The sequence below is a fragment of the Talpa europaea genome (assembly GCF_964194135.1).
Source record: "Talpa europaea genome assembly, chromosome: 3".
In the NCBI taxonomy this organism is placed as follows: Eukaryota; Metazoa; Chordata; class Mammalia; order Eulipotyphla; family Talpidae; genus Talpa; species Talpa europaea.
In genome coordinates this window covers 147,777,289-147,912,846 of record NC_140069.1, presented here as the reverse complement: position 1 = coordinate 147,912,846, position 135,558 = coordinate 147,777,289, and the positions used below count along the sequence as shown (strand labels likewise).

The 135,558-nt window shown below is 64.5% G+C and overlaps 5 protein-coding genes across 5 annotated transcripts in view; 1 reads left to right on the top strand and 4 right to left on the bottom strand.

Annotated features, from left to right (window-relative positions):
- The first annotated feature begins 32,595 nt into the window (after positions 1 to 32,595).
- Positions 32,596 to 35,532, top strand: RARRES2 (retinoic acid receptor responder 2). The gene is made up of 6 exons (XM_084230869.1): positions 32,596 to 32,644; positions 33,485 to 33,675; positions 33,846 to 33,950; positions 34,792 to 34,887; positions 35,138 to 35,263; positions 35,422 to 35,532. Exons 2-5 carry the CDS (start codon positions 33,502 to 33,504, stop codon positions 35,252 to 35,254), a joined length of 492 nt encoding a protein of 163 aa, XP_084086995.1. The 5' UTR covers positions 32,596 to 32,644; positions 33,485 to 33,501; the 3' UTR covers positions 35,255 to 35,263; positions 35,422 to 35,532.
- A 449-nt stretch (positions 35,533 to 35,981) lies between these two features.
- LRRC61 (leucine rich repeat containing 61) lies at positions 35,982 to 36,836 on the bottom strand (the record flags this gene model as incomplete). The annotated part of the gene is made up of 1 exon (XM_084230868.1): positions 35,982 to 36,836. One exon carries the CDS (start codon positions 36,834 to 36,836, stop codon positions 36,057 to 36,059), a length of 780 nt encoding a protein of 259 aa, XP_084086994.1. The 3' UTR covers positions 35,982 to 36,056.
- A 14,007-nt stretch (positions 36,837 to 50,843) lies between these two features.
- Positions 50,844 to 53,962, bottom strand: ATP6V0E2 (ATPase H+ transporting V0 subunit e2). The gene is made up of 4 exons (XM_084230870.1): positions 53,839 to 53,962; positions 53,095 to 53,142; positions 51,731 to 51,846; positions 50,844 to 51,344 (listed from the first exon to the last, which is right to left on the bottom strand). The coding sequence occupies exons 1-3, from the start codon at positions 53,940 to 53,942 to the stop codon at positions 51,753 to 51,755; spliced, it is 246 nt and encodes an 81-aa protein (XP_084086996.1). The 5' UTR covers positions 53,943 to 53,962; the 3' UTR covers positions 50,844 to 51,344; positions 51,731 to 51,752.
- Positions 53,963 to 58,706: 4,744 nt separating this feature from the next.
- On the bottom strand, positions 58,707 to 115,174 carry LOC311169003 (SCO-spondin-like; the record flags this gene model as incomplete). The annotated part of the gene is made up of 101 exons (XM_084230705.1): positions 58,707 to 58,791; positions 59,017 to 59,239; positions 62,015 to 62,175; positions 63,194 to 63,348; positions 64,886 to 65,034; positions 65,234 to 65,294; positions 65,420 to 65,632; positions 66,244 to 66,452; positions 67,159 to 67,208; positions 67,314 to 67,456; positions 67,565 to 67,692; positions 67,818 to 68,020; positions 68,162 to 68,300; positions 68,674 to 68,790; positions 68,941 to 69,099; positions 69,298 to 69,576; positions 69,812 to 69,858; positions 70,136 to 70,257; positions 70,449 to 70,579; positions 71,016 to 71,180; positions 71,440 to 71,778; positions 71,914 to 71,960; positions 72,043 to 72,195; positions 72,358 to 72,604; positions 72,681 to 72,812; positions 73,505 to 73,672; positions 73,788 to 73,997; positions 74,430 to 74,585; positions 74,751 to 74,792; positions 75,440 to 75,877; positions 75,983 to 76,029; positions 76,600 to 76,769; positions 77,312 to 77,391; positions 77,477 to 77,647; positions 77,753 to 77,959; positions 78,133 to 78,185; positions 78,735 to 78,829; positions 80,131 to 80,276; positions 80,440 to 80,571; positions 80,867 to 81,037; positions 81,194 to 81,240; positions 82,127 to 82,379; positions 82,579 to 82,743; positions 83,031 to 83,204; positions 84,125 to 84,216; positions 84,393 to 84,518; positions 84,601 to 84,730; positions 84,854 to 84,976; positions 85,058 to 85,237; positions 85,882 to 86,046; positions 86,126 to 86,302; positions 86,932 to 87,075; positions 87,339 to 87,515; positions 88,513 to 88,570; positions 89,153 to 89,225; positions 90,193 to 90,334; positions 90,421 to 90,565; positions 91,115 to 91,218; positions 91,302 to 91,478; positions 91,742 to 91,846; positions 92,557 to 92,611; positions 92,737 to 92,890; positions 93,414 to 93,564; positions 93,657 to 93,842; positions 93,928 to 94,068; positions 94,181 to 94,333; positions 94,418 to 94,649; positions 94,730 to 94,821; positions 94,906 to 95,037; positions 95,528 to 95,764; positions 96,091 to 96,312; positions 96,484 to 96,717; positions 96,904 to 97,073; positions 97,148 to 97,241; positions 97,328 to 97,477; positions 97,751 to 97,860; positions 97,933 to 98,060; positions 98,158 to 98,354; positions 98,955 to 99,089; positions 99,402 to 99,658; positions 99,829 to 99,923; positions 100,047 to 100,236; positions 100,909 to 101,143; positions 101,328 to 101,493; positions 101,670 to 101,897; positions 101,983 to 102,158; positions 102,544 to 102,661; positions 103,626 to 103,770; positions 104,104 to 104,344; positions 104,508 to 104,679; positions 104,931 to 105,083; positions 105,508 to 105,587; positions 105,670 to 105,828; positions 106,330 to 106,429; positions 106,520 to 106,764; positions 107,030 to 107,209; positions 107,322 to 107,404; positions 107,757 to 107,912; positions 108,735 to 108,858; positions 114,273 to 114,414; positions 115,091 to 115,174. 101 exons carry the CDS (start codon positions 115,172 to 115,174, stop codon positions 58,707 to 58,709), a joined length of 15,402 nt encoding a protein of 5,133 aa, XP_084086831.1.
- Positions 115,175 to 134,333: 19,159 nt separating this feature from the next.
- KRBA1 (KRAB-A domain containing 1) overlaps positions 134,334 to 135,558 on the bottom strand; it is a gene marked incomplete at its 3' end in the record, with an annotated part of 11,904 nt that continues 10,679 nt past the window's right edge. Inside the window, exon 15 of the mRNA XM_084230703.1 lies at positions 134,334 to 135,241. Within this exon, the coding sequence (XP_084086829.1) occupies positions 134,334 to 135,241 (908 nt within the window). The remainder of the gene's footprint in view (positions 135,242 to 135,558) is intronic.

Sequence of the window (135,558 nt, the reverse complement as noted above, 5' to 3'; positions counted from 1 at the left end):
CCCCTTCGCTATACTTCTGGGGAACGCCTCAGCTACACGCATTCAATCGCGTGGGACTTCTTACTCCATTCATTGTTCCTGTTGCACTGTTACTAATTGTATTACCCCCTCTCTTGCTCATCTATATCCTGTGGTGGTCTTGCTCAAAAGACCCTCCTATGTTATGTTATCTGTTGATTTACATGATATGCCTTGGTATGATAATACTGCCATGCAAGTTTTACATGAAGTACATGCTCTTCTTCGTCCCAAACGTTTTATTGCTACCCTTATTCTAGGCATTGCCGCTCTGATTTCCTTAGTTACCTCTTTAGCTGCTTCCTCTGTTGCTTTAATTCAGGAAGCTAAGACAGCTTCTTTTGTAAATGACCTTACCAAAAACGTGTCCATGGCGCTCACAATACAGCGGGACATTGATTATAAGTTAGAAAGAAAGTTAAATGCTCTGGAAGAAATTGTTATTGCTATTGGCGATGAGGTTCAACTTCTCAAACAACAACTGTCTACTCGTTGCCATGTTCAGTTTCGTTTCATTTGTGTTACGCCTTTACATTATAACTCCTCCTTACATTGGAATCTCACCAAACATCACCTATTGGGCATCTGGCAAGACAATGACCTTTCTCATGACCTTTCGTCTCTCCAAGCTGAAATTTCTGCTGTCAGCAAGTCTCATCTGCACACTTCGCTCTCCTCCTTTGCTCATTCTCTAGCTTCCACTCTCCAATCTTTGACTCCTATGCACTGGTATCACCTCGTTCTCTCCTTTACTGTTCTTTCCCTACTCGTCCTGCTCCTTTGTTTACTCCTTCCCCTCTGTGTCCGCTCACTTCACAGGTCCATTCATCGTCTTCAACGAGATATGTACGCCTTCCAGCTCCCTTCTAAAAACAAAGGGGGACCTGCTGCACCTCCCCCCGCAGTGATCTTTAGGAATGGCTTTCGCCACGGTCCCTAGGTCCAGCTGGGCAACCAGCGAGCAGGGAGAGAACAGCATAACACCCTGAAGCAGAGGAAGTGCAGCTGAAGTTCCCTGAAAAGGCAGAAGCTTATCAAAAGATAACAACCACCAGGAACCACTACAAGAAGAATGCTAAAAATCTTATCCTGTCTTTCTAGAACTACAAACTTTAATCCCTTATTGTCTTTCTAAACTTCCTTCTTTCTTCTATAAAAGTCATTGCTTGTTATGTAGATCACCTCCCTGATGGTGATAGGCTGAGCCCATGAGCAAGCTGATTTCATTGATATTCATTGTCCCTGTGCTTTTGGAAAACATATATACTGGTCACAAACTCAAAGAAAATGACACTCAGATTTTCACTCTTGAAGTGTGTCTGTTTGTCATTTCTTTCGCCGACGCCCTGACCACCCTGCACGCTTCTCTCAACCCTGAGGTGGCCTCATCGTCTACTGCTGTGCTGGTCCGCGGCAATGCAATAGCTGTGACAGAAAAACTCTAAACAAGAGCCCAAAATCTGAAAAGACACAAAATAAGCCCAAAGGAATAGAAGAACGAAAGATAAAAGCAGTTTACAGGATCAAGGGAAGACACAGCTATAAAAAGAATCTGAAAATCTTAAAATTCTATGTACAGATGTTTTATCAATAAATTTGAAAAATCTATAAAATGGACAATTTCCAGAGAGAGCTGCGAGAGTAGGTCAAAATGTGTCCATGTGAACGACTAGAAGACTTTCCAGAAAGCCAGTTCCACCTGGGAAGTGAGCAACAGCCTCTTACCTGCATAAACAGGTTCTACTAACACCCCGGAGGCGGGCTCAGTGCCAGCTCACCTGCCGCGACAGTGACTGGCGGCAAGCACAATCCAGGGGCAAAGGACAAGCCCTCTTTGGGCACAGACACACAAGCCAGCAACACTGAGCCAGGTGAGCTCACGCCGCGCAAGGACAGCCAGGCCTGCTGAGGCCTCCCCAGGGCTGCCGCCGACCACACGTCATGCTGACATTAACTTCTTTCACACCTGCACCATCTCGTTAAATGCAAAAATGTTATATAACAAAACCCCAGCTTTTCTGAAAGAGGGAGGGAGGACCCTCTGAACAGACTGGGAAGATAAGATATTCTCAGGTTGACAAGGGAGCAATATTAAACATTGCAGCAAATGTTATAACCAAAGGTAAAATATTAGCAGCCCATTAGAGCTGGGCAAAAGGAGTCTCGCTCACTGCCATTCTTCAACGCTGTGCTGGAGGAACTAGCCGACCCATGGGGAAGACAGACATAGATGATAGAAAGACAGGCAGACAGAGATACCTCTCTATATCTCAAAGTCAAACACAAAACTCAAATCCGTAGCGAAGCCCGCTGACCTGAGACAAGTAGTCTGGGGTCTCAGTGACGACCTTTCGCTCAGTCCCGGGTCTGCCACTTGGTTCCTGGTAGGAATCTCGTCAGATGTTAACCCTGAAGCAGGATGGGCCTGGGGGGGGTCCCATGACTCCTGACCCTTTACTCCTTGGTCTGCAACCACACATCTCACGTCTTGGTATGTAGCCACGTCCTATCTGACCATGTCCAGCTGCCAATGCAAACCCACCCAGGACTCTGTAGAAACTAAAAGTGTATAAGCCCCTGACTTGCCACAGACGAGCTCAGCGTTGGGACGGGATCCGCTGAGTCAGCACCGGTGCAATAAACCTGCTTCTTGTTAGCCCTGGTGTCCCAGTTTCCTTTGAGCCACACAACAATAGATCTAATTGACTTTACTGAATGATTCATGCATAGGGCGGCATCCTGTCTAGATGGTGAAGGGCTCACACAGAGTGGAGAGGTGTGTAGACAGAAAGTGGAACAAGGTTATTAGCAAAAGACAATCTCAGAGGAAAGCAGGGCCTTACCACGCAGGTGGCTTCCTGGTGTTGATCAGGAAGCGCCTCAACGGTTTAAGAGGACACTTGGGGAGAGGGTGAAGCATTAAGTCTGGGTTCCAGCACGAGTGATTCCATTTGGGGCCTCTTTTTTCTATTTTTAACTATACACACCTGTACACACATACATTCATGGAAAAATGAGAAAACTGCCATCCGCTGATGATTATTAAACTAGAATTTGGGCCTCCCTGGTGGTGCTAGGGGTTAAGACGCAAGCTATGAAGCTGTCTGCAGCCACTGCAGCACAAGTTCAATCCCTGGCCAAGGAGCTACCCACATGGCACAACCGAACTCTTCTGACTCGCCCTCTGCTCCCCTCAGCAGTGGATTTCAGTCAGTCCACCTGTTCTGTTCCCCACTCTGTCTCTGGTGAATCCTCTCACCCCCACACTGCTGGCCTGTACCCTATTCTTGTATGTACAAATAAATCAATCTTTTTAAAAAACTTAAAAAAATAAACTAGAATGTGCCAGAGAATCCACTGACAAATTGCCAGATACAAAGACATTCAAAAAGTGATCCATTTATTGGGGGGGGGGGGAACCTCCCTGGTGGCACAGGGGTTAAGTCTCAGCGCTATCAATCTATCACCAGCCACTGCAGCCTGAATTCTACCCCCGGCCAGGGAGCTGACCCACAGATGCAGCAGACCTCTCCTGTCTCCCCGCTGCTCCCCTCAGCAGTGTGTTTCAGTAGATCCACCTGTTCTGCTCCCCACTCTGTCTCTGGTGAATCTTGTCACCCCCAACACCTCTGGCCTGCACTCCACTCTTATATGCATAAAAAATAAAATAAATCTTAAAAAAAAAAAAAAAGAGGCCAGCTCCAGAGGATGCCAGGGGTCTGACCACCCAGAAAGAGCCATTCCCAGCCTGGCCAGCAGGAGGCGGCAGTGGAGCCAGAGCGGGATCCAGCCCAAGGACGGCTGGACCCTGGGATCCAGAAGCTGCCCCAGGGAGGGGACTCCACCTCCACACGTGAGCAAGGACCCCACTCCTGAGTTCATCCTGGACACAGGGTCCGTCTGCGCCAATGTCTGGACCAGCTGCCTGACGTTTTAATTAGCGTCAGTCAGCATCACCTGTGTCCTGGTGTGTCACCCCTCGGCAGGGGGAGGCAGGGGCCCACCCCAGACCGTGGATTCCATCCAGCATGATGCCCCGGGGAGCTCCGCTCTGGGGTCCATGGGCAGAGGGGAGGCAAAAACCCTGCATCACTCGTCCAGGAGGTGGGGGGCGAGGGGGCGAGCGCCCCCTGCCTGCGCCAGCCCTCTACCTGCGCTGGCGGGCCCCTCCCGGCACCACCCAGCCTCCCTGTCCTGCCATCTTTTGGGGAGACGGGGAGCAAAGGAGGGAGCTGGCCTTTGGGACAAGGTTGAGATGGGCGCCCCCGTCCTCCTGCCCCGACAGCGCGTTTGCTGTTTCAGAGCTTGTCCACGCCTGCCGGGTCCCGGGGGGGGGGCTGCTGGGCGACCCCGTGTCTCCTAACTCCCCGAGCCCACTCTCTCGGCACCTACGGCGGGTGTGGAGGGCATCGCCCCAAGGACCAGGAACCCCAACTTAATTGGACACGCTCGGGGATGCCTGGACTCGGCGCCGGCCTTGCCTCGGCCTGGGGTGCTCTCTGCGCGCACCCCCTCTCAGGTCCCCACGCAAACGCCTCCTCAGCTCACCCCCGGCCGGCCCCACCTGCGCTTCTCCGTGACACCCGCCCCTGGCGTGGCCGGCGCTGGTCTGGTTACGCCGCCATCACGGCCCAGAACTCCCCGTGCCCGCTGCCAAAGCCGGGCCAGGAGAGCCAGGCACAGAGGGCGCCGCTCAACTGGGGCTCCCCGTGGCTGCTGCGGGGTCCTCGGCTCCACCAGGGCCCCGCTGCCTCCCCAGAGCACCGGGGTCTTGTTTCCCATGCCCGGACCCGCCCCCGGGGCCCCGAGAGGGGTGCCATCTGCTCGCGCTCGGGCAGTAGCCCCGCGTCCGTGCTCAGCCTCCCCGGGAAACCCCATCTTCCTGTCTCCCCGCCTTGGCCCTGGAGGGCCTCCCACAGACCCTGCCCGAAGGGCCTCCCCTCACCCCCTCCAGGTCCCCCTCCCGCTGACCAGTTTGGGGCGAGGTGGGAGTCTCCATAGAGAAGAATCGTCCCCCAATGCCAGAGGGGCCAGAGGCGCCCCCTGCCCTGGGGCATTTCTTTAGAAAGTTCCTCCTTGCGGGCTCGTCTCTGCCCCTGCGGGACGCAGGGCCATCCTCTCAGAAGCCCAGGGAGCCTCCGGCCGGCTGCGCGGGCCTCCTTGGGGCTGGGAGCCGGCACTCTGAGATGTAGACCCAGAGGACGGGGTCTGCAGTCTGGGGAGGGGACCCCAACTTCTAACTTGCAAGCCCCGCTCCTCTCCTAAAGTCACGAGGCGTGTGCCCTCCGGGGGCAGAGGCCCGAGCAGGCAGGGAGGTCCCCGTGCGGGCGAGGTCACGGGGACACCCCAGCAGTCACCACACCCTGCGTCCTGGCGCCCGAGGCGAGCTCCGGCTGCTCTGGGGGAGCTCGGGCGCCCGGCTGCGTGGCAGGACCACGTCTCTGCAAGCTCCTGGTCATTTCCCGGGGTGCAGCCACATTCCCGTTTAAGGCTTGTTCAGTCCCATTCAAAGCCCAACTTCCTTCTCTCGCACTGGCGTGGGGGGCTTTTCGGAGTTGGCTTGTTCCCCTACAGCTCCTGCTGTGGTTGGGGGGCACAAAGGGGAGGGCGGCAGGAAGGCCCACCTCGGGCCCCAGGGGTGCCACACTCCCCCCTCCCGGGCACTCTGAGCCCAGGCCTGGGGGAAACGCTGGCCAACTGGAGGGTCAACATCCGCCCAGAGAGGCTCAGAGGACTGGCAAATACGGGGCACCCCAACACGGGGAGACAGGCGGGGAAGGAGGAGGAGGGGGACAGAGTCAGGCACGAGAGCGCGGAGGTGGGAGGGGAGGCGCAGGCAGACAGGCCGGTGAGGGGGCCCCGCCTCCCCGTGTGCTCGGGGGCCTTGTCTGGAAAGCAAGCCGGGGTCACCCTGTGACAAACCCCCGACAAAGGCCATCCCAGGGCAGTCCCTCCGCTGGCCTGTCCTTCCAGGTCAGCCAGGACTCAGGCCCCCCGGGCCCCCTCGGCCTCGCCGCTGCCCCTCCTGCCCAGCACCTGCCCCACCTGACAAGGCCCCCAGCTGACGAGGGAGGCGCCCGGACCTGGGGGACAGCCTGCCCCGAGCACAGGAGGCAACAAGGAGCTGCTCCACCCCCCGTGGTGCCCACACCGAGTCTCAGGGCCGCCTGGTTCCACACAGGCCCTGACCCACCAGCAGCCTCTCACCTCCCTGCCGGCGAGTCTGTGGGGAGCAGGCGCAGACACCACGGGCCGGGTCTCAGGACAGGGCCCGGCACCGGCCCCCACCACCCGCGCCGGGTGAGGCTGCGATTGGGACAGGAGCCCCTCACCAGAGGGCCTCGGCGGGCAGCTGCCATGACAACTGCAGGCCACACAAAGCAGGGATTGTGGCCACGGCAGGTGGCGAGGGCTGGGGGCAGGGGAAGGTAACAAAGGAGCTTTGGTCTTACAGGAACTTGGGGGTGGGGGGGTAGGATGGGGACCAGACCAGAGAGGCAGGGCAGGGGCAGCTCCAGGTGCCCCCACATCCTCCCAGAGCCGGGCCCGGAACCTTCCCACCGGGCAGCCGTGTCTCCACGCGCAGGCCGGGGAGGGAGAAGCGGCGGGTGCGGCTCTCTCGTCTGTCACCAGAGCCTTCCCGCAGGGCACAGGCCAGGAGGGGTGGCAGCTCCCCAGAGCCAGCCAAGGCCCAACCCCCAGACCCTGCGCGGCCATGAGCCTTCTCCAGGGCCACACCCAAGCCCTTGCCAGCTCTAATGGCACCCCAGGAAGCCATGGGCATGAGGTGCCTCCCAAAGGACCACCGTGCCCCCAGCTCCACCGCACAGGAGCACCAGCCTTCCGAGCGGCCCGTCCTTCTTTCTCCCAGCCCCCCCCGGGGTTCGCCCGACCCCCCAGCCCCTGCCCCCATCTCACTGGTCTGCTCCGGGCTCCATTGCCGCCGAGGCGCCAGGCCTCCCCACGCCCCCCCCCCCCCGCGTGGGCACCCCTCTCCTCTCCCGCCTGGCCCGCCCCCCGCCGCGCACCCGGGTCTGGTGGCTGAAGACTGCAGTCCTGCAGCCCAGGGCGCTCTCCCGCGCTGAGAGGAGGGACTGGCAGAGGCTCCCCCACCCTGTGCTGAGCGCGTGGAACTCAAGTGTGAAATTCAGCTCCCGCACACCAGCCCGGGAGGCGAGCGGCACGTCAGGGCACAGAGGACGTCTGCAGGCTCGCCAAGCCCTGCTGGATGCGGGCGCCGGGACGGCGGCCTCGACCGCACCCCCGAAATGCTGGGGGTGCCAAGTTCACAAGGAGCCCATGAGTGGGGAGGGAGGGAGCAAATGAAACAGGGGGTTCCCCCAGGGGTGCCTCGCCCCGGTCCTTCCTAGCCACAAATATGGGGGACAAGCGGGTGTTCCCCGGCGGGAAACTGATCACAGAGATGCCCAGTCACGGCAGACAGACGCGTCCAGGGGCGATCGCGTCTCCCCGCTGCGTAGGCGAAGGTCCAGAGACGCACAGCACAGAAGCGCTCACACCCGGACGGAGAGGCCGGTGGCGGTGAACCCGCACTCAACTGCCGGGCGCAGCAGCACCCGTGTAAACCCCACACACACAACCACTGCCCGGGACACTCGGGAGCAGAGGGACACGGGGGACAGCCGGTGGTGGGCTGTGCCGGGGAGAGACGGCTGGGGCCGGCGAGAGAGCGCGGGGGCTGGCTGGGGACAAGCTGGAGCCGCGGGACAGAAAGTCCTGGAAGCAGAACTAGGCCCTGCCCAGCCAGCCCCGGTGGCAAGAGGCCTCCAAGGCCAGGCCTCCAGGGATGAGCTGGCTCCCCCCCGCGAACCAGAGCCCCCAGAGCTGGCTCCTCAGCCCAGCCTCCCCCATGCGCCCCTCCCAACCAGCCGCCCTCTCTCCAGGGGGCCCCGTCCCAGCCGCAGGCCCTGGTCACACTGTCCGGGTCACACTGTCCCCATCGCGCAGCGCAGGGGCTCAGGTTTCCAGCTGGCTGAGACCAGCTCCGTGGGTTTGTGGGGAGCACGGGAGGCCAGGCTGCAGAAACCATCCCTTCTGAGGCCTCCAAACGACAGCAGCTTTCCTCTCCCATCAACTCAGGCTGAGAAGAGCCGCACCCACACTTTCTACAAGGCAGGCACGTCAGTCTCCCGACACCCCCACCACACTCTTCCGGAACCATCAGTCTTCCGGCAGCATCTGAACCATGGGAGACCCCCGGCACCCACTGGGGACCCAGGCTCCGCTCACCCAAGTGAGGGGCCTTTCAGGAGCCCAAGGGGGTGGACAGTTTACCGGCACGCCTGAGACCTGTGGCTTCACAGCAGCTTGCTGGAGCCTGGACACCCGCAGCCCCAGGGGAGGTGGGCACGGAGCAGGGGTCCTCCAGGCTGGCCGAGAGCCCCGAGGGGACAGGTCCGAGCGTGCATGGAAGGGAGGGGTGCTGGGAGCTGGACCTTGGAAAGACCTGGGGAGCACCTTGGAAGCTTCTGGTGGCCCGTGCCTCCAAGGCTAGCCCAGACGTGCACCTGTGGCCTCACCCCACTTTGTTGCAGGAAGGGAGGGATTCCCCAGGATGCAGCCACAGCCAGCAGGGCCCCCCATGGCCAGTCCAAAAAAGACCACTCTGCCTGAGGCCTGTGCCCTGGGCAGTGCCCTGGCCAGCCTCTGGACAAACCCCAAGCCCTACACTTGCTCTCATCCAGAGTGTGGACCAAGGAGGTGGTGCAAACCCAAGGCCAACAATGGCAGGCGGCTATTGCCCAGCCCGAGTGCTACCTCCCACCCACCCCCACCCCTGTGCCTACCCTGGACAAGTGAGCCCCAGGCCTTGCCTTGCCCAGATCAGGGGAGGGCAGCCCCCTCCCCACAGCCCAGCACCAGGTACCCCAGCAATAACCAAAATGACTCTCCAGCACCTCCAAGGCCCTCACCCCATCTTTTCAGCCACCTCCCACCCTGCTTCTCCCCGACTTCCCGACCTCAATCAGCACCATCAGCACCAGACCAAGTGCCAGAGGCGCCACCCACTGTGGCCTAGTTCCATGCCCTGCCCTGCCCCCTCCTGCTCCAGCATCTGCCAGCCTCAGTCGCCCAAGTAAGGTGGGGAGGCAGGCTGCCCGCCCCCCACAGAGAGATGCTGCAGGGGAGAGAGCCCAGAGCCTCCAGGGCAGCGAGGCCTAAGGCCTTAGAATCCAGCTTGTCTGGTTAGCCAAGTCATCCCAGACAAGCCACTTTCCACCCCTGGGCCTCAGTTTCCCCATCTGCAAATGGAATAATAGTTCTTGCTCCTGTGTAGAGAACAGTTCTGTCAAACGTGGGGACAAAAATGCGTGGAAGGACCCTGAAAACGTTCACGAGGCGCAGTACAGATTCTCGTAGGTCACTGCTGCTGACCCTCCGTCCCCCTCCTGGTAAGAACCGTCCCTCAGATTGTCCCGGAGGAGGAGCCCAGTTTCCTGGCTCCAGCTTGCTTCACCGGCACTGCCTGGGAACCAGATGCTCAGCCAGCCAGGCCAGCCAGGGCGGTCACCCCACCCCTACCCTCCCCCGGCCCCCCAGATCCCCGTCAGACCTCCAGGCCATTCCTTGAGGGTCCTCCTTCCAGGACTTCCCTCCACCTGCCTAGCACAAGCACCTGTCTTTAGAGCAGAGAGCAGCCATCACGTACCTGCACCCCAGCCAAGTCTCAGGAGCCTGCCAGGGCATGCGGACCCTGACCCCTAGGGGTGAGGCCACTGCTGACAACCCCTGGGAGAGGTGTCACGTTCTAATTTATAAACTTTTCCACCTTTGCGTGGTGGAAAGTGATCCCTGCCTCGGGTGTCCTGCACCCCCGGACAGCATTCCTCCTGCCAGGCCACCTTGCCCTACTTGGATGCCTCAGGGTAATCCTCAGCCGGGGCCAGGTACAGGACCAGACCACCTCCACCAAAACTGGCAGCGTCCTGGGGGCCACTCGGCCCTCCGGGGGACAGAGAGTCTTGGTCGGGCCTCTTAAAACCTCTGCCACCTTTAGCTCCCACAAAGCATGAGCCCCTCACAGTCCACATGGGGTACCAGTGCGATTTGAATACGAGATCACCTGCTGCAGCCCTAGTTCCGGCCTCCTTCTTCCCACCAGCAAGAAGGCTGGCCCTGCCCCACCACCCGCCGCCCAGCACGCAAGCGACGTGTCTCTACAATCAAATTTGCACCTGTTATCACTTTGCCTCATCTATTCAGTGGGTTCAGCTGAAAATGTCCTGACCAAACCGTTTCAAATCTGGCCTCTGCTCACCCTACCCCATATCCCAGCGCACCCCACTGTCCCGAGATGAGGCTCCCCCGCCTCACCGTCTTTCCACACCTGCACACCCAGCCCCCATCTCGGCTACTCTCACCCACTCGCCCCTGCCCAGCCCGACCCCGGGTGACTGTGAGCAGGCGGGCTTTGGGGATCGCTGGGCTCAGCTCCGGCCCTTCTCTCTTCAGCCTGTGCGCCCCCCCAAGCCGGCAGCATCTCCTCTGCCACCTAACGCGTCTGCCGCCACCACAACACACGAGCCTCTGAAGACAGGGAGGGTTTCTCTCTCCCCACATCCGCATGCCATAAACCGTTCATAAAACATTTTATAAGGGAACAATTAAATTAAAGAAATTTCAGGCCAAAGCACATTAGAAGCCCAGAATCACGGGGCCTTGGGGTTGAAAGGGACTCACACCCTCTCAAGCCCTTCATGTTACAGAGGAAGCCCCGGACTGCACAAGACCGTGAACGGTGGAGCCTGGCACCCCTCGGTCTCCAGCCTCTGGGGTTTGCCCCCACGGCCCAGCTGACCAAGACGACCCACCGCAGGCGCCATCCTGCCCGGGCAGCGGGCGGGCGGCACCTCTGCGCCCTCCACCGCCCAGGCCTGGCCCCGGCCCCCTGAGATCTTGGCTCTTGCGCCCACTTCCTGAAATGGAACTTTCCAGGGGATCCCGGCACTAACATATTTCCAACTTCTGAGGAGCGTCCCCCTTATTGTTCTCGCGCCCCATTTTATCCCCACTCGCTTCATCATTTATTAAGCACCTACTACGTGTCACTCTGCGGGGAGCTCTGGGCTCCCCGCCCGCCAGAGGCTCGGCCCTTGGGGAGACTGACACCAGCTCCGGCAGAGGCGCGCCCCAGGGCCTCGGGCGCCCCTCGCCCCTCCCCAGGCCCTCGCCGGCCCTCCTGCTGCTCTCGCCCCCGCCGGCAGCCCCTCCCCGCGCACCCCCCGGTCCTTGGCCCCGTGGGCTGCGAGGAGTAGGGGGAGCGGGGGGCCGGAGCGCGGGGGGCTCAGGGGACCCCGAGGCCGCGGAGGCCGCCTGCAGCCCGAGGCCGGGTGGAGACGCGCGGGGGAGCCGGCCGGGCGCTGCCCCGGCGCGGCCCGTCCCTCCGCGCGCCCCTCCCCGCCGGACGCAGAGGGACTCGGGGGGCACGGGAATAAATACCTGGGCTTTGTGGCTAAGGTTAACGGGAACTGCCGCCCCGGGGCGACTTGGGCTCTGGGCTCCCGGGCCCCGCCAGTCCCGGGCCGGCGGGGCGGGCGCGCGCCCCTGATTGGCGGGGGGCCCGGCCGTCCCCGGGGCCGCCCCGCCGCCCGGTTGGCCGCGCCGCTCAGATGACCCGGGCGGCCCTATCGGAGGCGCCCGCGGGGCGGCCCCTTTGTTCTCCGGAGCCAATGGCGGGGGTGGGCGGGCTGCCCTCGCCGCCGCGGGGCCTCGCGGGGTCCTGGCGCGCCGGGCGCGCGTTGGCGGCCGCGCGGGGTGGGCGCGCTCGGGGGGCTCGGGGGGCTCGGGGGGCGGGGCGCGGCCGGTGACCTGACAGCGCCGGCCCACGCGCTTCGGGGGTGCGGGCTGCTCTGGCCGGTGCCCGACCCGTGGGGCGCCGCGCTGGGGTGTGCGCGCGGCCTGGTGGGGCGCGGGCCCGGCGGTCGCCAGGTGTTCCAGGGAGAGGACGTCGCCGTCCCGCGGGGACAGGCACCCCCCGCACCCCGCGCGGCCGGCGCGCCTCTGGGCCGTGGCGGAGCCCGAGGGCGCCCGCAGACGCGTCCAGGCCGCCCCCGGGCGCTCTGGCCAAGGAGCGCGCGGGCCGCGCCGGCGATCGGGGCCAGTTGCGCGCTGGCTCCGAGGCCCGGGCGTGAAAGCACCTGCCCCGCCGCCCGCCGGGTCTAGACCGCAGATCCTGTTCCCGGGGCCCGCGGAGGAGCGCATCTTCGCCCCTGTCGAGGACGCCCCTGACGTCCGTGAAATAACTCGCACCCCAAAGAGGGCGCAGCTCCCAACGGCAGGACCCTGCCCGGCAGCCTAGAAACCGCCCCGGGACCTGACGGACCCGACGTGGGTCCAACAGAAGCCGGGGCTCCGCGAGGCTCCCTGCAGGCCTCGCCTTCCGGTGGGTCAGCCAGCGCTGCCCGCCAGCCTCAGCCGAGGGCCCGGCCCGGCCCACCTTCCGACACGAGGCACCTGGGAGCCAAGAGTATGGCTTTTCCGCTAACTTCGTGGGCAGTTTTTACAAGAGACTTTGTTGTCTCTGAACTTTGGCTTGTTCATCTGGAAAAGAGTGATTTCCTTATATACCTTCCTGCAGGATCCCCATTAGCCTGTTGTCTGAAGATGCATCTGCACGGTGCGGAGCCCGCAGTCAGACAGCCCCGGGCCATCAGTCTGGCTCATCTTCACTTTCTAGAGGGCCGGGTGAGGCTCAGCTCAGCAAGACCGAGTCTCCAGTATCCGGCTTCAGATCTCTCCCTGCTGAGAGTGGGAAAGTCCTCGCCCCCTCGGGGCTGCATTCTGCCCCTGCCGAGTGAAGGGTCTCCAGACTGACATGTCATGACCAAGGGTGATTCAAAGGTGGAAGGAACGAAGCGAGTGGGGCAGCCCATTTCCATTAAGCAAAAAACAAGGGGTGGGGCCTCCCCAGTGGCGCAGCGGTTGAGCGCTGGGTTGCAAAGCTGCCTGCAGCCTCTGCAGCGTGGTTCGATCCCCGGCTGCTCCCCGACCACCGGAGGAGGGTCCCGCATGGCGCGCAGACCTCTCCTGCCGCCCGCTGCTCCCCTCAGCAGTGTCCTTCGGTCCTTCTGCCTGCTCTGCTCCCCGCTCTGGCTCTGGTGAATTCTCTCACCCTCCCGCGCTTCTGACTGTACCCAGTGCTTGTATAAATAAATAAATAAAACATGCCTCTATTAAAAAATAAATAAATAAAAAATAAAAGCGGTGGCTTTTGAAAGCCCTGATCCCTAGTCAGATCCCTTCTCCCTCATCCTTCCCAAAATGCTTAGAAACCTGTCTCTTGCTCCCTGCCCAGACATCTGCCTCCTTCCCTGAAGGCCTGGCTCCCATCAAGAGGTATACTTAAAGGAGGCTTACTTGAGAAAACGCCCCAGGCTCTGAGGGGTAATTTGTGTCAACTACACAGGTTCTTAAGTGGCCCCCTCACCCCATAAACCAATGGGAAACTTTGAAGCTGTCTGCTTGCAGTCTACACACTGCAAGCCCCTCCCACCTGTCTACTCAATTGTGTCCCTATTTTCTCCCCAGACGTCAGTCTCTGGGGTGCGGAGTGGGTCTGATCATTGAGACCCCTCAGTTCCCATCACGACACAGAGCAGAGTCGACAGGTGACACCTTCCCCAGCAGCAGCAGCAGCAGCTGGCCCTGCTCACCCCAGTAAGCACAGGGCCCGGGAGCCTGGAGATCCCCATGATGACCTTGAACAAATGTTTCCGCCTGTAAAAGGACACCTGCCACACAAGGACGACGTGAGGTGACGCAGGCACTTTGCAAGATGCCACCATAAGACATGGTGACAGACGCACAGACGCTATGCGGCCAGGGGCCTCAGCAGGAACTACCAACACAGGCAGGAAAAGGGCCGACGGCTGTCAGAAACAGGCACCTGGCGTGTGTGAAGATGGCCAGGGCCAGGAGGGTCCCGAAGAGGTGTCACGGGCACTGTGGTAGGCCAGTGGGGAGCCTGCAGGACAGGATCAAATCGGACCCTTTCCTCCTAACTGGCACCCGACGAGTCTGACGACCCCACAGAAGGCTGAACCCCTAGAGAACCAGCCCCACTTCTGGGTTTTCCTGGCCTCCCCAGGAAGAAATGGAGATGGGACTCAGAGGAGTTGAAGTCAGGGTACCTGAGCTGTTAGCAGGTCCCCCCAACTAGGGGCACAGCGCGCTGCTTGGCCTCCACCCCCACAGCTCCCCAGGAGAAAGGAACACTTCCCAGCCACCAGCTCTAAAACCAAATCTTTATTCTCTAGTTTGAAAAGGAGGGCGAGTAGGTGTTCCATTTAGTTCCAGAGAACAGAACAAGGCCCAATAGGTAGAAATCATAGGAAAGCAGATTTCATTCGTTATAAGGAAGAATTTCTAACAATTAGAATGATCCTACAATAGAACCAGGGCCTCGGGAGGTGGGGACCCCCTGTCACCTAAGCGTTCAAGCAGAGGCTGGGCATCTGAGCGCTAAAAATGTTGAGAAGGAAACTCGCCCCACGTCTCCCTCCACTGACCCTCCTCCCCACCAAGGATGAGTTCCGGGGGGAGCAGCGGGCAGGGTGTTCAGACGGAAGCCTGTCTGGGCTGCTGAAGGTCAAGGCTCGAAGCACTGAGAGGAGTGAATAAAGCAAGTCAGGCCTGCGAGCCCACCCTGGGGGGCGGAACTTCAGGGAGGCAGGGGGTGAGCAGGGCTAGCAGGAGAGGGTCTCTCCACCTAGGAGCCTGAGCAGGGCGGGAAGGAGGGGACAGGCGAGGCGCATTGGCTTCCTGCCCAAGCTGGAAAGGCCCAGGGGCTGCTAACAAGGCCAGCAGGTTCTCCCAGGCGAGCGCTCCACTCACTAAACAAGACACCACGCCTGCTCCCGACCAGGCCCCGGGAACACAAGACAGGCGTTAAGGCGTCACAGCAGAGAAGGGGCCTCCGCCCACTGGTGGCTGCTCGGGCAGCAGGGCCCTGGTGGGGGCCGGGGGTCCTACGCTACTTTCCCAGGACGGACCACAGCAAACACAGCTGGCACTGGGGTCCCTGTGCTCGGAGGGGGTTCCCTGGCCCCGGGGGCTGACCTTCCTCTCTAACAAGGTGCTTGCTCCTGCCTCCCCCAGCCCTTCCGAGTCCCCAGCCCTGGCTGCCCCCCGCGGCCACGCAGGCCCCCACGGCCAAGGCCGGCTCCCACCGGAGCGCGCGGCGGCCTCTCAGACGTCGTGCTTCTTCTGGTGGGCCAGGAGCTTGTCCTCGTCGTCGAAGGTCTGGCCGCAGATGGCGCAGCAGAAGGCGCCGTCCCGGATGTGGCTCTTGCGGTGGGTGATGAGGTTGGACTTCTGGCTGAAGCTGCGGTCGCAGTCGGGGCAGGCGTAGGGGCGCTCGCCCGTGTGGATGCGCCGGTGGGACACCAGGTTGGACTTCTGGCTGAAGGCCTTGCCGCAGTCGGGGCACACGTAGGGCTTCTCGCCGGTGTGGATGCGCCGGTGGGCGGCCAGGTAGGGCTTGTGGCGGAAGGCCTTGCCGCAGTCCGGGCACACGAAGGGCCGCTCGGGCGCGTGGTCGCGCCGGTGCGCCGCCAGGTGGCTGCCCTGCGAGAAGCGGCGCCCGCACTCCTGGCAGGCGAAGGGCCGCTCCCCCGAGTGCACCCGCGCGTGCGCCGCCAGGTGCGTCTTCTTGCCGAAGGTCTTGCCGCACTCGGCGCAGGCGAAGGGCCGCTCCCCGCTGTGCTGCCGCCGGTGCGCCCGCAGGAAGCGCTCCAGCCGGAAGGCGCGGCCGCAGTCCTCGCAGCTGTGCGGCGCGGGGGGCGCCGCGGCCGGGTCCCGCGGGGGCTCCCCGGGCGCGCCCGGCCGCGGGGCGGGGGCCGGCCGCGGGGCGGGGGCCGGCTCCGGCGCGGGCCTGCGCGGGGCGGCGGGCGCGGGCTCGGCGGCGGGCTCCGGGGGCGCGGCGGGCAGCGGGGGGCTCCCCGAGCCCTGGGCGCCCGGGGCCGCGCCCTCGGAGCGCCTGTGGATCTTGCTGTGGGACAGGAGGTTGGGCTTGTGGCGGAAGCGGCGGCCGCACTCGGAGCAGGGGTAGGGCTTCTCGCCGGTGTGGATGCGCCGGTGCGAGGTCAGGTAGGGCTTGTTGGTGAAGCGCTTGCCGCACTCGGGGCACTGGTGCGGCCGCTCGCCCGTGTGCACGCGCCGGTGCGCGATCAGGTTGGGCTTGTGGCGGAAGCGCTTGCCGCAGCAGGCGCACTGGAAGGGGCGGTCCACGGCGTCCCCGCCCGGCCGGGGCGCGGTCACCGCCGGGCGGCCGCGGGGCCGCGGGCCCAGCGCCTTGGCCGCGGCCTCCTCCAGCGCCTCGGCGACGTGAACCCGCTTGTGAGCCACCAGCTGGTCCCACTGCGCGAAGCTGCGGCCGCAGTTGCCGCAGATGAAGGGCCGGGCCTCGGGGGCGGGCGGGTGGCAGCGCCGCACGTGGGCGCGGAGCTGCTTGCGGCGCCAGAAGCGTCTCTCACACTCGGGGCAGGCCTGGGGCCGCTTGGCGGCCGAGTGCGCCCGCAGGTGCAGAACCAGCGCCACCCAGCTCCGGAAGCTCTGGCGGCAGAGGTGGCAGGCGAAGCCCAGGTCGGGGGTGGCCGCGGCGTGGACCTGGCGGTGCAGCGCCAAGAAGGGGGCGTGTCGGAAGCGCCGGCCACATTCCGCGCAGGGCAGGGGCAGCCGGGCCTGGCAGCGCCGCGCGTGCAGCCACAGGGCCACCCAGCCCGGGAAGTGCCGCCGACAGTGGCCACAGCGATGGGCCCTGCCCGGGGCCTGGCTGTCCGCCTGGGCCACGGGAGTGCCGGGTGACCTCAGCCCGCGGGGCTCCTTCTCCAGGGCCTGGGGGGACCCCTGAGAAGGCCCTGAGAGGGGCCGGGGCTGGGCGGGCCCCATGGCCAGGGGGCCCCTGCAGCGCCGTTCCAGCATGCGCTCTTCCTCTGTGGAGGGCGGAAAAGCACGTCACTCTGGAGATCCACTTAGCCTGCCCCCACCCCCTGCCCCCACAGCCCACCCCAGGCAGGAGGTACACCCCTCTGACCTCCTAGAGCCCTTGGGCCTAAACCACCCTGCACTTCCTGGCATGCCCTATGTGACTTCAGCCTGGGGCTCTGGACACGAGGGCAAATGTACCTGGCCTGAGGCTTCCGAGGCTGGAAACTAGAGAAGGGAGGACTTCTTGGCACCCCGGCTCGGGCAGCTGCCCCGGGTCTGGCCCAGAGTACACACTGCAGAGGTGGCTGCAAGAACACTCCAGTCCCAGGACTCACCAGAAAGCCTCCCCCGGGCGCTGGGCTGTCCCCAGGGCTTCCCCACCCCTGCCTGTTTCTATTTCCTGCCGCCACACCTGAGGCTGCCGGCAGCCCTGAAGCTCTGTGCTTGACAGATACGGCAACTCTCACCCAGGAAAAGGTGACAGAGCTTGCCCGAGGGGACAACAGAAACCAACGGCAGAACCTGGAGGCGACTGACCTTCCAAACTCCCGGCAGATAAGGCGCCCACAGAAAGACACCCACAGCCTCTGTTCCTGTCACCCTCCCCTCCAGGCTGCCATCTCATCTAATCTGATCACGAGGGAGGCTCCTCCGGCCTCCCTGACCTGTGTCTCATGTAGAAGCCCAGCGCCCCGTGAGAACTGCCGTTCTGGAGGACGGGCGGGAACTGGACGCAGCCCCCAGCCGAGATGAATGCTGGGCCACCACCTGTCCAGACCGAGCCCGCATTCTGCCCGCCTGCCCTCCTCCGCCCACACACGTGATTAGGGCCCTGCAGGAAGGAGCTCTCCTGGATCCAAGGAACACCCACAACCTGCTGCCTGGGGGCCGGGGGAGGGGTGCGTCCCTGCCCACTCTCCTCCCTCGGGTGGCAGGGATTACTGGGGCAAGAGGAGTGGAAAGAAGAGATTGTTATCCCTGTCCCCTGCCTGGTCCTGCCCGAACCCTGCCAGGGGCTGCCCCACATTCAGCTCCCGCAGGAGCAGCACCAGGGAGCCCCGATCCTACAGGAGGTGGTGGCGGTGACTCCTGGCTGCGCTCAAGCTCCAGCCACATCCTCCTAGAGGGTCTGCCCTGGGTGGTGGCGCAGAGGCAGGACTCGCAGGCCACAGCAGACCAGAGCCTCGGAGGGGGGGCCTTCCCACTGCCACTGGGGAGAGGGCTGAGGCTGCAAATGGTTGGGAACCCAACAAAGAAGGCCAGACTCTACCCTGCAGAGTGTGCAGCTGGAGATGAGGCTTTTTCCAGCTCCTCCCGGGGACGGTCCTGGGGATGGTCCTGGGGATACTTCTGCGGCTGCAGCGCCTGCTCCGGCCCACACTCTGGTAGCCCCCAGATGTCAGAGAAAACTGCAGCAGTAGAGACACCCCTACCCCCATGGCAGAGCTCAGACCTCCGAGCGCGGAGAGGCCAGCCTTACCTGCGGGGAGGGGGGAGGAAACACGCGTGAGGCTCTGGGCTCCCCCCACCCCCCGCGTCATCTTTGTGTCCTCGCCAGCCACCACCCCGCCCCCACCCAGGCCCCGCACCCCGCCGCCCGGCAGTGACCTTAATGGGTACTGGATTAATACACGCGCGCGCCCCCCTCCACGAGGAAGTGCGCGCCGCGCCGGGGGGTCACTTCCTCCCGGGGCGAGGTCACCGCGCGGAGTCTCCATGCCGGCGACCCGCGGCCGGCCTGGGGCAGGAGCGCCCGGGCCCGGCCGGCTCCCCTTCCCCCACCGGCCTCCCGGCAGGAATTCCGGGCCCGGCTCCCCAGGGGCGGCGCGGGCGGGCTCGGGGGACCGGGGCCCGGGCTCGACCCCCCGGCGCATCCCGACCCGGCCAGGGGCCGCGGAGACCCCACCCCCCGGGGGTGTCGGCGCGCGCCCCGGTCCCGGCTCCCCCGCGGCCCTCCGGGTCCCCGCCGCGCCCGCGCCCGCTCGCCGCGCCCGCGCGCAGGTGCGCGCCCCCCCCAGCCGGCCCCCCGCGCGGTCACGCGCCCGCAGGTGGAGCCCCCCCGCCGGGCCGGCCCCCGCCCGGGACGAACCTCTCCGGCGGGCGGCGCGGAGGCGCGTGGCGCGTCCATGAGGCCGGGACGCGGCGCCGGCGGCCGCGCTCCCCACCCGCCGCGGCGACAGCGGCAGGTTCGAGTTCACCCCCGCCAGGCCCGCCGCCCCCCCGTCCCCGCCACGTGACTACAGGAGCTGCCGAGGGTCAGTCCCGGGCTCGGCCGGCGGCCGCGGCCGGAGGGCGGGCCGGGCCGGGCGGGGCGCCGCGGGCGGCCGCGCGGGCCGTCGCCCCCGCCCCCCAGCGCCCCCTCGCGGGCCGGGGCCGCGGCGGGCCCCGCTCCGTTGCCGGGCGACCGCGGCCGGGTTTTCCGGGGCGACCGGGCGCCGGTTTCCCGACCCTTTGTCCCGCCCGAGGACGCGCGTCCCCGGCGACCGCGTGGCCAGGCTGCGGCCCGCGCTCGCCCCGGCCTCGCGGGGGACGCGGCTCCCCGCGCCGAGGGCGCCCGCCCCGAGCCGCCCCCCCTGCCCGGGCCGCTCCCCCTGCCCCGGGCCGCCCCCCCTGCCCGGGCCGCTCCCCCTGCCCCGGGCCGCCCCCCCTGCCCCGGGCCGCCCCCCGCCCCGAGCAACCCCCCTGCCCCGGGCCGCCCCCCACTGCCCCGGGCCGCCCCCCCTGCCCCGGGCCGCCCCCCACTGCCCCGGGCCGCCCCCCACTGCCCCGGGCCGCCCCCCACTGCCCCGGGCCGCCCCCCCCTGCCCCGGGCCGCCCCCCACTGCCCCGGGCGCAGCCGCCCCTGGACCGTCTAGGGCGCCGGGACCCTCGCGCCGCGGGGTGCGGGCGAGGCGAGCCCAGGGCCGGCCGCGGGTTTGCCTGGCGGGGAGCAGGGGAGGCCCGCCGCCCCGAACTTCGCAAAGGGGGCGCGGTCCCTCCGGAGGGAGGCCCGAGCGGGCGCCCCGGCTCCGGGGGCGCGGAGGGCGCGGGGCGCACTGGCTCTGGGCCCCGCGCCGGGAAGCGCCGCCCTCCTCGGCCCGCGCAGGGGCAGGTGCCGGCGGCGCCGGGGACTCTCCTCCGCGCACAGGTGGCCCCGACGTTCCCAGCGGGCGCTCCCTGCGCTCCGACGCCAGGGCGATTCGTGTATTTTACGCTTTTCAACGAGGACGATTTGTAATTGTACCGTTACTTTTAAAACACTTTTAAAATCTGTTGCATAAATAAGAAACATTATAAAAACTCTCTCCTGCTTTTCACCTCCTGGTCAATGTCGGGAGATGCTCGGGGCTGTCCCCGCCTGTCTTCTCTGGCTCCTCCGTGCCCTGGGGCCGCTGGGACGAGGCCTCGCTCGCGTGTCCCGCCCCCTCCACTTCCCCGTCGTGGGACTTTTCTCCCACTTTATTACTCTTTTGCGAGACGACTCTCGACGGCCGCCTCCACGGAGGCACAGATTGCTTATTAATTTTGCTTATAAATCCTCCGCTGGCAGGATTCTGGCGGGGCCAGAAAGGGGCAGAGATAACAACTCTTTGCTTCTCTCGCTCCGTTGTCGGGACTTTGTGTCATTACAGAATCATCTTTTATTGCACCGTGTCTGATTTTAAATGTCTGGAAGGAGGGAACCCCTAGGTCAAAGGCAGAGTATATGTTTAAATGTTTTCTGTGTTATCTTCCAGAAAGCTCTGTTCCTGTTCCCTGGAGAGGTGCGGGGCTCTCCACATCCCTGACCAGGCCAGGCTGTCTAATTCAATATAATGCGCTTCCATCTCCTTGCTTGGATTGCAGCTCTCAGATTTCTGGTGCGCTGGCTTGTTTTCCCAGCGCGTTTGTATGTTCTTTTTTGTGGATTTGCTTATGTGTCTTGGCCCACTTTTCTATGTGTCCATTTGCCAAGCTGGGTGTGGTTTTATTTCACACCGATGGGGGTGCACGCCTCAGGAAGGAAAGTCTTTGATGGTTTCTGCCTTTATTGCTGTTCACAACTCACCTCCCTTGCCGGCAATTTGTGTTTTATGTTTGTTGTTTTATCACAGAAAATAAGTTTTAATAGCTAGTAGTATACCATTGCCCCTACACATGGATTCTTCTTTGTTGTTTTCCAGAACTTTTTCGACTAGACTCACTCATTGATTCTTCCCAATGAACTTTGGAATTTCTCATCAATATTTTTTAAATCTATTGAAGAGATTGTTTGCTCAGGTCTCATTTTGCCTTTCGCAGTCAGGTTTTATGTTACCAGATTAAATATACATTTCAGATAATTCACAAATGTGAAAAAAAAATCTTTGTCAAAAAAAAAAAATCTTGCAGTTTCAGGGCACGAAACTATGGCCACAGCACTTTGTGGAATGCGAGGGACAGTGGCTGTTCCCAGCACCAGTGCCCAGAAGCCACTCCAGCCTTTAGCAGCGCCCTAGGGGTGCCACTGCTGTTTGGTTTCCTCTCTTGTGTCAGAGTGGTGATAAACGCTTCACCCGCATATCTCACTTAAACCGCCCCCACCTCGCTTCACCATATCTCACTTAACCCCCTTAACACCCCAGAATACTCTTCTGGTCCTCATTTTACAAACGAAACCTCGAGATTCAGAGATGTTAACGAACTTGCCAAGTCCACACCCCCTGGAAAGGGGCGCAGAGGAACCCAGCCTTACTCCTCACCACTGACTCGTGTGTGTATGGGGTGTGTGTGTGTGTGTGTGTGTGTGGGGTACATATGGCATGTGTATGGTGTGTGCTGTGTCTGTGTGTGGTGTGTTGGTGTGTGTGTCCAAAGCACTGAGTGCGGGCCCAGCCATGTTGTGCTGAGCACCTGTTGCTCTGGGCCTGCCACGCACCTCTGAAGTCTCTCCATCACCCCATTCCCACGAGGACCCTCCGAGGGGAAGTAGACGCATGGGTCCCTCTGGGAGGACAGGCTCTGCCCTTGAACAAGGCCCTGAAGGACTCGGTCACTTGCAGCCCCTGGGAGAAATGCCTTCTCCCCAAAAAGGAGCTGGCCGGCTGACTTCCTCTTCGGGCAGAGCCGGGGCAAATGGGCCCCCTCTGGCTGCACCCCGCTCTGCAGGGAGAACAGTGGCCAAAGAGCTGTGGGCACCCCTGAGCCCTCTGCCAGCCAGAAATGTCAGGCCTTCGCACTTGGATCTCACCCCTGAGGGAGGGCTGCCCAGTGCCCAGCCCTGTGGCCTCGCCCAGCAGGGTCTGCTGAGCTTCAACGTGCCAGCTGGAGAACGGGGCTGCACAGGCACGGACCCACAGGACAGCGACCGAGGGCCCCAGCGCTGCACCTGCCTCACCAGGGTGCCTGCTGCCTCCTGGCATAGATGGCGGAGGAGCAGGGGGCAGAAGGGGCACCCGCATTCTCAGGAGCCACCCGGATCTGGAAGAGGGAACTGCCTGCTGCGCAGGTGTCTGTCCCGGGGCCACCCTCCACCTCCGCGCAGACCAGGCTGCTGTTCAGCCACATCAAAGGCTGTCGCGGGACTTTGGAACCTGGTGTTGCCGGAACCATCTCTCCAGTTAGTCCTTAAGCTGCAGTGAAACCACATGTCTGTTGACCATTTTGGAATGGACGCCTCTAGGGAGCCGGCAGATGGGCAGCAGGGGCCAAGAGAGGAAGACCCCACTTCACCCTCCTTCACTCCTCCGCTCCAGGAAAAAAGTTCATCAGTTCAAGCCAAAAAAAAAAAAAAAAAAAAAACATCTGGAGGCATTAGCCAAAACAAGACAGCAGATATGTAAAAATCACAGGGAAAAAAAAATCTTAAAATGGTTCAACTGATGTAATTTTCTAATATTTATGGCAAAGCTTCCCAGAAATCTAAATTCAAGTACAAATTTGGTAGCCTGTCATTTGACTGATGCATGGAAATTTTGTGGAACCTCAGTAGAGCTCCTAAGACACTCCACGAAGTTTCTCCTTTTCCTCCTGGGAAGGCATTAGATGAATTTGTTCTATTTGGCTTTTAACCTAATGAAGTAAAACTGAAAGGGAAGCATTGCCACTTGGGAAAATGGTAAAACTTTGGTATGTACAAAATGTTAACAGTAGTTTTCTAAAATGTGTATAAAAAACCTCTCAGTATCTGGTATGTATATAAATTGTCAATGGTGATTGTCACCTTGTCATAGTGTATAATTCAATTGTTTCACATCTACAGAAGTTGTTTCTGGAAATATAGGGAGAAAAGGTCTCAACAGATTCCTATTGATGGAACTGTTTTGAGTAAAAAACTTTCCTACAAAGGACTGAATAGACCTGGAAATACACCTGACATTTACTAAGGTTTCTTTGACATAATACTGGAAATTTTTTATGCATTCTGTCCTGAATCCACAAAGTTTTTGTTTTGTTTTGTTTTGTTTTGAGTAACCAGGATCTGCAGAAAGGTTGCAATTTTTTTTCCAGCAAAGCTAACTTGTCACATTTTCTCTCCCCTTGATATCAACACGGCATACAAATAGTGGTAGTAATTTTGCTACTTATCTTAGAGTCTGTTTTTGCATAACTTCCATAGGGATTTTGCCTGTTTTAACAAAAAAAAAAATTGGACGTGTTTCATTGTGTGGCTTTGTGTGGAGTTCTTCCAAAAAGTTGAAAAAGAGCTGAACCAAGAAGAGGAGAACCTGTTTGCCTTGTTTGTAGGGTTCCAGAGACCTCCAAAGAAGGTGAGGAAGCTGCCTCCATTGGCAGGACTGGACAACCCCGGCCAACGAAAATGCCCTGGTACCCTCGAGAAGAGGAAAGCCCAGGTGGAGTCTGATGAGACCAACTTTATACCCGAAGCCTACATTGACTGGATGCCACCGGTTCGCTCTGATCCTATATGGGGTATTTCAACAAAGCCAGCAAAAAAATTGCTGTTAGTTATTTTCTGCCCTGTGATTTTATGCAAAAATAGGAAAAATGGTTTAAAAGTAAATTTAATTTGCAAACTTTTGCTATGCTGTTAAAGTTTGGGATCAAGGTTAAGAGAATTCGTTTTTGCATAAGTTGAACCATTTTAACATTCTTTCCCTGTGATTTTGATATATTTGCTATCTTGTTTTAGCCAATGCTCCAAATTTTTTTCTTTTGGCTTGGATAATGGACTATTTTTAAGTAATGAAACTCATACTGGACATTCATGGACAATGCTGCTGACGAATTGTTGCTTCTCTTACACACATTGTAACCCTGAAAAAAGACTGTCTCCTAAGATTACACCATGAGATCTGTGCCACCATAGATATGGTGGAATAAAAATTAAAAGGGGGGATTGCAACAGGGTGGTCCCCAGGAAAGGGGGAGGTTCCCTGCCCCACCCAAGGGAGGGTGGAGCTGAGCAGGGAGAGGAGAAGCTGCAGAAGAGACTGAGGAAGGAGCAGGATGGAGCCAGGAGACCTGGAGGAGGCGCATGGAGCCTAGAGACACGTGAAGAAACTGTGCTTGTCTTTTGGTCGTGGACTGGGTGACACAGATGTGGGTGAGACCCGTGGGGAGGTGACCATGGCAGCTTTTATCTTGATGTTGATTTTGCTCTTTTCCTTCCGGGCTTGTCTGGTTGTTTCTGACCCTTTTCTGTGGGTCCCCACTGGAAGATGCTTTAGACTTGGGGCAGGCTTTGGGGCCTTGCTCTGGGCCAATCCCACATGGATGGAGTTTTACCCACGAGGGGACGGGTAACTTTGGGTGCTTCATTTAGAAACTAGACTCTTTGCCTTACCTGTATTGTTTCCTAGTTTTTATTAAAGTTCCTTCCCATTAAAGTCTCCTATGTTTTGTGTTGATGCGGCGGATGGCAGAACCCATTTAGAATAGGCAGGTTTGCGGGGTTTGGGCTGCCCTTCTCCCTGTCCTATAACAGAACACCTGTCTGTGGCTGTCCGGCTGCAGGACCCTGACTGGAGCCATCGGAACAGTCCCCTCTCCGGTTCTCCCTGGGCTGGCTGAGCCGACACGTGAACACCCCTCAGACAGGAGGAGGAAAGGCCCCATTTAGTTACACACACGGGGAGAATTGACATGGCTGTAATCTCTAAAGCAAATGGGGCACAGCGGGGGTTTCTATCCTGGGCTAAGGAGCGGGACAGGCCCAGTGTGTCAGGAGAGGAGGGTCTGGCATGAGGCGGGCATGACCTCGGGTGACCAGACCCGCCCTCAGGGAGGTGGAATGCGCGCTGGCTGGGAAGTCTGCATTCTTTGCAGCTGTGATCTCTCTCTGGCCCACATGCTCCAGGGCCCTTAGTTCCACATGCCAAGGTCACAGTGTCAGAAAGAGCCTGCTCTGGGCAGCCAGGAAAAAGCCGACCTGAACATTTTGGGGAGACTGATTCCACATAACAGTGCCTTAAGTATATCTTTCATCTGGAACAATATTCTAGAACAATGAACGCAGGTACCTTTAAGGAACCTCTGGTTCCGGGGGCAATGGCTGTGGCCAGAGGTACCCTCAGGCTCTGGGGGGACTGTGCCCACTCCCTGGAGACCGTGATTCCCACACCCCAGCAGGAAAAGCAGTCACAAACCACTTGGTGGCTCAGCTAAGTGAGAAGGTCCTTGCCTTTAGCTGGAAACCCAGTTTACCTTTTTCTTTTATGCTTTTTTTTTTTTTTGGCATACAAGAATTGGGGTGCAGGCCAGAGGTGCGGGGGTAAGAGGATTCAGCAGAGGCAGAGGAGGGAGCAGAACAGGCAGATCAACTGAAATATACTGAGGGGAGCAGCAGGGAGACAGGAGAGTGCTGCTGCGCCACGTGGGTCAGCTCTCTGGCTGGGGATCAAACTCAGGCTGCAGCAGTGATAGCGCTGAGACAACCCCTAGGCCACCAGGGAGGCCCCACAGTTTACCTTTTGAGGGTCAAATCTCAGCTGGTGTCTTGTTCTGCTCCAGAGCAGCATCAGACCATGATCTCGTCCACACTCTTCAAAAGATGGACTTAGAAGCCAATGCACCCCCTCTCGCGCTTTACAACCCAGCAGGAGCCACGTGGATTTGGAAACCTGAGGCAGCTCTAGAAGAATCCGCAGGACCCAGCACTTGGCAGAAGCAGCTGAGCTTCCCTCACTGGGTGCCTATGATTCGTGGGACAGCAGCCCCAACTGCACCCTTCACCCCAACAGGCCGCTGCAACCTCGCTCTGTCCCACCCATGTGCCTTGGGAATAAAGCCACTTGGGTGACTTGCAGGAATCAGAGCGTAAACCTGGCTTCCACTCAGAACCTTCTGGTCAGCACTGAGACCAAATCTGGGTCACAGTTAAATTTGGGGCCATTGGAGTTGGCAGGGAGGTCTCGATGTCCTCAGAACCGGTTTGCCTTCACTGTCTTCACACAAGAGGAGAAGGGCGTCTCCTCATCACAAGATTTAACAAGGTTTCTTTTTGGATGTTATTAGCAATTACCATGCAGCATGTTTAACTACTCCATGGTACCGTCCTATTAAATTACTACATCCAGCAAATGACATACTACATAAAATAAAATGAATTTTAAAAACTCCTGGAAAGTCATTTCGCAGTGTCTTCCACCAGCTGATCTGGGGTGCTTAGCAATGTGCCTGCAGTTTATAAGCAGCGCACCTGATTGGCATGAGCTGGGAGGTCAGGAGGGAGTTAAGAGTTCTCAGTGTGAAAGAGCAGACTTCACTCGCTGAGTGGAAACCCCCGGCTCCGTGCTCACTAGCTCCAGCTAGCGGCAGATCCTGCGGGGTTCATGGGCCGTTTCGGGGACCCACAGCACGTTCAGCTGAGTCTTTTCGATTTAGGAAAATATTTTTCACATGACACAGACTTTTTATATGTACCTGATAAAGGTGCCGGTTCTTTTTATCAGTTTGCAAATTTTCTTGAGGAGAATTCTGTTTTTTAAATTTATTTATTTTTGCACAAGAGCTGGGGTACAGGCCAGAGGCATGGGAGGGTGAGAGGATTCACCAGAGACAGGGCGGGGAACAGAACAGGCAGAAGGACCAAAATACACTGCTGAGGGGAGCAGCAGGTGAGACAGGAGAGGTCTGCCGCACCATGTGGGTTGCTCCCCGGCCAGCCGGGATGGAACCCGCAAGGCAGAGGCTGCAGACAGCTTTGCAGCACTGCACTCAACCCGCTGCACCACTGGGGAGGCCCAATAATTCTAATTTTTTAAATGTTAATGACATATTAACGTGAACTTGCACCCATGTTGGGCAGCCCAGGGCAGTTCCCACCATGGTGAAACATTAAAGGTGGCAGCCTGCTTTCTTAACTTTTTGGACACTAACGATAGGAGTCATACATTTATCCTCAATAAGGCGATTTCAGTTTTCACCCGTCCCGTATCAGCCATCTGTTGTGCAGGCCAGCGCAGAGCCGGGTCTGTGATCCGGGCCGACGGGTAAAGGAGAGTCCTGGAGCCCTCGGTGGCTTTCTTGGGCTTTTAATGATCTTTCTTTGCCATCTGTAGTGAGGCGACCAGGCGCAGGGCAGGCAGGAGGGCTGGGCGTCTCCCGGCCCCGGGCCAATCTTTCCTCTTTCTCTGGCGTTCTCTGACTTTGTCGGGGGGGTGGTTCTGTAGCCGTTCTGCTGACGTTCTCCACCGCCCTCCGCCGCACGGTCCCCTGGGATGCCGCCCCTCTATGCGCAGCCTCCAGGCCCAGGTGTGCCCACTCACGCACGCCCACACCACTCTCCAGGCGCCCGTCAGGCATGCGTGCCCCGCGCCCACGCTCCCAAGCGCCTCCTGTGTTCAAGGCCGCAGGTGACAGCCACAGAGGCCAACCGCTCGAAAGCCCGAGCGTCTTCATTGACCCTGCACCAGCCTCACTTTCTTTTGCTCACAAAGCCCCTGCTGGTTGCACACACAGACCAGACTTGGCTTTTTAAATAATCAGGTTGAGTGTAAAGCACCAAGTCTCGGGAGAGGACATGTGTGTGTGGGTGTGGGGGGGTGTGGGTGTGTGGGTGTTTGCCGGAACACTGGGTAGCTTGAACGATGGGGTTACCCTTGCCCATCCAGAGGCCGGAGCCCCAGAGGGAGCGTCGGCGGGGCTGTTCTCACAAGAGCGGGCTCTGCAGTCGGCTGATGGCGCATCCTCGTGTGTCCTCACGTGGTCTTCGCTCTGCCAGTGTCTTCGTCTCTCCCGACTGTGACGCCCGTCAGGCTGGATTAGGGCCCGTCCGTATGCACGCCCGCCCCGTGCCTGGATTACGCCGTTGAAGGCCTCATCTCCAAACACAATCAAACCTGAGGAACTGGGGGCTGGGACTACAACACGTGAACAAAATTTAACCCGTAATTGTTTTTTTTAACAGTTTATTTAATTTATGCATACAAGAACTGGGGTACAGGCCAGAAGTGCGGGGGGGTGAGAGGATTCAGCACAGACAGAGTGGGAGCAGCACAGGCAGATCTACTGAAATCCACTGCTGAGGGGAGCAGCGGGGAGACAGGACAGGTCTGCCTCGCCCTGTGGGTAGCTCCCTGGCTGGGGTGGAACTCGAGTTGCCGAGGCTGCGGACAGCTTCGTAGGTTGCGTCTTAACCCCTTGTGCCACCGGGGAGGCCCCTAGCCCACAATTGTTAATTATAACTATAGTTCTCACCCTCCTCTATCTCCTTAAACATAGATGATAGATCGATCGATCGATAGATAGATGATAGATGACAGATAGATATAGACAGACTGACCATATGTGAACTATGTAGTCTATACAGAGAAACTGGCTGCACATGCTAGAATACAGGGTTATCCTTACTTCCTCCCAAAACTGCATTGAAATGACAGTAAAGGAATAAAAAGGGCATCTATTCACAAGGAGAAAAGCTGGGAGCGGCGCCCAGTGCCAGGGGACGGGGCCACGGTCCAGGGTGGCCAAGAGGGAGGGTGCCCCGGGCTGAGAGGCAGAACCTGCAGGGGCAGGGTGATGGGCAGGAAGCGAGGCGAGAAGGCCCTGGAGGAAGGCACCGGGTGCACGGGAGACAGGCTGTGCCGGGGGCGCAGAGGAGCACCCGCACCGCAGCACCCCGCCAGAGCAGAGGAGTCACTGGGCAGAATGGCCTCGGGGGAGGGCAATGGCCTGAATGCCAGCAGGAGGGCGAGTCCAAAGTCCCCAAGCTGGATGCTGGCCCCGAGCCTCCCGCCCCCACTTGCACCCCAGACGCACGCTCTGGCTCTGTTCACAGGCAAAAGCTCAGGGGACTTTTAGATTTAATTATTTCATTCGTCTGGTATCTAGTGTGAAAGTGAGGGAAGGAGCCCCCTGATTCCTTTCCTCCCACAAGGCTAGCCAAGCCCTGGCTACTCTATATCTCCCTAAAGGTTGGAACTGACATCTTTACCACACATACGATCCCCACAGGTGTTTGGGTCTGTTTCTGATGTTCCTTTTCGGCCCATTGATCTTTGTTCATTCACTTAATACCACGCTTATGATTAGTGTAGATTTTTAAATATGCTTTAATATCTAATAGATGTCTGAGCGCCTAATTGGCCAACATTTCTCTTATTTGCATAATATTCTCACTAGATTGCTTATTTCCAAATTAATGTTAGAGTCAACTGTACATATATATATATATTTATACATATATACCTACAGGCATATAAATATTCACGGCAAGAAGGTATCCATAATTTCTTCTCATCCAGAGCTTTTGCTTTTGTTTAGAAGAAAACATTGACTTTTCTCTAGTATTCTCTGTTTTTTTTTTTTTTTTTTAAGATTTATTTTATTTATGCATACAAGAGCTAGGCCAGAGGTGCAGGGGGTGAGAGGACTCACCAGAGACAGAGTGGGGAGCAGAACAGGCAGATCTGCTGAGGGGCGCAGCAGGCGAGTAAGGAGAGGTCTGCTGCGCTCTGTGGGTCACTCCCTGGCCGGGCATCGAACTTGTGCTGCAGTGGCTGTGGACAGCTTCACAGTGCTGAGACTTAACCCTGCGCCACCAGGGAGGCCCTTCTCTAGTATTCTGTCAGCATCTTCGGCCCTGCCCTACAGAGGGCTGTTCTTTCCATGAATTAAAACAAAATCAAGCCCCTTGGTCCAGCTTCTCCCAGACCCTCCAGCCTTTGCCTGCTGTGTCTTCACAGCCACATCTGGAAGTCTCGGCCACAATCCTGGCTCAGCTGCCCCGCCCTCCCCCCCACCCTAGTTTTCATCCATACCTTTCGGTGTCACATCTGTACCTGCCCTCGCTGTGACGGCTCTTGCTGAGGTCACCCAGGCTCGCCAGGTCCAGTGGTCCGTCCACAGCTTACTGGGTCTCCAAACATGGTGCGGACCCATCTCTTCATCCAAATCCCCCCTCCTCTGCTTCTGCTGGCGCAGGCTGACCTCCCCGGCTGGGCAGCTAGAGCTCTCCCGCCGCACACAGACAGACAAAGCTTCCAAACACAGTCTGAGTCCCGTCTGTGGGCTCAGCCCAGTCTGAGCACAGTCTTCAGAACACAGTCTGACGGCCTGTCGGCCAGTCTCTCCACTCGCAGCCCACAGACACCCCAAAGGTCTGCCCCCAAGGGCCCCGGTGTTTGAGATCCACCGCCACGGCCATGACATGCAAACCAGGGACGTGATGGCCTCTCCCCAGGCCCGCGGAGATCACCCCAAACCCGGCTCTGCTCAGGGGGTGCGTCGTGGAAGAGTTTTACTAAGATTTACTGCTCCAGGTCCAAGACTTTCTGGAAACAAGGAGCATACTAGCCAAATGTGCCATCTTCGAGGGTTAGAAACGGTTGTGTGGGTTCACTCCCCGGGATGGCACAACCTAAGCTGGAAGCCGCGAGGAGAGGGGAGAGCTCACTGTGACCCAGGCAGACAGTCGGGGAATTTCCAGTGAAATCTTCTAGTAAGAGATGAAGAACTGTGGTTTTACACGCTGCCCTCACACAGATCAACATGCAAAGGGTTGTAATGGCAGCAGACAGGTCGTGTATGCTGACTGCAAAACTTACAAGGAAAATTGGAAGGATACTTTGATACCGATACAGTCACTTTATTCGGAATCTACACAGTGTTGTTTGGAATTAAGTTCTTTAGACTCAGTCGACACAGGAGTTAGCAGGCACTGAACCTGGACCAGGGGCAGCCTGGAAACCCATCTGCTTTTGTTTCAAAGTCAGTCGTTTCTTCTAAAAAACAAACTTTTTGTTCACATAAAAATTAAAGGAAAATTTTTTTTGGAACTTGATTTGGTTACTGGCGAGTTTTTGAAGTGTGTTTGGGCACCGGCTGCCCGGCAGACCGGCAACTGCATCAGCCAGCCCTGGGGCTGCTCACTTCTTGGGGCGCCGGGCTCCCGTTACCTATCCCCAAAGGGTTTTTTGCCTGGCCACGAGGCCTACACCGGCCAGCCAGGTGCTTCAGCCACAATTCCTTTAAATAGACCACGTGTGGCCCCAGGTGGCCGAGGGGTGCACACGACCAGCCTCCCTCTGAGGCCTGGTCCCCTCATTAAGCAAAAAGTGACGTATTTACACAGGTCTGAGGACTCCTCACCAGCTGTACCCCCACCTCCCTCCCTCCCTGCCCCCCAGGTCTCACCCATCCTTGCCCAGCCTCCCTGCCTCTCCCTCTATTCCCATCCCCAGGACATGCCCAGCACCGGGTCTGGGCCGGGAGTGTCCTGTGTGTAGAGGGGTCTCTCGAGCCCCCTCTAAGGCTCCCCTCTCTCACCTCTGCACAGGGAGAGCCGGGGGAACTCAGAGGGAAGGAAATGCCAGGGGGGTTTCAGGCGCTGGGGCCGACTGAGGCCTGGGATTTCCCTGGCACCCAGCACCCTGCGGGGGTTCTCAGCGTCGTGGGGACACGTGAGCAGGAGGCAGAGAGGACTCGAGGAAAGCTGCTGCCGCCGGGGCCACCAGTCACCAGTCCTCCCTGCAGGGAAGGTGCAGGGGTTCCCGGCTTGTGTCTGGGGGCGGCACCTGGCCGGGAACCAGGGGAGAGGAGCCTGCCCCGCCCAGCCCGGCTCCGTCCTATTTGCTCAGGACACAGGGCCTTGCATGGGGAGGAGCTGACCCCGGTTGGGGCCCGACTTCCTGGAACCACCCCTTTCCTGTCATGGGTCCCCCAATATCCTGGCTGGCCTGAAGCCTCCCAACCTCCATGCACCCCGCAACTGTCGCCGCCAAGGACAGACAAGCAGGGTCAAGGCTGGACGCGGTGCTGACCTGGCAGCTGCAGACATCAGTCTTCTCTGAAGGAGCCCCTCCCTTCTCAGTATTTGGGGTTCTCAGGCTTTAGGGTGCAGAGGCAGGGGGAGGAACCAAGTGCCTCTTCACTATCCCATCCGCTTTGAGGACATCTGTGTTCCTGGGAGGAGTCTCCCAAAATGAGTGTCTGCACGCTGGGGACTGGCCCCCACCCAGGGGAGCCCCGGGCCAGGCAGGGACCGGCCAGCCTCCCATCCCCATCAGGGCCACCAAGGGTGGGGGCTTTCTGCTGGGGAGGGCAGACTGCCAGGGTCAGGGTCAGGGCGGCCTGGCCTGAGGAGAGGGGAGGCCGAAGGGCAGGCTGCCCGGCAGGCCGGTCCGAAGTGGTGGGGAGGAGCCTGCGCTCCGGCAAGAGAGGGGCCAGGAGGTGGGAGGAGATGGGGGCTGAGCCGCTGGGGGGGCGGGAAGAGGCAGGCGGCCTGGCCAGCGGCAGCGGCTGCCGGGAAGAGCAGGCGACCCGAGGCCCGGGAGAGGAGGTGAGCAGGGCGGCTGGGGCCAGAGGAGGGCCCGGTACAAGGCTCCCGGGATGCAGCGTCTGCGTTGCGGGAGCACGGCCTGGCCCTGTGGCCTGTCCACTGGGCATGTTTCCACATCCGTGGCCGCCTGGTGCTGAGACCACTGTGCAGGCGGAGTTCTCGGGAAGGGCCCACCCTGGGGGACCCCATGACAAGTTGGGAGGGGTCTGAAGCGTTGGGTGGGGGTGGTGACGACGACCCCTCCAGAAAAGGCAAAGAGAGGTCGGTCTACCTGAACATGAAAGCTAAGGGTGGGGGGTGCCGAGGTGGAGCCCCCATTTCTGGGGTGAGGGGCAGGGAGGAGGTCAGCCCTAGGCGGGGGAGGGTTAAGCATCCCCCCCTTCCCACCCATTCTGGGCCCCTCCTGCGTGTTTACGTCCTCCCAAAAATATTCAGCCTCCAGCTGGCGCCAGCCTAGGCCTGCCCCTCCCCCTCCCGCTGCAGGGCTGGGGGACAGGGGAGCCGGGGTGCTGGGTGTGGAGGGGGTAGGCAGATGAGGAGAGGCGGAGGGGGGGACACAGAGGGGCTCTGGGGCCAGTAGGCAGGTGAGGGGCTCATACACTGGTGGAGGAGAGAATGCCCAGAAAAGGGGGGCAGGCATGAGAGGGGGCAACAGGCTGCTTCCTCGACAGTTGGCAGCTCAGCACCTCCCAGCACAGGACCAGCCTGGCCACGCAGGCCCCAGGGGAGGGGGAGGGGCAGGGCGAGGGTGCCAGGGACCAGGGGAATACCAGGACCCTCCTCCTGCCCCCACCTCTGCCAGCCTCAAGGGGACTGAGGCTGGGCACACCCTCCGGCCAGGTGACCGAGGCGCCGCCATGTGGCAGCTGCTGCTCCCGCTGGCCCTGTGGCTGGGCACCGTGGGCTGGGGCAGGGCCGAGCTCACTGCCACCCAGCGCCGGGGCCTGCAGGTGGCCCTGGAGGAATTCCACAAGCACCCGCCTGTGCAGTGGGCCTTCCGGGAGACCGGCGTGGACAGCGCCACGGACACAGTGAGTGGGGGGGGCAGGAGCCTGGTACCCCTAGCAGCACATGCTGAGGCGCCACCAGCCAGGCTTCCAGGTGCTGCTTCCCACAGGGACGGGGCGCATGCAGCTGCTCTGCCCGCCCGGCGGGCTGCGATCTTCTGTCTGTCTGTCTGTCTGTCTGTGCCTGCCTGCAGCCCTTCCCAGCAGGGACTTTTGTGAGGCTGGAATTTAAGCTCCAGCAAACAAGCTGCCGGAAGAAGGACTGGAAGACGGCCGAGTGCAAAGTGAAGCCCAATGGGGTGAGTGCGTGTGCGTGGGTGCGCATGGGGGGTAATGGGGCACACGCGTGGTGGGGATGCACGTTGTGGGGTTTGGTGTGAGACCCCCGAGAAGCCTGAGCCGGAGCAGCCTGGAGTAACCCCTCGGTCTGGGCCTATGGCTGGAGGCCTGAGGGCGGGGTAGGGCTGCTCGCACCCGCTCCTTCCAGGGGCTCTCCTTTCCCGCCCAGTTCCCGCCTCACTGATTCCCAGGGGAAGAGGCCCAAGGAGGGGGTCACCCGGCCTGGTGAACTCCCCACATTCTGGGTCCCGAGTGGAGGTGGCCTGCCGGGCTGGTGCATAATGGGGCTTGCCCTGATCAGCCGCCTTGTGGCAGAGCCGCCGTGGGGGGACCCTGGCCGGTGGATATAGGGGTGGATATAGCCGGTCCAGGCTCTGTGACACTGTAGGTTCTCTGAGGGTCTCTTCCCTCCACCTGTTAGAGGGGAGACATTTTACAGTGATTCCCCAAACTTTCAGAGCTGGAAACTTTGTGTTCAAATCACATTTACAAGAAAAATAAATAAATATAATAGACAGCATGTGGCTCAAGTCAGGTGGGGAGGGCTCTGGGGACAGGTCCAGCCCCCCCCACACACACACACGCACACTCAGACTTACACATCCACACACACGCACCTGCACACACGCACCAGGTGGGCTGCCTTCCTCAGTGTCAGGGACTGGGGTGGTGGTGGGGGGGTTGTGCCTGACACCAGCTGCCCTGCATGACCCTCGTCCCTCTGCCCCGGCTGCCGGGGGACCGTCCCACCGCAGCTTGCACATCACCCCCTCCTCTCCCGACTCCTGCTCCCCTCCCCAGAGGAAGCGGAAGTGCCTGGCATGCATCAAACTGGACCCTGAGGATAAAGTCCTGGGCCGCATGGTCCACTGTCCCATGCAGACGCAGGTCCGACGGGTAAGGGTGGGCAGCGGAGGCAGCAGAGGTTGGGGCGCTGGTAAGATGGACAGAAGCGGGAGATGTGGGGAGCAGGGGCCTGGACAGAGGGGCAAGGCGGGGCTCTAGGCTGACCTTCCCGAGGGCCCGTGGAGGTGGGTGTACCTGCTGTGCACCTGGGAACTGCCTGTCCTCCCAGCACTGCTGCGTGGGGGGGTCCCCGCGGGAGGGAGGGTGCCTGGCACCAGGGCCTGAGCCGCTGCTCTGGCAGGAGCAAGAGGAGCGCCAGGAGGCCCAGTGCAGCCGGGTGGAGCGGGCCGGCGAGGACCCTCACAGCTTCTACTTCCCCGGACAATTTGCCTTCTCCAAGGCACTGCCCCCCAGCTGAGCCTGACAGGTGGGCGCCCAGGGGGAGGGGCGGCTGGGAGGGGGCTTGGGTGAAGAGCAGCTAGTGCGAGGCTGGGTGGAGGATGGATTTGGGGCACAGAGGGAAAGCTGGGATAGGACCATGACAGCCCCCCTCACCCCCAAATCTGTTTTTCCCCTTTCCTCTAGAATCCCTTCCCGCTTTCCGGGCAGCTGGGGGGAACCAGTGAGGAAGGCCTCCCTCTGCTGCACCCCGAGGGCCAACCCACCCCTGCACCAATAAAATCGCATTCTCACCTCCCCCGCCTCCCTCACCTGCTTGGCTCAGGCCCCTGCAAGGCCTGCCTCCCCGGGGAAGGAGGCCAGCGGGGGTGGGCGAAATGACAGGCAGATGAGCCGAAGATTTGACAGGACAGGACTGAGCCAAAGATTTAATAGGGACTCGTGGGGATGGGGATGGGCGATGCAGGCGCCGGGATGGGGCCTGGTGGACAGGGTCTGGGGTCTGCAGCAGCTTCCGGCTCCTGCGCTCTGCCCACCATTTGCCTTAGAAAAAGCAACGTCCTCCTGAGTCTCAGACCTGAGCAGCCAGGAGTGGGCGTGTGGCCCAACCTGGGCACTTGTGTGTGTGGGGGGGTAGGACATTAGGGGATGTCCTGGACGTGGTGGAAGCAGGTGAGCGTGAGGGAGGGGCTGCTCCAAGGACAGAGGAAGGGCTGGATTGCAAGGCTACTGACTAGTGACAAGCCGAGGTGGGGGGGGGGGGTCAGAGTGGAGGGGCAAAGCAGGTGGCACCGCTGCCCTGATCCAGTACCGGGCTACATTCAGAAGACGAAGGACGAGGTGGTGCCAGCAGGGTTGAGCGCCTGCTCGGCCTGGGCCAGGCTGTCATGGGCCTGGCGGTCCAGGTCGCGGCACTCCTGCAGTGTGGCCTGGAACTGCCGGCAGGCCTCCTCCAGGATGGAGCTGCTGCGGGGCGGCCAGGACTCCCAGTACCCAGGCTCCACCCAGGGCTGGGCCTCGGCGGCCCCAGGGCCCGGGCTGGTGCTGGGGCGCAGGCAGCGGTCCAGGTCCCGGCAGAGCTGGTAGAACTCGCTGCCACGGCCAGTCACACGCTCGCCATCGATGACCTTCAGACCTGGCAGTAGCTCGCGAACCGCTGCCCAGTAGGCGGGGCTCGCACAGAGCGGGTTGCTGAGCCGGGCCAGCGGGTCCCGGAGCCGCAGGTGCTCGAGGCCCCGCAGGCCGGCCAGGCACTGCAGCTGGCCCGGGCTGGCCAGCAGGTTGCCCGCGGCGTTGAGGCTCCGCAGGTTCTCGCAGGCGGCCAGCGGCTCCAGCCCCGTCAGCTGGTTGTCCGCGACGTTGAGCACGGCCAGCTGGCGCAAGGAGGCCAGCGGGCCCAACTGGGTGAGGGCGTTGCCAGACAGGTCCAGCCACTCGAGGCCTAGGCACTCCCCCAGGCAGCCCAGGTCCACCAGCCCCAGGCCGCGCAGCTTCAGCAGCAGGATGGACTCCAGGGAGAACTCGCCTGAGCGCGCCTTGAGCAGCTGGGGTGTGAGCCGCACCCCGTCCGCCTCGCCGGGCTTCTCACCCTGGGGCTCCATGGGATGGGCCGGCCGGGTGGCCCAGGCCCCCACTGTTCTGCCGTGGGGACGCGGGGTCCCTGAAGTCAGATGGCTGCTCACCCTGACAAGGCACCACTGACTGCAGGGGCCAGTGCCGAGGCCACAGGTCCCTAAGGAGAGAATTCAACATTCAGAGGCCGACCTCCCGCAGCTGCTCCCTTGGGGTCGGGGATCTAGACCGGCCAGTAAGCCCTGAGGACCCACGTCCACGTGCAGGCGGCCAGAGCCCCCCAACAGGGAGCGGGGCCAGGCATCCAGCCACACTGGAGGGAATTCACGTCCAAGCGGCCAGTTCCATCTTCCAAACTGACGTGAGAAGCAAAACCTTACGTCCATCTCCGCGATGACTTGTGATCTGTCCTTACTGCTGTTCAGCGTTTCTTTTACAAACACTTAAGTTCTGCTTGAACAGATAACAGGTCACCGCGTTACCCACCGGCCTCCTTCCCGGGAGGGCCCTGTGCAGGCACCAACTCGCTTTAGTCACTTGAAAATGTTCCTGACTTTTTAAAAAAAAAACACTGGCAATGAACGCCCAGGTTTCCAGGGGCTGCAGCTGGGTGGCCCGGGGGCTCAGCCTGGGGTCCTAGCCGAGCAACCTGAGGTTCAGGGCGGGAAGGGAGAGTGGAGCCCTGAGGCGTGAGAGGCAGTGCTGCCAGAGCCCGCGCGGCACGCACAGAACCAATGCTGCACGGGGGCATCGAGAAGTCTGGACGGCCAGCTCCATGGGACTAGCCGGCCGAGGCAGAGAGGCTCCGAGTCCCGTGGCCGTGGGTCAGTGCTGGCCCAGGTGCGGCTGCCAGACCTGACAGGAAGCAGCCCCGGGTGCAGGGAGCTGGCCAAGCCGCCAAGAGCCAGGGTTTAAGCAGGGGGCACCGTACCCCTTGGGGAGGCAGGGAAGGCCTCCAGGATCCCCTCCTTGGCCTGCCAAGCGGAAGTGGGCCCTGAAGGCCTTGTCCTACCTCCACCTGCCGTCCCTGTGGGCCGTGTCTCCCGGTCACTCAGGGGGACCAAGACACTAGTTTTGCGGCGTGAGGGGCCAGCTCTGAATTCCAGTGTCTTCTTCCTGCCTGGCCCCCGAGGCCCTGCGTGCCCTGCACAGGCTCCGCACTCTAGCCCACGGGCACTGCGGCACCCTCCTGGGACCAGTAACCTGAGTTCTTTCTGAGGATCCAGTAGTCAGCCCAGTCACTAACGATGGGGTACCTCAGCTCCCCACCACTCCTTGTGAGCTGGGCAGCCCCCTCCGTCAGGCCTCTGGTCACTGTGGGACCCACGCAAGGTACTAGCCTGGAGAAGACGGGTCTGTGTGTGCAGCCGTGCGCACAAGCGTGTGCATGTGCAGACTTTCACTCTCCACCGCTGGAAGGAAGGGCTTGGCCCTGACAGCCGTGTCCACCTCCACCTGGGGTCCACTCCCCCCTTGCCCGGGGCCCTCGGAGAAGGCAGACCTCTTCAGGGTACGCACCTCCGACCCACATGGAAAATGGCACGCAAGCCCCCAGCACCCAATGTCACAGGAACCTCACGGGTCACAAGCCCCACGTAGCCGGTCACCCGCAAGCGGAGGGCCTCTGCCAGGCTCGAGCGGCAGAGCACAGCCGAGGCGGGTAGGAAATGACATTCCCCTAAAAGCAGAACGGCGGGGCGACGAGAAGTGAGATGCTCCCCCCACAAGCACTGCTTTTCCTGCCGTCAGCTCCTGCTGGCCGCTTTGAGGGCTCAGGCCTGAGGTCAGACTCCCCCGTCTACACCGCCCTCCCCCCAGCCAGGTCCCCACTGGGGCAGATGAGGGGCAGGGGGGTGTAGCTGGGGAAGTTCTCCAGGTTGGTCTTCAAGAACAGGAGGTGCTCCACCGTCTCCACGGGGAGGGGGGCGCTGTGCTCCTGGATGGCGGGACTGTCCAGGGCAGCCAGGACATTCCTGGAGAAGGCACCCGTGGCGGGGCAGGACAGGTAGAGGGTGGCCAGCTGGGCCAGGGCAGGCCAGACGTCCCGCCGCTTCTCCCAGTAAGCCAGGGGGTCCTCCTGCGCCCCAACCGTCACGTCCTCAAGCAGGTAGTCCTTGACCATGATGCTGGCTGGGTGGTCCTCAGTGGACAGCGAGGCTTCGCTCCTCTTGGACGCCAGCAGCCCCACACTCTCCAGCTGCTCCAGCAAGCTTCTCCTCCTCTGGCCTTGCAGCAAAGAGCTGCTAGGCACCAGCTCCAGGCCCCTCCCCTCGGCCTGGTGACTGCTGGCTGTTCCGCCACCCAGCCCCAGGGCACCAGGGCTCTGCAGGGGAGGAACGATGGGCAGAGGGGAGGTGGCCACCATGATCTCCTTCACCTTGTACACCAGGACGTGCTTCCAGTGGTCGATGTCCGACCCCGCGGGCAGGATGGCACTCATCTTCCCCTTGAAGCGGGGGTCCAGCAGAGTGGCCAGCACCAGCTCCTCGCGGTAGAAGAGCTCAGTGAGCTGGGGGTCAGTGGACAGCTGCAGGGCCAGCCCCTCCGTCAGCCGGATGGCGGCCCCCATGGCCCCGCTGCCCTGCTCCTCAAAGTGCCCACGCACCTGCTCCAGGAAGATGTGCAGGTAGCGCAGCTGGGGCAGCACCTGGCTCAGAGAGGCATGCACCACACTCGACTCCTGCACTGCCACCCGGAAGGGCTGCAGGAGCCTGACCAGCCCACTCGCCAGGCTCCAAAATGAAGCGGACAGGGACGCGCCCCCCTTGTCGGGCCACTGCTGTTCCTCGTACGCCTTCAGAGGCTGCTGCTGCTCCACCAGCCACTCCAGCAGGCGGTGGGTGGAGAGCCAGTGCTCGGAGAGCTCCCCGAAGGGCTGGGCGGCCGGGAGGCCACACTGCCGCTGCAGCTGGGCCAGGAGCCCCCGGGCCTCCACAGAGCCCTGGAAGTGGCGGCAGATAGCCTGCGCCGTGCCCAGGATGATCTGGACGCTGTGATGGTGACACAGGAAGCTTTTGACCAGCGAGTCCAGGCAGTGGGCGAAGCAAGGGATGAGGGTGTAGCCCTCGGTCTTCATGGCCTGCTCCAAGCTAGGGCAGCCGCCCGACACCAGGAAGCCGGGCTGGAGGGAGCCGCGGCCCAGCCACAGCCCCACCTGCTCCCGCAGCTCCCGCGGCCGGTCCTCCGCAGTGTGCGCCAGGGGCAGGCCCTGGACCCACAGCACCGCACGCTGCCTGGGGCGCCCGGACCCCACCTGCTGGCTGCCGGGCTGGATGGCTCCCCAGTGGGCGGTGACGGCCATGTAGTCCTCTCCCGCGGCCACGGCCACGGCCACGGTGAGGTGCAGCCGGCCACCCTCGGCCCAGGGCAGCGCCTGCAGCACCTGCTCGCTCACGGCCTCGCGCAGCAGCGGCAAGGCCTTGTCGGAGAAGAAGGCTGGCGGCGGCAGGTGGTAGTAGGGGTCGACCTGGGCCATGAACCTCCGGAAGGGTGGGGAGGCGATGAAGGGCAGCGGCAGCGCCAGGCTGCACAGCAGCTCCGCGATGCTCTGGTTCCAGGCCCGCGCCCGGGGCTGGTTGGGGGCGTAGCTGTCTCCCTGGTCCCCCCCGACTGCCGCGGGGGAAGGGGCAGCCTCATCTCCCGCAGGGGGCAGTAGAGGCAGTGGAGCCAGGGCCAGCTGCCCAGGCCTGCCCGCGGCCAGCTGCCCGGCGCAGTCTTCCCAGGGCGAGGCACCCGGGCAGCGTCCGGGGCACGGGAGTCCCTCGGGAGCAAGGGTGGCAGCACCCGGGGAACAGCTCTTCCGCTTTCCCTCCGCTGCCCACCCTGGGTGGCCTGCACCTGGCCTTCTCTCCTTCCTCCGCTTGCCTGACAAGGGCCGGACGAGGCCTGGTGTCTGGCCCTGCCTGAGGCTGGCGGGAGCCGGGGGCCAGGCGTCCTCGCTCTTGACCACCAACTTGGGTGCTGTGCCGGTGGTGTCCAAGGGGCCCAGGGGAGGCCCAGGAGGAGCCTTCGCCTCGATGGTCCTGGCCCGCTTCTTCCTGCCGGGCGCCTTCTGCAGGCTCAGCAGGAGCTCCGACTCCCCCACCCCGGGGAGCAGCTGCCTTTTCTTCCACTTCTTGAGGCACCGCAGCTCCCTCGTCAGGTGGGTGATGAGGATGTCCACGCGCCTCACCTTCTCGCTCTCACTGGGCGGATCCACCTCCGCCCCGGGTGAGCCGATATCAGAGACCAGTTCGGGGACAGAGGGGACCTGGCCAGAGACAAGCTCAGGGTCCCTCCGCCTCTTTCTCGCCGGCTCCTCCTTCCCTCTCTGTCCACGCGCCTTCTGCTTGGACACCTCCTCAGGCTGCTCAGACTGCAGGCTGCAGCGCCTGCAATCTCCCTTCGGCTTGCAATGCCCAGGGCTGGCCTGGCGCTGTGCCGGGGGTGCCACTGGGCACACGCTGGACCTCCCCCGGGAGCAGGCCTTTCTCTTCCCCCTGCAGCCCGGCAGGCCCAGGGCACCTGCTCCCTGCTCCTCCAGGAGAGCCCGAGCAGGTGATGGGCCTGCCCAGCTGCTGCTCTGCAGGGATGGAGCCCTCTCACTCCGCTTTCGGGAGCCAGGGGGTCTGACCCTCTTCCTGTGGTCACTGCCGGCCTTCTCCTTTAAGTCTGCACACTTGGGGGTGCCCTCAGTCTCTGGCAGGCCACCCCTGGCGCATCCGCGATAGGTGTTTGTGGCTCTGGTGGTGAACCTGGAGTCGAGAGGCGCCAGGGAGGCAGCTGGGCTCTTGGGTCTGGACCGAGGGGATTCAGCACACACGGGGGGCTGCTGTCCTGTGCCCCCTGAGGATACACGTCTTTTGGGGGGCTTTCTGAGTTTTTCTGTTTCCAACATGCTTGGGAACTTGGGGAATGAGGAGATGGGCCCAAGCTGCAAGGCAAGATGAAAAGAATCGCTCTTAGCTGCTCCCAGCTCCGGGGGGAGAGAAGGTGAGGCCAGGGAGAGAGGAGAGAGAAAGCCGCAGCCTAGCAAGCGACGCGAACCAGCCCTGAACAGAACTCGCAGGGCCTCCACCCCGGGAAGCTGCGCTCTGTCCTCCCAGACCAGAGACCCCCGCACAGCGGCCGTTCCTAAGCCCGCCTATTCGCCAAACTCAGTTTCCTTTTTTCCTTCCATGTTGACCGAGAACCCGCCGGCACTTGGCAACTCCCCAGCGTGCCGTGGACGCGGCACAGAACCGGGGAGTCCCGTCTGCAGACCACCCCGCAGAGCTCCAGAGAGGCCAGCAGCCGATGGTGCCTGAGCTCCAGCCCTGCCCAGGCCCCGGGCTCTGCCCTAGAGGTCAGCCTCCGCCAGCAGACACAGGGGGGCTGCTTGGTGACGCCGACCTTGGGCCTCTGGTATCCCCACTCTCCCTTCTGTCAGGAAGACTCTAGAAGGGTTGCTTAGACTTTCTGACCTCCACTTCCCCTTGGAACACCCTCCTCTGTGGCTCCAGCCTGCCCCACCCTGCACCCCACTGCATCAGGAGCACCCACTGCATCCTCCGCTGGGTCCTCTCTCCCCTGACTCCTCAGTCCCTTCTCTTCACTCTCTTCCTTAGTCTGTCCCATAAAAGTGACATTTTGGGGTTCCCCACAGGCCCGCCCTCCCAGGACACCCTATGTCCCCCACCGCCTCGCCCTGCCCAGGGCTCTCCTCAGGCTTCTCCCCTGCTCAGTCAGGATGCATGGGCACAGACCGAACCTGGCCTTTGCCTGACCCTCACCCCTCAGTTGTCTTCCCGGTGACCAGGCTGCACACAGCGCTCACGAGGGACAAGCGGCCGGAGAGAGACACGCAAAGGAAACAGGCAGGGAAAGCCAGTGAGGATGTCTCCCCGAGAAACCAAAGCTCCGGAGGTCAAAGGGGTGATGCTCCTGCCACACACCAGGCTTTGCCCACCCGTCCCCTGCAGCAGGCCGAGATGTGGGGGCTCAGGAACCCTCACACCCTGCCCGACATCGGGATGCTGAACCGCTCGACAGGTGACCGCCCCCAGGTGGCGCCAGTGAGACCCCGCCCCAGCAAGTGTGGGCGACAAAGAGGGGGCCTGCAGCCTCGGCGCCATCACCCCACGACCAGGAATGCAGCCTCACCACTGCACCCAGTTCGGGGAGCCAGATGGGAGGTGAGGTGGGGGGGAGGGGCCAAACTAGGGTGCACATGAAGGCACAGAAGTGCTCGCAGGGGCCAGACCAAGGGCACTCACCTCAGCTCCTATTTTATGAATGAAGAAATGGATGCCGGGGTGGGGCCGAAGGTCCACGCAGGGCACACGTGGGCTCGTGGCGCTACCAACAAGAACGCAGAACAGGACGCTGAACAAGGCAGAGGGCCTGTCTGGGGACTGCAGCCTGGGTCACCCCCCAAAACCTGCCTCCGCGGCCCACCAGGAGCCCAAGACAGCCCGGCTCTGCCCCCACGGGCCTCACCCCCTCAGCATGTCTGTGTTCTGCAGCCTCCAGAACCCTCGACCTCCTAATAACAAAATGCCGCCAGCTCACCCCACCAGCCAGTGCTGCCCGCGGAAGGCCTGAACACAGAGCGCCTGGACCTGCTGGCTGGCACCTGGGGCTCCGGGCACCGGCCAGGCCAGCGCTGTGGGGGCTGTGGAGGCCCGGGCTTCCCGGAGCTGGAGATCTGAGCACAGACTTTACCTGAGGCGGGCCCCTGGCTCCTCAAGGCCGCGCAGTGGGGAGGCCGGGGTCTGGAGATCTCCCGGCACAGGAACGCCGCCCTCCCTCCACGGAGCACACGGCAGGCTGGAGCTGTGGAGAGCGGACCTTGAGTCTGAGTGAATCTGAAGCGTCACACTAAGAAGGACAACGGCCACCACCCCAGCGCGCTGCTTATTGCAAGCTACTGGCGACCCTCGCCGCCACATTTGAGAGATACAGTGAGGACGGCTGCCCCGAGCCCAGGAAGCTGCTCAGGAGGAGGTGGGAGGAAGGGCCGGAGGGACTCCCGGGCCATCCCACTTCCCGTGCAGTCCGGTTTGGGGTACACGGATCTGAGGGTCTCCTGGAGCCACGTGGCTCAGGGGCCAGAGATCTGAGCCTCGGTCCCCAGGGGCAGCCCCGCCCGGGTATTCCCAGCACCGTTGCCAGTCCCCTCCCTGCTTTCACGCTGCCCAGTGCCGCCGGCGCCCTCTTCTCTCAGCTCCTGCACAGGGGAGCAGGGAAGCATCTATCCCCGGACCACTGTTGGGTCCCCGAGTCCTGGGCCTCCCACCTGCCCCTCAGCACCACAAGCCCCTGTCTCCAGGCACGGAGGTGAAGAAAAGGCGGGCGGAGAGGGCTGGGTCCATGCAAGAGGGAACCAGACCACCACGGCGCGCGAAAATCTGGCTGCCCACAGCCCTAAGCGAGCACTTTACTTCTTGGATGTGGAAGTAACGCAGTCTCGCCGCGGGCGCCCCGCGGAGGCCCGGGCTGCCGGGGCTTCTCCCCTCCGGCGCGGTCGTTCCCCCCAACCCGGGCCCGTCCTCCGCGCCGTCCAGGGCGCTCTCCCCCGCCCCAGCCCGGGAATGTTTGAAATCACAGGCGTGCACCCCTAGATTGCACATCATGCACAAGTGGCGTCGCGTGCGCTCTGCTTCCCCCACACACCGGCCCAAGCCCCGCATCCCCGCGCCCAGGTTCTGCACCGACGAGCGCGCAGCGGAGCGGGTCTGCGCGGCCCAGGCGCGCTGCTCCCGCCGGCGGCGCCCACGGCCCGCGCGCCTGCACCCCCGCGCCCCCCCGGGCAACGGCCCCGCGCGCCCCCCCGGGCAACGGCCCCGCGCGCCCCCCCGGGCAACGGCCCCGCGCGCCCCCCCGGGCAAAGGCCCCGCGCGCCCCCCCGGGCAACGGCCCCGCGCGCCCCCCGGGCAACGGCCCCGCGCCCCCCCGCGCCCCCCCGGGCAACGGCCCCGCGCGCCCCCCGCGCCCCCCTGGACAACGGCCCCGCGCGGAGCCGGCGCTGCGGGGTGCGGGCGCGCGGGGCGCGCGGGCCCCGCACCGCGGAGGGGGCTCGGGCGGCGGGCCGGGGCTCGGGGGCTGGGGGGCTCCAGCGCCGGCCCCGCGTCCCTCCCCTGCTCACCTGCGGCCGGCGGCGGGCAGGTCCCGGCGCGGCGGCGGGAGCCCCGGGCTGCGCCAAGGGCCGAGGCCGGGGGCGCGGCTCGGGAAGGCCGGCTCGGGGGGACCTCCGCGCCACCCCGCCCGGTGGTTCCGTCCGCCCGGCCGGCCGGAAGCGGAAGTCGCGCGCCTGCTGGCCGGAAGCCGCGGCGCCTCGGGGGCTCCGTCCCGGGAGGGGCGCGGGGGGGCGCGGGGGGGCGCGGGGGGGCGCCTCCACTGCGCCCCCGCCCGCCCAGGCCTTGCGCCTCGGCTCCGCGCCGGGGCATCGGCCGCGCGATCGTGACCCAGAAGTCGGGTCTCCCCCGCCTGGAAGGCTCCCCCGGCTCTTCAGGAAGCCCAGCAGGTGTCTCCAGGGCATCCTCCCGCCGCCCGCGGACGCCCCGAGGGGCTTTCCCACAGCCCAAGGGGCAGCTGTGCCCACGTCCACCAGTGCGCGCAGCCACCCCCGCCCCCCAAACTGCAAGCTGTCCAGGGACGGGAGAACGCCTCTCGCTTCCACGTTGGTCCCACCTGGGCAGCAGTGCCCAACTCCTGGCGCACAGCCCCGTGGGCTTCTCTCCAAGTCAGGCCAGGCGAATTCAAGGCGAGAGGCTGGGCGTGCCGCGGCCTGGGGCCGTCCTCCCTACTCCACCCAGGAGTGGGCCTCAGCTTCTCCCTCTCCTTCCAGCACCTGGTCCTATGACTAGCCCGCTAGTCAGCTGTTACGTGGGTAACTAGTCCTCAGCCAGGAGCAGGGGTCTACTGGTGGCAGCTACGGTGGCAAACTGAGGCTGCCCCCAGCTTCCCAGGGTTCATTTGGTGGGTAGAGGTCAGGGGTGCCGCTCAGCTTCACACCCCCCCACACCCATGCCCCACCCCTACATAAGATAACAGCCCTCAAGCCCCTCCCCCCCATGGACAGGACAGCACCCCTTGCCCCTAGCACCCAGCCCACAGTGCAGGTGGTGCCCAGGACCGGATGCCCGTCCTAGGGGCTCTCCGCTGCCCCAGAATTCTTGGCGAAACTTGTTTAAAATGCAAGGTCTTGAGTCCTGTCTGTGACATTCTAAGCAGGCAGCAATTGAGGAAGACCCAGGAATCTGCATTCCAGGTCATTCCGCAGAGGGGGTCCATAGCCCCCCTGAGAAATACCACATGATTCCAGAACGCTGGTCCTCAGACCTGAGGGGCCTGCTGACCAGAGAGCCACGGGGGTGCTTGCATCTGGGGTCCCCGCTCCATCCTGGGACACTGTTGGGACAGACCCAGCTGCAGCCCCAGCCAGGTTCTTCAGGTTTGCTCTGTTCTGGACGTTTCTGTGTAAGCTGTTAACAGAGTGGGGTCGGAGAGCGCCCAGGCTTTGGTCACGTGGCCTCATTTTTCTGGTGTCACAAGTCAACCAAAACTGGGGTGGCTGCCCACTGGCTTTGTGACTAAGAACCCCAAGGTTTATAAGGAAGGTCACTTGCACACGCGAATGTGGAGGTTCTCAGGAGCAATGGTCATGGCTCCCGCTCAGTCACCTGTCACCTCATCACTGGGGCCTGAAGCCAAAGGCCGTAGGTGAGGATCCATAGCCCCAGGCGAAATGCGAACAAAGTATGGTGGGGGGGTGGAGACTCGGGTAAGAAATATAAGGGACAGCAGAAGCAGCCCCCGGGATTCTGTGCGCGGGATTCTGTGCGCGGGAGGTGGCTTTTCCGTATCTTTAGTGATTCTGGGGCAGCCATTCCCGCCCCCACCGCGCCGATCTGCTGATGCCTCTGAAGGACGCGGAGAGGAAACGTTTGGGGGCTTTGCAGGTGGCCGAGCGACCGAAACCGCTCCTGGCTTTGCTGCGGTCGCGGTGGCGGGGAAGGCAAAGCCACGAGTGTGGCCGCCTGCCAGGTGGTTCGGCAGCTGCAGCTGCTGTTTCCAGGGCCCGCGGTGCTGCGCTGGGGCGTCTCCTGCTATGTCCCCTGCGATGAGGAGTTGGATCCCGGCCTGCAGCCTGCCTGCCACGTGCTCCAGGTCCTCAGGGGCGGGAAGACGCCGTCCTGGGAGCCTTTGTGTCGGGGACCCGGCTTCGGTGAGGTAAACGGCCTCTCGTGGCCTCGGTGACTCTTTTGTGGCAGCTCCTGCCTCCATGGTTGGCAATGCCACTGTTGCCACCATTGCTCGCCAGTAATTGGATGAAATAAAGAGTGGCTGTACTGTGGATGCTCACAAATAGAGTACGTAAGACCCTCTTCCCCTGTGCGCTGGACTGGCCAGTCAATGACAGGTAAGATCGGGGGCAGACTAAAGAAGGCACTGGCCAGCCGCATGTCTGTGACTCCTGATGACCTAAGACAGGCGCAGTCCCCAGGGGCTTCATCATAATAAACTTTGGCGTTCAGATCAAACAAGGCCTACAAGCCTATAAGCCCAATCTAGGCAATAAGCCTGCAGTAAAAAACCCCTTCTTTGCTTGAAAACAAGGCTGCTAAGAGCGTTGCCTACAAACAAGCCTGATGGAATTACCTACAAAGCAGTTTAACCATTAACCAGTTAATCATTGTTTCTGAATAAGTAGTAACTTAGCAACTTGTCCATAATTAATTTTCTTACCTGACTTTTTCTATATATGTAAAAATCAGTTTCAGGAAATGTAACCACATATGCTTAGCAACTCGTAAACTATTAGCTAGAAAATTGTATTTTATGCCTAGGTAACAAGAAACATTGTTATGCTGGGAAAATAGATTTTGTGTGACCTAATGCCTTTTGAAAATGTATAAATATGCGTAATGATTTGAGCAAATTGCACTCAGATTTTCACTCTCCCTTGTGTGTCATTCTTTCTTGTCCCCCCCCCGCCCTAATTCCTTCGACCACCTTTTGCTCGTTCTCACTCAACCCTGAGATTGTCTCGATCTCCCGCCGCCGCCGCCGCTGGGCTGGTCCGCGGCACTCTTTGTCTTTCCTTGTTTGTTAAATAAATCCCTTAATTGCTGCTCTCTGAACCCGAGTGGTCTTGCAATTGTGTGCAGGGGTAAGGAGCCCAGTGACTGGTAAAGTGTTTGGGGACTGCCCTTAGCCAGTTTTAGTGCCCCTTGCCGCCCCGTGTCACCCACGACCCTGTTCTGTTCAAAATCCACCCCGGGGTCTTGCTCAGGGGTCTCATCAGGGAGGGGCGGCCTTGTGGCCTAAAGTCCCTCCTGTCCCCGTGGAGAATCTCGGCTTGGGGTGCTCGTGCCAGGAGGCCCGGGTGTGGAGGTGAAGATGATGGAGGAAAAGAAGACGTGAAGAGGGGGGGCATCACTGGACCAGAACCTGACTCGTGAAGGGGGGCAGGGAGGATTAACAGCCATTAGCCCCTGCAGGAACTGATCTCCTGGGGCGCCAGCACCTGCCTGACAAAGCATCTCTGTGGAGAGGGTCTGAGCCCAGGCCTGAGGTAAAGATATGGAGATTGAGGCCATAGTAGGACCTGGGGCCCCTTTCAAATTCTACATAGTTATTCAAAGGCCACAACAAACCCCTTCAGGAAGGAGTGAGGCCCTCCCAGAGAGACACCTGTATCCTAGTCTCTGCCCTGGCTGGGGGCGCGGCCACCTGCCCACCCGTGACCTGTGCCACCCCGACTTCTCTGCACTGAGCCCTCAGCAGAGGCTGCTCCGGCGACCACCTGTCCCTGTCCGGCGGCCCTTCCTGCCCGCTGGCATCGTGCCAGTGGCCTTTACTCTCTCCCTTTTGTAGTTAACGTGGCCTTTTGGATACAACTAACGTCTCTGTGTGGTGGAGAAACTCTCCGCGCTGGAGGGGGAGCTCAGCGTTTCCCAGAGTGGACCCAAGCACCCCACTGAACCCAACAACCCGAAAATCGCCATCATGGAGGCACCTTTGCTGGGGAGCAGGGCGCAGCCTGGGGTTGGCAGGAAGCCTGAGCTCTTTGTCCGTCTCCCCAGCAGCGCCTGCACCCTGGTAACTGCCACAAACACGAGCCCTGGCTCCAGGGTACGGTGTCGTCTGGGGAACAGGCTCCCGCATTTCGCGGCTCCCTGGCCGCGCCCCGACGGACTGTGGATCTCTCGGGCGGGGGCGCTCCCTGCCGGCCGCCCTCTGCGTGTGCAGCTCAGCTGCCCGGGTGGCCTGGGGTCCTCTGCAGGGCGGGTCCCTCCCAGGGGTGCCCTCCCGGCTGCTTCCGGCTCAGTCCCGGGCCATGGTCCAGGCTCGGAGGCTCCCGCTCTCGGCCACGTCCCTTCTGGGGAACTTCACCTTCGCGAAGGTTCTCGAGGGCGCGGGTCTGAGGCTGCCGTCACCAACCCGCCTCCCGCCCTGGGGAGGGGAGAATCTCGCTGGAAGCCAAGAACTCCTCGGAGCTCCCGCAGGCCGCAGCCCGCCGCAGTGCCCCCTCCGTGGGCTCCTGTTCACGGCCCACCTGTGATAGCTGTGCCCTGGGGCTCATTTCGGGCTTTTCTCACTCAGAACCGCTGCACCCAGCCAAGATGCCCATGGCCTCAGGGGCTATCGTTGTCGCTGGACATCTCCCCAGCTAGCAGCAGCCCCAGGGCAGGGACCCCCCCAGTGAGTGGCCTGGCATCTGGGCTGCACCCAGGGGTCTGCAGGCGCCCACCTCTCCCCTGGTAACACGCTGCTCCCCACCAGCTCCCAACTGCACCTCCGCCTGCCCCCGTCTTCATCACTGCTCTCATCTGGGCCCTCCTAACAGGCTTCTGTCCACCACGCACCCAGCAGAGATCATTCTAGAAATCCAACAGGGTCATGTTGCTCCCCTGCTCTCAAACCTGCCACAGCTCCGAGTGGCCCTCTGGGCTGGTCCAAGCGCCTCTGCCAGTTCGGTCTTGGTGATCTGCTCCCCACTCACTGCCTGCGTGCCTCCCCTGCCCTCAAATCCTGTGTCTCCTGCAGAGAGCGGGACCCCTGACCTTGACTTGGGGTTTCCTCTGCTCACCACCCCCACCGATGCCCCGTGTCAGAAGCAGACAGATCCAGGCTCCTGGCTTCATCGATGGCACAGCCCAGGAGCTGTGCTCTAAAACCTGGGGCGCAGGCTGGTGGTGGTCAGGGCCCCGCCCTCCTCCTGCAGGCCCGGTCTGGGCAGAATCTGGACAGCCACACCACCCCTCAGGCCAGCGTCCACACCTCAGAGCCACATCTGCCTCCTTTGCTCCCAGCCCCCTCTCCTGGGCTGAGGAAATGGAAATCAGTGGGCAGGGGCGGCCGCCAGTGATGGAGGCCTCAGCCAGCCGCTGCCACCATAATCCTGCCACTAGTTGGCCACAGGTTTGTTGCTAGACACAGATGGGGTCTTCATTACAAGCACCCCCACCCCATTAGACACAGATGGGGTCTCCAGTACAAGCACCCCCACCCCACTAGACACAGATGGGGTCTCCAGTACAAGCACCCCCACCCCGGCAGGTCAGGGCAGGGAGGGAGGTTGAAAGGCGGAGGTATCAACAAGAGGCCCCCAGCTGAGCTCTGAGCAACAGGCCAAGCCCAGAGCTGAGAAACCCCAGTGGGACCATCTCATGCCCAGCCATCCCCATGCCCAGAGATGCCCTTGAAGAGGGGCACACAGCGGAGTGGGAGGGGCTGGACCGCGGGGGTCATGAGCTCTGAGGCCACAGCCAAGGCTCTGAGGGCTCAGCTGAGGCTCTCCCAGGAGAAGCGAGGGCAAGGGCTGGGGTCCCTGGGTTACCCCAGTTTGACCGTGCTCAGCCCAGCCTGCTCTGGAAGCGCCAAGGTGCCCCCCCCAACACCCATCCCATCTGTCCCCCATCTGTCGTCCTGCCTCCAAGTGACTTAGCGGCTGAGGAGGGGCCAAGTCCAGGCCTGGGGCAAGAAGGGGAAGAAGGTGGCCCGAATATTCTGAGGCGACACAGGTTTCCGCGCAAGCCAAGCCACAAAGGATGCCAAGCACACGGGGTACACTCTGGACCCAAATCACTCTGTTGCTTTTGTGCATCCGAATGTCCTCCCACTACTTCAGCAGTCTGAGAAACTTCACATCTCAGCGTGTCAGAAAATAACAGAACTCCACGCCAGGACTGGGCGGGGCGTGACCCCGCTCCCATCAGTCCCTCCATCTCTCAGGTCGGGGGAGCCCTCAGAGGCAGAGCTGCTTCTGGGGGTCACACAGCAGGTGGCAGCGGGCGTCCTGGGCTGGGCGCCCCTTCCTCACGGGACACAGGGCCTCCCCTGGGCTTTCTGTGAAAGGACTCGGGCGGGGCCGGTTCCACATGCGAGGGGCCCTAGGAGTTCCGAGCTGGGGCGTCCTGGGCGGAACTGGCTAAGGAAGGCGGTACCGCCACAACCAGGCAGGCCCTGGTGAGGGGGCGCAGAGGGACCGGGACACAGCTTCGGGGGGTTGGGGTGCAGGGACGAAGGGGTCATCAGGGACGGTAGAGCCAAGACCATCCAGAGCTGGGCACCTGAAAAGCACACACACGAAGGGGTCACCCTCTTGCTGTGGGCCCCCTCAACCCCCCAGTCCTGGAGAGCCCCTCTCCCCGCCTCTGCCTGTCTTATCTCAACCCTCCCTCTGTCCAGCTAGTGTGGCCTGCGCCTGTGCCCAGCACCCACCCCAGAACTGATCCCCCACCCCCACCCAAGGGCCTGCAAACCCACACATCCCAGGGCCCTGATGGCACCCCAAAGGCCGCGGCTCCCTTGCTCCCTGGCCTGGGTCCGCCGAGGGCAGCAGGTGCACGCCACGTGGCTGTCTCTCAGGAAACGAATGCTAGCCTCTCAATGCGAGCCCCCCTCTACCCACTCCCCTGTACCAGGCCTGCTCCCCCCCAGGGCGTGACCCCAGTACCTGGAGCCAGCAGCAGCAGCGGTCACTCCCACAGGAACCGCACGTACCAGATGGTCTCATTCTTCAACTGCGGCCCAAACAGGGGGTTCAGCTGAGCCAGGATGGCGATGAGCCAGCTGCCAGGGACAGAACAGTGAGGTGAGCCGAGACAGGACGGCCACTGCCGGGAGGGAAGGGTCTCGGGGCCACCCCTGCACCCACGGGCACACGGGCTCCGCCTGGGGTGTGTGGGCTTTGGTTTAGCTTTGGTTTGACTTTTTTGTAGGTTTTTCAGTCCCTGAGTTGGGGCTGGACCCTGGGATGGGGGAGAAGTAAGATGGCCTCCAGGGGAGCAGCACCCAGCTATGCCCCAAGAGAGTGCTGGTCTGGGCACCCCAGCGGGCAGCTGGGAGTGGGACAGGGCTGGTCTGATGGGAGACAAGTCAGAGTCCACCCACTTTTAGGAGCAAGATGAAGGGGCTATCCAGGACCATGAGCGGATAACCAGAGAGAGCCCCTCTCCCGGGCTTGCCGGGGACAGGGAGAGACTATACTCAGATGCCCCCCTGCAGGCTGGACGTGCACATGGCCGGGGGCAGGCACTGTGACTTGGTCTGCCCGAGAGTATCAGGCCCCAGGACTCCGGAGATGATGCGAGCTCCTCACCCCTCCAACGAGGGGCCAACAGGGTTTTGCATGAAGGACTTGGCCCTTTCACCTAAGCTCCCAGCACCACCACCTCCCCCGCCCGTCAAGTACCAGACGCCCAGAAAGCCGGCACGAATCCCTGCCTGCTTCTCATCAGCATCACCCAGAGTTTATGTTTTGCAAATGCAACTCCCAGGCTGGCGTTTTCTTAGCTTGCCCACCTCTCTGCCCACTGGCAGCCTGGTTCCCATTTCCTGGGTGGATCTGCAGTTTGGAATTAATTATCCCACATCGCGTGATTTCTCCACCTCTCCCACACTGCTAGTCACCATCTTCTATGTCCTGGTGCCTGAGCCATCAAGTCCCAGCCCTCTGAGGCCCTCCCCGGGACAGAGAAGGACATTGTACCAGCCCCGAAGCACTGAGCAGCAGCAGAGACATGACTCCAGACGCTCTGTCCAGGGAGAACCAGAGGTCCCATGCATTTAAGCTCATGTCTCAGCGTCATCGTTATTTTTAAAGTGTTTCCGTTTTTTAGTAAGAGGACGGAGCTTGCCCAGGTGACACGTGGGCGACCAGACCAGGGTGGGTGCCGGCTCTCCACCCTTGGCCACACCACACCTGCCCCCTCCGGTGCCTCACAGACCGAGCCCCCAGCAGGCCAGGCAGGGTGGGCGGGGAGGAGGCGCAGGCAGCGCTGGGCACTCACTGCTTTGGGCTGGGACTGCAGGACTTACAAGAGGTAGCAGCAGACTGCGGTGGCCACCAGCATGGTGACGATCACTCTGCAAGAGAAGAGCACAGCCCATCAGGACAGACACGCCTGTGTCTCCAGAAGGCCCGGCCCCCCAGCAGAGCTCCTGGCCGCTAGCCGTCCCTGCCGGTCTGACTGGGCACAGGAGGCCGAGTTCCGCAGGGGGTGGAGGGCGGGTGGACAATAAACGACCCCCAGATCTGACTCCATCCCGCGGTCGGTTCTCTCCGAGTCGCTAAGCGCCGGGGTGCACTGGGGAAGGCAGTGTCCCACCTGGGGGCAGGTCCGCAAGGGAGACGGCGCGCCTCGCCTCAGCAGATAATAGGGCGCCAGGGGTGCAACAGGTGCAGCCGGCTGCGTGGGGACCTTCAACACCCACGGCGCCGGCGAGAGGGCTCGAGCCAAGGACGCGCGAGCCGGGGCAGCGGGTGCCGTGCGGGGCTTGGTGCGATGCTCCCCGCAGCCTAGAACGGTCGCCATCCCCACCAGACCACGGAAAACTGAGGCTCGACCTTGGGTCAAGGTCACAGCTGGCGCTGGTGCCCCCCCCCGTTAGCGGCGAGAGGAGGGGCCCCCGCCTTCCCGGCGCAGGACGCCCGCGCCGCGCAGCCCGCCCGCCCGCCGGTCCCGGTGGAGGGGGGCCCTGTGGGCGCGCGGGGGCTGGGGCGCTCGCCGCAGCGGGATGGGGCTGCGGGGCGCGCGGGGTGGCGGGGCGCGCGGCCCTTACCCGCGGTTGGGTCCCTTCGGCACGAACCAGGGCCCGGCGATGCCGATGAGGCCCCAGAACGTGGTGAAGACGATGACCGGGAGGGCGAAGGAGTGCGCCGTCATGCCGGCCGCGGGGAGCCCAGCCGGGGTGCAGGGCGGGCGGCGGATGCTCGCGGGGCGCGGGGCCGGGCGGGGGGCGGGCGCCGAGCATGCGCGGCAGCCCGGGCCGCGGGGGCGCGCGCTGGACCGCCCGGGAGCGCGCGGGGCCCGGTCGGCGCAGGCGCAGCCGCGAGCGCGTCGCGGGCGGGGTGGGGGGCCGGCGGGGGCGGGGGGCGCGGCGAGGGGCGCGGCGGGGGGCCGGACCCGCCGCCCTGAGCCGCGCCCGGGGCCCGGGTGCGGGCTTCCGCGGCGCGGAGGGCAGAGACCTGGGAAGTGAGCTCTGCTTCATCAGGCGGCAGCAGGTCGGCTTTGCTTTAATAAAATCGCGTCATTTGTTCAAGCTCAGTTGCGCGTCTTCGCAGCCCGAGGAGGGGACTCCCCGGCCGGGCCCCCGGAGTGTCCTCGGCTGCCAGGCCCTGCATGAGGGCACTGCCTGGGCCGCACTGTCCTGGCGAGCGCTTGGCACCCGAGGAGCGCCACCCCGGGCAGGGCACGCAAGAGCTTGGCTTTGGTGGCCGGTGTCCCCCAGGCCAGCGCTGGGCCCTCCACCCCGTGTCGTGGCTACTGGGATCCGCCCTGGGCTCCTGGCTGGCGGCTCGGGGTGGGGGGACAGTGTGCCTCAGCCGGGAAGCTTCTCCCCCCCCCCCCGGACCTGGGGGGGGGGGCTGAAAGGCAGCATCTCCCAGGGCAGCGGGCGTCAGGTGAGGCGGGCGCGGCGCTCCCCCCTGGGTCCTACACAGAAATCGTCATCTTGGCCTGCAGTGGATAAAGAGGCGCCCGTGTTCCTGCAGGAGCAGGTAGAGACGACCCACGACCCACGGCGGCATTCAGAGCCCAACCATCGCACGGGCTGCCGGAGGCTTCTGCAGGGTGGGGGACAGAGCCGCGCCCCACCTGCTCCCCTCAGCACCCAGGCCGAGGTGGGGAGTGCGAGTAGGGCTCATGGGGGTGCAGGGCTGGCCTCTTCTCTGAGGTTTCTTACATGATGGACGATGCCCAGAAGAACATGCACCAAGGGTCTTTCTCTCTTCCACCCCCCAGTCCACACTCAGGGCACCTGAACTCCCCAACTCCCCACAGAAATGTCTGTGAGCGCCAAGGGCGGCTCCAACTGGGCAGTGTGGACGTCCTCCCTGCCAGGCTCCGGCCCCTCGGCCAGGCCCACCTCAGACCCAGGGCTATGGCCAGAGGCTAAAGGGCAGAGCAAGGAGGGAATTCCGGGCTCGATGCTGAAGAATGCAGGAGCCAGAGGTGCCGAGGCTAAGCGCTTTAGGGGGTGCCAGGAGGGGAAGCCAGAACTAGGGGTCCAGCCAGCTGCTTGCTCCCACACCAGCACCCCGATCTCAGCCCCTCCTTGGAGTGGGAGGTGGGCACGCCACATGGACAGCAGCACACAGCAGGGGCCCCACCTGGAGCCCACAGCCTGACACGGACAGGCAGGGCGCAGCAGCCCCTTCACCTCCAGGACCCCCGCGCGGGCAGAGGCGGCCCCACACGCAGCAGCTGCACATGGGCAGCAGCCCAGGGCCTGGCGAAATCAACCCTGCCCAGAAGGGAAGGAAGGAAAGGGCTTTCCTGCCCTTGGAAGAGGGGGAAGGTGGGGCCAGGCCAGTGCCCCCCGCGCCCCCAGCGCCCCCAGGACCCGCAAAGCCCTGGACCCTGGCTGAACGCAGCAGTAGAGCCCTGGTCTCGGGCCCCTACGTAGCCGGTTCAAGGCAGCGCCCTTAACTAGCACCCAGGGATGCCCAGGCTGAGTGCCCAGGGCAACTTGGGGAGACGGCGCTGGAGCACGATGGCCAGCACGGTCGGAGAGCACCTTCCCGCGTGAAGGATGCGGGTGGCAGTGTGGGGAGGGGCTGCCCCCCCAACACTCTGCAGCTCGAGGCTTTCCAGGAGCTCAGGGCGCCTGGGCTGGGGAGCCAGCAGGCACTTGGATTCTCTGCTGCCCCTTCATGGGAGGGAAACTGCGGCACAGAAAAGAGGACGGATTAATCACGACTGTCTGCTGCCACTGGCGGAGCTGGCCCCGGGTCAGGGCCGGGCCCCAGGCCTCCCATGTGCAAGCTGGGTCCTCCGGCTCCTGGGGGCTGCGGTGAGCGGGGCGCAGGGCAAACACAAGAGCTTGGCCGGTGGGAGCCTCGGGCTCCGCCCTGGAAACGCTGCCCACTGCTCACTGCCCAGCAGCGGCGGGTGGCCTTCCCGAGTGACTGTGCAGAGGGCTCTGTCCGCCGCCTCTGAAAGGCGGCCCGAGAAGGACAAGTTCTCTGGTGTGAGCCTTCCCTCGAAGTCGGGGCTTCCCTGCCTCTGCCGGGAGGCAGGGTGATGGGCCTCAGGCCTGGCCCTGGAGCCTGGTCATCCCCTGCCCCTGGCAAGCACCTTCCCTGGCCACCGAGGCTGCAGGTGGCCTGCTCTGAACACCTCCCGGCTACCCAGGGGCTGGGAGGCCCTGGAAGCCCCTGCCCCCCAAGCCTCGCTCACGCAGCAAGGCTTCCTGCTGCCAGAACGTGGGGTGACGCCTTTCACGATGGGAGTTTCCTAACAAACGAACTTGATCGCAAACCTGCTGCTTCCGGAAGGGCTGCGTGCCGTGGCGATGCCTGGAGAGGGGCTGGCCCGCAGGCCGCGCCCCACCACCTGTTTCTCTGGGGTGGACCTTGCTCTCTTGCTGGCGACCCATTTCCAAGTGCCCAAAGTCCCCCCGCAAGGCTGTTTCTCGGGCGCCCAGCCTCTGTGGCCTGGCCTGAGCACAGGGCGGGCAGCTGGGGCTCTGGGCACTGCTAGGAGGCCTGCTCCAGCAGGGGCTCACTCTTGGAGTGGCAGGGGGGCCTCCTGGCTGGCGTGGGGGGCCCGCTGTATCGGAGGGTCCAGGATGCATTCCTGCAGGTTCGCCCCTGGCTCCCTGTGGGGCAGTTCCTGGAACACGGCCTCCTCTGTGTGGAGGGCAGCCGTCTTGCCCTTCCTGAGGCCCGCTCCTCCTGCAGGGGGTGGGGGGAGAAGCAAATTAGACTGGGTGGGGGGGGGAGACCCAGATTAGATGAGAACCGGCTCCCGCGTCCACTGCGCCCCAGGTGGACCAGCCAGGAGGGCGCAGCTCTGCTCAGGTGGCATCTAGCCCCACTGGGACGCACACTTGCCAGGCAGGGTGGCTGCATTCAGGCCAGCGTCTGGGGAGGCACTGACTGCTGCAGCTGGCAGGGCACCCTGGCACCCCTTAAGGTCGGCTTTAGGTTCTGGGGAACCGCGACTTTAAGTGAGACAAGCGACGACAGCGGGACTCCCCTCCAGCTCCCCAAGGCTCTGGGCTGCTTTCCCTCGGCCACGGGGTAACTGAGGGACATGACCTGAGCACCTGCTCTAAGCGGCAGGGCGGCCGCTCCCATGCACACAGGAGGGGGCAGGTCGCCGAGCAGACCTATCTGCCCCCCCACCCCAGGCTGTCCGCAGAGCTGAGGAGCCGGCTCTGGCAGCCTGCACCTGGGCTTCAGAGTCCTAGTTCTGGCCCATCCCTACGAAAGACTGGCCCTCGGGGCTCCCCAGGACTTACTCCCACGGGCGCGGGGGCCCCTGGGGCACAGGTGTAGTCGTGGCTGAAGCACCGGCCAGAGGTGGTCAGGCACCAGCCTGGATGGCGGGCTCTGGGCCATAGTCTGTGGCGGCCACCCCGTTCACTGTGGTCATCATCAGCAAGTTGATGACCTTGTGGGACAGCTTGGTCCTCTCCTCTGTCCTGATCCGGTTCATGGCGCTGCACCCCGCTCTCAGCAGGCGGTGGAGACGGGCACGCAGGCTGCGCTGGGCCCAGGCGAGCTTGCACAGGCGCGGGAATGGGAGGCTCTGGGCTGCGGCCTTGAGGCATCGCCACTCCTCCAGGAGCGCTTCCTCGCTGGACCCTGGGGGCAGGGAGAGCTCAAAGTACCCGGCCAGGTCAGGGTATGGGGATTTCCCAAGCTCGCCCAGGCAGGCCGCGCTGTCAAACACCTGTGCGCTCCCGAGCTGGGGGGCAGCAGGTGTGGAGGCGCGGCCGCAGGCACGGGGCGCAGGACACGATCATTCTCGCCCTGTCCACCTGGAACCGCCGCTCGCCCCCCCCCCCACCCTGCCCAGGAGGACGCGCCCGTCCCGGAAGGCGGCGGGGACTCTCCCTCCCGCGATCCCGCCCGGTGGCGCAGGGTCTCCAGCGCCACATGGGCCTGCCCCAGGGGTGCGTCCACCTCCTGACCAGCACCAGCTCCCTCTGGCACACCTCGGACAGCGGCCTGTACACGCTCGGGAAGTCCACGAGGAAGCGGCAGAACTTGACGAAATGGAAGCGCCTCACCAGCTTCAGCGGCCTCTGGCCCAGTGCCCCCCGTTTCGCTTCCGCCGGGACCGGGAGGTGCCTGACCAGGGCGGGCCAGCTGGCCAGCAGTGCATGAGCGTGTACCCCGTGCTGGCCGCCCACCCCACGGCGCGCAGGTCCTTGAGGCGGAGCATCTCCTGCCCCAGCCTGGCGCGCCGCCCCGCAGCTGGCGCAGCCTGTTGTGCGGGACTGACAGAACTTGAAGGCGGTGCGGAGGTGCGGGTCACGCTTCTTCACCAGGTCGATGCCGCCACAGGCGTCCACCGCGGCCAGGGCCAGCCGGTGGGCCACACAATGCACGGATAGCAGCCGGGGGATGACCTGCCGCAGCTGCCCCACCACCAGGCCGCCTCGGCCACTCAGCATGGCCAAGCCACCAGTGCCCAGGCTCACCACCCACCCGGCTTCCGGAAAGGGATGTCCAGCTCGTCCAGGGCCAAGATGATGATCTGGAAGTAGCCGTCCACGGTCTCGCTGTAGAGAGGCCAGGGTGAGATAAGACTCCGTCACTGCCGCCCCCACGAAGTAGCAGATGCAGATGCCCACGCAGGCCAGGCCGCAGGCGTCGGGGCGCTGTCCAGCCACACGTGGGCGCAGGGCCAGCACCGCGCGTCCTCCAGGACCTCTTTCCGCAGCGTCTCGGAGATGTGCTTGATGAGCTGGTGCAGGCGGCGCGGTTGCGCTCTTGCCCAAAATCACGGTCCCCTGCTTTGCAGGCGCTGCAGGATCTTCTCAGAGTCGTTCAGGGGCCGGGAGCAGTAGGCGATGGAGGAGGCCGCGCGGAAAAAGTGCTCCATGTTGGCCATCAGGTCGCTGGAGACCTCGGGGGTCAGGGCAGCCTGGGGGCCTTCTGCCTGGACCTCCGCGGTATTGACGCAGAGCTGGTGGGCTTTGCTGACCTCGTGGTCCTTTAAAGTCTCCGCTTTGAAAGCTCGGGCGGCCTACGCCGAGCGCCTTACCTCGGCGCTCAGTACCTTCACCACACCACACGCAGAAGCTATTCCTTGGCACTTCATTTTTTCACTCAACATACATTTGTTATTTGTTTCTCTGGGCCTGGGGCATGTGACCCAAAGACACAGAAGACACTCTGCTGTCAAGGAGACCAAACCTACCGGCAGGATATGGACAGCTCTAAGAGGAGCAATAACAGAGTGACATCCAGAGAAAGCAAGAAGGGGGTGATCACTGGCAGGAGGGAGAGAGAAGGGGCGGGGAGCAGAGCCGTCAGGCAACAAACACATACACAAATGACTGCACGTCAGACTCCTGCTTGGCAGCACCGACCACATGGCCTCCCGGAGGGCACAATGGGTCTTCCCAGGACCCACAAACCCACGCACCTGCGCGGGAGCTACATCACCCTGCAGCGATGCTATTTGAAGCATCATTCATTCAAAAAGCACTTTCTGAGAACCTATCAGCCGCCACACAATGCTCCACTGATTAGCAGGGGGAGAGCAAAGTCAACTTTACTTTGCAAATAAATTTGAGAATACTCGATAGTGATAAGGGCTGGGAAGAAAACAGAACAGGATACTATGAGACTGATGGGGGAAAGCCTTGCATCTCTCTCCATGATCCTGCCGCCAAACCCATGGTCCAGGATTGATTTCAGTTAATAAATATCAGAAAATAGCATCTAAGGAAGATTCTTTTAATAGACCGAGCCCCAGTGTCCCTGCTTTGAGCCAAAACAATATTCAGGTTGGGGCTACAGAATAGCCTGACTGTGCCACCCAAGCCTCAGCTGCTGTCCTCCCTGCAGGACATCTCACCTGCCCATTGGTTTTGTAGCATGCGTTTCGGAAGGGTGTCTTTTGTTTTTGTAATCATGATTAAAAGCATGGGTGAAATTTCCAGCCCCCAGAATTTTCAGCTAGTGATTGCACTTGAAAAGGATATCCAGGACCTCCCTGGTGGCACAAGGGGTTGAGCGCAGCACTATGAAGCTATCCACAGCCTCTGCAGCATGAGTTCAATCCCTGGCCAGGGAGCTACCCACATGGCGCAGCAGACCTCTCCTGTCTCCCCGCTGCTCCCCTCAGCAGTGTATTTCAGACAATCTGCCTGTGCTGCTCCCCACTCTGTCTCTGGTGAATCCTCACCCCCTGCACCTCTGGCCTGTACCCCAGTTCTTGTATACATAAATAAATCTTTAAAAAAAAGAAAGGACATCCAATTTCTCCTCCTCCAAAAGGTTTGTATTTCTCTCTTCTCCCATTACAGGCCGAGGAAGCCTCAAATGGAACAGGAGAGCGTGAAATCAACCTCAACTCACTGAGTCCACTTTCCCATGTCAGTGGTTGATCCCCTCACTCCTCGGGACATTTTGCGTCCCCTTGTCCAAAATCAGATTCAACCTAGTTGGGAGACATGACCGGAGGGTAAGGACAGTCATTCCCTGCACTCGTTTGATCTCCCCAGTAGCGCTTAACATGGGGCGGGCACGGGGTGCACCTCAGACTTTCTCTAGTTGGATGTGGCTGAGCTTCCCCGTCCTGGGCTGTTGGCTGCCGGCTGCTCGTGTGGACAGCGTCACTGCAGGTTGGGGGTGGCACATGGAAGCAGGGTTTAAGTCAGCAATGACTTACTTCGTCACGAGTCCTTCTGGGTCTTTTCAGAAAGAACAACTGCATAGAAATAATCTCACTACCCCTTCTCTCTGTTGCCTGTGGGGCCACCCTGCAGGCTTGCCCGCTTCCTTCATCTGAACCTTCCAGCGGGGTCCTCGGGCAAAGTGGTCATTTCATCTTTCTCCTGTACTTCCAGCATCCCGCTCCACGCACATTGCAGATGGCAAATACTTATTAAGTGAACAATGTTTAAAATAGAACTCAGAAAGCACTGGCAATCGATAAGGCTTGTTGAGGGAATTCTCTGGGTGCCGACGAGGAAACCCAAGTACTGGCAGCAACGACCGCCCGGCCAGCTCCTGCCCCGGAGCCTGCGCCTGGCCACGCCAAGCGGGACACCCTGGCTGGTCTCGGCTGGTCTTTGCTGCCAGCGCCCGGAGCTGCAGCCCTGGGGTCCTGCCCGCTGAACTCTGGCTCCCAGCACTTTCTCCCACCTGAGCTTCCAACGCAGGCGCCCTGCCCAGGGCCCAAAGACAGCCGGAGGACGCGCCCCAGCGAGACCAGCCAGGCCCCGAATTGGGCCCCAAGGCGTGCGCCTCCCGTGGCTTCTCAAGCCCTTCCCGGGGAGGGAGGGTCCAGACAGGAGGATCCGAGCCCTCCCGGCCTCTCAGGGTCCCGCCCTCGCCTTCCACAGGTCCCCTGCGGACTCCCGACGTGAGCACCCTGGGGCGCGCCGCCGCTCCCAGTCCCGGCCCGGGAGGCCGGCGGCGCGGGCGGGGCGGCCGCGCGGGGCTCTGAGCGGCGAGCATCTCCCTGCAAGGCGGGCGCCCCCACGGGGGCCCGGGGCCCGGCGCGGGGACAGGAGGGGCGGGCGCCCCAGGGCCCTTCCAGGCCGACCTGCCCGGCTCCCTGGCTCCGGCCCGCCGGCGTGGCCGCCCCCTCCCCGCGGCCTGGCTGGGGTGCAGCCGCCACCGCCTGGGGACCGGCCCCGGCGGGGAAGGGGCGCCCGGGCGAGGAGGGGGCGCGGCCGGGGACCGGCTCTCCCCACGTCGGGCCGGCGCGGGGTAACCTGGAGGGCGCAGCCCCGGGGCGCGGGCGTCGTGCTGAGGGCGGTGCTTTACGGCAGCCCGGCCGCGGGGCATCTCGGGAAACGTAGTCCGGCTGCCGGAGGGGCTCGCGCGCTGCCCTGGGCTCCGCAGCGGGGCTCTGGTGGAACAGCGCGACCGCGCGCTCCCAGCTCCCGTCCTTGCGCGCCTCGCGGGCGTGCACAAGGCCGGTCAGCCTTGAAGGCACCGGACAATCGGATCAAGGGGGGCGCAGGGGGTGGGGGGGCAATGCTTTCTCTGACATTCATCCAGAACACACACTCAGGTGGGGCCCCAGAGAGCGCTGACACCAGAGGTCTTCAGACTTTCCCTCTAAGCTGCTGCAAAAGGGGAAACCAAGATTTGGTTATGGGAAGTGCCTTTCCCAAGTTCACAGCCGCGGGGAATTCACAGAGGGCGCAGGGCCAAGACCCACCCTCCCCCACCACCTCCAGGAACAGACTCTGCACACAAATTGCTGTCAGGGTCACTTTATTTGGGATGTGCGGGCCAGGGGCTGGGGGCCACGGCAGGAGCGGCTCAGCACCGCCCGTCCGATGATTCTGTGAGGGGCAGCGGACGCATCAAGTCCAGCATCAGCGCTTTGAGAAATCACCTCCTGGAGGATGAAGGAGGGAGAGATGTGTTCGCCAGAGAGGCGGAACGGGCAGGCCAGAGTGGCCAGGCCAGACGGGTGGGGTGCAGAGACCACAGCCAGAGTGAACTGGAAGCAGCCCAGTACAAAGGCGCACCCTGGGCCTGCACTCTGCCCGGGCTGTATCGGTGCCCGCCCTGTTTGCGTCTCACCTGCCACACAGGAAGGCTTTGGGTTATCATATAGCAGGTCCTTAAGAACCTGGCACCTACCAGGCACTGCACACACATGTGCAGTGCCAGCCTGGTAGCCAGTCAGCCCGGCTGTAAAGATAAGGCCCAGCAAGGGAGGCCCAGCAAAGGAGGAATTAGATGAGCTGGGACTTGAACACACAACCTTACCAATGATCGCAGAAGAAACGAGCAGGAATGCCGAGAAGGGGAAGCGAGTGGATCAGAGCATTCCGGCTTAAGGACTGCCCAGAGCCAGGCCCAGTTTAGGCCCCAGGTGCTCTCCTCTCCTCTGCAGTCCAGCCCAGGTCTCAGTCTCAGGCCCCCACACTAGCTCAGGCCCCACTCCCCACCCCGGCCCCGCCCCACCCCGCCCTGCCCCTCCCACACCCACCCTGGCAGGCGCTGCACTGGCAGCTGTGGATGGCCGGCAGCACCGCCGGCTCCGTGCGCCCGTCGGGACAGCGCAGGCTGAGGATCCGCACGGGGCTGTCCGGGTCCAGGCGGTAGCTGCAGCACTGGCACTGGCTCTGCAGGTACGGCTCCTGGGGAGAGGGGGCGGTTGAGCTGGGGAGCGGCCATAGGAGCTCTCCCAAGACACTCTCCTGCTCCCCCTGGTTTCTTGATCCAAGAGGGGCTGGGGTCCCCGCGGGGCAGACCCCAAGCTCCCGGCCAAGCAGGGCCGCCTTGCCTGGGAGACATAAGTCACCATGGACCCAGGGTCTCCAGGAAGCCCGCCCCTTCACCCCAGTCCCCACCCACCGAGCCTCCGTCAACCCGTAGGTTACACCAGCCCTTCTAAGTGGCCGCCCTGTGCCAGGCAGCAGCCAGGGAAGACGCAGCCCCTGCCCTAGGGCTCACGGTCTAGTTGGAGAGCCTAGAACTACAGGTCCCTGCAAGTAACCAAGCCCTGCACTGCGCGGCTCTGACTAGGCGCAGAGTTCTCACCCCAAAGCCCCTGGCCTGTGATACAGAAGCCGCTGGGGCTCCAGCTCCTTGGGTGCGTGCTTGTAATTTTATCTTGAAACAGCAACAATGCCAAGTTAATAAAACTGCAAACGTTTTTTCGGTGACAAAAGTTCCCTTTGAATTCTGTGCTGCTATCACTCACTTTTCCTCCCCAGGGGGAAAAAAATTCTCTTAATTTCTCTTTCTTCCCTGCATGTTTTCAAAAATCCAAAAGTGTTCCCAGGAGGGGCAGGCAGGAGACGCGCAGGAGGCCCGTGCGCCTGCCGGGAGCGCCTCGGCCATCGGCGCGTGCTACAAGCCTGTCCTGCTCTGGATTCTGAGACCCTTTAGCGGCTTCCAGGCGGGGAGGGGACCAGGGGCAGGAAAACCGGAGAAAGGAGGCGGCAAAGGAAACAGGTTTGGACTCTGGGCGGTGGACGTCATGCAGCGCGAACGTGCGGCAACACTAGTGCAATGTGACCTCAAAAAATAAGTATTTTTTAAAAATAGAGGACTTCGGGCCTCCCTGGTGGCGCAAGGGGTTAAGACACAACCTATGAAGCTGTCCGCAGCCACTGCAGCACGAGTTCCATGCCCGGTCAGGGAGCTACCCACACGGCAGAGCAGACCTCTCCTGCCTCCCCGCTGCTCCCCTCAGCAGTGGATTTCAGTCTCCCTGTGCTGCTCCCCACTGTCTCTGGTGAATCCTCTCACCCCCCACATCTCTAGCCTGTACCCCAGTTCCTGTATGCATAAATAAGTATATCTTAAAAAAAAAATAGAGGACGGCTGCCCACGTCTCCCCCTGCACGTGTGCACCTGCTCCACAATGGGCTGCGATTTCCGAGAGGAACTTAGCCCCTCCGGGCCTCTCTCTGTCGCTGGCCCTGGCTTGTTGGCCTGGGGGGGGACACGGGGGACCAGCGCTCCAGTGTGGGTCCCCAGGGAGAAGCAGAAGACGTCCCTGGAGTGGCCCCCTGAGGGTCTTGGGCCCAGCAGCAGGTGTGGCCACCAGCTTGGTGAAAACTGGCCCCGACTCGTGTCCCCCGTGTTCCATCCCACGCTCTGCATGGCAGACACTCAGGGCCGCTGACTACCTGACTCCCCTGCCCAGCCCGGCCGCCCCCTTGCTACCTCAGGCATGACGTGGGTGCTGGAGGGGCAGTGCCCCCTGCAGTAGGTAACTTCCACCTGGTCCAGGTAGCACAGGCCCTTGGTGAGGTTGCGAAGCTCAGTGAGGAGGTGGCAAGAGTCAGGCTGCTCCTCTGTGGGGAGGGACAGGGCTGTGGCAGGAGAGGGCAGGGCACATGGGCCCAGGGACATGTGTCGGGGGTGGGGGGTGGCCAGGCACCGAGGGCACTGGGAGGCTTCACTCTGCTGCCCGCCATGGGCAGCACCATGGGGGTAGGTCTCCCAGGGCGGGCACGGGGCGGTTGGCCCAGACCTAGGGAGGCAGGGCAGGGGTGCCCAGCCCCTCCATACCTAGAGTCTCCCGGCGGCAAGTGGGACAGCAGCTCCCCGGCTCCTGCACAGTCACCTCACCCTGTGGCAGGGGGGTGAGGGGGTGGCAGGGTGCTCAGGAGGACGCTCCATGCCCTGAGGCCCCTAGGCCAGCCCTTGGGGAGGGAGCCAGCGAGCGGCTCTGATACCCCAGCAGCAGCAGGGTACCTGGGCACAGGTGAGGAGGGGGCACAGCTGGGCGCAGACACTTGTCCCACGGAGGCAGCGGCAGCTCTCGCAGGCCTCCTGCCACTCGGATGCAGGCTGGGGAGATGGGGGAGCCTCCTCTCCATCTGTCCACTTGGGGCCTCCCTTCTCTTTTCCTTGGGTTATCGAGTGACCTCCCAACTGGCCTCTGGGCTCTGGCCTCCCCACACCTGCCTGGGGCAAGGCTGTGCCCTTCGATAACAGCCCTCCCCACTGCTTCAGGCCTCGGGGTGCCTAGAGCAGCTGCTGTGGATTCCCTGCCCCCCGCCCCTCGGCCCATCTGGCTCCTTGGAGCAAGCGGCTAGTCGGGGGTTTCTCCTGTGGACGGGGCTGGCTCCGGGCTCCGGGCTCTGGGCGTGCAGGCGCAGCAGGGCAGCTGGCTGTGTCCCCAGGGCCAGGATGCTGGGTGAGACCCCTGGGACGAGGGGCCAGTGCGTAAACGCCCCAAGTCCTTGGGTAGGACGGCTCTGAGGGATTCTCACAGGAGCCCCGTGGCAATGAGCTCGCCTGCACAGGGCACGACCTCACCTGCAATGCCCCGTTTCCCACCCCCTTGAGCGTCTGCCTGGAACCACAAATCAACCACCTGCCCACATGCCCAGCCCTGAACCCAGCCTGGGGCCTCGCCAGGGCAGTGGCCCAGGACGAGTCAGCAACAAATCTCGGGGGAGTGGGCCATGGGCTGGGTGGCAGCTGGTGTGCCCGCCGCTGCAGTGCCTCAGGTCGGGGAGCAGGGGGTGGGTGGACCTGGATGGTGCAGGACGGGGTGGGGACTGGTGGCTCACTGGGTGGGGGCGCCCGATGTGCCAGCACTCGCAGCGCTCTGCAGGCACACAGGGGCCCGCCTGGCTACGGAGGAGCCCTGGCCGGCACACGCAGCCCGGGGCACTGCAGTTGCTCTGAGTCTCCGTGGCACTGGGCTCCCGGCACGTCTGCTCGCAAGGCCCCGGCTCCCTCGGAGTCTCCTGCTGCCACATTTCCCCAGGGGGGCACTCTGCCAGAGAGGACCAGCAGAATACCACAGAGGTCAGCCCCAGATCCAGCCTTGATCTGCCCTCCCCGCCCCGGCGGGCACCCTTTCACCCCTCCCTCCCCACACGCTGTCTGCTGAGCTCCAGCTACTTCCAGTCACACCGCTTTGCTCTTATCCACCTTTCCAAATACTAACAGAGCCCACCCGGGGTCTTGCCTCCTCCAGGAAGCCTCCCCTGACCAGTCCTGTCCAGCCCAACCTCTCTGTTTAGGGCACTGATCCCACATCCTGAGGGGGTGCTTGCTTGGCAGTGAGTCCAACACTCTCCTGTCGCTACCTGTCCTGGTGGGCAAGTCTGCCCTCCTGCCAGTGGGCGGGGTGGGGTGACCCGGGTCCCATGCTTTGTCTAATCGCACAGAGCCCAGCAGGGAGGCGCAGGAGCCTCGGCTCTGGGCACAGGCCTACTGGGGACTTCGGCCCACCCTCTGACCTCACGTTCTCATCTGCACGGAAGGCCGCCCTCCCGCAGTGGACAGCGCTGAGCATCTGGGAGCAATGACAGGGAGGGGACAGTGCGGACATAGTAGGCTAACCCTGAACCCAGCCTGGGGCCTGAAGTCGGTAGCTTAGCCTAGGGCTGGCAAGGCTGTCCCACTTCTCAGGGCCGGCTGGCCTTGGCTTTGGGGGGATCAGAAGGACCACCACCACCGAGATGGCCACAGCTCACCCTGACAGTCCTCGTCGAGGGAACAGTTGAAGGCACCACCTTGGCAGGTACTGTGAAGACAGAAGTGCCCATTCAGACACCTCCCAGGGTCCTCTCCCCACCCCATTCTCAGCGCCCCCTGCCCTACCCCAGGACCCTGGCCCCTGGGCACTCACCAGCGGGTGCAGTTCTGGGTGAGCACAGCCCCTGGGGGCAGCTCCCAGGCCTGCTCCTCGAGGGTCAGGGTGAGGCCCCAGGGCAGAGAGCGCTGGGCGCAGGGGCAGGCAGTGGGGGGCACACAGGTGCCATTGTGCAGCAGCTGGGATGGCAAGACTCCAGTTATGCAGGGAAAACCATTCCTCCTCCCCACCTGCCTGCTCCCCATGTGGCACTGGGGCACCAAGCTGGGTGCCTCACCCACACCTACCTGCCCTCCAGGACAGCTGCAGCCTCTCTGGCAGGGCACCTGCTCACAGAGGGCGCCAGGCAGCAGGTGCGAGCAGAGGTGTGGGCATGAGGTGGCACAGGCACTGAGCACCTGGCCAGGTGGGCACTCTGTGGGGCACACACAGAATGAGGGGAGCATCAGGAGGGGTTGGCTTGGACACCCCCCAGAGAAGGCCAGCGGGGCCTGGGCTTGCAGCACTAGGGGGGCAGGTGCCTGCGGCTGTGGTGCTTACCCAGGCAGGGCTGCAGGTTACATTCCCGCTGTTGCTCCGTGTCCTGGGCCTGGCACAGAGAGCCCCCGGGGCCCCTCTGGCAGCTCCGGTAGCGCTCGCTGGTACCCCCACCGCAGGGGGCTGAGCAGTTGCTCCAGGCTGACCAAGGCCCGAGGACTGGGCAGTCACCGAGCGGGCACTCCAGGGATCCATTGACACAGGTGCTATGGACAGGCGTGTGCAGAAAAGGCTCAAGCCCCAGGTCAGGCGGGCAGAGCCTCTGTGCCCCAGCAGTGTCCATACCCTGGCCTGCCCCACGGGTGCGCCGCCGCCCATCTCCCACCGGCCCCAGCAGGCTGCCGTACCAGCTCTTGCAGTCCAGCCGCACCGCCTCGGCCGGGGCCAGCACCCACGAGGCATTGGGGCTGGGGAGGCCACAGCGGCAAGAGGAGATGGGCACACAGCGCCCGTCCTGTACCAGCTGGCCGGGGGGGCAGCGGCAGCCTGGGGAGGATGAGCCAGATGGGGTGTTTGGGCCGGCGCTTGGTGGAGCTCTTGGGAGCCAGATGGAGCCCCAAGCCCCAGGCTGGCCTGAGCTCCCTCCCCGTGAGCCCCACAGCTCAGCTGCTGCTGCTGCTGCTGCTGGGCACGGAAGGGACTGCTCTGGCTGCCCTGGGCAGGGACACCGCCGGGGACCCCTGGGGGCGCCTCTCAGGAACACGCGTGTCTCAACTCAGGCTCCCGCGCTGCAGGCCCCCAGCCAAGGATCCACTTTGCTGCCCTAACGCTCCAGCCCAGCGGCTGGCCCAGCGGCCAGGTGCCCTCCCAGGCACTCTGCCCGGTGCCGTCTCCCAGGCGGGCAGCAGCGGCCGGGCACCTGGGCGGCAGGGGCCCTGCAGGCACTGCACACGGTCCCAGAGATCCATGCAGCTCCGCGGGCACCGGTTGGCGCAGTCAAGAGTGGGCACCGTCTGCCGCGCCTCACAGCTTTCCCCTGAGGGCCAGAAGGCAGGCGTCAAGCTGGGGCTCCTGAGCACCCCAGCGAGCACCCGCCCTCCCCCGCGCGTGTCTGGGAGCAGCGGCCACGAGGCCCCGCGCCAGCGCTGAGGGCCGGCCCCGCCTCTGGAGGCTGGAACGGGGTTACCTGGGCACGGCCCCAGGTTGCAGCTCTCAGTCTGGGCCCACGGTCCCGGGCAGCCTCCTCCATGGGGGGCCCCTGCTTCTCTCCAGCGCAGTCGGAACCCCCCACCGCAGGGCACCTGGCAGGGGCTCCAGGGCCCCCAAGGACTCCACTGGCAGAGGTCTGGGGAGACAAACTGGGAGTCAGTGCCCAGGACCGCCCGAGGGCCTGGCCCCGGCCCTGCAGGCCCCTGTCCCGCCCCTGCCCCCGCCCCGGCCTCCAGGCGCCTCCTCTCCCAGCCGCTGCTGGTCCCCCTCGAACTCTGCGCCAGGCGTCCTCCTGCCCCCTGCCACCCTGCGCCCCACCCCCCCGCCCCGTCACCCCGGCAGGCTCCAGGGTCTGGGCAAAGGCGCTGCTGGCTGAGCGGCTCCGAGCAGAGGTCCGGGTCCCCAGCCCACGGCCTCCCCGTTTCAGGGTCCAAACAGAGGCGATGGCGGTGCTGCTCCGAGGCCAGCAGGGGGGCCGCGGTCGGGGAGGGGCCGGCTGGGTCCCGGGGCCAGCGCCCCTCTAGGGCCGTCCTGGAGGCAGGGGCCAGGATGCTGGGGGGCAGGCAGGGGCCGCAGGGCGACCACTCGGACCAGCCACTCAGAGGCAGAAGACCTGGAAAGGGCAGGGATGAGTGGGGGTCCTTCCCAGTGACCCCCCCTGGACCCGGGGACCCCGGTGGACAGAGAGGGGATCTAGGGTCATGTCCAGGAAACAGGAAGGGCTGAGGGCGGTGGGGTAGGGTGACGAACGAACCATCCTAGACTGTCCCAGTCCTAGCACGGGACGTTCCAGACCCCAGAACCCCCAGTCCTGGCAAAAAGGGGCCTTCGGCACCCCTGCCTGTTACCTTCACATCCCCGGCTGGTGCACTGCAGCTCCCCACGCTGGCACTCGCTATTGGGAGGCGGGGCAGTCAGGATGGGCCCTGGGGGAGGGCCAGTCCAGGGCAGGGAGGGGGCTCGTGGGGTAAAGTGAACTCTGGGCTCATTTGGAGCAGAAAGAGGCTGGACTGAGCCCAGAGGCTTAGCTGGTCTTTTCTGCAGGGGGTAGACAGGTCCCTGGGGGGCCCGAACCCCCCACCTGGGCCCTGCCTTGGCACCTCCCCCCACCTCCACCCTGAACCCCCGACCTGGGCCCTGCCTTGGCACTGCCCGCCACCTCCACCCCTCACCACTCCTTGCAGCCCAGCCGCAGCCGCTCCCCGGGCATCAGGGTCACGGCCCGGTCCCTGGAGATGTGCCGGCAGGCACACTGCTCGGGCGGGACGCAGCCCCCAGCCTGCTCCAGCAGCCCCTGCTCGGGGGAAGCAGAGAGTCAGGCTGTGTCTCGCACCAGCGTGGTGCCAGGGCCGCGGCAGGGCCACAGGCCAAGAGGCCGCCGGGAAGAGGCTTGAAGGAGAGGTGTCACCATGGGCATCGGGAGGGTGGGGTGTGCGAGTGTGCACAGGGGCCGCCCTCCTGGGCCTCTCCCGGCCCCACCCCTACCTCTGGGCAGTAGCAGCCAGGCTGGCAGGGCGGCAGGTCCTGGCAGAGCTGACGGCTCAGGTGTGTGGCACAGAGCCCGGCGCAGGGGGAGCCACAGGCTTGGAACTCAAAGGGAGGCGTGCAGCTGTCCTCTGGGGGGCAGGCGGGCTGGTGGGGGGCAGCCAGAGACCCCTCCCCCCCGACGCCCAGAGCACACAGTGCAGGTCCCTGGGGGTCACCCCGCTGTACAGAATGACGGACCCGTGAGGCCACCAGCACCAGCCCCCGCCCTGCACCTCCAGGGAAGAAGCAGGGAGGCTCGGGCCTTGCAGTGGAAGCTGCAGGGAGGACGGGGTGCGGAGAGGGGGGCAGCTACGTGGCAGGTGGCTAGACCCCCTGGGCTGGGGCAGCTGCCAAGGGGGAGACTGGGGACGCAGGCCGGGGCGGGGAGGGCGGGGGCCGCAGTGCAGAGGGCCGCCGCGGGGGGGCAGGGTATCGCTGGCCCCTAAGATTCGCTCCAGGCGTCCCAGTGGGGGTCCCCCAGGGCTCTGGGGGTTCGGTCCCGCCTTCACGCGCCTGGGGCCTCACCAGAGCAGTTGCCGACACAAGGCCGGAAGTGGCCATCCAGCCGCGTGCAGGGGGGCCCCTCCCCGGCCCCTCCGGCCGCCGGGCCCTGGTGTCGGTAGCGCTGCTGGACCCGCACGCGGCAGGAGCACGGCGTCCAGCTGCTCCAGCCGCTCCAGGCGCACTCCTCTGGGCGGGGCGGGGTGTGGGCCGGGGCCTCCTGGGCCCTCCCAGCTCCCTCCTCCCTGCCCACCCCCAGGGGCGCCCACACCCTGTGCAGCTCAGGGCGGAGGGGGGCCTGGACTTCAGGCGGTCCTCCAGGGCAGCCCCCCCCAGGGCAGCGAGAGGGCCGCCCGCGCACGGGGGCAGGCACGCGGCAGTCTGGGGCAGGAGCCGCCTCGCCGCCTCTCCCCCGGGCAGGAGGGCAGGGCCCTCGCCGGCCACTCACCCAGGCAGGGCCCCGGGTAGCAGGCCCGGGTGTCCAGGTGCAGGAAGGGGCCGGTGCAGCCGGGGTCGGCCGGCGGGCAGGGGCAGGAGCCGGCGCGGGAGGCCAGGCCGGGGCCGCAGCTGCGGGAGCAGGGGCTCCAGGGGCCCCAGGAGCAGGCCTCCAGCGGCCCCCGGCAGGGCTGCCGCCCGCAGGGCTGGGTCTGGCGGTCGGGGCCCACGCAGGGGGGTCCCCCAAGGCGAGGGGTCGAGGCCGGGCAGACGCGGGTGCGGACCTGGCTTCCACCTCCGCAGGAGACCGGGCAGCCGGACCAGGGGGACCACGGCGACCAGGCCCCGGGCGCTGCGGGCGGGCACAGCGGCGTGAGGGGGGCAGAGGAAGAGAAAGCAGAGGAGGCGCCGGCTGGGGGCGCCCCGGCGCTGGGGGAAGCCGGGGACCCGCGTCAGAGGGAGACAGGAGGCCCGGGGCGCCCCGCACCTGCACAGCCCGTGTCCGCACACAGCACGCCCTCCGGGGTGCAGGAGCTGAGGGAGAAGCCCGGCCTCAGGGTCGCGTCCGCGGGGCGGCAGCGCAGGGGGCCCGCCCGCCTGCCCGCCCCGCGCTCACCACCGCCGGCACATGCCCTGCAGCCAGCTGGCGCCCAGGGCCCGCGGGAGGCCGCCGTGCAGGCACAGGGGCGGGCACGGGGGCTGGGGGCAGGGCCGGCGCTGAGACTGCTCCTCCCGACACTCCGGCGCCCACGAGCCCGACGTGGAGGACCTGGCGGGTGAGAGGGGCCGGGGCTGGAGGTGGCCGAGGAAAGGCAGCGCGGCCGGGGCCAAGCGCGGGGCCAGGGGGGTGGCGCCGGGTCACAGGCGGAGGCCCCGGGACCGTCAGACCAGCAGGGGCCCGGGTGGGTCAGGGGCACCGAGCCGGGCCTACCGAAAGCGGCTCTGCTGCCCTCCGGGCCCGCACGAGCGGCTGCAGGGGCTCCAGGCTGACCAGCGGCTCCAGGCGCAGAGGGCGGGCGGCGGGCAGGGCCGAGCCTCGCAGGTCAGCCGCCCCGCCCGGCAGGTGCAGTTGCCGCAGGCCTCCTGGGGCCGGCTCCCCGGGGCCCAGCTGCGGCCCTGGGCGTCTGTGCACTCGCAGTGCCCGACCGGCACGCAGCCACCGTCCTGCTCCAGGGAGCCTGTGGGGAGAGGCCCTCCAGCGCTGGGCGGGCACCGGGGGGCCCCCGGACCTGCCTGAGGGCCGGCAGCACCTACCCTCGGAGCAGCGGCAGCCCGGCTGGCAGGCCTGGCCTTCCTGACACACGATGCCCTCCTGGAGGTCGGAGCAGCGGCGGGGGCAGCGATTGGCACAGCTGACCAGCTCCATGCCTGCCGGGCAGCCGGCCTCTGGGCAGACGGGAGGACAGGTCAGGAGGCTCCTGAGTTGAGTCCTGAGACTCGAAAACCCTCCCCTGCCCAAGCAGGGGCCGCCCTCCTTTGAGAGCTACAGAGGCTCCCTCTTGTAAACGCTCGCCCCCGGCCTGGCCTGGGATGGGGCATCCCGTGGGGCAGCGGCCCTCTCCTGCCCGCCAGCTGGTGCCTGGACCCTAAGAGTTTGTAGCGCTGGCCTGGTCTGTGCCCCGAAACACCGGCATCCTCACCGAACTCCCCTCTAGGTTTATCCGGGGCAGGGGGCATGTCAGTGTGGGTGGGGTGTCCTAGGGAGGTGGGGGATCCTCGTAGGCCCATGGGTCCGTCACAGGGAGAGGTGGAGCTTGGGGCGGGTTCAGTCCACACCCAGGGATGCTCACGAGTGTCCCCCTCAAATTCTAATATCTTGACTGGGCAGCTGGTTCCTCAGGCGCTGGCTGGGCCCTGCTGAGCCAGGGTGGGGGTGTGGGTCCAGCAGGCCACCCCTGGCCACAGAGCCCACCCCCCGGCCCAGCCAGCCGCCTGCTCCCAAGAGTCTCTGTTCTTAACCTGCCCACGAGGCAGCGGTGACAGCCCATCTGTGGCTCAGGGTGACGTGGGGAGAAAAGTGGGGGCGGCGAGCCCTGCCAGGTGCCAGGCCAGTGGGGGTATCAACGCCAACTTCCTACCGCAGGGCATGGGGTTGCAGAGTCGAGCATGGTGCTTCTCCCCAACACAGGGGGCACCCCCATTCTTGGGCGGGGGGCTTGAGCAGCGGCGGCTCCTCAGGGATCGGCCCCCACCACAGCTGCGGTCACACCAGGACCAGGGGCTCCAGCGTGACCAGCCTCCAGGCACTGCAGGGAGAGGATCTGGCTTAGGCAGAGCCCCGCAGCCCATGTGCTAACGTGCACCCCCACCACCCATGCGCCTGGGTGCCTGGGAGGGCGCCCCTGCCCTCAAGCGCCTCACCTGGGCAAGCTCGCAGGCCGCAGAAGCGCCGCTCCTGGAAGGCCGTGAGGATGTTGGGGCACCAGTGCCCGCCAGGCCCCGGGGGGTGGTACGCCCGCAGGCGGTGCTGCTGGCCCACCCCGCAGCTCCTGGAGCAAGGTCCCCACGGGGCCCAGGCGGTCCAGGAGCAGTTCCCGGCCACGCAGCCAGGGCCAGGGCACTGGGGCAGCTCTGCGGGAGAGACATACGGGCTAGAACCCCTGCCCCCTGCTCCAGTGCCCAGCTCGGGGGGCACAGCCTCATCCAGACCCTTGGTTTTTCCATTGGGATCTGACACTGGCTGCTGTTGGTTCTGGCATCTGGGCCTCAGTTTCCCCTTTTCTCATAGTGGACAGCAGCCCCAGACTCACAAAGCTGCAGAGAGACTGAGTGGCACCTTGGAGGTGTTCAGTGAGGATTTGCTGGGAGTTGGCAGGGCTCCCCAACTGCTGTCAGGGTTCGCAAAGATTGAACGGATGTCGGGGTGAGAATGCCATATTTCTTTGGGGGATATGTTGGGGTCTGGGGGTTGGACGCTGGCTGGGGGTTACAACGAGTTGGCGGAAGGCAGATGTTGGGGTTCGGACATGGGTCAGGGTCAGAGGTCAAGACTGGAAGGGGTACCTGTGCAGGAGGGCAGGTTGCAAGGACGCTCCTGGGATGTGTCCCCGCGGGTGCAGTTCCCCAGGCAGAGGCGGGTGCGGCCACGCAGAGCGGGGTGGGCAGGGTCCGTGCAGCTGTGGGAACAGGGGGACCACGGGGACCACGGGCCCCAGCCACCTAGAGGGGGGTCATCCCTTGATGAGTCCTCCCTCAGCTCTCGGCCTCCCAGGAAGCAGGACGGGGCGGGGGGGGCTGGGCTTGCCCTTCTCAAGGGTGCCCTCCCTTGTACCCTCCTCATGTCCCTGCACAGTGCGCCCTGCGCCCCCTCAGAGTCCGGGCTACCTGGATGGCCTGTCACTGGTTCCACTGTGGACCCTGCAGCTCCTGTGCCAGAGGAAACCCATGTTCAGAAAAGCTTCCCGGCCAGCACGGGACCAAACCTGAGGCTGGCGGCCGAGTTTCAAACCAGTCACTGTCTGGACCAGCACTTCCCCGGGCCCCTCCCCCCAAAGACACCCGGGACCCACGCAGGTGCTTCCTTTAGGCAGCAAGGCCAGTGCCAGTGCGCCAGCCCTTTCTGCTGTGGTGACATTCCATCCCCTCCAGTGCTTGTCAAAATCATCTGTAACCCTCAATGCTGCCCCCCCCAGGAAGCCCTCCTAGATTGTCCTTCTAGGAGCATCCCCAACCTCCCTGATCTTCCACAGCTCATGTACCCTCCTCATATGCTGCCTCTTCCAGGAAGCCTTCCTGGACGGTCCCTGTGGAGAATCCCCAGCCTCCCCAATCTTCCATGCACCACACGCTGAAATGGGTTCTCTGAACACCTGGGTTCCCCCGCCCCAGCACACACCATATAGTACATTTGGCAAGAGCTCCACAAATGTTGGCTGAATGCACGTGAAAGCAGGAGGAACGCGACTAGTCTCCAAGAGGAAGCGAGCGCCAGAGATCAACAGGAAAGGCAGAGGCAGGAACAAACAAAAGCCAGGCACTGCCCGGCCCTCCCGCTTCCCCTCCCGCTTCCTCACCTGGGCAGTCCGGGCTGAGGCAGAACTCGAGGTCCTGGAGGGGCCCTGGGCAGCCCTGGCCTCCGGGAGCTGGCGTGGGGCGCACGCACTGGCGGCTGCGGGTGCGGGTGCCCAGGCCGCCACAGGAGCGGGAGCACGGACCCCAGGCGCTCCAAGCTCCGTCCACGGCGCCAGGGAGATGAGGCCGTGTCTGGGAGGCCAGGGAGGCCCCAGTCGTTGGGACTGGCGCAGGCGGCGGGGGCACCTCACCTGGGCACTCGGCGCTGGGGCACACCTCCCTCTGCTGCTGGGGGTCTGCCTCCCCCGCCCCCCCGGGGCATGGGGCCCCACCCTGCTGAGGAGCGGGGCAGGTGCAGGCCCTGGAGCGGGTCCTCATCTGGCCCCCGCAGGGCTGGGAGCAGGCCGTCCACTCCGACCACGGGCACCAGCCGCCGGACACTGCGGGGGAGAGCAGCAGGTACTGGGGTGCAGCTGTCGCTTCCCCAGTCCCAGCCCTTCTTGTGACCCCACCTCGCCCTCACCTCCCGCCTGCCCTCAACATACCTGGACACGGCAGGTCCGTGCAGTTCAGCTTTCCCTCCAGGCAGGTGCTGGGCAGGAAGGCGGGCACCAGAGGGAGGGCAGCAGTTCAGTCCTGCCCATGCCCTCTGCACACACCCCTCTGCGGTGCCTCTCACCCCTTACCCCTATGCCCCATTCCCCTCCAAGGCCTCAGGCCCCCTGTCTCCAGACTCTGCCCCCTCCAGGTCTCTCGGTGCCCGTCAGACTGTGTGTCCTACTGGGGACCGACCTCCGGTCAGCTGCTGCTGGCGGGCCTGGCAGCAGGAGGCGCCCCCGCCACCCACAGTCTCCCGAGGGGGTTGTAGGAAGAGTGTCGCCTGCACCCACCGAGACTCAGGAGAGCTCAGGTGCAGGAGAAACAAGGTAGAATGCACCTGCTCCCACCCCGCCCTCACCCCTGCACCTGCACCTGCTGCCATCCTGCCCTCCCCCCTGCACCTGCACCCTGCTCACACCCCGCCCTCACCCCGCACCTGCACCCTGCTCACACCCCGCCCTCACCCCTGCACTGGCAGTCTGCTTCCTGCTCTCACTCCTCTCACCCCTGCACCTGCACCCTACTCCCACCCTGCCCTCACCCCTGCACCTGCCCGACTCACCAGTGGTTGCAGCCGTCAGGCCTCGCCAGCCGAGTGCCCGAGCGGTGCCGCGCCCCGGTCAGCAGGTCCAGGCAGCCGCAGTGAGCCGGCCGCACGCAGACCACGCCGTCGGCGCTCAGCACCTGGCCCGGGGGGCAGTAGCAGCCGGGCTGGCAGCTCCACACACAGTGCTGGGGGGGTAGCAGGAAGGATTCCCATCAGCCCAAAACAGGGTCCCGGGGGGCAAAGGAGGGTGCTGGGGATGAAGGAAGAGGATGTAAAGGGGGAGGCGAGAGGTCAGAGGGGGAGCGTGACACCCCTCCTGATGCACACGTGCACATGGCCAAGGTCCCTGCACTGCGGTGCTCTGGGTGTTTAAGAAGACAAGTGGGGGGGTGATGCTGATGCTGCTCGCATAGTGAAATGCTGAAACTGGGAGCCCTTTGAGGGAGTGAAGACAGCCCTGCTGGCGAGGTGCCCTCCAGGACTCTCCCTAGAAGCAGGGGGAGCCCGGAGTCCTAGCAGTTGGGATTGGCACAGGCGGCTGGGGCACCTCACCTGGGCACTCAGCGCCGGGGAACCTCCCCCCATCCCGGGGCACAGGGCCCCTCTGCTGAGGAGCGGGTGGGCACCGGCCCTGGAGGGGGTCTGGTGGGTGCTGACCCACCCCGCCCCTCCCAGCCAGTGGGGGGCAGGACCCGCAGCCGCACCCTGCCCAGCAGCCCAGACTCACCACCAGGTCGTCGCAGGAGCGAGGACAGGGGGGCCCACAGGGGCTGAACGCGGCCCCCTCGATGGTGGAGCAGTTGGTCACTGGGCAGAGGGAACGGATGGGCTGAGGGCCACTTCCTGCAGCTTCCTGGCCACTGCCTCTTGACCCCCCATCCCTGGCAGGTACCTGGGCATGGCAACACCTGGCAGGCCTCCCCCTGGGCCCGAGGCCCCTCACAGTAGTCCCCCAGGCCCTGGGGTGGGGGCTCGTCACAGGCTCGGGTCCGGCTCCGCAGGCCTCCCCCACAGCTCCGACTGCAGCTGGACCAGGGCCCCCAAGGCCCCCAGCCCCCAGCTCCTGGGGGGACAGCAGAAGGAGAGCGGGGAGGGCTTGGCCGGGAGGGGGCAGGTGGCACAGGTGGACGGAGGGCATGAAGGCCCGCCCTGGGCTCCCCGGACTCACGGTCACAGCCTGGCAGGAGGCAGGGCTCCTCCTCAGCCTCAGGGCCCGGACAAGGAGTCGTGGTGGGGGCCAGTGGGGGCAGCAAAGCCACGCCGGTGGGCACTGCCCCGGGGCGCCTGGCACAGAAACGATGCCGGTGGCGTCGGGCAGGACCACAGGAGGCCGAGCATGCGCTCCACGGAGTCCAGCGCGACCACGTGGGCTGACCTAGGGGTCGGGAGGGAGAGGCAGAGAGGACGGAACAAGCAATGCAGGCTGGCGCCCCAGCAGAACACCCCTCCTCCAGCCCCCCACTCTCCCGAAGGCCTCCTTGCCAGCTCCCAGTCCGGCCCAGCCCAGAGGCACAGGACACAGGGGGCAACTCAGGAGGGGCCTCTCACCCTCTTCGCAGGGCCAGGAGATGCAGTTGGTGATGAGCCCGGAGACACAGGAGCTGAAAGGGGACCCCATGGGTGGGGGTGCTGTTAGGGACTGAACTGGGTCTCCTCAATTCATGTTAAAGTCCCACCCCCCAGAATGTGACCCTACTTGGAGAGAGGCCAGGGGTACAGAAACCCAGGGAGCAGATGGGGCCGACCAGGGAGGAGGCGGCCCGTGGGGAGACGGTGGGGAGACGGAAGGATGCAGCGACAAGCCAAGGGCTGCTGCTACATGGGGGGGCAGGGGCACCGCCTGGAACAGAGTGCCCCCCACACGGCACAGCCGCAGAGGGCACCTGTCCTCCCAAGACGCGGGGCCCGGGTTTCCAGCCTCTAGAGCTACGAGAAGACAAAGTGCTGCCCCAGACCCCCCGGCCGTGGGCTGGTGCTGTGGTGATCCCCGAGACCAGGCAGGCGGGACGAGAGATGGGCAGGGGATGGCACCAGCAAGGGTTCGAGCAGGTGCCTGTGGGGAGGGGTGTCTCTACGGGGGTCCGGAATCCCCAGCTGAGGAGGGACAGTGGGATATGGAGGCTCATTGCATCGGGGTGGGGGTGTCTCACCAGTTCTCACATGGGCGAAGCACAGTGCCGCCAGGGGGGTAGAGACGCCCCCCATGGGTGCAGGGGCAGTCCTGCGCGGGCACACACACGTTGTTCTGGAATCAAACATCCCGCATTATCTTCCGGCTTCTGGCCCAGCCTGCTCCCCGAGTCAGCACTCAGCACCCCTCCTCAGGCCCCCTTCTCAGAGGCCGCCGAATGCCAGCCACGGTCCTGCCACTGCCCTACCCTTGGACATGCCCACCCTCAGCTGCAGGGCTGTGGGGCGGGGGCATGGACCCCCCCTTTCTGGGAGAGAAAGACCATCTTGTCTTGCAAACCCAAGAGTGAGTGTGCAGGTGCCCACGGAGCCAACCAGCGGGACGGGGGAGGCGCCGCCCAGGCAGCCACGAGGCAAAGGCGGGCAGAGGTGGGCGCGGGCAGCGGGCCCAGAGCAGGCTCGCCGCGCCGAGGGCCAGGACGCCGCCCGAAGCTCACGTAATGGTGCGGGCGACGTTGCTTGAATTTAAAGCACACGTCGTTTAATTTACTTCGCGTCAGCAAAATAAAACCGGACAAAACCAGGCGCACGGGGTGCGGCAGGAGCCACTAGTGTCCAATTTCTAAACAGGCGCCAGGAGCACAGGCCTCCGGGCCCCGCAGCCTGCCGTTCCCAGGCCAGGCCCGGGGGGGGGGGCGCTCTGCCACCGCACGGGCTCCACGACCGGGGTCGTTACTGCCACTTCCAGAGACCGAGGCACAAGAACACACGGTCCCTGGTCAGCGAGTTGCAACTGGAAGAGTCTGACTTGAACGCAGACCCTCCTCCCCGGGCGCTGTCCGGTAACTGCAGCCCACCGTCCAGCGGCACCTCTAAGCTGTCCCCACCCCCACAGCTTTTGTTCAAACTCCACCACGCCAGCCGCATTTCCCAGCCCTGTTCCCACCACCCTCTCCTGGCGTGGCCACCACCCTGCTCGCATTCCCGTCAGTCTCGGATGTTCGAGGCTCGGCCACCTCCTCCAGGAAGCCCACCAGGACTGACCCTCCCCAGACTGAGCCAGCTCCTGAGGGTCTGCACCCTGAGCTCAGAGCATGCAAAGCTCGCAGTTCCTGTGGATCCAACGGTTCTGTCTTCTTTCCAGGGGTTCTGGGTCTAGTTTCCCCAGACTGGAGGCTCCCTGAGGGCAGAGCCTGCATAACCCAGTCCAAGACTGAGCAGAGAGTAGGTGCCCGATAACACAAGAGGAGAGCGCTCAAGCAGGCACGAATCACAGGCCTACTAGGTCAATCACCACTTTACAGACAAGAACGCGACCCGCCCAGGTCACTTCCAGCTGGCTCTGCCCCATCTTGTCCCTTCCCTGCCACGCAGGGTCCCTGGGCCCCGAGGAGGTCAGCCAGAGAGGACACTGACCAGCAGGAGTGTTCCAGGCAGGCAGTAGCAGCCGGGGTGGCAGGTCCGGTTAGCCCCTGGAGGGGCGCTGAGCTCCGCACAGGAGGCCGGGCCCTGGGCACAGTCCAGCCACCGCTTGTCCCCAGGACACACGCCAGGCACTGGCCCTGGGGACACAGAGGTTGGCAGCCCAGCCCAGGCACGCCCCACTCCCCCTAGCTGCTACCCTGGCGAGGTGTCCGCTCTGGGTGTGCGCGGGAGCTCAGGGTCCCTGGGGGGCCGGGAAGAGCTAACAGCGCCCCAGGGTGGTGGAGGTCCCGGCAGCCTCACCGGCACAGGGCTGCAGGCCGCAGGCGGAGAAGTCCATCTGGCCGGGCAGGCCGCCGCCTCGGCTGCGGTTCCGGTAGCCACCGCCGCAGGGCACGGAGCACGCAGACCAGCGGCCCCACTGCTCGCTGGGGCCTGGGCGGCAGCTGGGTCACCGCAGGGCCGCGTCCCACACCCGACGCGCCCCCTCCCTCCCACCCAGACACGGGTCCCTCCCCCCTATATCCCAGACAGCCTGAGCATCCCCCCTAGCTGCAGCATCACCTCCCTCCTCAGGAGACCCCACTCCCCTCAGGAGCAGGAAGGACCCCTCTGATGACTCTCTGGGGACCACATCTCCTAGCATCCCCCAGGGCAGCCCTCTTGGGGTACTGGGGGAGTGTCCTTGGCTCCCCTATTGAGTGGTCTGAGGACCTGCCTCAGCTCTCACCTTGGCAGGGCCGCAGGCTGCAGAATTCAGCCTCCATATTGGGGCCCTGGCACGCGGCACCCCCAAAGGCAGCGGGGGGCGCAGTGCCCGCCCGGAAGCGCCGCCGAACACCCACATTGCAGCTGCGGCTGCACGGACTCCACGGGGTCCAGGGGCTCCAGCCGCAGGCCACTGCCGGGGTGCGGGCTTGGTCATAGGCTGCACAGGAGAGTGAGTCGCGCCGGACCCCAGTTCCTCCCGGACGCCACCCACATCCCCAGAAGCCACTCCCTGAAGGACCCCGTTGCCCCTGACACCGCTGAGGACCCCCGGCTGCTGTCGGGGTACCTGGGCAGGGCTCCGAGGTGCACACCATCTCCCCAGAGACGCAGGTGCTGCAGAGGAGGCATCGCAGCGTCAGCCCTGTCCCTGCCCGAGGCAGCGGCCGGGCCTACGGGGCCACCCCCGGGAGGGCCGTGTCCCAAGCCAAGTTCACGCCATGACCAGGCTTCTCACCCAGACCCCCGCGCCCCGATTCCACCCTCCGAGCGCCCCTGACGCCCCAGGCGCACAGTTCTGCGCCTTTCTAGAAGGCGCCTTTCCAGACTTTTCATCGTTTTGCGTTTATGAAGCCCGCTTGGCCGCGACTTCGCGCCACTCCCCAGGGACAGGCAGGGCGGCCCCGACTCCCCGGGGCTCCTGGGAGGAGACCTGGGCCCTTTGCTCTGACTTCCTCCCGGAACAGGTTTTAAAGGCCGGGTGTCCGAGACGCGGGAGCTCCAGGGAAGAATCCGAGAGCAAGCGCAAGAGCAAGAGGCAGGGAGGAGGCGCGGCAGGGACGGGAAAGCAGGAAGGAAAACACGAGAGCCGGAACCAGGGAAAAGGCGGGCGGGGCGCGCCCTCTGCCGGGGGGTCTGGGGGGGGCGCTGCCAGCTCCAGTATCGGGGCTTCAGGGGCTTCAAGGTTTCCGAGCAGAAACCAAGGTGGCGCCAGGTGGGGACTTACACACAGGACACCGGTCCCTGGGGGAGAGGCCGGAGCTCCCTCCAGGCCTCACGCCACCCTCACGCCCTTCCCCTGGCTGAGCGTCGGCGCCCCCAAACCAACCGGAGACAGTTCCTTACAGGCCCCCCGAGGCCGGGTGGCCCCCACTCAGCTGGTATCCCCACAGCCTGTGCCGCACCAAGGTGCCACGCTGGCCCCCTCCTCTGGGTGAGTCCGGGTCTGCCCACCTCCGGTGCCCCCAGCCCTGCCCAGCCCGGCCCGCGGCCGCCGTCCTACCAGTTGTTACAGGAGTCCAGCCGAGCCACTGCCCCCGGGGCGTGCAGCTGCCCGCGCAGCTGGCAGGGGCACTGGTGGCGCGGCAGGCAGCTGGCGTTGTGCAGGAAGAGGCCCGGGGGGCAGGCGCAGCCGGGGGCGCAGGAGCCTGTGCACTCCACGCCCCGGCCCTGCGCCAGGCACAGCTGAGGGCACGGGCCCCCCTCTTGGCGACACTGCTCCGCCGAGCGGTACACCATGTCCCCCGGGCACTGGGCTGGACAGGGAGACAGGGCGGGTCTCAGCAGGGGCTGCCGGGGAGGCAGGGCGCAGGGGTCAGGGGAGCCCGCGTGCAGGCGGCCGGGTGGCAGGATGGGGAAGCTGGGGGCGGCCCCAGGACCTGGGCAGCGGGTCTCCCCGAGGGGCAGCTGGAGGAGTCACAGGACGGCTGGTCGAGGGGCGGGGACATATGGCACCTGCGCAGGCCTGCGTGTTGCAGTCCCTGGTCTGGCTGTGGGGTCCCTGGCACTCGGGGTCTCCTGGCGCTGAGCCAGAGCAGCGGCGCCCGCGTGTCTGGACGCCCCCGTCACAGGGGGCCGAGCAGGCCGACCAGGCGGCCCACGGGCCCCAGACGCTCAGCACTGGCAGGAAAAGCCAACACGGCAAGGAAGTGGGCAGGGGGTGGGGTGCGGGAGGGGCTGCGGGGTCCTGCCGCAGCCTCAGCATCCATACCTCGGGGCTGTCCCCCAAGCCCCTCGGGTCAGGCCCTCCTGTTAACCCGGCTGGGCTTCTGGGAGTGTGGGGGGCAGGGGCTTGCTCGGGCCTCTCTCCTCCCGCCAGGGGCCCGAGACCCTGCCCAGGGGGTTGATCTTCTCCTTTGTTCCCCTCCCCGCCTGGTCCGGGCCTCGCCAGGGCAGAGGGGCCATACCTAAGCACACAGTGGGGCTGCAGGGCTCCTCCTGGGTGGCCTCTCCCGGGCAGGACGTGTCCGCGGGGCCCGGGCAGAGCCGGGAGCGACTGCGCCAGCCGGGAGCCCCTCCGGGGACCAGGCAGCTCCGGGAGCAGGCGGACCAGGGTGTCCAGGGAGTCCAGCCCAGGGCCTCTGCAGGGGGAGGGCAGGCCAGCTGCACAGGGCTCCGCCGGGCTGGGGCTTGGGAGACCCAGGTCAGGTCGAGAAACTGGGGAGCGGCGGCAGGAAGGGCGCGCGAGGCCGGGGAGCTGCTCTGGGAACCCGACTCTCAGGCCCAGTTCTCCCCGGCAGGGCAGAGCCTCCTGCTGGGCCGGACCCCTCCACTCCAGCCCCTGTCCCTGGGCCCGGCTGGCACCCCGGCTGGCACCCCGGCACGCCCTCCAGCCACCCCCCATCTCCCAAGAGCAGCATCCAGGACCTCCGAAGCCCTCTCCGTCCGCTCCTGCGTTGGAAAGCCCAGAGGCCCTGCGGACGGTCCGCGCCCAGCAGCCTCTCCACCGGCCCCTCCTCCCGCTGCGAGAGCCTGGCCCGGAACCCTTGGACTCACCCCTGCTCCCCAAGTCTCCTGCTGCCTCCTCCACCAGGGAGACCTCAGGCAACGGCTCTGCCTGGGCCCCAGGGGATGAAAGGAAAACAGCGGGAACCTGCTCTGGCCTCCAGGCTCTCCACAGCCGCCCCCACCCCCACATGCGGCCAGTGGGCTCAACACCCCGCGCCTGTTCCTGGCCCCCCCCCCCCGCACCCCAGGCGGTGCTGCTGTGGCGCCTGGGCCAGCTGAGTGGGGGGATGGTGCACCCAGACCCTGCTCTCTCCAGTCAGAGCTGCAAGCCAGGGCCGCGTGCTGGGCCCGAAGGCTTCGCTGCTCCCCGCACACGGAGTGGCCAGCAGGTGGGATACTGTCCAGTTCTTAGGACAGGAACAGGAGGGCCGGCGCGTGGGCTCCCGACGGCACCCATCCCTCGCACCGTGCCCGCCCCGCCGCCCGTCCCCCTACACCTCCCCACCGCCTGTCCCTCCCCCACACCTGTCCCGCCACCGTCTACCCCCCATACCTGTCCCACACCCCAGGTGGCAGGCCTGCAGCTCCTGTCTGTCGCCTTCACAAGGGGCACCCCCAAAAGCAGCTGGAGGGTTGGAAGGAGACCTGGGGAGAGAGGCCGTTTGGGTCCCCCTGCTCTTCTCCCTGCGCCCCTCTTGTCTGCCAACCCTGCCCCTCTCTCTCCCAAAGGCGCCGAAGGCTCCCACTGCATGGCCCAGCCCAGTTCTGCGCCCCCACCCCCTCTTTCCTCCTCCTGTCCCCTCCCCCCGCCCGGCGGGCACCTGAACCTGGCCCTCAGTCCCGAGCCACAGGAGCGGTCGCAGGGGCCCCAGGAGGACCAGGCGGACCAGCCGCAGGGCACAGGGCAGCGCCGGGGCTCACACAGCAGCGCCCCCTCCTCACACAGGCTGCGGGGGGGGGGGGGACGAGACACGATCAGGCTTGCGGGATGGCAGGGACAGCCCCTCCCCAGGGCACAGCCGCCCTCACCACCGGCTGCAGTTGTCCAGGAGGAAGGGCACCCCCGGCGGCCTCAGCTCCCCGCCCACAAGGCAGGGGCATTCTGAGAGGGGCAGGCAGCCAGCGCCTTGCAGGAGCAGCCCCGGGGGGCAGCGGCACCCTGGGGTGTGGAGAGAAGAGCACTCAGCCCCAAGTGTGGGGGTCAGCAGGGAGGAGCCCGGAGGGCGTCCCCACCCGCCCCCCGAGGGCTCCGTCCGTGGCACCACTGGTGGGTCAGCCTCACCCTCCAGACAGTGCCCGCCGCAGCTTCTGTTGGCCGTGGGGTCCAAGCAGGAGGGCGGGCAGGGCGGCGCCAGCCCCTGGCGGCACAGGTCAGCACCGACGTGCACGCGGCCCGGCCCGCAGTCTGGGGAGCGACGGCACCGGGTGGGGGGGCTGCCTGAGGCCCAGCGACCTGCCCCAGCCCCACCCAGCCGGCTCCCCTTACCTGTGCCCCCTGTGCAGGGCTGCAAGCCACAGGGTGCCCCCTCCTGGGAGGCCCCAGGGCAGGGGGCACCTCCATTCTTGGGTGGGGGGTCCACACAGCTCCTCCGGCGACTCCGATGGCCGCCCCCACAAGAGACGCTGCAGGGCCCCCAGGCCTCCCACACAGCCCAGGCCCCAGCCACTGTGGGGGGAGGAGGGATGGGGTGGTCCAGGCAGAGCCCAGGGGAGCCGCAGTGTGCCAGGCCGCAGAGCAGAGGGGAGCCTGGGCTGCGGACCCCACAGCCTCCTGCCCACCCCAGAATAACCGCCCTGGAGGGGTGCGGCGGCACGGAGGGGACCTGGGGCAAGTGCTCTGGTGCCTCCCCGATAAAGCACAGTCCCTGGAACAGGGCAGGACGGGGGACTCCTGCAGCAGGGCGCCCCCTGGTGACCGCACACAGAAGCGGGCTAGGAGGCCAGGGAGGGGGCCCCCTGGGAAGCGCAGCAGAGGCCTGGGGACCGCCGCCTCCAGCTCTCAGCAAGGATCCCGGGTCAGGTGGGATGGGCCCTCAGCACCCTCGCTCTGAGGGGCACTGGCTGCTGCTCCAGCTCCCCGGGACCGGGAGATGAGGGACCACCAAGGCCACGCAGGTAAGGGGCGAGGCTTCCTGACAAGCCCTTGGAGGTGTGAGGTTGTGGCTTCAGAAGGGGCTGTCCAGGCTGAGGGGAGCCTGGACGGGGTCCCAGCAGAGATCAGGGGCATCTCCCCGGTACAGGTCTCGGGCAGGAACCCGCCCAGGTGTCTCACCTGGAGCCGGCAGAGACCGGGGGCAGAAAGCTGGTTACCTGGGCAGGCCTGCACAAAGCAGGGCTGGCTGCGGACCCGGTCGGGTGGGCAGCTGCCCCCGGGCAGGGGAGGCCGCAGGAGCTCCCGGCGCTGGAAGGTGAGGCCCGGGCCACAGCTGTGGCTGCAGCCGCTCCAGCCAGACCAGGGGCCCAGGACGCAGTCCACTGCAGGGGCCAGGCGGGCCAGGCTCAGCGGGCCTCACACGAGCGCAGGACCCCAGGGGGTGCCCCGGCCCCCACCTACCACAGTGGTCCTCGTCGGAGCCGTCCTGGCAGTCGGGCCGCAGGTCACAGCGCCGCTCGGAGGCCAGGCACTCCCCGCTGCCGCAGCTCAGCTGGCTCGGGGAGCAGGGGGCCCGCGGGGCTGGCAGCCCAGGCAGGGCCGTGGTGGGCACCGTGAAGGGCGCCGTGCTCTCCATCCCTGAGCCGGGGGCGGGGGCGGGGGAGTCACATAAGTGCTTCAGACGCGGGACAAGTGTCCCCTGAACCTCAGGCCAAGAGCAGAACGCAGCTTGCTGATGCTGCCCTGTGCCCGCGCTGGCCCCTCCACCGCGTGCGGTCTGGTCCTCACAGGACCGCATGGCCACGCTGCTTGCCAGGGGCTCTTGGAGCGTCCAGACAGGCCAGAGTCTAGAGGAGCAGCTCACGCTCTTGGGCACCCTCCTCCTGAAGGGGTGCTCCTGGGGTACCCTTTATTGCGATGGGTCAACACTTCATCTCTCTTGTCCTGACTGGGAGACTGGCCCTCGAGCATGGCGCTCTACTCTGGAGGGATGGAAGAGTGTCCTCACGGGCCAGACAGGCTTTATAAAACGGGCTGGCTCCCAAGACCTCTCCATGCCCCCCTCACATTCCCAAAGGCGCACACCGTCCTGGCTGTTCTTCCCTGCTCAGTTTCTCTCCACTCCCCACGGCCCCCAGTCCCCCCAGCCCTCCCATGTGAGCGAGAGACGAGGGGCAGGTACTGCCCTCCGCCTAGGGCCTTCTTGGCACCACCCCCCACCACCCCCATGACATCACACCCTCCCAGGGCCTGCGGGCCCCGCTCACCACAGTGTCTCTCGTCAGAGCCGTCCAGACAGTCCTCCGTCCCGTCGCAGAGCTGCTCCTGCCCCACACAGGCCAGCACCTGGCAGGGCGCCTGGCTCGGGCTGCACTGCACAGGTGGGAAGGGCCCCGGGGCGGCACGCTGGCCTGCGGGCACCACTGCAGTCAACTGGCCAGGCCCCCACCTGTCCTCCCCGCCACCCCAAGACATCTCCAGCGGTTTCCCTCTGACCTCTGCCGCGCCCCTTTCCTGCCTCTCCCGGAGTACTCACCTGTGTCAGGAGGCCTGGTCCTTCCAAACCCTGATCTTGACTTGTGTGACCGCAACCAACCTCCCAGGGCCTGCCCCCGGCGGGGAAGGAGGCTGCTGGGATACACGGCTTTGCAGGCAGAAAGCCAGGGAGCCTTACCTGCAGGCGCCGCGGGACTCGTGGGGTGGGGGTGGGGCACCGTCACGGCCGCCAGTCCTGGTCCCAGGACCTTGGCCTCGGGTCGGGATACGGAGGCGGTGGTCACAGTCGGCACGGAGTCCCCAGGACTCGCGCGAGGAGCTTCGGAGCCAGGGACGGCGCTCACTGGCCCTTTCCCTGTGGCGCAGGACAGACATGGGGTGAGGCCCCCCTGCTCCCCTCCCCTGAGACAAAGGTGCCCCAAGCTTCAGGGTGGTGCAGGGTAAAGACAGACAACACCCCTTTCCAAGGAGCTTCAGATCAAAATGGGGAGCTCAGTCGTGGTCTAAGGAGCACAAGAGGGTGCTGAGCTGACAGTAGAAAAAAAGCTTTGAGCTGAGATTTATTTACACTGCGATGCCCGGGGCAGATTCAAAGCCCGGGGCAGATTCAAAGCCAACGCGCTGCAACACTAACAATTCACGAACAAAAACAAGAGCGCCCCCAGCAACACCAGCACAAGCAACGAACTCCACCAGAACCCAGGCTGAGCTCACGGCCGCCTCTGCACAGAGAAACCGCGGCGAGCTTCCTGGCAGCCACGGGAAAAGAGGACTAAGAGTCCCACTGTTCTGAGAAGACTCAGGGGGAGAGAGCCTTTTTTCCTGAAGCAGATTCAAGGTGAGAGGAGAATTCACCACGTGGGTCTCTTAATGGACCTGAGTGATGGTGCAAATTGCATCCTCTGCTTTTTCACGAAAGACACAGAAGCACCGGCCAGCCGGTTCCTGACCAGCTCTCACCAGATCTGGGTCTCTGAGACCTCCGAGTCTCACAGGCGGTGACAGCGAGGTCTGGCAGGAGGCGCGCCTGCCCACCAGCCCCCGCCGGAGGTCAGAGCCAGGACTCACTGGCTGCCTGACGGCCCGTCCTCTCCTTGCTGGTGCCTCCCTCTCTCTGAAGAAAGCTGCTCTGGGGCTAACCCGGGGACCCCAGCCCCCCTGTGCCCACCCAGAGCTACTGCTACCTGCAAACACCTCAGAGAGGGATGCCTGAGGTGGGTGACAAATGCAGAAGGGGTGCAGACAGATGGACGGGTGGATGGATGGATGGACGGGTGGATATACAGATACATGAAGGGAGGGGTGGGGGGGTGGGGGGGTGGGAGGATGGGGTCTGGAGTTTGTGCTCATACCTGTGGGGGCCGTGAGTGGCCCCTGCCCGAGATGCCAGTGTTCAGCCTCCGCCAGACCCTGCGAGGAGGGAAGGGCTCAGCCACACGCAGCCCAAGCCCAGCCCCCCAGCACCAGCCTCTCCTTCCGGAGAGATGGGTGTGCCTCAGCCGCACCCTGTGCCCCCCAGAGCAGAGCCGGAGAGCAGAGCCTGATTCCTTGGGATACCTCAAGGTGGGGGCGCCCTAGGTCCAGGAGCTCAGAGGCTCTTCTCGCTGCCTCATTAAGGGGACCCTCTTCTGCTCCAGCCCTCCAAGCCCCTGGTCCTCTCCCCACACCATGCCGTGCTCGGCCCCCCCAACCAGACATCACCCTCCCTCCCTCCTTCCCTCCGTCCTTCAAGACTCAGCACCCAGGCTCCGGGCTCCTCCCGGCCCGAGCACAGCCTCAGAAGCCGGCACACGCTCCTGTCTCCAGGGCCTCTGCGCTCCTCCGCACCCCAGCTGGCCCCTGCCCCAGCCAGGCACTGTGCTGGCCCCAGAAGCCTCCTGGGGACCGTGAGGGGCACCGGGGACATCCACGGGGACGACACGGGCCGACGCCGTGAGGGCGCAGGGCCGGCTCCCTGTCCTCAGCACCCGCCTTGGGCCCAGCCCCACTCACCTCCCTAGGCTGGGGCAGCAGCTGGCCCAGTCCAGAGGGGGACAGGCCTGGGGTCCCGGCTGCGGACGGGACTCTGCGGAGAAAAGCAACTGCAGGGGCTCCGTGCTCCCCCGGCACACGTGCCCCCTCCGGCAGCGCTCCCGGGATGTGTAACAGGGTGGTCCCCAGGAAAGGGGGAGGTTCCCTGCCCCACCCAAGGGAGGGTGGAGCTGAACAGGAGAAGAGAAGCTGAAGAAGAGACTGAGGAAGGAAGCAGGATGGAGCCAGGAGACCTGGAGGAGGCGCATGGAGCCTAGAGACACGTGAAGAAACTGCGCTTGTCTTTTGGTCGTGGACGGGGTGACACAGATGTGGGTGAGACCCGTGGGGAGGTGACCATGGCAGTTTTTATCTTAATGTTGATTTTGCTCTTTTCCTTCCGGGCTTGTCTGGTGGTTTCTGACCCTTTTCTGTGGGTCCCCACTGGAAGGTGCTTTAGACTTGGGGCAGGCTTTGGGGCCTTGCTCTGGGCCGATCCCACATGGATGGAGTTTTACCCACGAGGGGACGGGAAACTTTGGGTGCTTCATTTAGAAACTAGACTCTTTGCCTTACCTGTATTGTTTCCTAGTTGCATTAAAGTTCCTTCCCACTAAAGTCTCCTATGTTTTGTGTTGATGCGGCGGATGGCAGAACCCATGTAGAATAGGCAGGTTTGCGGGGTTTGGGCTGCCCCTCTCCCTGTCCTATAACAGATGGACCAGGCTGGCTGGGGCGGGCCCGGCCCGCTGACACCGGCCAAGGGAGTGCTATCCACCAGGTTGCTCCACGTCAGCCTGTCAGAATCATCTAGAAGCCTTAGAAAACACAGCGGGCTCGGCTGGGCCCCAAGGGTCTGCCTCTCAGGCCAGGGCCCAGGGACCTCGTAACAGATTCCCCGTGTCGCTGCTGCTCCCGGGGCCACGCTGAGACTCCGGGAAATGGCACAGAATTCTAGAATGTCTCGGCCGCAGGGGTCACCCAAGGCACAGTCTGCAAGGACAAGCCGAGGGTCCCCGTACCTGCGGGCGCCTGCAGCGGGGGGCGCACAGCCCTCTTCATCCGACCTGTCCTCACAGTCGCCCGCACCATCGCACGGGGCGCCCTTCGGGGCACATTCACCACTGGCACAGCGGGATCCAGCCCCGGGGCACGGGAGCACCACTGCGGGGACACCGTGGGGCCGTGGCTGAGGCCCCTGCGCAGCCCACCCCGCCCCTCCCCCAGGCCCCGCCCCGCCCTGGCCCTACCTGGCTCCTCGCAGCCCAGCAGCTCCACCCGCGGGGCGCGGCTCTGGTGGGCATCTTGGGGCCACACCCGGACATACCGCGCCTGCACCATGCGGCCAAACGTCCACGCTGCGGGGGTCACGTCACCCCAGGCCCCGGGGGAAGGCTGCGGACAGGGAGACGCCTGCTGGCCGAGGCCCAAGACCGCCTTTGCCCGGGATGCTGGGGCCTACCCTGCTCTCCCGGTCCCCCAACCTCTCTGGCGTGGGGCCTGCCCCTCAGGCCCATGTTCTCCCGGCGGGACCCCGAGGGCAGGGCCAGTCGTGACCTCTCCGTGTGCCCAGGATCTGGCCAGTGCCTGCATGTGCGGGGCTCCCCGGGTGTTTGAGGGTGACGGTGCCGTGGCTGATTCCTCCTGCGCCGACAGGCTGGTTCCCAGGGAGGATGCAGACCCCAGAGGGTAGTAGGGCTCCCCTGCTCTCTACCTGACCCCCAGCTTCTACCCCACCCCGTCAGCAGGATGCCTCAGCCACTGCCGCTGCCCGCTCGGCCCTCTGGCACCAGCCCAGCATGCGCTCCACGGCCCCCTCCCCCCCGCTCTTCAGAGGGCCCGCAAGCCTCCGATGCAGGGAGCGCCCCCAAGGAGACTGGACAGCCCTTGGGGACCAAGACTGTGGGCCCCAAAAGGCGTACGGGGGTCCCCGGTGGGTCGTACCTTGGGCGGGGGCGGAGGGGCGGGCTGGAGGTCGGGGTAGCTGTGCCAGTGCAGACCGTCGCTGCTGAGCTGGAGCCAGCGCACCGCCCCCTGCACCAGCAGGCCTGAGGCGGGAGGAGGGCGGCTCAGAACCAAGGCGCAGCTGTCCCAGCGGGTCAACCCCACCCAGCCTCGCCCATGCACTGACCAGTGAGATTGCGGGGCTGCAGCAGGTCCAGCTGCCGGGGTGGGGCCTGGGTGTGCTGTGGAGCGTGGGGGTCGGGTCCCCTGGTGGGAGCCCCCGGGGGGGCAGTCGAGGCAGGGCGCTCCAGCCACAGGCCGCCCTCGGAGAGCCCGGCCAGGCCCAGGGGGGCGTAGCAGGTGTCTGGGGAAGAAGAGGGGGTGCAAGCGGGGGAAGGCAAAGGGGGCCTGCCACAGCGCAGCCAAGGAAGCCAGGGGGGTGGCTGGGGCATCCGAAGGGCCCGCGCAGCCGACCGCCACCCCGATGAGCAGCCCGGGCCGGGGGCGAGGGCGGACTCCAGCCGAGGCCCCTGCAAGCAGGACACCCAGCCCGGGGAGGGTGGGCAGGCCCCGACTCCCCCCAGGCCGGCCCCCCGGGGCGTGTCCTCCTCCCCGCACGGCCCTTACCTCCGGGTGGAGGCAGGGTGTAGGTGACCAGGGGGGCTCCGGTCCGGGCACTGGGGGCCGGAGTGGGGTACAGAGTGACCATGGCGGGGAGCGCCTGCTCCTCTCCTGTGCGGACACTCAGGGTCAGGGGGGGACACCTGAAACCCGCTCGCGCCAGCGCCACCTCTCCCGGGATGTTCCCTCCAGGACTTCACAGGGGCTTGAGGAGCAGCCCCCGGGGCCGGGAAGGCGCGTCCTGCCCTTGGTGGGAGCTGGAGGTCTCCGCGTCCGCTGAGCACTTGATGACTAAAGAGTAAAACTGCCTCTCGGAAGCCACGTCGGGGCCGGCCCGAGCAGCGCCCGCCGGCACCGAGGCTGCCGTGTCCGCAGGGGACGGGGTGCGCTAGAGAGAGGCCCCTGCGCGGGAGCAACCTGAGCGCCTGTGCCGGCTCTCGGCCTGGCAGCCCCAGGGGCTCCCCCAGGAAAGGCGTCTGGACCCACAAACGCATCCTTTCTGGAGCCCTTGCGTTTTCCTGTCGCTGTCACTCAGCCGCCAAGGGAAGCTGCTTCTGAAGTCCCGGCCAGCCCGGCTGCTCTCAGGGAGGAGCCGGCGCCGACTCAGCAGAAGCAGAAAAGCGAAAGTGCCCTTGCGGGTGGCCTCCCGGGGAGGCAGGAGCTCACCAGGAGCTGGGCAGGGGCAAGCCCTCCCTCCGGGGGGCCCCTCATTCCCCCAGCCTGAGGCTGGGGTGCCCCGCGCCCCGGCTTGGTGCAGCTGCGGGGGCCCCCCGGGTTCTCGCCGCCCTCCCCGGCTCCTCCGCACCCCCAGCCCCGCTCACCCGGCCGGACGCAGCGGCAACAGGGCTCCGCGGGCGCCTCCACCAGCACCCAGTCCTGAGGCAGAGAGGGGCCCGATGCGCGAGGCTGCCCCTGCCCGCCTCCCCTCCCCCCCCCCCCCCCCCCCGTCCCCGGGCGCCCCGCCCCGGCCTCCGCACATGCCCCTGCTCCCAGCGCCTCACCTGGGGGCAGCTGCCCAGCGGGCAGTAGGGGGAGCAGAGCACAGTGCCATCGTGCAGACACTGGCACACGCTGCAGGGGCCCCCCCGCCAGCGCGCCCCCACACCGTGGACTTGTCCGTGCTGCTCACAGCGCCCACACGGCTCCGTCTGGCACCTGGGAGGGGAGGGGCACCTCCCCCGATGAGCAGGTGCGCCTCGGGCCGTCCCCCACCCCCACCCCTGTCCCGGGGGTTCCCGTCCCTGGCTGTGCAGTGAGAAACCCGGACCAGCGGACCACGGGGTGGTTCCCCGTCACCTGAGCCCCGCCCCGCCCCGGGCGGCTGGGCCCAGAGAGGGCTGCGGTAGCAGCATGTGCCAGGGCCCCTGAGCAGCAGAACTGCCTGGGGGGCGCAGGGTGTAGACAGACAGAGACAGCCTGACCCAAAGCCTCACCCCAGGGCCCGGAAGGGCCAAAGCAGAGGAGACACACCTGCCTCTGGACTCGCCACGTTGCACTCGTGGGCGCCCCACAACCCCCTCTTTGGAGCCAGTGGGTCTAAAACTGATGCAGGAGAAAGCTGGGTCCCCACAGATTGCTGGGTGTCCTGGCGCATAGACCCAAAGGGAGGCAGCGGGGGCTGCTCTTTCGGGGAGCGGCGTGCAGAAGCTAACTGGGAGGGGCGGGCAGGCCCAGGTACCTGCGGGCCTTGCGGTGGAGGCCCCGGCACCGGCGGCCTTGGCCAAAGAGGCGGGGGTTGTTGGGGCTCCGGAAGGACCACTGGACGCTCTGGCTCCCGCAGGGGCCCAGGCACTCGGCCCAGGGGGACCAGGAGGACCAGCCGCAGTTCACTGAGGAAGGGCCTGGGGTCAGGGGCTGGGGAGGGAACCCAGCTGCGTGACCTGGGGACCCCGCAGCAGGGCCAAGGCAGGGGTGGGCTCACCGGCACAGTCGGGGTTGGGCTGGCAGCGCCGGGGCCGCCCGTCCTGGCAGACGCAGAGCCGGCAGTCGTCGGTCTTGACGCGCTGCCCAGGCCAGTAGCGGGCACCGCCCACCAGGCAGGGACACTGCTGCGGCGGCACACATCGCCCCTCACCGCCCAGCACCTGCCCCTCGGGGCACCAGCAGCCTGGGGAAGGCCTGGCATGAGGCCTCCTGCAGAAAGCTGGGTGCCCAGCCACGCCCACGGCACCCCACCCCGCAAATCCCATTACCTGGGCTGCTGCAGGGCCGGTCAGGGGGGCATAGGGCCTGGCCAGAGATGTCCTCGCAAGTCAGCGGGCAGGGGGCACAGGGCTGGAACACCAGCTCCCCAGGGCAGGTGGCATTGGGGCAGCCATCCCGAGGGCAGGGCCCTGCAAGAAATGGGGTGGGATGAGGGGGAACCCCTCAAGGGTTCCCGCAGGGCCAAGCCCATCACGCTGACCCTCCACGCCCCCTCTGCTGCACCCCTTCCCTTCCGCTCACGGGTCTGGTGGCTGCTGGGAGGGCCCCCGGGCAGCGTGGCGCAGGCCCGGCCCCCATTCTGCGGAGGGTGGCACCGCCGCTCCCGGGTCGAGGTGCCCCCGCATGACTCAGAGCAGGGGGACCAGGGGGTCCAGGGGCTCCACTGTCCGTCCACTGTGAGGAGGGGCCTGAGGTCTGGATGGGGCCTGGGTCGGTCTCTGGGCGCCCCCGCCCCGCTCCCAGTGCCCAGGCCCCCACCTGGGCAGGCAGCAGCGAAGCAGGCCTGAGCCTGGTGCTCTGGGCCCGGGCAGCGCTGCAGCACCGGCAGGCTGGTGGGGGAGCAGCGTCGGCTCCGGCCCTGCACCCCGGGCCCACACGTCCGACTGCATGGCCCCCAAGGGCTCCAGGGGCCCCAGACCCCACACCCTTGCTCTTCCGGAGAAAGCGCTGCCTCCCCTGCCCATTCACAGTCAGGCTGCCCATCGCACACCTGGGGAGGGAAGGAGGTGGGGGTCAGGCTCTGCCCACCCATGGCCCCACCCTGCCTCCAGCACCCCCAGCCTGGCTCACCAGCTGGAAGCTGATGCAGCGGCCCCCCGGGCAGGAATACTCTTGGCAGGGCCCGCCTGTCCTGTTGGGCGCCCCCGGGGCTTGCAGCCCCTCTGCAGGGGGAGAGGAGAGAAGCCACAGGCTGGGCGGGAGCCCGGCCCCCTCCCCCGGCCTCGGCCTCGCAGGCGCCTCCCTACCGCAGAGGCGCTCGTCCTCCCCCTGCGCACAGTCGGGGGCGCCGTCACAGAGGCGCTCCGGGCTCAGGCACAGCCGGGGCGCTGAGCCACAGGGGAAGAGACCTCTGCTGCATGGGGGCTGCTGTGTGGAGCCTGCGCAGAAACAGTCAGGCTAAGCTCCTGCCCCTCCCGCCTGCCCCCTGCAGAGGGCGGGGCCGCCAGAGGCACTGGAGTGGGAGGGTGGGCGGGGGCGCACCTGACTTGGTGACACCTCTGGGTGGGCCCCAAGGGACAGGGGGCCGTGGGTGGAGTTGGGGCCTGCACACAGCCAACCCCGCTGCGGGGGCAGGTGGCCAGGACAGAAGCGGTGGGAGGCGGCGTGACCGTCCAGGCAGGCCACGAGCCAGTGGCCAGAACCAGCCCCAGCCCTCCTCTGAGCCCGCCTGGCCCAGGGCACAGGCAGGGGCCCTTTCCGCCCTCCCCTGGGCCTGGGCGAGCGCCCAAGAGTTCACGGAAAAGTTCACAGGCTGATGCTCCCGGACCGCGGCCGGCCCGAGCTAGCTCGAGCCCACAGGTGCCGCAGGGGGTGACGGCCCAAGGGGCGGGCGAGGGGTGGAGGCCGGGGGCGCCCCAGGGCTCTCACCGCAGACATCCGGGCCCTCATCCCAGCCGTCCGGGCAGTGCTCGGTGCCGTCACACAGCTGTGCAGGCGACACGCAGCGCAGGCCGCGGGCGCAGGGCGTCTGGTGGGGCCCGCAGGGCCAGCCGCAGTCCTGCTCGTCGCTGCCATCCACGCAGTCGGCCTCGCGGTCGCAGCGCCAGCCCCGCGGGGTGCACTCGCCGCTGCCGCACTCGAACTCCGAGGGGCCGCAGCTGGGCCCTGTGGGGTCGCCCGCTAGACCCCAGGCTGGAACTGGGCTCCCGAAGGCCCGGCCCTGGCTTTCTCATGGGTCCTCGCTGGCCCCCAACTTCAATCACTCCCCCCGTGGGCCCTGGAGGTCTCCTGAAAGTTCTCTCATCCCAGAATTTCCAGCAGACTCCGCTCAGCTCAGAGAGGAGCCTTGAAATCAGGAAGTAAAGCCTGGACGCCTCCCCCAAGGGGGTCCCTATGCTCCTTCCTGCCTCCAGCACCAGCCCCCCAAGTGCCCGGCCACTCTCCCCAGGAGTCCAGACCCAGCCTTTCACCCCTTCCCTCCGGGGACTCACCAGGGCTGGCGCTGGCCAGGAGAGTTGGCACAGTCTCCCCAGGGCCAGGGGTGGGGCCCGGCCAGGTGCCAGCAGGGGGCGTGGGCAGAGATGGGAGCGGGCAGTGCCTAGGCCCCTCGTCGGCGCCATCGGGGCAGTCCCAGACTCCGTCACACAGGTGCGCGGCCCCCACACAGGTGCTGTCGACACAGGGCACCTCCCCAGGTGTGCAATCCACCCGCCCTGCAGCCAGAGAGAGGGGGAGCTGGTCCCGGGACACTGTTCCGTGTCCCACTGTTCGGGGTGCCCCCGGGGAGCCTGAGTGGGTGACAGGGGAGACAGGGAGGCTGGGGCTCACAGACGATGGGTCTGGGGTCTCCCGGCGGGCTGGAGCCTGAAGCAGGGACAACCCACCCAGACAGGATTCCTCGTCCGCAGCGTCTGGACAGTCAGGGTGCCCGTTGCAGAGCAGGGTGGGGGGCAGGCAGCGCCCATCAGCACAGCCCAGCGAGTCCGGGGGGCACGGGCAGTCCCGCTCATCTGTGCCATCTCCGCAGTCATCCCGCCCGTCACAGAGCAGGGCCAGGGGCAGACAGTGTCCGGAGCTGCAGGTCATCTGCCCGTCCCCACAGCGCGGGGCAGCACAGCCTGGCAGGCGAGCAGGCAGGCTCACGATGCCCACAGCGGGCCCACAGAAGCCCCAGCCCCCGAGAGCCCAGACACCCCTCGCCACGGGAACAGTGGCTCCGGGGGCCAGCCCAGGACATCGGCCGCCGAGAGGGACCCGGAATGACCCGTCACCAGCCGCTGCCACTCTCAGGTGCAGACACTCACCCTCCTCGTCTGAGCCATCGCCACAGTCGTCCTGGTTGTCACACAGCCACCCGCGGGGTACACAGTGCCCGCTCTCCTGGCACGGGACCTCCCCCTCCGCGCAGTCAGGGGCTGGCTCCTCACAGTGGGGCCCATCACCCCCGCACAGCCACTGGCTCTCCTGACACGTGCTGCGCACACGTCCCGGGGTCAGGCTCGGCGCCAGCAGCAGGCCCGGGGGCAGGGCTCGGGGCTCCCCGCTCACCAGTTCCCGCAGTCCTTCTGCAGCACTGTGCCCGCGGGGAAGAAGCTGCCCTCCAACTGGCAGGGGCAGGAAGCTGGCTCCAAGCAGGTGCCCCCTGAGATGGCAGCCCGGTCACCGTGGCTCTGTGCCCCTCGCCCAGCCCGGTGTTCCCGCTCCTCTGCCCATTCTGCTCCTACGCACCGTGCAGCAGAGTGCCCTCGGGGCAGAAGCAGCCCTCCACGCAGGCTACGGCCTGGCAGTGATACCCGGGCTCAGGACGGTGGTCATGGCAGGTCGGGGGGCAGGGCGGGCCACAGGCCTCATACACCTGCCCCCCCTCACACTGCAGAGCTGGGAGGGAGGAGAGAGGCTGGGGTCACCGAGGCGCCAGGCCACAGGGCTGTGAGAGTTGCCACCGGCTGCAGGGAGTTGCCCAGGCGCAGCCGCCGTGGGCCGGGCAGACGTGAGGGTGTGCTTGGTTCGTCCAGCAGTGCCTGGCACATGGCAAGGCCCCAGGTCCCTTTGCCCTCAAAGGAGCACACTCTGGCTCGCAGGCCAGGAGCAGTATCCTAGGGAGCTGAGCCCATGAAGGACTGGGGACCAGGGAGCGCAGGGCACACTCACGGCAGAGCTCCTGGCTGCGCCAGCGCACGTGCACCCCGTGCCGGGCACAGTCATCTGCGTAGGTGGCGATGGCCGAGCAGAGACACTCACAGTCGCCCCCTGAGTCGCAGCTGTGGGAGGGGGTGCTCAGAGGCAGCACCCCCCCACACCCACCCCCGCCCAGTCCCGGGGCGCCCTCTCACCCGCAGGCGTCGTACACACACCACTCATAGTGCTGCTGTGGGGGCACCTCTGCGTGGCAGCGGGCAAATAGAGGCTGCAGCATGGCTGCGCAGCGGGTGCGGGCCCAGTCGGCCCGGTGGGCGTTCACCTGCGGGCACAGCACCATGGGCCCACCGCTCCCGGGTTCTGGAATCCCCTCCCAGGTTTCTGCAGCCGCCCCATCCCCCTCTTCCTGCTGAACTCACAGTGCAGGGGTGTGGCAGGTCCCCTGGCTCGGGGCAGAGGGGACTGAGGCGCCAGGAGTGGGCGGCCAGCTCGGCCGTGGGTTCCAGGACGCCCTGGTGGCTCCGCAGGTCATTACCAGCATCTCCATCGAAGTCTCCACACAGCCCGGCCACACGACCGCGGAACTGGGGGGACAGCTGCACCAGGACCCGGGTGCCTGGCAGAGAGCAGTGGGGGTAGCACTGGGAAACCCCCGCGGCCTTCGTCAAGGTCAGGGGCAGGCAGGGAGAAGACCCAGGGGAGCCTGGTTCTGCTTCATGAGCCACCACCCAATAGGGGGCACTGGGTTCCTCTTTTGGGGGGCCACTTGGTGGTAATCAAAGAGATCTATATCTGGGGGGGCTAAGGGCAAGAAAAGGAAGCCTCCTTCCCTAACTAAACCCAGGTTGGGGGCACAGAAACTCTCCAGCAGGCTGGATTCTGGACAGAACCAGGTTCTGCCAGCCCCAGAGGCCAGGCTCAGTGGGGCTGTGCTGACCAGGCGACTCCTGTGCACATGGGGGGCTACGCTGCCTCCTCCAGTGTCTCCGCAACGGTTCCCTGAAAAGCCAACAGTTTGGCTTGGGTGGCGGGGTGTGAGGAGGTTTATTTTCATTTTTCCTCTTGACAACATGGTATTTTCTAAGCGTGTCTTTGGGGAGGAGGTGTTGCTTTCATAACGAAGAGAAACAACTCTGAAAACATTATTTGGAAGCGCCATCCCTTGTACAGAGAAGGGGGGCGGGGGGACCGGCCACAGAAGGCTGAGGGGCCTCACCCCCATCCCACAGCAGGCTGAGCCCCAGGCGGGAGGTGAGCAGCAGGAAGAGCCCGGCGCGCCGCAGGCTCAGCCCCGAGCCCGTGTAGTCCTTGGGGGGCGTTACGCTCACCCCATTCACCGTCACCGCCCGGCCTGTGGAGGAAGCACAGTTTCGGGCTCAGACCCGGGCTGAAGGGACTCCCAGATCCCGTGAGCCCTCACCAGGCCTGCCCCTCTCCCCACACCCGGCTTTTGCTCCTCTCGCTGTGTGGCCTTGGGCCAGTCAGCAGACTTCCCTGAGCCTTTTTCTTGGAGCCTTCCACAGTGATGACCCCCGACCAAGAGGCGAGTGTCAGCCCACGGCACTGACGGCCGGTCACGGGGAGCAGGGGGCAGCTGGCCACATGCAGCTGCACCCCAGCCACGCGCCCACCCCGGCAGGGCCACCCCTCACCACACAGCCACCTCTGAGCATGCGCACAGCAGTGTCCCGCAGCCTCACGGTCAGCGCCTTGGTGCAGGTGAGCCCGGCGGCCCCACAGGGCAGGTTCTGGGCGGTCACGCTGAACTGGCCGCCGGCCTCTCGCACCAGCAGGTATTCACAGGCCCCCGGGAAGGTGAGGGCCAACCCATCAAATGTCACGTAGTGGGGGGCGCCGGACGCCTGGCAGCGCCCAGCACACCGCTGGCCTGTGCAGCGCCAGTGCCGACCCTGGCACACGCTGTGGGTAAGGGGCGAGGGGACACAGTCACAACGACATTCCAAGCAACTCCACTCAGACCCTCAGCTTGGGGAGCCCCCACTGCCCAGGCCAATCAGGATGCCCCACCCCACCCATCCGCCACCCCCAGCTAGACGGTGAGAAGTTGCAGGTCTCAGGGCCACACAGACCAGACATTGCAGTCCTCCCGGATGGTGGCGTTGGGCGGGTACCACTGGCCGCCGTGGCGGCAGGGACAGAGCTCAGGAGGCACACAACGCTCGTCCTGGGCAAATGCCAGACAAAGGGGCACCTTGCAGAACCACCCAATGCCCAGCCCACTCTTCCAGACACCTGGGGGGAGCAGGGTGGGCCCCACGGTGCCCCATGCAGCCCCCACCCGACTTACCAGCAGCACGGTGCCTGGGGGGCAGACACAGCCCCCTGTGCTGCCCGGGGGGCAGGAGAGGTTGGCACTGGGACTGTCGCAGGTGAGGAGGCACGCACCGGGGACATGGACAAGCTCCCCGGGGCAGAGGGCCCGCTGTGGGGTGCAGCGGTGAGCTGTGCAATTCCAGAGGCCCCGCTCCTGGCAGACGCTGCCAAGGTTGGGGGGTGTCAGAGGCACGTGCGAGGCCGGTCTGCCCTGGGAGGGCCTCCGTGGTTCCAAGCCCCTAGCGGTGACTCTGGAGACCCAAGCGTCTCGCCCCAACACCCGGTCACCTGCATGGAAGTGGGGCTGTCCCGGCACCCACCATGCCTGGGAAGGATCGGCCATTCTCCGGGCCACGGGAGGGGGGCAGTACTACTGACCCCCCTACTCCCAGCCTGGGTAGGACGCGGCACCCTCAAGCCCGAGCCCTGGACGCTGGCCCTGCCCCACAGGCCCCTGGTGGGCCTGTGCTGCTCCCTGACCCTTGTGAGCGCCGGCGGCCCACGCAACTGGAATTCAGAGACCTGAATTCCTAGCTGCTCCTCCTCAACATGCCAGGTGACCTGCACGCAGTCAGCCTATCTGAGCCCCAGTTTCCTCCTCTGCAGAGTGGAGCCATTTGCCCACCCCCTACTTCACTGGGTTGCTGCAGGAGGTAAGTAAACATAAACAACGTGGTCTACGTGACCGTGCTTTAATAGGCCCCCAAAGCACTCCACAACCGAGGAGTTGCCTTCCTAGCGTGCATGCCAAGCTGGACCCCAGGGGGCCCCAGTCCAGACCCCTGTCTCTAAGTGCCCCTAGCTCCCCGCCTCCCCCCAAAGGCCACCACCCTCACCAGTGGTGGCAGTCTCTCCTAGTGGCACTGCCAGGGGCATAGCGGTGGGCTCCGAGCTGGCAGGAGCACAAGCTGGGGGGCACGCACTGGCCCTCTGGGTCCCACAGTAGCCCTGGAGGGCAGGTGCAACCAGCCACACAGCCAGCCAGCTCCCCACAGTCATCTGGCTCCCCGCAGTTTCGGCCACACGCCGGGGCGCACTCCTGGTACTCCTGGCCCACAGGACACGCGACAGCTGGGCACAGACAAATGCACAGGTCAGGGCGCAGCTGCTGTTGCTCTGCTCGCCCCTCTGAACCCCACAAGCCCTATGCTTCTGGAAGGCAAACCCAGCAATTTGTCCAGACCAGAGTTCCTGTTGGGGACCCTCCCCCTGAGGCACAGTTTGTGGGGTGAGGCTGCCAGCTGAGCTGACTCACGGCAGAGGGTCTGGTTCCTCCAGGAAAACAGGGCGCCCTCCTGGGCACAATGGCGAGCATAGGCAGCCAGCACTGGGCACAGGCAGGCCCCGCCAGAGCCACAGGCACACGCTGCCGCCAGGCAGCGCAGGTGGAACGGCTCCCTGTCCACCAACCCGTGGCACTCCTGGGGGGACAGGAAGTGGGTTAGCTCCTCCTCCACAGGTTCCCCTGTCCCTGCTGGTCCCCACGGTCAAGTCTGTGCTCAAAAGCCCTGCCACATCAGGAGCCAGAGCCTCCCAGTAGCCCCGGGAGAGCTCAGGTACCAGCCGCCCCTTACAGGTACAAATGTGGAGGAAGCACCTGGAAGGCTGAGTCCTGCAGGATGGCACAGGTAGCCTCTGCGAAAACGTGCCCCTGAGTGTGGGTGCCACAGGGGAAAAGTGGGGTGCTGTCCTCTGAAGAGCACTTTCCATCCCCTGCCACTTGGAACTTGCTAGCAAAAGCGGCAATGCTGGTTTCCACGTCGCCCGCAGGCGTCAGGAAGTCGTCCTGCTGGTTCCAGGTGAAGGTGCCACACAGACCCTGCACCTGGGCCACGGCAGTGGGCATGGGACTGTTAAATCTGGGTTCATGGGGGGTGTGGCCCAGCCACTCACCTGCCCCCCCAGCACACCTGGTGGGCATAGCGGGGGTCCAGGGTGATGTACGCTGCAGGGTCGGACACTCCCCAGAGCAGCTGGGCCCCAGGCCAGTGCAGCAGCAGGAAGGAGGAGGAGGCGCGGACCACTCTGAGGCCCCCAGCACCATGCCAGGGTAAGTCCACATCCTGCCCGTGGACCAGAACGGCTCCTGCAATGCGGGCCTCTGTTGGGGCTAGGCTGGGTGGATGGGGAGGTGGTGGGCACACCCAGGATGGGAGTGACCTTGGATGGGGAGGTGGTGGGCACACTCAGGATGAGAATGACCTTGGGTGGGAGGCGGGCTGCCCACACTGAGTAAGGGAAAGTGGGCTGACCCCTGGAGGCCACCTGTCCCTCCTGAGCAACCCCCAACATGCCCATAGACCAGCTTCTGAGCCAGTGCACAGGAGGAGCTGGCAGGGAGAGTCCAGTGCTGGGGATGGCGGCAGAGGCGGCCACTGGCTGGCAGCTGGGAGGGCCTGCAGGCCGGACTCTACCTAGAGGCTGTTCAGCTCCCTCGTACCTGGGAACTTGCTATCTGAGAGCAGAGGTACCTGAGTCCCTGAGTTGGATGTGGGTGTCCCCCAGGGAGACAGACATGGCACGGAGGCAGCTCCCAGAGTCGCAGGCCCCATGCTCCAGCACGATCAGCAGCTGCCCCTGAGAGAGGTCCTGGGGAGACAGAGGAGAGCAGGCCTCACAGCATCCGAGAGCAGACCTGCCCTGCTTTTGTCTTCTGCAGGACACCTGGGCTGCCCAGCAGAGGCAGCTCCCCTGGCCTGGCCTGCGGGCTGAGCACCTTCCAGCCAGCCTGAGTCTGTGCAGTAGGGGGCCAGGTCTTGCCAGGTGTTGCCATGTGTGATTGTGTGTGTCCAGATGCAGGTGTGCACACCTGTGCATGTGTGTGTGTCTGTGAGCTGAGACAAGCCCCTCTAATACGCTCATGCCTGTGTGTCTGTGATACGCACATGATAAATGCACACGTGCGTGCAGGTGTCACGGGCACACACGTTAAGTCCATGTGCTTGCGCATGCACAAGTCACAGGTACAAACATACCAAATCTGTGTGCACATGTTTGAACATGTCGCGTACACACACATGCTAAAACTGTGAGCATGCACAGGTGCCTGTGTGTGACCCACTAGTCTGTGCTGCGTGAACATACATCGTATGCGTGCAAGTACAAGGTCTATGTGCACTGTGCTCGCACACACGATATCTATGCGCTCCTACACGAATGCGTGTCGTGTGTGCATGGCTGTGCATGTCCACGTGTCGGAACTTGGCCTGGGCCTGACCTTGGGAAGTCCCCTAATTCCAGGGGCCCAGGACTGGGGACCAAGGGGGCCCATCTTCCCACTGCGGCTGTTTTGCACTGAGTAGGCGGGACAAGCCGGCATGTGACAAAGGACTGTGAGGCCGGGCCTCGTCGTGAGCCCCGGGGTGGGGGGACTGCAGAGGGGCTTCCACAGGAGCCTAAAGGGGGAACCCACGGGGGAGCTGGGGGGTGTCTGCGGCAGCTCCACAATCGGTTCTCTCCGCTCTTCCCGGGAACTCCTGCTCCCCTTCGAGGGTCCCGCTCTGGCAAGACCCCCCACGGCCCCCAATCCCGGCGTCCGTCCGGTCCTGCCCACCTGCACCAGGCGGTAGCTGCACCCTGCGCCGCCGCGGAAGGGGAAGCTCCGCCCATCGAAGGTGACGTAATGCCCGTCCCCGCCCACCGCGCACTCCGCGGGGCACGGCGCCTGCGCGCAGAGCCAGCGGCCCTCCCGGCACTCGCTGCGGGCACACGGGGCGGGGTGGGGGCGGGGTGGGGGCGCGGTGGGGGCGGGGTGGGGGCGGGGTGGGGGGGGCGGGGTGGGGGCGGGGTGGGGGGGGCGGCCCGGCCCCGGGGCCCCGACATCCCGGTCCTTCCCCCCTCCCCCCCCCCCCGCCCCGTTAGGGTTCGCCTCCGCCGGCCGCGCCTCTGCCTGGGGCGCTCAGCGGGGTCATCGACTGCGACCCCTCGAGGTCACAGGCCCTGGGAAGGAGGCCCCGAGGGGCGCGGGGGGGGGACCGGGGAGCCGCGGCCGCCGACCCCGCAGCAAGGGCGCGCGCGGCCCGCCGACCCACCACGGGTTGCACCGCTGGCGCACGGTGTCGCCGGGGCCGTGGCGCTGGCGGCGGCGGTAGCACGGGCAGCGCGCGGCGGGCACGCAGAGGGCGCCGTCCCAGAGCAGGCCGCGCGGGCACTCGCAGCCGCCCACGCACTGGGCCCCGCACGGCCCCGCCGCGCCCTCGCCCGCGGCCGCGCAGCTGGGCGGGCAGGCGGAGGCGCAGTCCGAGTACTGCTGGCCGCCCGGGCACGGGCGCTCTGCGGGCACAGGGCGGCCGTGAGACCCCAGCCCGCCTCCCGCCCACCCCACCCCACCGCGCGGGCCGCGCCCAGCTGGAGGCCCTCGGGCGGACACTGCCCCGCAGGGTGGGGAGGACCCGGGTGGGCGTGCTGCTGGGAGGGGCACGGGCGGGGGCCCTACCGCAGAAGCCGGGTCTCCTCCAGCGCACGGCGATGTGCTGCTGGGCACAGTCCCGCGCGTAATGCTCCAGGGTGGCGCACACGGCCTCCCGCCGACCCTCGGGCCCGCTGCCCGCGGAGACCCCAGCACAGTAGGCAAAGAGGCAGGCCTCGTGGTACTCAGCAGGGGGCACCTGCCAGAAAGGATGGGCCCTCAGCTTGCCAGCCTTCTCCCCCTACACTCATCAACACCCCCCATCCCACCCTGTTTATACAAGGACCCCCAGAGGGACCTCAGAAAGCACACAACAGCCGGCTCCTTTCCTGGAGGTAAAACCAAAACCCAGGGGTAGATTTCACCCATGGTGGGAAGCAATTTAGTAACAGGACCTGATTCCGGCCCCCAGTCCCTCCAGGGCACTAAGCAACCTCCACCCCACCCTACCTGGGCATGGCATTCCCTGAATGGACCATCCAGCAGCTGGTGGCACACATCCTGGGCTTCAGCCCGCAGCCGGCTGGCCTCCAGGCCCGCCTCTATGAGCCTCAGGGGGTCCTCACAGCCCTGGGCCACCTCCACTGCCTCCGGACAACCAGGCTGGGGACAGGCGGGGTCAGGGCAGGGGCAGGGATGAGGTACATTGACCAGGACACCAGGGAAATGGTCACTGCCATGAGCCGCTAGCCAGTCATCCTAAGGTTGCGGGGTCAGCAAAGGGCTAGGCCAGGCTGGGTCAGGGGAGCCCAAGGGCAGGAGAGTCGGTAACTGGCTAGTTGAGCCGTGCTGCACGGTGCCCAGGTCAGAGTCCTGGGTGGTCAGTGCGCGCGGGCAGCAGGTGTGTGTATGTGCGTGTGTGGCAGCACCTCCCGCGCAGCTGCCATGGGGCTCTGAGCCTGCCATGGACCCCCTGAAGACCGGGGAGAGAGCCAGCCCTGTTCCTGAGGACAGGCTGGCGGCGGAGGCAGAAGGGAAGCTTCAGGGGTATCCGGAAGCCAGGAGTGGGGGAGTGAAGGGCTCTCACCTCAGAGTCAGGGAGCTTCCAGGAATTCCCAAAGGTGGCAGGCAAGGCCGCCAGCCCCCCGCCCGGCTCCAAGAAGTCATCTGGGGAAGGGGAAGAGGTGCTGTGTCCTGGTCCATCTCTCTCCCCATCCCTCTGGCCGGCAGCCAAGTCACCCCCACTCACCCTCAGGTCGGCCGTTGTAAAGTCCACAGAGGCCCTCGGTCTGTCCCTGGAGCTCGCGGTCCACAGACACGGAGACCGAAGTGGACCTGTCCAGCCGCACCACGACCCCCAGGCCCCCGGACAGCACCAGCCAGTCCCCTTGCCACTGCAGGCTCAGCCCTGGGCAGGGGGACGGGTCAGGCTGCCACCCCTCCCAGCATCACACAGGGTTCGGCGGTAGGGGTGGGGGGAAATCTAACGCTTGGAGAGAGCTCCCCACTTTATAGCCTTGAAGCTGTCACAGACCTCTGAGAAGTTCACGAATGCTACGGAAACTACAAGTGAACTGCGAAACTGTGAGGGAGTGTGCCTGTGCAGACATGTACACACGCATGTACACGTGTGTGCACATATGTACACGTAGCCCCACTTCACTCCAGGGACCTCAACCAGCACCAAAGTTCCGGTAGGAGAGCCCCGCATTAGTAGCACAAAAGCCCTTCCACGCGGCACTCGGTACACAGGCGGGGAAACTGAGGCACAGAGTGTTTAGGTAAGTAGAGGGCCTTGTTGAGGTCGCACCGCGATGAGGTCAGCAGGGATGAGCTTCAGGGGTGGGTGAGGGACTAAGTCCATGACCTCCTGGCCTCTCAGCCGCCACCCATTCCACAGCGCCCTTACCGTGGAGCAGCTGCGACTCCCCCTCAGGTACCAGCTGCCCGTTCACAGACACGGCCCCGTCCTGGACCAGCACCTCCTCCGGCCCCATCGCCACCCGGGCCTTGGGGGAGACGCCCATTGAAAGGGGCCTTCAGGGCTGTCCACCCCAGTGCAGGGCCCTCCCCGGGCCATCCCTGTCTCCCTCCCTCACCAGCTGGCAGTGCCCGGGCTGGGGGCAGTGCCCCCGAGGTGTGAGGTGGACGGCCCAGCTAGAGTCGGCAGCGCCCGCCAGCAGGTAGGAGCAGCGGCCCAGGAAGTGGAAGTGGCGCCCGTCAAAGGTGCGGTAGTGGAAGCCTGACCAGGTGGCACAGGTGGCTGCGGGACTCTGGTGCCGACTCCAGAGATGGTCCACTGCCCCTGCCAGGGGCTGCAGGGGGGCTGGGGAGGGGGTGTCACCTGGGGAGACAGACCAGCATGAGCCTCTGCGTGTGGGGCAGGCATGAGGGCGAGGGTGAGAACGCTGCACTGCTGGCAGACAGGGAGGTGGGTCAGCAGGGCCTGGCCATGTTCAGGCCAGTGGGCAGCGGATGGGGGCAACTTATCCGGGAGGACAGAGGCATGGGCATGGGCCCTGCGGGAGGCCCAGAGCTCAAGTGGAGGTGCCAGGCATGGAGCGAGGCGGCCGGACGTGCCTGGCACAGGCTGGGGCATGAGCACCAACCTGGGAGCTGCTGACTGGCGCAGCCAAGGCAGACCCGGGAGCGGCCGTCCTGCCAGCTGTGTGCCCAAGGCTGGGCACAGCACTCCTGCAGGCTCCCCGCAGAGGCATTAGTGGAGCCTGCCCTTGGCTGGCACTGCCATGTGGCGAAACAGTGGCCCTCAGGGCTGGTGTCTGCGAGGGCTGTGAGGAGAGAGGAGAGAGCAGGGCAACCTCCAAACTCAGCCGCTCCCCAGGCGGCCTGCAGCCTCCAGGGACCCACAGAACCAGAACCAGGCTGATCTGGAGCGCTTACCCACGGTGCAGCGGGCACCCCCCCAGCCTGGGCAGCAAGCCCGCACCGTCTGGTTCCGTGCAGCAGGCCGGGTTTCCGGGGGCCTGGGTCCCGCAATGGGGAGAAAGGAGAAGACGTTTGTGTTCAGCCCAGCCCAGCCCAGCCCAGCAGGTCCACTGCCATCTCTGTGGCTTTTCCCTATTGCGTCCTCGTCTCGGTCTGAGCTTCCCCACGTGCACAGCGAGCGTGTTCTTGGGGGGCCGATGGGGGTGCACCGCTTTGTCCACTGCCCATGGTGATGCCCACTCACCCACCCACCACCCTCCCACACTGCCCTTCTTGAGCCCACCAGACCTCCCCCCCATGTCTGCGTCTCCAAATGGCTGCCCAGACCACCCGGTCTTCGTGACGCTGACCCCACCCTCTGGGCAGCCGGTGAGCTCCAACCCCGCTCACTTGTAGACGGGACAGAGCCCCGCGCGCGCACTCCCGGGGCCCGGCCGCCAGCCCTGGCGCCTGTAGTGGTAGAGGCTGGTGCAGGGCACCACGTCTTCCTGGCGGGGTGTCACTTCCTCCTCCACCAGGACGGTCTCGGTCCGCTCACACCACCGCCTGCCCACAGACAGGCCACAGCTGCTGCCCGGGCCTCTGCCCCAAGGAGCCTGTGCCGTGCCGTGCCCCCAGCCCCGAGGAGCCCTCCCGGGGAGAGCCGGGAGCTGGGAGGTGAGGGGACCCCGCGGCAGGGACTCTGGCTGCCACAGGGTCCCGGTCACGGGGTAGGGGGCCCGAGGGGGTCGGCTTACCCGTGAGCCAGTGCCCAGGCCAACCCGAGGAGGGCAGGGAGCAGCATGGTGCCACCCCAGGCCACCCCCGGGCTGAGGCTCGGGCTTGGGGAGAGCAGCGCCGGGGCCAGTTACCGGAGGCCAGCCCGGGGCTCCCCCCACACTGCTGTCCGCGGCCGGAGTCTGTGTCTCAGAGCCGGCCCTCGGGCGGGAGGCCTTATCTCAGCCCCAGGCCCGGGCACCAGCTGCCAGGGACCGGATTGGACCTGCCCACACATCACACCATCCCCCTAGCCCGCTCCCCTGGACAGGCCCGCCCCCCCTCTGCTGTGTGTACAGCTGGGGTGCGTGTGTACCTGCGCGGGGTGTGTGTGTGTGGTGGAAGTGTGGACTAGTGTTGCGTGTGCATAGTAGAGGAGTGTGTCTGTGTAGTGTGTGGTGGGGGTGTGCGTGCACCTGTGTAGTGTGTAGAATGTGTGGCGTGTGTGTAGTGTGCAGTGGGGGTACAGTGTGTGTGGGGGGATATAGTATGTGTGTGGTGGGGGTGTAGTGTGTGTGTGCGCTCACAGTGCAGGGTGTGTACCTGGCCACTGTCAGCAGCTTTGAACCTCAGGTATTTCCACACTCACAAGCCCAGAGCAGCCAGCGTGACCCCCGGGCCCCAGTGTCCTCTCCAGCACCAAAGGCCGCCGGTGTGTGTGTGCGGCGGACTCGGAACGTAAACACGTCGAAGCAGCTGCAGCTTTCTGAGGACGCGTCCTCGGCTGCATCAGACCCTGCAGAGCGTGAGCGCAGGGCCTGCCGGGCAAGGGCCTCTGATCCTGAGGTCTGCCTGCACCCCTGGGCTCCCCTCCGCTGCCCTCTCAGCCAGGCCCCCTGGCAGAGGCTGCTGGGTGTGGGGGTCGGATGGGCCAGGGAGCTCTTTCCTCAGCGCAGGGCTGCAACGTGGCTGGAGGTCTGCCCTGGCCTGGGGTCTCCTGGGAATCCTGGGGCCTAGCACCTGGAACTCAGGGAAGTGAGGAGCTTCGGGGAGAAGGACCTGGGTGGGAAGTGGGGGGGGGTAGGAGACAGAGGGCCCTGGGGGCAAGGCAGCCGGATGGGATAATCCGATGGTCCGGTTGGGAGGGGGCAGCAGCCGCACCCCAGGGAAATCCTGCTCACATCCTGGTTACCGACTCAGGGCACCAGGGCTGGAATGCAGACCCAGGAGCTCTCCAGCCCCAACCCGCTGTCCCTACAGCACCCCACACTGTCAACCCCCCCACCACACACACCCACACCCACGGGCTCTGAGGCGCGACTCCAGAACCAGAGGCACGTGGGGCGTTTCTTCTGGACCCACCATTGGCCCTGGGCCAAAAGAGGGACGAGAGCCCCTGGAAAGGGCAGGGATGGGGTGGCCAACTTACAAGTGTCTCACCCATGCCTGACGCTCCCCACACCCCCACTGCAGACAGGCCCATAGACAGGCGCCCCCTCCAGGCCAGCCCTCAGGGACGCCAGGCCCACCCTAGAGACTGGCTGCTCCTGGCCCCTTGCCAATGGCATCCCCGCTGCCTTCCTGGGTACCCCATCCCGGTGAGGGGTCACCGCAGCCAGGAGAGCCTGCTCTGCACTCCTGGGGCCATTCACCCCACTCCTGGACTCACTGCGGCTCAGGATCTCAGCACTGGTGAGGGTGGGGGGAACACAAGTCACAACAGTGGGTTCCCTAAGGGGGCAGGAGGGAGAAAGCTGGAACCCAGGGGAGTTTGGAGAAAGACTGGGGAGCAGGGGCCAGAACAGCAGACCCCCATTTCAGCGGGTGGAGGACAGAATAAGGGGAGATTTCAGGAAGAGTCCGGGTGCCCAGGTGGTGAAGCCCAGAAGCAGCAGCAGGTGGGACAGAGCCTCCCCCAGAGCCCGGGTGTGAGGACAGAGAACAAGCCTGACCCACCCGAGGAGGGGCCGCCGCCCCCCACCCCGCCCAGGGAAGGCGCCCCACTCCGCAGCCCCCGCCTCGCCCCCAGCCCAGTCTCCTGCCGCGGGGCCCCCGGCCTCCTCCGCCCCCTCCCCACCACCCAGGGGACTCCTCCCGGCCCCACCTTCGCCCCAGACACCTGGCTCAGGGCGCCCACCCCAACTCTAAAGGGCCGCTTCCTGGGGGGCGAGGGGCCCAGCCGGGTCTCCTTCGGCCGATCCTCAAGGCCCCCAGGGACGCGGCTGGGGCCGCGGGTCTCAGACTCGGGGGCTCCGGGGGAGAGGGCGCGGGTCTGCGTGGACCCAGAGGGGGGCGGGTGGGGGCGCCCCGCCCGACCCCGCGCCGGGCTGTCGGGGCCCGGACCCCGCCGCGGGCGCCCGCGACCAGACAGCGGCGCGGACTCGGCTGCCTCCCTCGAGCACGGCCCTCCGCGCCCCCCACCGCGCCCCCCACCGCGCCCCACCTTTCCCGGGCTCCTCCCTCGGCGCCCGCGACACCCCTCGCCGCCGAGCGCCCTCCCCCCGCCGCCCCTCCCCGCCCCCCGCCCACTTGCCGTCGCGGCCCCGCCGCCCCCCGACCGTCACCTGCGCGCCCCCGCCGCGCCCTCCCGGGACACCCGCCCCGCCCCGGGGTGCCCCGGCGCCCCGGCTCCCCGCCCTCCGGCCGCCGCGGCCCCCGCCCGCTCCCGCCGCGTCTCTCCCGCTCCCTCCCGCGAAGTTTGGGGCTGTCTGTCAGTCTGTCAGTCTCCGGGGCCGCCGGCACCGGGCGCTGGCAGCGGGCGCCATTGTGAGCGGCGCCGGCCGGGCGGGGGGCCCGGGCGCCTGGGTCCGCGGCGGCGGGGAGACCCCGGCCCCGCCGGGGACGGGCAGGGGCGGCGGCGGCGGGCGGCTCCCCTCACACCGACGCCCGGTCGCCGGCCGCCCCGCGCAGGTGACAGCCCGGGGGTGGGGGCGCCGGGAGCCGGGGGGGAAGAAAGGGCAGGGGAGGGGCGGAGGCTGAGGAGGGGGAGGGGTTGAGGAGGGGGAGGGGCGGGGCTGAGGGGGAGGGGTTGAGGAGGGGCGGGGTGAGGAGGGGCGGGGGCTGAGGAGGGGGCGGGGCGGGGGCTGAGGGGGAGGGGTTGAGGGGGCAGAGGAGGGGAGGGGCGGGGTGAGGAGGGGCGGGGGCTGAGGAGGGGAGGGGCTGAGGGGTGGAGGGGCTGAGGGGGGAGGGGCTGAGGGGGAGGGGCTGAGGGGAGGGCCCGAGGAGGGGGAGGGCCCGAGGGGGAGGGGTGTCGGGGTCGCCGCGGGGGAGCCTGCGGATCTGGAGGGATGGGCGGGGGCGGGGGCGGGGGCGGGGGGGGCTGGCGGGGCCGGGGCGGGAGGTCCCGGGGGAGGGCGCGGGGCGCCCGGGAGAGCGGGGGGCGCGTGAGCGGGCCGGGGGGAGCGCGCGGGGCGGGCGCGGGGCGCCGGCCGTCCGGGAGGGCGCAGACAGGTGAGCCCCGGCGCCGGGGAGGCTCGGGGCGCGGAGAGGGCGTGGGGGGGCCCGCGGGACCGCCGGTCCGGGGGTGCGGCCGGAGGGGTCGCGTCGGAAGGAAAACTTGTCGCGGCGAGAAGTCCGCGGGGCAGAGATGGGGAAGGGCGCGGCGGCGCGGAGGGGAGCCGAGGTGTGCGAGGGGGGGGGGGGAGGGGGCGGTTAGTGGGGGGCGGGAGTGGGGGGGCGGGGTCGGCGCGCGGGTGAGCCGCAGCCGCCGGGTTTGGGGGGCTTGGGGGTCCGGGGACGCGGGGAGCGGGCTGAGGGGGAGGCCAGCCCGGGGCCTGGGGGCGGCGGGGGGGGGAGCGGAGCCTGCAGGGGGGCGGGGACGGGCCCCGGAGTGCGGAGCCGCGGGGGGCTGGGGCGCGGGGGGAGGCGGGAGCTGGGGTGAAGGGAGGGAAGCGGGAGGAAGGGAAACCGGAGTGGGGGAGGGGGAGGGGAGGGGGAGGGGAGGGGAGGGGCGGGGAGGGAGGGCCGCGGGAAGGGGCGGGCGGGAGGAAGGAAAAGGGGCGGGGGAGGAAGGGGGAGGGCCCCGCGGGGGAGGGGATGGAGCCGGGCGCGGAGGGAAGGCGGCCCCCGCCGGGGGAGGGGCCCGGGGGCGCCCCTGCCGGACTGCGGGGAGCAGGGGCTGGGGGCGGGTTGGGGGGGGGCAGCGGCCGCGGGGGGCGGGCCGGGGGCGGGGCAGGGGCGGGGCTGAGGCCGCCGGGCTCGGCGGGCGGGCGGGGGTGGGCGGAAGGCAGAGGGGAGGCCGCCGGGGAGATTAGGGGGAGAGGAGTCCGCAGGGGGAGGGGCGGGGAGCCCGCGGAGGGGAGCAGGGATGGGGCAGAGGGCGGGGTGTCCCTGCCCGCGGACGCCCTGCAGGGGAGGGGCGGTGGCTTGGGGGTAGGTTTGGGGGAGAGGAAGCCAGAGCCACTTCCTGCCCTCAGCGAGGACCCTCTCCCGGGGCCGCCCCCGACACTGGCCTCTGCCCCCTCGAGCGCTGGCTCCCGCGTCACCCCCTCCCGCGGTGGCCGCTGAGGGCCCTGCCCGGCGCTGCCACCCTCCACCCTCTCCCCGGGGAATCAGTTGATTCTCGGCATCCCCAGAAAAGGCACTGGGGGCTGGAGCTGGCTCCGAGGCTGGCGGGTGAGGGGGTGCCCCAGATTTCCAGACCTTGCAGATGGCTTCAAGGCCTTCTCCACAGCCGCCTGCTGCCAGGCCCCCTCAGCCCCCCCTCTGTATCTAGAGACATCTCGGGGCTCCTGGGGCTTGCTGGTGGGGAGAGGCTGCGCAGTGCCTAGCACAGGAAGCTGTCCTGGGAAGACTCTGAACCCGGCTGCTCTCTCTCCTCAGGGTCTGTGCCCTGTCCCCGGAGGAGCCCCCGGGGTCACCATGAGAGAGACCTTCGAGGCCCTCAGCTCCCTGGGTGAGCAGAACTGAAGGAACTGGGGGGCAGGGAGCAGGAGTGGCAGCAATTGGAGACTAGTTCCACCCGCTGCTCCTACAGCTCAGAAAGTAGAGGTGTCCCCGGGAGGCTGCAGCCCGAGAGCCCTGGGAGCCGCGGGGACACACACCTTTTTCACCAGGTGTTCGAATGCCCGCCCGGCCCAGGCTGGGGGCTGTGCCAGACGGTGCCAGCACCTCCCCCAGGCCCTGACACTGGGATCTCTCTTGTCTTCTCCGTCTCTGGCCTTGACTCAGCACAAAAGGGCTGGGGTTGACCCCGCTGCTGGAGAACTTTCCTTCCTGAGCGAGTTGGGAAAGCCGCTGGCATGGGCTGGGAAGGGGAGGCCGCCCCTCTGCTCCCCGGTTCTGTACAGATCCTCTACTTGGTCCCTTCCTTCTGCCTGGAACAGGATTCTCCGTGGGACAGTCGGAGATGGCCCCCCAAAGCGAGCTTGGGGCAGGGTCCCGTAATGCACAGGCGCAGGTGTTTCCGCCCAGGGAAGAGAGAGCACCCGGCTTGTGCTCGGGTAAGTGAGTAGGGATCATGGGCAGTGGCTTGGGCTGCCATCTCCCCCCTTCATTCTTCGCTGAGCACCTGTCAGGCGCCATGTGGGTTCTGGATCGCTGGGCCTCGCTGATCAGGTGGACGAGCCTTCCACAGGCTCACCTGGGGCAGCGCCAGCCAAGCACCGTGTGAAAGGGCACATGCAGGCTGCGGTGGAGGAGGCTAGATGCCGGGCGGCAGGCAGGGAGGGCAGCGAGGGCTCTGCAGAGGGCAGGCTGGGCATGCTGTAGGAGTCAGCCCAGTGGAAGCAAGACCCCCTTGGTGGGAATAAGATCTGAGCGAGAGCTGAGAAGGTAGCTAAGCAGGTACCAGGCGCAGGTGCCTGAGGGGGCATGTGCCTGACTCTTGTCATCTCCATCTCCTCCAAGGAGATCCCCAACCCTCCTCGGGGCCTCACTAAGCCTGAGGGCCGGGACATTTCCTTGCTTCCAGAAACGCCTCACCCTTATGGCTTTTGCAGCCTGCAGGGCCCTAACTGCTCGAAGGAGCCTGGGGCAGCTGGGAATTCAGCCCCTGTAGGCGTGGGGTGGCCAGAATCCTGCAGTGGGCCCAGACCTGGGGTTTCAGACACCCTGGGTCCTAGCACGGGCCGGGATCTCTGTCCTTCTGTGACATCTCCTAGTCCTTGAGGTATCTTCTTCTCCACCCAGGGCACGAGTGCTCCCGGCCCGAGGAAGGCAGCCACGCGGAGCAAGCCGAGGCTCCTGGTGGAGGGGGCCTGGCGCACATACCGCGGAAGGCAGAGGCCACAGGCCCAGGCGCTTGCCCAGGTGAGTGCCCATCTCCCGCCCCCTTGGGGTAGGTGGAGGGACCATGGCCCCCAAGCTCCAGAGCTGCTGAGGAATCTGCACACAGGATGAGGCCCATCTGGACCTGTGGTGAGGTATATTTGCATATCAAATAAGGCACACTCACATATCTGATTAGGCAAAGCTGCCTGTCTAATGAGGCAATCTGCATATCTGATGGGGCACGTCTTCCCATGCAGTGAGGTGGCTACCAGGCTCTCTTAACCTGAGATGAACCAGGCCTGGCACCTTTCTGCTGGAGAGCCCCAGCACCCCACAGCAAGGGAAGCAGAGAGGCCGTGCACCTAGAAGAGCACCCTCACCTCAATAGCCACTAGAAGCCCCAAGTTTCCTACCATCAGCCTCAGTCCAGGCACTTACGCCATGGTGACTTGCGCCGTCGGTCTGGAGAGGACGTGTGGAGCTGACCCGCCTTGCGCTGACTCTGCCCAGCCACGCTGCTTCCCCTCACCACACCTCCACTGATCTCCATGGTACCCAAATGCTCCAGACCTGTCGCACTGGACTCACTCTCCCCCACACTGTCCGGGATGACCAGATGGTTGACTGTCTCCACAGCCCTCCCATTACTTCTTCCCAGGTCCATCAGCCTGTCACTCCCCCCGGAGTGACACCATGGACTCCACAAGGGCTCATTGAGTGCCTGCCGGGTCCAGGCTGCACTAGGTGAGCCGGGCAGAGACCTCAGTGCTTGATTTATGACATTTCAATAGTTTGAATCCGTGACTTATGACACGTACATCCTGAGCGATCTTGGATGGCTCCCTCGCTTCCAGGGGTCTCCATTTGTGCACCTGTACACAGGTGACCAAGTTCATGGTCATCGTGCAGGTGATGGCAGGGGATGCACATGCTTTAGCTGCCCTTGGCGCTCATGTATGTGTTTTTATTAGACGCATAAATAGAGCCCAAGATGTCTGCCCTCAAGGAGCTAATACCTAGTTGAGACGACCCCAATAGGAACCAGGGTACAGAGTTACAGGAGCAGATGACACGAAAGCCACATCACCGGTAAATGCAGGTGCTGCAGTGTGGATGTAAGAGCCCCGAGTGCACTGGGTTTGTCAAGGACTGTGTTCATTCTGCATTTTGAGAGACGTAGACTACAGCTCTGGCGGGGGTGGGCAGAAGATGGGAAAACATTCTAGACTGGGAAGAGTTAAGCCGGAAAGGTGACCTGTCACAGGGGTTGGAGACCCGCTTAGCCCAAGTGAAGGGACTGAGAACGTTGGAGTGAGCCTCAGATGCAGCTTGAACTTCTTTTGGCCTGTAAATAATAGGGAGCTAGGGAGGGTTCTTGAGTGGAAGAGCGGCACAGTGGAGAGCAAAGCAATATCACACTGTGGTAACCCATTGTTTGGAACAGACGGGTCAGTAAAAGAAACCGTGAGGGAGTAGAACTGACAGCGCACGTGTCATGTGGCCAAAGCTCAGGGTTTTACAGACTTTCAGAGCCATGCAGGAGCCAAGGGTGCCTGGTTCGATGGTTTTCAAATAGAAACAGCTTTGGGGCTTTGAAGAAGAGGACAGTCCCTGCGCCCCGCGGAAGCCCGGTGTCAAACCCCAGACGATCACGATGGGGCGCCGGTTTCCTGACACTGTCACAAACAATCATAGGTCACACTGTTGGCTGTGGCAGAGCAGGACCCAGCAGACACTGCCCGTCTGGGCCCAGAGCACCTTCCTCTTGGCCAGGCCATTGTAGTGCCCAAGAGAGCTAGGCCCAGGGGACCCACCTCTCACCCACTCCCTCAGGGGGTCCTCCTGGTTCTCCCAGGTTCCCCAAATCCTGTCAACACAGCCCTCCTTTTCCTAAATGGATTCCCAACTGGCTGTGGAGGCAGGAATGAAGGGCGCACAGACAGGGAGAGCCTTGAGAAACAACAGGCAGGAGTGCACTGCTGCTGTGAGCCTCTGGGGGGTTGCGAGTAAGGTGAGCTGCGGGTGCCAAGGCCAGCGACTGGCAGGAGGCCAAGTCCTGATGTGGAAGTTGGCGTGGACAGTCCAGGCCATCAGTGTTTGGTGAACTGTCTGCTGAGCGACGGCCAATTTGCAGGACACCCAAAGGTGATACGAGACCAGTGGGCCAGAAAGGAGCCTGCCTAACTAGAGTATCTGGGATGACGGCCGTGGGCACATGAGCCCCGAGTGCCGCCAGAAATGAGCTTCACACCAGGGGGTTCCAAACATGGAGCAGGAGAAGGGGGCTCTTAGCAACAGACAAAGCTGGGAGAAGTCCACAGGCGAAGGCGCCCCTGGATGGTGGGCTGCAGAGAGGCAGGAGGAGGTCTGAGCGTGACCTCAGGATTTGGTCATTCCTAGAAGTTTCCAGTGGCGCAGAGAGCGCAGAAGCCTGACCGTGGGCCTGCAGGGGTGCGGGCACATTGAGCAACGTGGGTGGGGCTTGGTAAATGTCTAATTTCGACTTTTCAGGGGAGGAGTGGATGATCCGCAAGGTGAAGGTGGAGGACGAAGACCAGGAGGCAGCAGAGGAGGTGGAATGGCCCCAGCACCTGGCCATGCTCCCCGGCCCCTTCCCGGCGCCTGACCTGGGGCCCCTGGCTGGCGCCTACAAGCTGGAGCCGGGGGTGCCGGCGACGCTGGGTGGGCTGGCGCTGGCCGGGTGGGCGCCGGCCTCGGAGAAGCCCTATGGCTGCGGGGAGTGCGAGCGGCGCTTCCGGGACCAGCTGACCCTGCGCCTGCACCAGCGGCTGCACCGCGGCGAGGGCCCCTGCGCCTGCCCCGACTGCGGCCGCAGCTTCACGCAGCGCGCGCACATGCTCCTGCACCAGCGCAGCCACCGCGGCGAGCGGCCCTTCCCGTGCTCCGAGTGCGACAAGCGCTTCAGCAAGAAGGCGCACCTGACCCGCCACCTGCGCACGCACACGGGCGAGCGGCCCTACCCGTGCGCCGAGTGCGGCAAGCGCTTCAGCCAGAAGATTCACCTGGGCTCGCACCAGAAGACGCACACGGGCGAGCGGCCCTTCCCCTGCACCGAGTGCGAGAAGCGCTTTCGCAAAAAGACGCACCTGATCCGCCACCAGCGCATCCACACCGGCGAGAGGCCCTACCAGTGCGCGCAGTGCGCCCGCAGCTTCACGCACAAGCAGCACCTGGTGCGGCACCAAAGGGTGCACGAAGCGGCCGGCCGCGCCCCGCCCTCTCCCGACGCGCCCGCCTCGCCCGCGTGCCCCGCCGCCGCGTCCCCGCCTGGCCCGAAGCCCTTCGCCTGCTCCGACTGCGGCCTGTGCTTCGGCTGGAAGAAGAACCTCGCCACGCACCAGCGTCTGCATCGCAGCGAGGGGCGCCCCTTTGGCTGCGACGAGTGCGCTCTGGGCGCCACCATGGACCCCGCCGCCGCCGAACCCTTGACTTGCGCGCCCAGCGACCCGGCCTGCGGCCACGGCACGGACCCAGCGGCGCCCCAGCGCGCCCCGGCGAGCGAGCGGTCCTTCTTCTGCCCGGACTGCGGGCGCGGCTTCGCCCACGGGCAGCACCTGGCGCGCCACCGGCGGGTGCACACGGGCGAGCGGCCCTTTGCCTGCGCGCAGTGCGGCCGCCGCTTCGGCTCGCGGCCCAATCTGGTCGCCCACTCCCGGGCCCACACCGGCGTCCGGCCCTTCGCCTGCGCGCAGTGCGGCCGCCGCTTCAGCCGCAAGTCGCACCTGGGCCGCCACCAGGCGGTGCACACAGGCAGCCGCCCCCACGCCTGCGCCGTCTGCGCCCGCAGCTTCAGCTCCAAAACCAACCTGGTCCGCCACCAGGCCATCCACACCGGCTCGCGCCCCTTCTCCTGCCCGCAGTGCGGCAAGAGCTTCAGCCGCAAGACTCACCTGGTGCGGCACCAGCGCATCCACGGCGACGCCGCGCACCCGGCCTCGGACGCCGACCTCCCGGCCCCGGGCTGGCCCCCTCCCGCCGAGGGGTCCGCGCCCCCGCTCTTCTTCTGAGCCGCGCCGGTTCTTGTGGGCCCCTTCGGTGGCTCGCCTGTGGGAAACACCCCCGCTTTGACATTCCGCGGGCGGCGAGGAGGATGTTCACTGTGAACCCTTGCTGGCAAGAGTTCAGGCTCCAGCCCTTGGACATAGACACCCCATTGGAAAGCAGACACCTCTGGGAACCCTCTTGCCAAGGACTGAGAGGGGCCTGGGGCTGGGCGGGGAGGGCAGTGTCTTCTGTGTACTTCAAGTTCATTAAAATTAGCCTGAAGATTCTGGGCCTGATAGATGAGCTGGGGGAAGGCGTCCCCGACTCTTCATCCGTGGCCCCCCATCTTAACCTGCACACCACATCCCCTCCCCTTATGCCCCGGGTCAGTTACATTTAGCCAATTACTGGGAAGGGCTCTTCCAAAAAGATGCACGCGGTGAGTGCCCACTGGATGGCCCCGGTGATTTTGGAAACCACGGCTTTAGTGAGATGCAGGATGGCGAAGCCGGCTCTGCGAATAACGTTTCCTTGAACACGGGCCAGGGTGGTTTTTTCCCTCAACAACTTCATAATGCAGACAACTTACTTGAGGACGTGCTGTGCAGCTGGCTGCCAAACCACCACGCTGCTCCCCGCTCCTAGCGCAGGCGGGTCTCCAGGAAGACACGCCAGGGTGGCTGGGGCCAGGTGTGGGAGGCCGAGCCGTGGGCATGCAGGGGGCAGGGTGCCCTTTGTCCATTCCCATGGAGATGCTCTGGAGCCCGGTGTGTTTGCCTGTTTGCTGTTCTCCCTGGGGATCTCAGGCAGCCGCGCACCTGCCACCCTGCCTGGCGGCATGGGAGGGACAGCGGTGGCAGATGCTTCGCCATCACGCTTCCAGCAAGCCCTGACTTTCTGGTGGAGACTTATCCCGAGGCTCGGTCGCTGGGCTTCCCCGGCCCCTGGGGCTGGTGCTGGCTGACAGGCCGTGGGGGGAGGGCTGGGTGATGGGGCCCATGCTGGACATGGGGTGAGAAGTTTGGGTTCAGCCCCCCTACCCTCAGCCTCTTGGAGCAGAGCTCTGGGCTTCCTCACCTCCGCTTTCCCCTTACAATAGGATCTGCGATGTTGATGAGGGTGAGGCCCTTTCCAATGCAAATGTCACTAGCACAAAAAAATAACTCTGGAGAAGGTTTAATGGGTACCAGGGACACAGCAGAAAGCCAGCCAGCCGGGCCTGCCCGCACGGGGCTTACAGGAAATGTGAAAAGCCGGCCCAGGCCAGCAGGGGGTAAGGGCATCTGAAACCAGGAGAGGTCAAGGGAGGTCCCCAGGTGAGGCCTGGGGAATGGTGCAGGCTGAGGTCGTGTGCTCAGAGGCACAGCTGGCAGGAAGTGGGAGAAACCCAAGAAGTAGCCCCAGAGACGGAAAGGGTGGCCTGGAGGCCCATGAGCACAAAGGAAGGACTAGGCCTTCTCCAACGGTGGAGGAGGTCACGGAAGGTGTAGGCAGGGGAGGAACGGGCACCTTTCATGTGCCTTTTAGAAAGATGGCGGCCTAGCTGGAGGGTGCCAGCGGTCCGGGTGGGCAGTCACCGTGGACCAAGGCGGTGACAGAGGAGATGAAGAGATGACCAAGGCATCAAGAGACCTGGCAGTGACGTTCCCCGGGGGACGCAGGAGGAGGAGCGGCTGTGTGCCGGGAGCCATCTTGGAGCTGCTGAGTGGCCGTGACCAGTTCGCGTGCCGTAGGAAGGAAGCCGTTCAGGCGCGGAGCTGAGAGAGGACCCGGCTGGAGAGAGGAGGCCCTGAGACCCCTCGGTGTATCACAGAAGCTGTGTGATCTCCCCCTAGGGGTGAGCTTGGAGCGAGCCACCAGGGGGTCTGAGGCAGAACGCTGCCATTTGGGGGATGTCGGCCAGGGGAGCCTGTAGGGGTGGGGTGAGGGCACCAGGGAACAGAAAAGAGACCATGTTTCAGGAAAAGGAAGAAGCCAATGGCTGAAGGCTGTCGAGAGGTCGCACTGGCGAAGAACTTCCAGGTCATCGGGTTTCTGCACAGGGAGATCTCAGGGAGGGCAGCTGCAGAGCTGTGGGGCAGAAGGCAGACTCAATGGAGAGTCACAAAGCAGAGTTCCAGAGAAGGTAGGAGGGAAGACCAAGACACAGCGGGTGATGGCATGGGCTGGGGAGCCCCTTCTTCGTGAGGCAAGGGTGTAGGGCTGGCATGTGCTCCAGTGAGAGTTTCAGCTTCACGACCAACAAGGGCCGAGAGGGGCTCCTTGCTGAGGCGGGCAGCGCGGCCACACATGGTGCCTTCTTTAGTCCCAGTAACATTTAAAATACCTGGAATGTCACATAGAAATCTGAGCTTCCTCTGAGAACTTCTCTGGCGAACATTAGATGATCAGTGGCGACTGGGCTGAGCAGAAGCTGGCCTCTTTACGCCTCAGTCCCCACAGCCCACCGACCCCACATCAGCGGCCTCTCTGGCCTCTTAGGTGCAGAGCCTGTGACAATCTTGCAAGGAATCTTGCAGAGGCCTTTTTTGTTTTTTGTTTTTACAGAGTTCTTTTTGCACAGAAGAACTGGGGTGTAGGCCAGAGGTCAGGGGCTGAGAGGACTCACCAGATACAGAGTGGGGAGCAGAACAGGCGAATCTACTGAAATACACTGCAGAGGAGAGCAGCGGGGAGACAGGAGGGGTCTGCTGCACCATGTGGGTCAGCTCCCTGGCTGGGGATTGAACTCAGGCCGCCAAGGTGTTAGTGCTGAGACTTAACCCCTAGGCCACCAGGGAGGCCGTCTTGCAGAGTTTTAAAATCACACACATGACCTCTGAGTCACATACAGCCACGTAAAGCAACATTACCTCAGTAATAACAATAAAAAAATCAAACACAGAAGAGCAATATTTATGTTGGTTGTACCAATGTTTGTGTTTCTCTAAACCTTCTGGAATTCATGTGTGAGAACAGCTTTCAGATCCTGCAACATATTTGGTGAGACCTACCGGGTGCCAGGCAGTTCCAGGATTCCACGTTCTCAAGCATTTTCGCTGTGAGGCGCGTCTTCGGCCTTTAAGCTTGTTTGCAAACAGTCAGGAGTCATTTCGTGTCAAGCCTGGTGGCAGCCAGAACAGAAGACGGGTGCTAAAAATGCAGCCTGTGCACGAGGAGCCACCAGGGCTTTCCCAGGCAGGACCCCAAGATGCCAACAGCAGTGCAGTCACTGAAATCCTCCAGCACCCCCATCCTGGTGTGAGCCACCCCAGATGATTGTCATGGCAAAGCATCAGGCTTTTTGCTACGAAACCACATAAGGGCCTATGAAGATGCTCTGAGGATCGACAATTTCTACATGGAGAACAGAAATGTGCTGCTAATTCATTACCGTTTGTTTCCTCCCCCTCATCTTGTCAAGAAAACGACTGACTATAACCAGCGGCTATAGGGAGCCACTCGGTCAGTATGCACCGGCCACGTGGCTAACACGGGGTGCTTCAACCCTGCCCGGCCCCTCAGGAGCTCACCCGTGGCTGGAGGTGAGAGAGTGACATCCACACGGCAGAGGATGTGAATGCGGCCGGGCTGAGAAGACCTGGGGGTCCAGAGGAAGCTCTGTGGAAGACGTGGGCCTTCCATGGAGCTCAGCACAGATGAGGGTCCACATTTGTGGATGGCTGAGGGAGGCAGGAAGAGGATGGCTCCAACCCCTCTTCTCCCCATAGCCCCCCATACACAGTCTCCCCAGACCCCACACACAGCCTCATAGCGCTGCACGGTTGCTGAGATCCTGCTCTCCCAGCTCTCATCCGGCTTCCAGTCAGCGGCCCCGCCTTCTTTCCTAGTCTCCGCGGAACCTGCGCGTCCCAGCCGTTTTTTTAATGTGGTAAAACACCCATGATATGAAAATTGCCTCTGTGACCCTCTTTACAGTTTACAGCTCGATGTTGTACAGACATCACTACTCGTGTCTCCCACGTCCTCCTCATGCAGGTCTGGGGTGACCGAGACGGCAACCGGGGGGATGAGCTCCACAGCCGAGCACCTCCAACAAATCAGAGCCCCGAATATCTCCCACCCCGAATATCCTAGTTCTTGCAAGTGCGGGAGATGGGAGCCAAGTGCCCTTAACCCAAAGTGACGGGTACCCGGCAGGTTTCCCTGAATTGCAGCAGTTCACAGAGATGAGAACTACCGCGGAGGTCTGAATCCCACCAGGCACCCCCTAATCTTTTCTGCTGGTTTAGACTTTAATCGAGTCCCATCTCTGTTTTGTTTTTTTTTTTTTAAGATTTATTTATTTATGCATACAAGAACTGGAGTAAAAGCCAGAGGTGAGGGCGGTGAGAGACTCACCAGAAACAGAGTGGGGAGCAGCGGGGAGACGAGAGGTCTGCTGCGCCATGTGGGTAGCTCCCTGGCCGGGGATGGAACTCAGGCTGCAGTGGCTGGCGATAGCTTGATAGCGCTGAGACTTAACCCCTGCACCACCAGGGAGGCCCTCGAGTCCTGTCTCTGTATCCCCCCTTCCACTGCACCTGGAAAGGGTGGGCTGGGCCAGCCAAGGCCTCCCCACCCCTGCAGCACTTTCTGGTTTTGTGATAGCAGCCGTTGCATTTCCCCAGAGACTGTCCCCTCGTAGAGAGGACCCTCATGTTTCTGGTCTTCAGGGCCTCAAATGGGTGCATCTTATGGCCCAGGTGTAAGAGAGGAGTGTGAAGGGCCTTGGGATGACAGGGGGACGCCATGAATCAGACCCCTGCGGGTGGGCGGCGTCTCTGAGGTGAGTCACTGGCCAAGGCCACACTTCCGGCCAGCGGGCAGTGTGGTCACCTCCAGCAGAGCGTCACCTCTGCCTGCCTCCTGCCTCCCGCCAGAGACACGAAACCACACACCGAGGAGGCCGAGACCTGCGAGAGCGAGGGAACTCAGGCCTGGGGTGTGCTGCCAAGGCCCCCTTCCCAGGAGGGGATGAATCACAGAGCCGCCGGCGGGGAGCGTGTGCCGAGGGCTGGCTGTCGGCTGTGATTTTAAATAGTCAGGAGTTTCCGTGCGGGATGAAGCTCAGTTTCCATAGTGAGCGCGTGTTGCGACACCCGGAACACGGGCAGTGGGAAGAGCCGCCGGTGTCCAAGTCAGTGATTCACGGAGACGAGGCAGCCGAGGAGGCCGCAGGAGCGGGGTTGGGGCGGGGGGACAGACGTGTGTGGGGCGCAGCGAGCCTCCAGTGCGTTCCCGGAACAGGTGGGCAGGACTCTGGGAGAAGAGCCTGCGGGTCACAGGACACCACCGGCCGGGGCCCTAGGGCCTGAGGATGGCCTGGCAGCTGCCCGACGCCCGCCCTCCAGCCCTCCTCACCTCCTGCACACGGGCCCTGCTCCACGGCCTAGAAGCTCACTTTCAAGGTGTGGGCAGGGGCCTGCTCCCTGGAGTGCTGGGCCGGTGGGACCCGTTCTAGGCCTGCCTCCCGGCCTGGCTGCCCCAGGAACCCTGGCCAGGCTGCAACTTCTCGGCCTGTCCACCCGTTCTGCCTCCGTCCTCACGCGTTTTCCCTGGCCATGTCCCTCTCTGCGTCTCCCCTCTCGCGAGCACCCAGTCCTGTTGGATGAGGGCCCACCTCTGTGCGGCGTCTCCGCTTGCTGCTATCTGCACAGACCTGATCCACAGCAGGTCACGTCACCTGTGGGGACGGAGGGCGAGGACTTCAACAGGTCTCTTTGGGGGCCTCATTTCAGCCCGACTCCAGACCTCAGCAAGAGGTGGACACTGCTGCTGAGGCTGCTCACAGCCAGTTCCTGCCCTTCCCGGCCCAGGCTGAGAGGCGGCCTGGAGGCACCTGGAGGCACCTGGTGTCACCAGCTCAGATGCTGCTCAGTGTTCCAGTGATTTTAAAGTTTATATTTTCTTACTCCTGTGACAGCAAAATTGCTCTGACGGATGAGAAATGACGGACAAAAAGGCGCAGCTGACGTTTAAGAGCCGGTAGGGGCAGCTGACAATGGAGTTGAGGCCCATCAAACCCAGCTGTTCTGTTGGGTATTTCTGCAAACTGTGTGTCTGCGAGCTCTCCTGGGGTACTGGGGGGAGACACAGGGCAGGAGGGAGCAGCCCCAGGGCCTGTGGGCTGGGAGGTTCAGGGAGCTGGCAGATGTGGGGAGGGCTCCGGGGCAGACTCCAGGGCAGAGGCCTGGGTGGGTGGGTGTGGTGGGAGGACTGGGTGGTCTGGGTGGGTGGGCGTGATAGGAAAACAGGGTGGTCGCCAGTGAAGACTTTTCTGCCCCTGGTACTCAAGAAGCCCCCATGGTGTTGGGGTGGCTCTGGCCTGCAGAGGCCATCTGGGAGGAAAGTGCTTCCAAGGGCCTGGGGGAGAACCCTGGGGGCAGCGGGACAGACAATGCTTCACTATTGAGCCTAGAAATTTCTCTAGCCCAAGCCAAGTCAGACAGTTCACCAGCAGAGGGTGACTGCAGCGTGTGGGGTGACATCGGTCTTCCCGGGGGCAGTCATTCAGGCAAGGCTGTCCTTGCACAGTCAGGAGGTGGAGCTGGGGAGAGAGGGGCTGGGGGTCCTCAGGACAGAGGCATCACCTTCAGACCGGGCTTTTGGTGGGAACCAGGTTTTCCCAACCACCAGACAGAGGGCAGAAGAACTTGGGGCCTGGGATTAAGTCAGCCTCAGGGCGGGGGTGTCCTTGGTCACTTTATGTCCCGGATGTCGTTGGATTTAAGTCCCAGGCTCATGTCACGTAACGTCATTATGACACCATTAGGGGCACTGCAGATTGGATTCCACTTCCGGCTCTGCAGAAGCCGGCCTGGGCTCCCCTCCAGCCCAGCAGCCACCGCGAAGCTCAGAGCCCCCCTCTCACTGGGACGTCTCCCTCTAGGTCTCCTGAGGGCTGGCTGAGATTCCCCAGGACCCCAGCCTTCCCGGAAGTCTGTACTTTTGGCAAGAGCCGGGCCTCGGAGGGCCCTCAGGTCCTCTCCCCCCAGGACGGTGGAGCTGGCTGGCCTCCACAGCCTGCCCTTCCCACACATGCCCCCGGGCTCACCGCTCCTCCACACTGCCCCGCTCCAAGGCTTGTGCTCCGCCTGGACCGTGGATCGCCCCCCCCCTCCCCCCCGCCACCCCGTCTGGCCTCTGGCTTCTCCTGCTTCCCAATTTGTCCTCCAACGGGCAGGTCGGTCCTTCTCTTCGCTCATTATCTCCCAGCTTAGAAACCCTCGTACATCTCCTGTCACGGAAAAGGCAGCTCAGTCGGCCCATCCCAACGCCAGGCCCCGCTGTCCCCGCAGGTCCCTGTGCACTGCCTGTGCCCTCTGTGGGCCACCGGCTTCCTGGCGCCCGCCCCTCCCCCCGCCAGCGCGTGTCTATGCGTGTGGCGTGTGGCGTGTGGCTTTCTACAGTTACTTACAATTCCATTGAGTTGCTATTTGCAACCACGTGGGTGGAGCTTGGGGGTTACACTGAGTGACGTAACTAGGAGGAGCAGACACCTGATGACTTCGTCAGGCGAAAACAAACCAACAGAGGAAACAAAAACCCAAATAAACGCGTGTGGCTAACGTGAAGGCTCCGCGCTTGGCTCCCTCAGACCCTTTCAGCCTCGTTCCCAGACCTGCCGGCGCGGACCCGCCCTCACCCCATGGAAGCGGCTCTCGCCTCCCCAGCATGCAGGGATCTTGCCACGGGGGATCTTGCCACCGCCCCACAAGGCCGCCCTGGGAGTCCCCATCAGGCCTTTCCCCTTCCTCTGTCTCCCCCGCCCAGGGGAGCGCCTGCCTCCTCGGCCTGCCTGCCCAGCCCAGCCCCATTATCGTCACGTGGCTGAGCTTCCGTGGACCTAACCCCGGGCCTTCGCATCGGGCCCAGGCGCCCGCCCATGCTCCAGAGTTGTTTGCGTGGAGAGGGTCCTTACCTCCAGTCATGCAGGGGAGCAGCTGGGGTGCGGCCCTCTGCGGCTGGATCCTGCGGGGAGATGGCTGCCCGCTGCCGGCTGTGTCCTGGCGAGCACAGGGCGGGGGTGCCCTTGGAAGGCCTGCCCATCCCAACGTGTCTGCCCTCCTCGGGAGCCTCGTGTTCAGAGCCACCTTTTCTGAGTTAAATTCTCGGGCCAGCGCTCCGGGGGAGTCCCTCAATGCTGCCTTTGGGGGACTTCCCCGGGATGCTAGGTGAGGAGACAGTCCATGGTCAGAGGGCAGGAGAGGTCACACTTGGGAGGAGGCCAGGAGAGAGCCAGGGGGCCAGGGCTGGGGGAGGGTCGGAGCCAGTTGCCCGGGCCTCTGCAGCCCAGCAAGCAAGCGAGGATGTTCAGCGCTCCCCTCCAGAGAAACGTGCTAGAAACAAGGTGTGCGTGTAACATTAGAGGGTCTAGAGATACCCCTGCCCCTAGTCAGTCCGTGGGCCTCACAGGCCCAAAGCCAACCACTGCCCTCTGGCCAGTTTTATCCTCTCAACCTGTACACGAGAACATAGGCTGGAGGAGACACCCCAGGGCTAAAGGGGCAGGGGGTGGGGGAGATCTGGCTTGGCCAGGCCAGGCCCGGCTGGCAGGTGTTGCTTCTCCTGTGACCCCTACCCCAGGAGGGGTCTGAAGGCAATTTGGGAACTACTGTGGTGCGCCCCCTTTCTGTCTAGCAGGCTCATAGGGCAGGGTGCTCCAAACTACAGTGAGTCAAGGCTGGAAGGAGCCGCCCCACAGCCGCCCCACAGCAGACAAAGGCCCACCCATCTGGCTGGCCTACGGGGGCCTACCTGGGTGGAACCCATGCACAGAGGTCACCTCTCGAGCTCCCCCAGTCAGATCAGGGTGGCTCATCAGGAGGGAGGCACTTGGGCCTCAGACTTCCCCTCTCCTCTGGGGGCTAGAGCTGGTCTCAGCTCCAGCAGCTGGTAAGGTGGTGCCAGGGAAGCAGCAGGAGCCCTTGCTGAGTGGGGTGGGGGAGATGCCCCCCATTGCAACGCTCTAGTTGAGGTCAAGCACATACGTGGGCACTTGACCTACCGCAGAAACATGGAGGACTTGCCCAGGGCCACGTGGGGTCCTGGTTGATAAAATGAAGGGGCTGGGGCAGAGCAGACTCCCCTCTTGTTGTGGGGGGAGGCTCGCTGTGCCTGGCTCTGCAGCATCGCGGTAGAAGAGGAGCCCTTCCCTGGAGTGGGCCGACCTGGGCCGGGAGACCCGGGCAGGACCGCAGCCCACGTGGAGCCACGCTCCAACATGGAGATGACTCAGCTTGCCCTCGCTAGAGGGGGGCCAGTGACCCAAGAACACGGGCCCGCAGATGGTGACATGGCCCAGTCAGGCTGGAAGCACCCCATGGCCTCGGCTGTGGCCTCCACGCCTGGTGTTTAGGAAATGATCTGCCAACGCAAGATCTGCTTTCACAGAGGCAAAGTGTCCCATGTGAGTGTTCTAGAATATTCTCAAATATTCTTTTCCACCTCCTGGGGCAACTTCATAAGCAGAGGTCACTGTGAAGTTTCCAACTGAAAAACTGCAGTAACGAGAGAATAAGTAGCAGGACTAGAGAGGAGAGGGATGACCTGTAGGAGAAAGTGTCCATTAGAAATAGGTGTGGGCTGGGGGCTGAGCTCTCTGAGGAGGCCCCCAAGGGTGGTCCCCACAGTCCAAGGTTGAAGATCCGGAACCTTCTCAGTACTTGGACCTTGGGGGCAGCCTCACCTCTCCTGCAGGTAGCAGCGAGAGAACATGGCGCCTCACCCCACAGGAGACTACTGTTAATTGAGTGTGCGGGAAGTGTAATAAAAATTGGAAAGCTTTTCTCAAGTGAGTCTCGCTACCCTGGAGACAGGCTGCGCCCTCCCTCAGGCCCCAGAGAGGGGACCTGGCTTGTCCTGCAAGGAGGCGCTGGCAACAGGGGCTTAACCCTCACAGCAGAAAGGTGCAGCTCCTGGGGCTTGTTTTACAGAGAGTTGCCCCATCATTTTGGGGTACAGTTGGGGTTGAAAACACTGGAATCGTGATTTCTCAGATGCCACAGAAAGGCAAGAATCTGAGCCTTGCCTTTTACTGCAGAGTGCTCTCCCCCCTCCCCCCCCCTCAGATGTATTTGTGGTTAAAATTCCAGAGCAGACATAAAGTGGAAGTGACAACGTGCAGCTATTTCCCCAGCTGAATACGGAAACCTCTTTCTCCTCTTTTTGGAACAAGCGATCTGAGATTTTTTAATAATGAAATTTAAAAAATTGTATTCCCCACTACCGTCCTTTACGCTCTGTACCCTTGCTCCGTCCCTCCAGCCTCTCCACCTTAGAAGACTCGCTTCCCTTATTAGCACCCACTAATTTTTTGAAGTATTGTGCTCGTGGCCTTGCCTGCGGGGTCCTTGCGCTCTCACTGCGGTGGAGACGCCCGGGGTTAGTCTTTGTCCCCTGATGCTCCGCCACGGCCTCTCTCCTCCATCCCGCCCTCCAGCTTCTCCTCTTGCCGCCGCAGGTGCCTCCCCTGGCTGGACGGCGCCCACGGGTGGGGAGACAGGCTTCTTGTCCAGGCCCTGCCCCTGGATGGCTGAGCGGATCCCGAGTCCTCACTGCTGTGAGCAACGCTGCCATCCACGCCCGGGGGGGCACGCTCTGCCCTGTGGGTTCCCTGGAGGGGCTGGAGGGACGTGGTATTTCCGTTTTTCGTTTTTAAAGGCAAATCCAGATGGCTTCCAAAAGGTGTGTGACCGTTTACGTTCTCCCCAATACTGTATTCCATTTCTTTGCATTTGTCTAAAACCCCCCTTTCCGGTTTCAAGGTGGGCCTGGGAGTGGGGTCCTGAGCAGCGTGCGGCCGAGTGAGGCAGCCCGGCCTCTGCTGCAGGGCAGGAGCGCGCACCTGCCGCTGTCTCCTCCCCAGGTGAGCCGAGGCCCTGACCCTCATGAGACCCTGCGTCACTGCCAGAGGTGGGTGAGCTGCTGGGCTTGAGGCTGGGCCGGGGGAGCCTGGCTCGGGGCTCCCCAGATAGGAGAGACCAGCTGCTGGGGCAGGGCAGGGACATGTCACTTGCAAGACATGAGTGACTCCTCCTTGGACGAAGGGGTCAGGGCAAGGCCTCAGGGCCCTGAATTCCTGAATTCCTCACAGGTTGCGTCAAAGAGGGGGACACTCAGTGGGGCGGTGCTGAGATCCGCCAGCTGGGGAGTCAGACAGGAGGCCACAGGTGCTCTGGGGCTCCTAGCGGGCTGACATCAGCAGATCCTCACTCCTTGGGCGGGGTAGTGAGCCCCAAGAGTCTGGGGTGCTGGGGGAGGTAACTTGGTTTGGGGTGGGCACCCCCTTACGTAGGTCTTAAAGCATTTTTCCTCCCAGGGGGGAGAAGCCAGGTACGGGGGTGGCTCTGAGACCTCATCAGGAGGGGTCGGGTCCCCAGGAATTGCAGAGGGGGCCCTCACAGGCAGGGAGACAGTACCTCTATTTCCATGGGTTCCGACTTACATCCTCTGGCGGCCAATCACCGGCATTTCAGACTCTCGGCCTGGGGACTGAGGCCCAGGAAATTGCCGTCTGTGGAATGAGGCTGAGACAACTCCTCCGGGGTGGGGCGACTCCTCTTTGGCAGTGATGGCTCAGGAGATAGAGCTGCCCCCTCCAGGGGCACCCCAACTGGACAGCCTCCCTAGCCGTTCCTGAGCAGGAAGAGGGGCCAGGGCTTCACCAGGGAGGGTGGCGCTAGGCTGGTTACTCTCACTCTGACGCACAAACTCTGAGCTGATGAGTGGATCTGCCAGGAGAAGCTGCGCCTTCGTGGAGGGCAGCCCACAGGGACCCTCGCGGGGGCAGGTGTGAGCTGACGCTGACGCGTGGCCTAAGTAGCTAGCTGGGGGTCCAGGTTGGAGGTCCAGGTTCCTGAAAAGTTCTGCCATGGGCCATGTCTGCATGCGAACACCTGGGGGCAACAGCAGGTGATGAGTGGTGCCAAAGCAGTGCCCTCTCCCCTGCGCCCCTGCTAGCAGCCAGGCACAGAATGGCTTTGTGTGCGAGGCAGCGGAATCTTGGAGGAGCTCCTTCAATGGGGGGCGGGGGAGGGGGGTCTCAGCCTTCCTTCCCGCCCTGAGCCAATCCCCCTGGAGCGCAGCTTTCACCTGTGATTGCCTGTCCTGCCCTGCAGATGGCGCCAGGTGCAGAAACCGGCCCCTTCTGGTCCACGGGGTTCCAGCTCTTCCCTCCTTGGCAGGACTTCCAGAAAGGCCGCCTGCAGGGCTCTGCCCAGGGGGTGGGGTGGGGGGGAGCGCCCAGTGTGAGTGATGGATGGCAAGAGGCGCCCACACCGTGAGAAGAGCCTCTTTCTCATCCGATCCCATCTCGGCCTGAAAACTCCAAGTTTCTGGCAAAATACAAATACTTCTTGGGGCAGGCGGTCAGCCTGGGAGAATCATTTTGTGGTTCCCCAGGTGAGGATTTCCTGAGTGGGACTCAGGGCTGGTGAGGTTCATTAGTGGTGGGGGACAACGTCTGGTGTGATGACTCTCCTCTGGGGACACTGACACTCCAGTCTGGAGGGGGCTTCTCGCTCGCTCGCACACTCACACACGCGCACACACACTCCCTCCCTCCCCTGAGGTCTCCACCTTGCCTGTCTTAATCTACCGTGGTCGGACTATTCAGCTTTTCCATTTCATCTTGCGTCTGTTTTGTTAGGTGGCAGGACTTTTATTTTACTGGACTTTCCTAGTTTTTGGTAAAAATCTCCTTCGACCAGCTTGTCGCCGTTAGAGAGCCCGCCGCGGCATGCGCGCTGACGCCCCTGTCTTATTCCCAAGATTGGTTATTTGTGCTTTATTAATTACACAAGCGAGTCAATTTTATTAGTTTTGCTGAAGGAAATTGTTGGTTTTGTGATGTGATGGTTTCATTAGTTTCTGCTCTTTCCACCCCCCCCCTTCGCCTTCCTGGATGACCTTTGCTATCACGTTTGCATCTTCCTAAAAATTCTCATCCTTGCTTTCCCCTCATTGACTGTTCACTTCTCAATACTGATTTGCTGTTCCTCTCTAGGTTTTGATACTTAGTAGTTTCTTACGACTTCATTAAAACATTTTTAACTCCCCATATGATTTTGCTAACCGTTTATTTAGCAGCATAATTTTTATTTTCTGGATATACAAGAATTCTGGTTACTTTCCATTATTTACTTGAAGCCGGAGAGCTGCGGTGTATAGTCCTAGACCAGATTTTATTTAATTTCAATACTTTGAAATTGGTTTAAACTTGTTCTAGCTGGTATAGGGTCCATTAAAACAACTCTGAATGTGCTGGGGGAGGGCGTGGGTCCGTGTCCTGCGGGAAGCTGCTCTGTGTCGACCAGACGACGGGGCCCATTTTGTTGAATGGTTTGTTCAAATCTTCCACATCCTTCCTGATTTGTTCTATCAGTTTCTGAGATATGCTAAATGTCTCCCACATGGAATTGTGAATTCAGCTGTTTCCTTTAGTTCTTTAAATTCTGAGGCTAGTGGAAGGGCGGTTGCAGTGACTGAAACACTGCGTTTATAAAGAAGGCAGGAAAGAAAGGAAAACCCTCTGGACAGGTGGGCAATCGGAGGGCACAACAGAGATGGTGCCCACAGCTCCGTGACCAGCTTCTCAGCACCTGGGCTGGACTCAGGGCTCCCTGTCAGGGACACGTTTGTCGGGCTGGATTAAATTGGGCTGTTTACAGCAGCCACACCTAGGACAGACACAAAAAGTGGGGCGCAAAAGCCATGTCTGCATGGTACCAAACTCCTTTAGGGGCCCAGTGACCTCGTGGGTGTCACAGGCATGGGCTGTGGCCCCTGGGCCCCCATGGTGGCCACCAGTAAAAAGCCAAGCTGGCCGAGTGACGCCTGGAGGCCCTGTCTCCTGCAGACCTCGCTTCTAAAGTCCCTCAGGGCACGGGGGCCGGGGCTGTGCTCTGCTCCCAGGTTCCAGTGCAGGCCCAGCCACTGTCCTGCCTTCCACTGTCCAGCCAGTGGCAGTGGATGCTTTGGGGGCCCTGCCATGATCAGAGGAAAAGAGGGCACGCGGTCAGCCAGGAGCTGAACCCGGCGACCGTCCAGGACAGCAGCAGGCAAAGGCGGAGACTCCCCCCCTGCTCCAGGCCCCTGAAATTCCTGAGTTCAAAACGCCCCTTGCTCCTTCCCTCCAAAGGGACCACATCTCCTCCTCAAAAGGCCTTGCCACCCAGTAAAGTGGTGGGGAGGGCACAGAACCCGGTCCCGGACTGCTCACGGGGTGACAGTGCTCACCCAGCCAGAGACCAGGGCTCGGGGTTGGCTGCAGAGGGCTTCTCTGCGCTGGGCCTGGACCCCCAGAGGCCCTGGCCCTGCCCCCCAAGGTGACCACAGAGCTTCCTGCTATTCACTTTGTTATTCATATGGCCCATTCTTAAAAAAAAAAAAAAGCTTTGAAGTTCCTGTTTCTCCGACCCTGAACCGACCCTGAACCGAGCCTGGCTCTCCAGGCGCCCTTGTTCACGCAGCCAAAAGCAGTCGTGGTGGGCAGGGCCCTGGACGCGGCTGGAGAGCTGCTTTGTTCCTGCTGGCTGCTGCGCTGAGGGCTGGTGCTGGCAAAGCCACAAAGGCCGGCTTCACAAGCACGCGGCCTCCCACCGCCCGCTGAGAAGCGAAGTGGCAGCCAGTCGGGGCTGGGCAGGTGGACGAACCCTCCTCCTCCCTCGTGTCTGTGACCTGCCCTTTCTACCCACCTGCACTGTGCCCAGAGCCCCTGCAGAGCTGCAGCCCCCCCGCCTCCCCACTCCCCCCCCTTCTCTACGGAGCACTAGCTGCCGAGATGGCTCAACAGCACCCCACTTACAGGAGCTCACAGAAGCCAGTTTCCAAGACACTGTTGAGACTGGCCAGCCCTGAAACACCCTGTGCCAGCCATGTGCCCCAGCCCCTCCCCCACTCCAGAATGACCTTGACTTTAGGGGCGCCCCAGGCATAGCAGCCACAGGCGCTGCCCTCCGCTACAGCACCTGCCGGACCCCGAGCTGCCTCAGCACTGGGGCCCAGGCCCCCCGAGCACAGAGCTGACCCTACCAGCTGCCATGCCCAGCACAAGGGCACGCAGTTCCTAAGCCCTCAGGTCAAAGGGCTCGGATTAGGACTGTGAAGCCCGGGGAGGAAATGGAGGTAGGACCCACAGCCAGTCCCGCGTTGCCACCCAAAGCCCTCCCCACTCCCCTGGGCCCAGCGGGCAGGACTGGCCCCAGAAGCCAGCCCAGTGACATGCTGGACATGCCATTCCCAGGGCAAACCCGAGTCTCAGGTTGAACTGTGTCCCCCCAGCTTCAGGATTCCTACTCCCCAATACCCCGGAAGACAGGGCCTTTACAGCGGCACTCGAGTCACAGCAAGGGTGTCGGGGTGGCTGGGTCCTGCACAACTGGGGTCCTTGTGCCAACAGTCACATGGACACGTGGGGGATGAGGCCATGAGGACACCAGCTGGCCGCACCCAGACTGGGGGAGGCCTGGACCGCCCTCACCCCAGAAGAGGCCTCACTGCCCTCATCCGGTCCCTGGACCTCCCTGGCCCCCAGACTGTGTGACATGAAGCTGCCCAGTCTGCGGGCATTGTCATGGGCTCCCCTCCCCACCCAGAGCAGCAGTGTGCGCCCCCACCCCCAGGGGTCATCTGACAATCACATTCCCCAGCTGGCTGCCTTCTCCGGGCTTCGGGAGGGCCGGCCTCAGCACAGGCCCATCCAGCACAGGGAACACCACCCAGAGGCCACGACGACTCCTCCCTGCAGGAACCCAGGGCCGTTCCCTTCGCAAGCAGCCTCTTTAATTTGGAATCCACTGGGTAAATGCAGCCTAGACGCGGGCGGAGTTCTCCCCAGATGAAATCTACACCCAGCTGTACCGGGCTGGCGCGGGCCCTCCCTGCCCCGGGCCAGCAGCTGCCGGAGCGTGGCCCTGCCTGGCGGCCCTGGCGTCTCCAGTGGAAAGGACGGGAGGGGAAGGACATGGACAGGAACCTGAGCCAAGGCCAGAGGTGTGGCTGAGGAACGTGCCTCCCTGAGCAAACCGCACCCGGCAGTCTGGGGCGTCCAGGCTGAGGGCGAGCCCCAGCCCCTCAGGGCCCAGACAGGGGGAACGTCTGGCTGGTCGAGGGGGCAAGGCAGCCCTTGGGGGACGCAGGGGGCCGGGCATCCCCAACGGGGCCAAGTAGATGGAGAAGGCGATTAGGGGCCCCCCACCTCGCGTCCCTGTGTTCTCTACCCCACAGCTCCCCTTCCAGGGCCCTCTGGGCCCCCACCCACAGGCTGCTTGGCTCCCTGGGCTGCTCAAAGGTCCTGGCTGGGGCAGCCGCTGCAGACAGCAGCTCCCTGTCGGCCCGGGCTGCAGGGGTGGCCACCGGGGATGGGAGGGCAGCAGGCACCGGAGGGGACGGGGGGCCCTGGTGGCCGCCAGAGTGTCCAAGGTGGGGGTGCACAGTCAGCACAGCGCAGCTGCATGCCGCGGGCAGACGCTGATGGGAAGGGCTGGAGTTAGAAGCCTCTGCTGGGGGGGTGTCTTCTGGCAGCTGAGGCACCAGGCGGGGCCCCCCGCTGGAGAGGCCCGAGGGGTCCCCAGCCCTGCAGCCGTCAGCCTGGCCCCGCAAGAGCTTGGGTTTAGGCCGGGCAGGGCCCTTCTGTCTCCAGTAGGGCAGGTGCCTGTGGGCAGGGCCACGAGCCCGGTGAGGGCCCCGGGGGAGGGTCCATGGCCAGGAAGCCTGGCCCTTCGGCACAGAGCCCCGCGGTCGCCGCCCCAGCCGTTCCACGTGGGTCCTCATGGTGGCCACTTCCTGAGACAGGCCAGCCAGGGCCGTGGCGAGCCGGTCTAGCTTCTCGGAGAGGGTGACGCTGAGGCCGCGGAGCTCATGCTGCAGGGACCGCCCGCAGGGGCATGGCCGCGGACAGGCGGGTGGCATTGGGCGGGTGATCGTGGACTCAGGGGACGGCTCCGGTGGGATGCTGGGAAGTGGCCTCCCACTGGTCCTGTCTAAAAACCAGAGCAAGAATGTGGGGTGAGAGCTCTCGGGGTGTCAGGACCTTCCTCTGCCCCCGACACCTCAGAGTCCCTTCAGTCTGGGCATGTGGTGTCCTGCCCTCCCCAAGACCTGGCTTGAGAAGGGAAGACGTCGCTCAGGCCCACGAAGCTCCGTGCGCCAGGCCTCCTGGTGGCACTTCCACAAATCCACAGACGGGAAGGCCACAGAAGGGTCTCCATGGTAACCAAGCAGAGGACAGTGGCTTCCCTCCTTCTAGGGAAGGGTCAGTAGCTTCTTTGGGACCTGATGGCCCCTCCCAGGGCCTAAC

Bases quoted from the DNA above. Each gene is read 5' to 3' on its own strand.
- RARRES2 (XM_084230869.1), top strand. From the start codon at position 33,502: ATGTGGCAGCTGCTGCTCCCGCTGGCCCTGTGGCTGGGCACCGTGGGC. The intron at 33,676-33,845 runs GTGAGTGGGGGG...GCCTGCCTGCAG, and splicing joins TGGACAGCGCCACGGACACA to CCCTTCCCAGCAGGGACTTT. The intron at 33,951-34,791 runs GTGAGTGCGTGT...TCCCCTCCCCAG, and splicing joins GCAAAGTGAAGCCCAATGGG to AGGAAGCGGAAGTGCCTGGC.
- ATP6V0E2 (XM_084230870.1), bottom strand. From the start codon at position 53,942: ATGACGGCGCACTCCTTCGCCCTCCCGGTCATCGTCTTCACCACGTTC. The intron at 53,143-53,838 runs GTAAGGGCCGCG...CTTCTCTTGCAG, and splicing joins CCGAAGGGACCCAACCGCGG to AGTGATCGTCACCATGCTGG. The intron at 51,847-53,094 runs GTAAGTCCTGCA...TGTCCCTGGCAG, and splicing joins GCAGTCTGCTGCTACCTCTT to CTGGCTCATCGCCATCCTGG.